The sequence below is a fragment of the Phaenicophaeus curvirostris genome, chromosome 2 (genome assembly GCF_032191515.1).
Source record: "Phaenicophaeus curvirostris isolate KB17595 chromosome 2, BPBGC_Pcur_1.0, whole genome shotgun sequence".
Classification (NCBI taxonomy): domain Eukaryota; kingdom Metazoa; phylum Chordata; class Aves; order Cuculiformes; family Cuculidae; genus Phaenicophaeus; species Phaenicophaeus curvirostris.
Window position 1 is genome coordinate 109,700,488 of NC_091393.1, and position 144,179 is coordinate 109,844,666.

The window sequence follows — 144,179 nt, forward strand, 5'->3', positions numbered from 1 at the left end:
TAGGATCAGCAGAATTACTGAATTCACAGCAATCCAGCTCCCTCACTCACTTAAAATGCACATGATTTTAAAGCTCTGTATTTCTGAAAATAGCTTTTACAGTTTGAAACAAACAACAAAAATGAGGCCCCCTCCAAAAAATAAAACCAACAAAGCCTCCACCTTTGTATCTCAGAATTCTGATTTCAGGTGTCTTATATCCTGGTTCCAGACAGCAGCCTGGTGCAGCATCACTCAGTAACAGGAAAGAGTTCACAAAGTCCCTTCCTCAAGGATTAATATTTGTAATAGAAAATATTTTAGCTTTGTCAAAATTAAATAAAACAAATAAGGACTCAAAGACAAGATTCATCATCCAGGCGTTACAATATTCTCAAAGTTGGATCTAGAACACAAGTCTCATGAGGAGTGACTGAGAGAACTGGGACAGTTTAGCCTAGAGAAGAGGAGGGTGACGGCAGACCTCATTACTCTCTGCAGCTCCTGAAAGAAGGTTGTGGTGAGGTGGGTGCTCGTCTCTTCTCCCAATTAACAAGGGATAAGATGAGAGGAAATGGCCTCATGATGCACCAGGGGATGTTTATATTGGATATTAGGAAAAAATTATTCACTGAAAGAGTGTTGAAGCACTGGAAGAGGCTGCCCAGGGCAGTGGTGGAGTCTCCATCCCTGGAAGGGTTCAAAAAACATGTCAATGGGGGGCTTCAGGACCTGGTTTAATAGGCACAGAGGCATTCAGCTGACAGTTGGACTTGATTATCTTAGAAGTCTTTTCCAACCTTAGTGATTGTATGAAATAGCCACTGTATATACTTCTAGGTTTTTTTCCAGATGAAAAAATTATCTTCCTAGTCCTCGGGTACCACTGGGATTGTGGTATTTTCTCCTGTTTGTGTTCCTATAAAGGTGTCCATGAAAAGAGGAGGTGAATCAGAAAGCACATGAACAATAATCACAGCTGAAAATAAGTGTGTTATTTAGCTCTGGCTTTAGGCCTGTATAGCTTCTAACCCACCATGTAGGTTATGCATCCTATAAAATATAAAAATAACACATTTTGTTTGCCTAGGAGCAACACAAAAGCAGGGGCTCTTGGATCCACAGAGGGGAGCATAAATAGTGCTTCTCCCTCAGGGACAAAAGTGCCTGGGTGGTAGAAAGTAAAAATGCTTTGTTGTCCCTTGATCTTACCAAATAATACATGCAAAATAGGAGAGCTGAGAAGAACCTTTTCCCAGTGCATCAAAAAAGTGACCTGATTAGTTCAGCTGTTGCCTGTGATTTCAACACCACTTAAAATGTAAACTAATTTTGGCATGGAAAATCAACATTGCTGATCTCCATCCCTCCTCTAAGTCCATAAAGAATCCAGGACTATGAACCGAAACTTCATAAAAGTCATCCCCCAAGAGCCACGTGGGTTGTCCCAGCTTTTGGGGCGGATCTTTCCTCCAGGCAGTTGGGCTGGGAGGTCCCTGTGTTCCTCCCTTTGAGGTGGAGGAGCCTGCCCCAGATGTGAAGGCAGAGATGTCTCGGGTCTTCACCTGGCTGTTGGTTCTCCTAGTGAGCTGCTCAGGATGCCAGCACCATGCTTGCCGCTGCATGGGCAGGGTCTTCATTTGTCAGGAGAGCAAGGTGGTCCAGGTTCCCCAGGACATCCCAGCCAATGCTACTGAACTGTAAGTAGGGAGAGGAGATGGTTGCAAACAGCAGCCTGGTTCCTGGCTCTCAAAACAAACTGCTTCTTGGCAAGCCAAGGGTCAGGTTTGTAGGAACTCGCTTGAGAGACCTACGCCAGCTGTTTGGAAAGCACAGCCCTTCCTCCTCCGCTTGCTTAATTACATCTTGAAGCTCCTCTCTGTTACTCTGATCGTGCTGATTTTAAGATCTTTGTTAGGAAAAGATACGCTACGTTATAATGCAAAGCACTGACTAAACTTTAAACATGCTTCCTTTGTGCTATGACAGTAATTTGAAGCATGAAACTTAAGCTTTCCTTACAGCTTGTTTTAGAATTGTCGAAACACATAGTGCAACTTGTCTGCCCCAAACAACTTGATGATGAGCAATTGTGTTTGTGCTGCAGGAGCTTTCCAAAGATTTTGTGCTCGTTTGCCAAGAAGGAACTTAACATTCTCCTTTTGAAATCATACAGCCATTGCAGAAAGGCTCTGATAAACACACAGGGAGCGATCCTTCTCTATCAGAGGAGCGGCACGGCTGCAGTCATAGAGAGTGAACTATGCGAAAATACTGTAGTGTATTACTCAAGGAAGAGCTTTATCTGTCTTAGAGCTTTGCTTTGTTTTCCACCCTGAGGAGTTTGTACCTCTGCTGCAAGCCATTGTTTTAATTTTAATTTCTTTTAGAGCAAGTTCTTTCTTTCTTTCTTCTTAGGAAGAAATGTTTTCCTGTGAGGGTGGTGAGGCACTGGCACAGGTTGCCCAGAGTAGTGGTGTCTGCCCCATCGCTGGAGGTGTTCAAGACTAGGATGGATGGGGCTTTGAGCAACCTGATGGAGTGGCAGGGGGTTGATACTGGATGAGCTTTAAGGTCCCTTCCAACACAAAGCATTCTTTGATTTTACAGTTCTATCACCCCTTGCGTACACCCCTAGCCATCCAGCATTGTTATGACTTAAAGCAAAAGTGAAAGGAGTAGTCCTCAGTAAATTCTTTGTTTAAGAACCGAAGTGGCAAGTTTTAGGGGGAGGTTACAAGGAAGAATTACATGTCAATAGTTATAAAAATATGTCCTTATCCTCGTTTTACATACCACAAGATATCTGTGGTTACTGCCCTAATTTTCCTAGGGCAGAAGTTTTGTTCCATGTGGCAGGAGGAGTTGTTATGATTACTGAATAAGCAGACGGCGGTGAAAACTTGAGACAAGTGTCTGAATTAACCACAGAACATCAGCAAAAGTTTAAATCATTCTTGCTACTAGAGGGAAAAATAATCTGTCTGTGATTTAGGTCATCTAAACCCTGAGTGAACCCTGCTCCAAGCATCCACGGCTAATTTGGTATCATTTTTCTTTGATTGTTTCTTGAGATTACCCAGTTAAGGTCTGCCTTCTACGGATTGACCAAAACAGTTTGTAATTATATCTGCAAAGAAGTAGAATTTAATATTGTCAAAACTCACCTGTCAGTAAAATGGGATTTGTTTGCAGGCGATCCTTGCTAACTTCTCCAGTGTTTGTTGAGGATGAGTGGGTATTCTTCAAAACAACGTCAGTGTGACCAAAACCAGCAAGCGAAACCTTTCTTCTGGCAGTGTCATACCACTATTGGAGTTAGAATCTCTTAACTTGACTCTCTTCTCACTTACGCCAGCTTTCAGTTTCCTGCAAGGGAATTCTGGTCCTGTTAAATCAGGACAGACCTGGGATTGGCTTCATCATGGCTTGAGAATTTGTCCATGAAGTTTCTGTAGACTTTTTTTGAATACATCAAATGGTAGTGCTACTAAAGCCAGGTACATCTGCTGAAGAGCTATTAAGTGACAGGTAAACCTTAGATTTTCCTTCAGTGTCAAAGGGTGACCTCTAGAAAGGTGCTTTCCTACACTTCTCTCCACTGAATACCCAGTAGGGTGATTTAGGTGATTTTAAAAGGCCCCTATGAGTGAAAAGGTCAGTATAGCAACTTGAGCGTTGATGGCCATGATGCCAGTATCAGACACAAGTGCAGACTTCTTGCTAAATGCAGCACCTGTAAGACCTTTCTTTCACTCAAGAGCTCCTTCTGGGTGTGCTAGACAAGGTCTGATTCTATGTGACTTAAAGGAGGGGGCGTTGTTTAGTACACTTGGATCTCTTTGCCTTCTCTTATGTGATCTTGATATGTTTCCTAAGCTATCCTATTGTCTTTTCCTAGTTTCTTTTGAATAAAACACCAGTGAAAGCTTTGGAGAGAGAACAGAAGCCTGATAAGCCTCAAGCAGGTCTTTCTGTTGCTGTTTCTGTTCCACTGCAGCTGTTTCTTATGTCAGGATGCTGGCATGTGGCAGCCAGCTCTGTTATTTGATAAGAAAACTCAGGAAAAAGGTAAAAATGTCCTCAACAACCATTATCTCTGCTCTTTGACATGGCTGATTTCCTTTTAATTATTCTTATTATTTGTTATTTTTGCGGGTGTGATGGGTGTAGCAATGCATGGGGATGAGAGCCTTTTACAGTGAGGCATTTCAGGTTGTATTTACCATCTGAAAACAGAGCAGGGATCAGGAATCATGGGTTTTCATACTTTTCTTGCTGCCACATGTACTTTTTCACTTACAGACCAAACTCTCATGAAGGGACAGTTGCAGTTTGGCTTTCTGCTTGCGAATTTGCAAGTACTCTGCAGTTGGCACACTCGAAGCATTTGCAGGACGGACCTCTGTGGATGTTAGCTGTTTTGCTTTATTATCTTTGCTGAGAAAACGAGTGGGATAGAAGAGTTTTGGGCATTTTTTAATAGATACCAAAATGACTGTGAGAAATGTTGATTCCTCTGACTCGCAACTCTGGAGGTCATCCATGAGAAAACAGAAAGTTCAGATGGGAAACAAAGGCTCATTTGTGTCAAAATGTTAACTATTAATTGCTTTGCAGAGTGAGAGAGGGAAGCAACTTGGTAATCACCTATGGCAGTTTACTCTCTGAAGATTGAAAACAGTTTTTAAAATCCAGTGTCAAGCTTTATAAATCCATCCCTAAGATGTCATTTACTCATAAGAGATCTTGCTTTGAGAAAGTAATACAAACAAAATTACCTTGTTCTCAGAATAGAAGGGATCCTTCTTAAGATTCAGGAAACTATTTTAAGCAGAAACACATGAATACAGTGAGAAATGCCAAGGAAAGCTTAATCCTTACAACACCCTTCCTTGGTTTTGGGTTTCTCAGCTCAGCAGAGCTTGAAGTCAATGTTACAGTATCCCAGAGAAGTAGAGAGCTCTGCCCCAGCAGCTAAGCGCAACCAACTGGGCATCAGACTGCATCTCTGATTTAACAAAGTAAAGCAACTGTGCCAGGCAGCTTAAGGAGAGAGGTAGAAAAGGCTGTATGGTCCAATTCTTCTTGGTACCCTGCAGAATTATGTGAGAGAAATGTTGATCTCAGCATTTTACCCACAACATGTAACTGATGCTGTGACAAAAAGTTATCAGGGAAAGCTAAAATTGATCATGGTGTAACGTTATAAAGAGAAACTGCCCCCAGCTCGTTACTTTCCTAATTTTCTCCTGCTCCTAAACTTAGTCCCTTAATGCTTATCTCTCCTTAGCTATCATACAAGTGCCAGAGCAGCTCATAGATGTTGCCCAGATGGGTTCTTCTGCATGATTCTTTCTAAACTGTGGAGTTGATGTAAGAAACATCTTTTGAGAGCAGGAGCTCCTCAAAGAAAGCTTGCAAACTTGGAAGCCAGAGGCTTCAGTGGGAGAGTAGTGCCAGTTTTAGAAAGGAGCAGCTGAGATGACTGAAATAATTGACAATAGAGATGGCCCATCATTTGGCTTTGGTCTGACAAAGTGCTGTCTAAAGTGAAACTGTAGCTAATATAAATAAAGTCTAGGCTTGATCATGTGGCATTTTGTGTTTTAAAAGCCATTCTCTGGCTTCACTAGGCAGTTTAGCAAATAGTCATAGTCAGAGCAGTTTAGAGGTAGGTTATATGGGGTGTTTTCTCTCAAGCATCTGCAAACTATAAACAGCGGGGGTTTTTTCACTTGCTTTCTGCATAGGTGTTTTTGTATGATTGCTCAAGGATATTTATTTTAGACTATCAAGTCAAGGCTGAGGAGATGTCCGGCCAGTAAAACAGTAGCTGCCTTGAAATAGCAAGTTCTGTGTTATGTACTGAGTCAGATATGCTCCTTTGAAACAAGCTGCAGATGATGTGAGCAGTAGGTGCAAAGCTACTATTGGCAGCTGCAGTTTGCATGTTTTTTAGCTTTCACATGTAAAGCTGAAGCTGCATCGAAATTTGCAAGTAATTACAGCTCTTGCTCAGATGTTCATACTGGTGGGCTGACCTTAACATAAGAATGACAAGGTATGGAGAGGATAAGGTACGCTAACAAAATGAAGACCCAGGAAGTTTCCAAGTTCCTGTGTTATGGTGGTTAATCTTAATCAGTAAACCCACATGTTATCAGAAGTAAATGGGAATATTTGCACAGCAGAGCAAATTGAAAATGTATTACATGCTTTAAAAAGTTTTATTTAAACCAATGTTGCTTCTGTTAGGGTAGAAAATAGTCTGCAGTTAATGCTACATTCTTCTCATCCTGGATTTATGATCAGTTCGTACTTCGAAGCAGGAAGCTATAGCGGTTGTCGTATGATCATTGGCTGTATATTTGTGGAGTGGTCTGCTGCTTATGCTGGATTCTATATTTGACATTTTCATTGGAAGGATAAAAAGAAATAGACAGAGCATAAAAAAGGAATAAGAAAAGGAAGAAAGTGGCACTAAAGAAAGATAGTAAACTCTGCAAGGCAGATCCTCAGATAGTATAAATTACTGAGTACATATCTCTGTAGGAACATCCAGTATCCAAAGCTTCAGGAGCTTCTCAACACAAGGAGTTATGCTGCACGCGATAGAAGCTGTTTTGCAGCACAGTGCACATTGCTGGCTTACTTGTGATAAATACATACATGTGACTGTGACTTCAGTGATAGGATGAGGGGGAAAAGTTTTAAGCTGAAAGAGGGGAGATTCAGATGAGACATTAGGATGAAATGTTTCCCTGTGAGGGTGAGGAGTCCCTGGCCCAGGCTGCCCCAAGAAGTGGTGGCTGCCCCATCTCTGGAGGTGTTCAAAGCCAGGTTGGACAGGGCTTTGAGCAGCCTGATCCAGTGGGAGGTGTCCCTGCTCGTGGCAGGGGAGTCTGGAACTGGATGGTCTTTATGGTCCCTTGCAACCCTAACTATTCTGTGATTCTGTGACTTTCACCTGACTTACAATGATTAAATCTTGATCTATGAGATGCATGGTCGAGTTTGACATTTGCACATGGCATTAAGAGGGTACCCAGATCTGTACCAGGTGATGCCCTTCACTGTGATCAGCTACAGAGAGATTCTCCCGATGTGCAAGTTCTGGCCATTCAGGCAGCCTCTCCCTCACTCTGTCACACTCCCACACATTTGATAACAAGCAGAATGGGTTCTTGGGGCATTACAGCTCCATGTCCCAAAATAACACCTCCCACTTAGAAGTTTTATGTATATCCCGATTTTATTCTCACAAAGAACAAAAGCTTGTCTATTGGATGAGATGATTATCAATGTTTTTCTCAAGTGTTTGGAAGACTAAATTAGGTGTTACACCTTGTCTCAAGCAGCTTGTCTGCAGCTTGGGTGCCTCCCCATTCAAATCTTGTTTTGTATAATTATAACCTAGGAGAGTTTGATAGTAATGTTACTCATGAAATGCAAGCTGGTAAATTCAAGGCGTTAGCCTAGAAGCACAACAAGCAAGAAAAGCCCTGATAAGATCAGAAATACTTTTAATAGAAATTGTGGTTAAAATGGAGAAGTTGGTAAGTCTAAGGGACACTACAACGAGGGATGGAGGTCTAACTTTTATACCAGTTCTACAACAAGAATATGAACTGCAAAACACATTTGAGGAACTGAATTCACCAGTGTCATGGAGAAGTTAATTTTTCTTTGTTCTGAAATGGTGTGTCATGCTAAACTCTTCAACAGTACAACAGTACAGATGATTTCCTACCTTCATTTACTCCCCTCACTATGGCTTCTCCCAACTCATCAGTTTTAAATGAACAGGGTTAAAGCGCCATTTTTTAGACTTTGTTGCTCTCTTTTTTCTACTAGTAAAATATATTGGCTTCATCTCTCATGCCACGCAGGGAGGCCAGGACACTTTGGCTCAAGGAATTCTGTTGATACTGTAATATGACTGTTGCTAGTTGGGAGAGAGGAGCATACTCAGAGCTCAAGGGGAGAGTTTTGAAGAGTGCTTTTATGAGTCTGAGAGACATTAAAGTGCTTATGTGTTTCTGTCTCAGCTTCGCAGAGTTGCCCTCCTGTCCCGTACAGAGGGGAGCTCAGGGCATTTAAAGAGAAGTAGATGCAGAAAGGGGGGTGGGCGGTGTGCCCATCATACTCAGACTCAGCAGGGTGCAAGCTGCTGTGCTGTAAAAAGAAAGCTGCTCAAATACTTGATCTTCCCAGCAGCATTTCTGAGGTGTAATAGAGAAGAGATTTCCAGTGGAAGATGTCTTTAAGCTCTGAGTTGAATTCCTTGAGAAGAGTATTGCACACAAAACGTGTTGCCCGATAAGCCTGCAGGAGAAAGGATGCTGTGTGGCTGAAGGATTTTCCTGATGCTGGGAGGGGTCTCGCCAGGCTGCAGCATTGATTAAAACACTGGGTACACGCATGGACAACTTAACAAGGGTGAATGCTACAGGAAAGGAGGAGAGATGCCAAGTGGATTTATGTCCCGAAGGGGATAGCTGTTCTAAGTGCCAGCAGTTTGCATACAAGAGGGGGTCCTGCAAAGACAGGCTGAATTATCCAGCATGGTAAAGAAAAGCAAACCAACCTGCTAGTCACCTAACCAAGATGGAAAAGAAATCTTTGCAAAGCTCAGGTTGTCTCAGTCTTTTCTAATTTGACTATTTTTTAAGTTAGTTCTGCGTAACTTTACTGAGTGTCCTTGTGGAGATGGGCTAAAAGATAATTGGGGTAGGTTCACAGCTAATTTCAATTGCCATAGCTTCATTAACTACAGTGGAAAGAACTAAGTTCATTTATGCTGTCTGACAATGGAAAACTCTGTCAGCCACGTGTTGTTCATTTTGGCAGTAGCTAATTAGTAATTAATATCTCTGTGTGTGCAGTAAACAAGATACTTTGGGCAAGGAAAGACAGGTATTATTTGTCATAGCAGTCTATTAGTTTTGCACAGTGAGGAACAAGCCTTTTGGTAGCAAAAGTCAGTTTTCTTTGTTTAATACCTTGACCTTTTCAGACAGAACCTGTAAATTATTGCACGCTCTTCGCCTGTACTTTGATTGGACTACTCTTATTAGCACTGAAATTTAAGTCATTAAAATGAAGCTTATTTCAAATTATAGGTCAGAGGCAAGGCTGAATTTTGTATAAGAGTAGAGAAAATTATTTCTTCTAATTGTCTTGTATACACTGTAATGAGGAGCCCAGTTTCTGGCTTTACTCCAGTACAACTACCTTGATTCGGGAGGTCTAGGGTCAGGAAAGGTTCTGATTTGTTTGCTTTTGCTTAATGTTTTCCTCGAAGCATCCTTAGGTGTTCCAGGAGCTCAGCCTGGAAGGTATGGATGCTTCTTATCTCTCATTACCTTATCAAGCTACTCAGTTTTATTTGTTCCTGGTTAGCTAGAGGAGAATTTGCAGCCTGTTATTATAGAGGGAAATTCCTGAGTGTCTGTCTTTTCCTAAATTAGCAAAATAATGCTGTATCCTTGGATGTAACATATTCAAAACTTGCTGTACTGATAGGGCAGCCACAACTTTTAACATGTAACCACTGCCATGGACTGGGGCTTTCACCATCTTTTCATCTTTTAGATTTAGAAGAGAGGAAGAAATGTTTTCCTGTGATGGTGGTAAGGCACTGGCACCAGTTTGGCTAAGGACAAAGGAGATAAGAATGAAAAGCAAGAGTACATGTACACGTAGCTGTAACCAGTAAAATAACCAAGGCTCAGCTGGGAGAGAGTAGCTATGGAATGAGGGACTGTCTAGTGTCGCATTTTCTGAAGCCAGAAGCATGGAATGGGAAGAAGCAATAAGTAGTTATTTGGGTTTGGTTTTCTTCACTGCAAAGGATTGTCTTGTGGTTAGGCTGAGGATTGTAGTGGTTTTCTTTAATGGTTTCATATCATGCGCTGTGCCTTGTGCTTATAACTGATCCCTGGTGGAAAGCTCTTGCCTGCCCTTGGCTTTGGGAGGTTTGGATTTCAGTGCTGACTCCAGGGTAAGCTTTGATTTCTTTTTTCATTTTTACCGCCACATGAGATCAATGCATTAGGCTGTTGCCTTTAGTAGCCCAGTAGGGGTGTTTGAGGACAGAGCCTTTGTCAAAAGGCTTCCTATTCATTGGGAAGCCTTGGTGTCTTTAACAGCCATGGACACTCACCAAGGTAAGAAAGCAAATTTGGCTTCAGTAGCAGGAGCACAGCCTGTGCTAATTTCTCTGGCATCCCCAGTCTCTTCACTGCTGTAAAAAATCAGCACAGATCAGCCAAACCCAGTTTTCCCTTCTTGTTAAATACTGGGAAGCAATCAATTCTGAAAAGTCTTTCCTCAGAGTCCACTCTCCCAGCAGGAATATTTATAGACACACAGAAATATCTGAACAAGCAAGAAGAGGGGCTATAAACCCCCCTGCTATGGGAATACAGCTGGATAATGCTAAAAAACTTGTTACATCCCTGAAGATTTCTTTGGCCAACAGAGCTGCCATGAAAATTTTTGCTTTTCTCTTTTTGGCAAGTAGAGAGTCATAAAAGAAGTACAGACTGTGTCAGAAAATGACAACAAACCAAGCAATGCCCCAGCAAAACAACAACTCTCTCTAGGTGGAATTACTGGTTTGGGGAAATACTACATCCAAATCCCAGGAGCTGTAATTTCCAGTCCATGGTATATTGTTGCCATGGCAGATGAAGCCCAAACCTCATCCTTCAGCACTTTGACATCAGTGTTAGTGGCCCCTGCGAGGGAATGCTTAGCAAGAAAACCTCAGGTTTTATTCTGCAGTTGTTCATACGCATCCTAATTACTTGTCCATGCAGCTCACTGCCTTCCAGCAGGACAGGTCACAGGTGTGAAACTGCCCATCTGTACAGATTTGCAGATTCAGGACTTCATGCTATTGTGGCAGACAGCAAACCACCCTAGGGATGAATAAAATGAGCGTTGAATGCACAAATGAAATAAGTAACCCACTGTTAAAATTGATTCAAATATATTAGGAGGGTTTTTAATTGTTTTAATGGGCCATATGGAAATGACGAGGTTTTCTTAGGGCTCACAAAGTTTTCTATAAATATAACAAACTCCACCATATTTCTGGTAAGTTTGAAAACATAATTTTCTCCGTTACACAAACAGTAAATCTATAGGTTGTAAAGGACAAGCAATTTCACAAGAGCACAGCATAAAAAATTAGTGATTTAGCTGGAACTCTAGCCCCTCCAGGACCTTATTCACCAGCCTGTACTCCCATGGCAATATATTTCCTTGATCAAAAAAACCCCAACCCATTACCTCTTGCACGTTCATATTCCTTTCTAATAACTATTTCTCATTGCAAGAAGGCTTTAAGCTCAGTGGCATGAAACACAGGCCTGCTGCTTTGATTCTTGTACATAAGGCAATACAAAGTCGTAGTTCAACTATTTTTTAATGTTCGAATGATGTCTATGCAGTTTCAGGGTTTTTTTCCTCTCAAATATATTTTTTACTGACGTGGTATCTCTGCATCATCACTTTTCCCAATTCCTTCATTTCTGTACTCCTCCTGTATCAGTTTCTGTCCCTGTGTTAGGAGGATTTCACAGCAGTGGTACAGGCAGTAATTTAAAGAGAGCTGAGGTGGAGATTTGTGCAGGCATTTCAATTATGGTAACTGTTGGCTTTGTTCTGGTCAGTGTGGCTGCCTATGGAGCACTAATTGGAAGGTTTTCACCCCTTTATGAGTTTAACTACTACCTGTATATGTCTTCTTAGCCCTTCATCTGTACATGAATGATGCATCTACAGCATTATTTTTTTAATATGCAGTATACATGTAGCAAACAATATTTCTGCTGTAGCAGGTTTAGAGGGGAAGACACATAAGGAGTGGCTAAAAATCACTTGGTCTGTTCAGCTTGGAGTAGAGGAGACTGAGGAGGGACTTCATCATGGTCTGCAGCTTCCTCAGAAGGGGAGGAGGAGGAGCAGGTTCTGATCACTGCTCTTTGGCAACCAATGATAGGACCTGAGGGAATGGTAGAAGGATGTGCCAGGAGAGGGTTAGGTTGGGCACTAGGGGAAGACACTCCCCCCTGGGGGTGGTGGAGCACTGGAACAGGCTCCCCAGAGATACAGTAATAGAACTAGGCTTGACAATACTCTAGAACATTTGGCTAATGCCCTCAGACACACGGTGTGAATGTTGGAGTCATCCTCTGCAGGGAGAGGAACTGGACTCGGTCATCCTTGTGAGTCCCTTCCAACTCAGGACATTCTATGATTTTATATTGGTTCAACTGAGCATAGTGCATGAGCCTACATCCCATAAACTGGGTTGCTTTTTGAGAACTTTACCCTAGAAATTGGAGCACATCCATCAGAGTTTTACATGGGCTGGACATAGAGGCATGAGTCTTCAGAAAGTGACCACTGAGAAACACTTGGACGTATTGATGCCCTGGTCTGGTGGGGACAGCCTTGTACTTTCAGGGCTACAGACTAGCAGCAGTTAGGGCTTTGACGCTTTGTTTGTTCATCAGAGGCGTGAACACATCTGGAAGAAACACTCCAGCGGCACTAGAGAACAGGGAGACTAGTTCTTTGTTCAAGGCTTTGAAAGCGTTATTATTTTTTTTCCCCTACGCATTAGACTGCCAAGAAGCGGCCTTGGTTCTAGGTGTAGATTCATCTCTTCTGTGTCCTCCAGGCTGAATGCATGTAGTGGTGGTTATCAGCTAAAATAGGGAATGAGGCAGGGGGTGCTTCAGAAGTGTCTGCTTGCGTCTCCTTGAAGATTTTATGCATTCCACAGAAAGCTTGTTAACCTCTGCTTCAGAGGGATAGCAGGCTGCTATTTTTCTTAGAGGTGCCTTACTTGCCAGCTAGAGTACATCTTTATGAAGTTCGTGATATAAAGGAGTTTATACATTTCTCTAAAGCACTTTATGCTAAGATCCCGCTTTTATAAATGACAACTTTGGGCTTCAGCCTGTATTGTGTGGAAACACTCAGTGTTTTGTTAGTCTGAACTAAACTGATTCAGGTTGGCATTTGATACTAGAAGCCTTGATCTTCAATGTTGACAGCTTTTCTTAAAATGCTCCAAGGAAGGACATGGGTGCACCTAGACTATATGGAGGTCTGAATTTTGCCTTCACTATCAAGTATAGCATCAGTGGTGAATCATTGGAACAGGCTGCCCAGGGAAGTGGTGGAGTCTCCTCCCCTGGAGGTGTTCAAAAAGTGGGAGAACAGTTTTAAGCTGAAAGATGGGAGATTGAGACATTAGGAAGAACTTTTTTTCTGTGAGGGTGGTGAGACACTGGCACAGGTTACCCAGAGAAGCTGTAGCTGCCCCATCTCTGGAGGTGTTCAAGGCCAGGTTGGATGGGGCCTTGAGCAACCTGATCCAGTGGAAAGTGTTCCTGCCCATGGCAGGGGTGCTGGAACTGGATGGGCTTTGAGGTCTCTTCCAACTCAAACCATTCTACAATTAGTTGCTCTTCTGTAACTCAGTATATGGGCCCTAAATATTGTTTTCATGAACAGTAATAACAGTAGCATTCATACAAACCACAACATTTGCCAAATGCAGCATAAAATAATTTTTAAACACTGGATTCTTATAAACAAAGCCCTGGGAAATAAACAACCTTTGCAACTGTCAAACTCAGAGCAAATGCTCATTTTCTCATTGCCAAAACCATGCCTTAATCAGAGAAAGTGAGAAAGAATGACCACAATGCCTGCTTTTTAAAAAAATATATCTACAAGAATAGATATGGATGTTATAATAAAAAAATAAAGGGAGGGTGGGGAGGAATTGACTAGTGAGATGAAATAATCAAAAGATAACAAGTGTAACATCTAACCCAAGTGGGTCAAGGGCTATAGATTAGTGGCACATTTTCTCAACAAAGTAATCAACTACAAGATTAATGTGTTTTCTCATTTTTTGAAAGGCCAGCTCATCTTTGAACCTTAAAAGACCTTTCACCATGTAAAAAAGAGCAAAACAATAGGAGATCCTGGAAGAAGCTGCAGTCAGAGTAATATAAAATAATGATGCAGACCTTTGAAATAAATCAGAGGGAAAACCTAACGATTCTGGAAGGGTACATGTGATAATTACTGTCATTTTTGCTGGCCCTAAAGCAAAACCAAACATGCTTAAGTGGGCCTTTTGCAGCAAATTCTATCAGCTAGATAAGACCCGCAGCACTTAATGTACAGTACATCGGCTGATTGTGGATGTCGCCAGAGAAGAATGTAAGGTCAACTCATTTTGTTGTTACCAACTCCGATCAGGACGATTCCATCTCCGCATAAAGAGATTATCATTATGTTGCTGATTGATTAACCTCTGTTCCCATTATTCAGACGTATGCACACGTTAAAAGGTCCACCCAATACACGCTGAAAAATCAGTGGAATGATTCCTACTGATTTCCATTAGATTGTGCCATAATATTGGGCTCGGTCTTTCCTTGTGTTGCTTTAGCAACATTTGAATTTTTAATACACAATACCAGGGAGGTAGAAAGGGAGCAGAGGTTTCAAGGGCCCTGATGTCCCGTACTGTATATTATGTTTCCTTCACTCAGTCCTCAAGGTGAGCAGTCAAGATTAAGCCAATGATCTGCAGCCCATCGAATTTGTCTTTTCATCATTTCCTTAAGTTGTCTTATGTGCAACAATCATTACAGTGCAAGTGACACTGCTGGGAAAATCAATTCTTCCTCACTAAATAGAAAATAACTTACATTATTCTCGAATCATAATTGGTATTTTGTTTATTTTGTCAGACTTGCAGTTAACCACTGACTACTTCAGCCAAGCAACACTGTGTCTTCTGCCAAAAGCCCTGCTTGCAATAAAATGTTGTGAAATCTACTTCTGATTGCAATGTAATAAAAACCACTTATGGATCTACACTGAATTTTCTGTCAGATGTTCACTGTTATGTCCTTGAAGATTAAAAGTCTCTGAATATTTATTAGCAAGATGGAAGGCTGTTCCAGATAGGCTTTGAACCATGCTCATCACTGTATCCTGTGAATGACTTTCAGTATTACAGCTGTCATATATTCTGTTACTTTAAGATTATTACTCCCCTTTTGCTGTTTATGTATAATTCAACCACAACATTGAGAAATACTCTTATGCACTATAGGTGGGCCCAACGCCCACATAACTGATGCCAGTTTTTCAGACTGAGGATGAAACTTCAGCTTTGTTCAGCCTAAAAAAGAGCAGGTTCTGGAGAGAACTTATAGCAGCCTTCCAGTACTGAAAGGGGCTACAGAAAAGCTGGGAGGGGCTTTTTATCAGGGAGTGCAGTGATAGGATGAGAGGTAATGGTTTTAAGCTGAAAGAGGGGAGATTTAGATGAGATATTAGGCAGAAATATTTTCCTGTGAGAGTGGCGAGAAACTTGCACAGGTTTCCCATAGAAGTTGTGGATGCCTCATCCCTGGAGGTGTTCAAGGCAAAGTTACATTGGGCTTTGAGCATCCTGATGCAGTGGAAGGTGTCCCTGCCTATGGCAGGGGTGCTGGAATTGGATGGGCTTTGAAGTCCCTTCCAACCCAAACCATTCTGTTTCTATGAATGGAAGATAGCAGAGGTTATTAGCACCACACATTGTTCTCACACCTCTAGGGATCATGAAGTGGACCATAAACCTCTTCAGTTTTAATGTTTTTAATGAAAATAAATTCAGGACTGGTAAGTTGTACTTGGTTTAATTTTAATAAGAAAGTTATATTGGAGGGGCTAAAAAATGGAGGATTTGAAGTGCTTTAGTTTCCTGTGCTGCACTTGTGTTCTAGAACTGATGCTCAGAGTGTTTGGGATAAAGCCGTTGTGGTGGAAAGGGAGTTTGTGGTGATGTGCTGGTGATGAGCAGCACAAGCTCTCCACAGGCAGACCCAGGGCTGGTGATCCAGGGTTCAACTAAGACACGAGAAGCTGTTTGGGGCTGCCCTATGCTTTTCCTGGGTTTCACTATTGAGGGAGGAGGACACTGTTAATCGAAGCAGGCTTATCTGAAGTAGGGTCATCCCCCTACTACCCTGAGCAAGGAGGCAGCCAGGATTCTCCATTTTTCCCTGGAGTGAGACACTGCAGCTTCCCTGGAGCAATGTCTTTGGGGAAAAAAACCCAAAACAAAACAAAGAAACCAAAAAGAAGAAAACAAGGTATCTGTGTGCAAATACCCCCTGCCAACTGCCAAAAACCCAACCGAGGTTTATGATGCACCCCTAGCTCCCCACGCGTGAATAATCCTTGACTGTCTAGGGAGTGAGAGAACTCCCAAATGTTCTCCAACACCCTTTCCTAACTCACTATGTGTAAAGACACTTTTCCAGGGATCTGAACAAGAATCTTGTCACCTGAGTATTAAATCCCATATATAATGAAGGATACTTTGTGCATATTAGTCTATTTAGCTCTGTCATCCCTGTAAATTCCTGTACTGATCTTCAGGGAAAAGGATTCATTTACTGGTTTATTTCTTAATTCCATGCCCTCCCCCCGCCCAACACCTCCTGGGGAAAGGGGAAAAGAAGGAAGGCTGTGTTTGGATAACTAGGAGCATTTTCAGACTAACTATCCAGCTCCACATACAGATGTTCTGAGAGAGATACTGAAAAGCAGCAAGTGGATTCTTGCATCACCTTATCTCATTCAGACAAGGGAAGACACCCTTTGGCTTAGAACGATAAGGTGCAGCTTTGATCGATTTGATCTCTGCTTTTGTCCTTCTTCATAATTTGACATATTGATTCTATTTATTAAAACTAATTTAAAAAACACAAGCCCTGAGTGCTCTGCTGTTCCAGATCAAGCTGCTCCAGGCACTCAAATCTGAAAGTAATCCATTCACTGCTGATTTATTTCCACTCCATTTTCAAGCAGAGTTCTGTTCTGTGTTTCTTTTTTTTTTGTCCTGTTTTTCTTGGAGAAAAAAAGCCATTTACTTTCACACCTCCAGTTAGAGCAGAAGGGTCTAGATTCCTTTTTCTGATATATGAAGTGAGCTCAGGCAGGTTTAGCTGACTCATATTCATGCAGGTGTACATCAGATGGTAGCCCAAGGTGTATTGTTCTTTGTTGTCTTAAATCAAAGCCCTACCTTCATGCTTGAAAAGCAATTTATGCATTTGCTTAAATGCACTCATCTTGCCCTATAAAGCTTGGCACTTAAGCTGAAAGAGAGCAGACTTAGAGGAGATCCTGGGAAGAAATGTTTTCCTGTGAGGATGATGAGGCACTGGCACAGGTTTCCCAGAGAAGTCACGGATGACCCATCCCTGGAAGTGCTCAAGACCAGGTTGGATGAGGCTTTGAGCAACCTGATCCAGTGGGAGGTGTCCCTGCCTGTGGCAGGGGGGCTGGAACTTGATGGGCTTCGAAGTCCCTTCCAACCCAAACCACTCTATTATTCTATGATATTGTAGTTAATAGGATTTACCCTGTTCCTGAAGGCCCAGCAGAAGAAATCTTTTCCCTGCTTCTTCTTGGGAAGCACAGTTTTGTCTAAGGGCTCAGGGATAGTTCTTTAAAAATCAATACCTTTATTCAGACTTAGAGAAATCAAATAACAACCTTACTGTTAAAACCAGCTAAAATATAAAGCCTGAAGGAGCTGGGTACCTTTTAGCACCAAGCTGGGTCTGGGTCTCTAACCAAAGGTCATCATTTAGGTATTTGTTCTCTGTCAGTGCATTTTGCTGACAATGCTATTATACTCTTCTTTCCCTTAGTATAACACAATTGGTTAAATCTTCAAACTTCACATTCTTCCGGTGGTTAAATAATAAAATAAATACTTAATACATAACAACTAATTTTTTAGGAGCAGCCGAGGGATCTGGGGCTGTATAGTCTGAAGACAAGAAGGCTGAGGGGAGACCTCATCATCCTACACAACTGCCTGAAAGGAGGTTGTAATGAAGTGGGTGCTTGTCTCTTCTCCCAAGTAACAAGGGACAGGATGAGAGGAAATGGCTTCAGGTTGCAGCAGGGGAGGTTTAGATTGGATTTTAGGGAAAATTTCTTTACTGAAAGAGTGATGAAACATTGAAAGAGGCTGCCCAGGGAAGTGGTGGAGTCTCCATTCCTGGGGGGTGGTCAGAAAATGTGTAGCACTTTGGGACATGGCTTAGTAGGCACAGTGGCATTGTGCTCTGGTTGGACTGCATGAGCTTAGGTGTCTTTTCCAACTGTTATGATTCTGTGAAAAGCTCTCTGTGTGTCCTGCTTGAGCAGGGACTGCACATCTCATCTACTGCATCTCTCAGTGGTTACTGCTCTAGCATATTCTTTGCACAATAAAAACACTCATAGTCTATTTGTCCTGAGATCTGCTTGGTCATCTTATCAGTCTACAGCCTGCAATTGCTTGTGCAATGTGTCATAACTGTCAGCTGGAAGCAAACAGGCAAACCATAACCCTGTGTATCATCATAAAGAAAACGGGCATTAAGGTAACAGCCCCCAGCACCTTGGTCTGTTTTTAAAAAATGTCACACTTTGCTTCAGAATCAATATGAACACAGAAAGATGGAGTCAGTATTGCTGAATATTTCTGTGTAGGTTAGAAACACATTTTGTAGAGCAGTAGGAAGATGTCTTTGTTTTGACTTCAAAGCCACAGGTATTGATTGGAAGCTTGCTACAACTACCATTTCAGCAAAACCGGAGCTGTTCAGGTGCAGCAGGAAAGCAAAGCCCTCCACTTGTTTACAATACAACCTTGCCCCAAAGCTTCCCAGAGACCTTGTATAGCCCAACAAGGATTTTCTGTGAGTGGACAGCACAATTTGGCCCATCAGCACCAACCAAGGGAATGCTACTTCTTCTTTACACAAGGCCTTGCCTTGCCTCTAGGTATAGCCCAGCAGAGGCAGATGACCAATCAGTTTATAGAAAAGGAGCTTTTCCTTTGCCTTCTCTCTCCCTGCAATATAGACCATAGCAATGGGATGGCAGATCGAGTGTCCTGTGTACAACAGGGGTTCTTAAGGGCAGAATAAGAGGAGGGCAAGCATTTAAGATTTATTATTACAATACTCCTCCAGCCTCCAACTAGTTCCAGCCCAGGAGATTGCTCAGAATTCTTGTTGCTTGTTTAGTAGCCCTGGCTTATTTCTCCTCCAATTACTTGTACATAGTAAGTACTTTCTTAGAGATCTTTCAGAACTTATAGCTATGCTGTGAGCAGGTCATGTTCCTCCTGTCACTGTTTCCACTCCTTTTAACAGGACTGTGTACGTTTGTTGTTTCTAAGTGCTCCACAGAGGGTTCACATTCGAGAAGAACTCTGAATGTGAGAATACTAAGTACATCTTCACTCCGAACATAAGCCAGTATTTCAGTTGCCAGTGTGATCAAGCTGGCTTCCTTCTGGAAAAAATAATACTTACTTCAAGATGCATCAAAGGTGCACACTTGACACCAGTGCAATCTTTGCACTGTGTCTTACTGGGAAGAGGTCTACCAATCTTAGAGAGAATAGTATAGTTAGTATTTTTAAGGATACGGGCACATCAGCTGCTGTGCTATATATGTTCAGGATCATCATTTTGACACCTGAAAGTAAATCTATAGCTGGTGGAACACAGAAAAACTCAGCATTTTCAGTGGCAAGGCAATCCTTGCTAAACTAGTGGAAAACAATGTTTTGGAGGATTTTTTTAGCACAAGAAGTAATAAGGACTGCTGGCCTTGTCATTCCCTTTATATCAAATTGGTGAAGTCTACAGGGAAGAGATCTCAATAACAGAGAAAGACTGTGAGGGAGAAGAGATGCTCTCAGGAGAGTGCAGGTTGAAATTAGAGTCTGTCCACCTGCAATTTATATCCCGGTGAACGTTTCCCTCAGAAATCTCTAACAGAGGAGCTAAGAAAAGCTCTTGACATGAAAACTGTGCAGCTAGGAAAAGCGTCCGTGACATGAGAATGTGTGGTGAGCAACAGCAGTAAACAGGAGTGTCTGCGAGGTTTAAAAGTGCAATGTGCAGGTTTCACTGGAAAACCTCCCCTTGGCAGATGTAATTGCAGTGTGAGGACTCCGAGATCTCTTTCTTATGCACACAGTAGCCTGTTGCTCATGTTAAATTCATGGGTATTCCCATTCCCAGTTTGCTGAGTGGTTCATCCTCTTGCACAGGCAGCAGCTTCTGCCCCAATCCCCCGGCAACAGTGTCTGCCCCGATTCCCCAGCAACAGTCAGCAGAGACATTCTGATTAGAGAAAGATATGTCCAGAAGGGATGAACAGATGATTTTTTTGTCTTTGCATGGTGCTAGAGTAGAAAAATATGGGGATTTTTCACCTTTTCTACTTCTAGTGTTATTTCAAAACATAAGTATTAACATTTAAATGTATGTAAAGAGAAGGAAAGCCTCCACTCACCACAGTGGGGGAGAATAGGGAACATATGGCAGAGGTTCATCATATTTCTGTAGTTCAGTGTGGTTAGAATCATAGAATCATCGAATGGTCTGTGTTGGAAGGGGCCTCAAAGCCCATCCAATTCCAGCACCCCTGCCATGGGCAGGGATGCCTTCCACTGCATCAGGTTGCTCAAAGCCCAATGTAACTTGGCCTTGAACACCTCCAGGGATGGGGCATCAACAACTTCTCTGGGCAACCTGTGTCAGCGCCTCACTATCCTCACAGGAAAACAGTTCTTCCTAAGATCTCGTCTAAATCTCCCCTCTTCCATCTTAAAACTGTTCCCCCTCATCCTATCCCTGCACCACCTGATAAGGAGCCCCTCCCCAGCTTTCTTGTAGCCCCTTTAAGTACTGCAAGGCTGCTCTAAGGTCTCCCTGGAGCCTTCTTTTCTCTAGTTCAAACAAGCCCAACTCTCTCAGCCTGTCCTCATAAAGGAGGTGCTCCAGCCCTCTGATCATCTTCGTGGACCTCCTCTTGACTCGCTCCAACAGATCCATGTCTTTTCTGTGTTGAGCACAAACATAGCTGGTGCTCTGGGAACAGTGGAGCACATGCCTTTTGCATCCAGCTCCCCTTCAGGAGGCATTCTTTTCCCAGTTGAGTTAGCCCTGTTTGGCACTCACACTGCTCTTTGGAAAATACAGCATGTGTTAGATAGCAGAGAGGATATTTAGTTTTACCAAGCTCATACTCAGATTCAGAGGTAAAAAGAGTCGATCGAGCCTCCAAGTACCATTTCTTAACTGGTGTCTGACTTCTCTGTCATCAAGGAGTATCAGATACTTCATTATAACTTCAAACGGGTCTTTGGATGTATCCAAATTAATGCAAATATTTGGTCGGGACCCTGTTACTTATTAGGCTGTGTGTGCTAATTAGGGAGTGTAATAGAAAGCACTTTCCTTTATTTTATTAATACTCTGCAATGTTTCAGCTGTGTCTCATTAAGCAACACAGGTATGGGGCCTGTGAGGATATGGATGAGAAAGGAGGTGAAAAGCACACTAACTCTTTCTAATGAATGTGTCAGATAAAGTGATAGAGGTAAGTTATTTGGTGCTTTGCTAAACGGTGATAGTTCAGTGAGAGACATTGCAGAAAAGCTTTCTCTTTCTCTTTTCCCTTCACTAAGGCCTCCACCATAGAACTGAAGGAATTTTATCCCTGGACAATTTGTCCCAGTCAAGAAAAATAGCATCATGTATGGAGCACCTGCCAGCATAGAAAATCCTGATGTCTTAGAGGTAGAAACACTACACAGAAAGAGCACTTGTCACCTTCCTGCTGTGACCTCAGCCAATGAACAAACCACTGTTCTCTCCCTGCTGCAGAATCAGATTGTTTTTGACACATTCTTGGGACAGGAAAAGAGCTGAAGGGACTGGCCCTGTGCGAGAAAGATGTCTATTCTTTCTCTGAATGAAAAGAAGGGAAGAAAGTTTAGAAGACAATACCCCCCATCTGGTTGGACTGTGGGCATTTTCCATAACCTTATTTGCCTTGACAAGTTGCCCACAGGAAAGAACACATAGTAAAATGCTCTTTGTGCAAGAACAAGATACCCAGTACTTGCACAATGCTCCTTTTGTTAAAAGAGTATGCAAAGTTACTAACATAAATAGATGCAACACCGAAAGCATGCTCGGGGTGAGTTAGATTTTTAACAGCTACTCACCTTAAGGAAGGTTGCAGATAACAAGGTCAGCTTTTAACCAATTCACACCATTATCACATGCTGTCCGTTTCACAAAGGACCATGTGACTGAGGTCTGAGGAGTGACAATGTGCTCTTCTAAAAGTAGTATAGTGTCTTACAGAATAAACAATACTAATAAAGTATAGCTATTTGTAAAAATCAAGCAATCTCTATTTTCTGGCTCTCAAAGACAGAATAACTTCATCCTCTTGTGTTATTTATCTTACACAAAACACTTTTCACAGCATGCCTTTGACATTAAGAAAAACAACTTTAACTGTGCTTTAAAGCTTACTGCTGGCCTTTTTTTTGTGGATAACTCATTCCTAGCAGTTAAACTCTTCCACACGATAACTGTAATTCTGCTCATAGGATTTGTTTGTTGTTGCAATTTGTGCTCAGTGGCAAACTCTTTTTCTCTCTTTGTACGTGCTGTAGAGGAATCCAGAGCTCTAGCTTTGCTTTACTTTGCCCATGCTCTGGGCAAGCTTAAAGGAAGGAGGAGATTCTTCCTGCCACAATGGCATTGCTTTGGTCTCTATCATACTTTGCCCTTTGACTTACAGCCACCCTAGGGTGCACTGCAGCTCCAGGCAGACGTCATTTGTGTGTTACTGCTGCTTGCACTTAAATCTTCAACAAAATGCCTTGTCAGACACTTTTAATACAAACAGGCAACTGCTCTGAATAGTCACAACTCTAGCTTTATCTCAGCATAAAGCAAACCAGCCTGAGTACAGGGAAATAATGACACTAAATGTAGACAATTAAACATGTAAATTGAGAAAAAGTCCTGTCATCTGACTGGGAATTTTGCAATCATCTCTGGGTTTTTTTGCCCCTCCACCTCTGTTTGTTTTGGTTTTAATTCCCCATCTCCAGATTCCTCCCACCCTATTGAAGCATAGAATCATAGAAGGTCCTGAGTTGGACGGGACTCACAAGGATCATAGCATCCAACTCCTGTCCCTGCACAGGACAACCCCAACGTTCACACCATGTGTCTGAGGGTATTGGACAAATGTTTCTGGAATATTGTCAGGCTTGACACTGTGACTGCTTCCCTAGGGAGCCTGTTCCACTGCTCCACCACTCATTGGGTGAAGAGCTTTCTTCTAATGTCCAAACTAACCCCCCGCTGGCACATCTTCCTGCCATTCCCTTGGGTCCTGTCATTAGTTACCAGAGAGAAGAGATTAGAGCCCTGCTCCTCCTCTTGTGAGAAGCTGCAGTCGAGGCGAGGTCTCTCTTCAGTCTCCTTTTCTCCAGGCTGAAGAGACCAAGTCATTTTAGCTGTTTCTTATACAGCTCCTCCTCTGAACCCTTCGGCAACTTTGTGGCCTCCTCTTCACACTCTCCAGTAGCTTTATATCTTTTTTATACTGTGGTGCCTTAAACTGTACTCGGAGTGCAGATTTGGAGCTTTATTATTAACTGCCTGCATGTGTGACCTGGGAAAGCAGCTCTCTGCAGTGTCATGATGGGATATGTGCAGTGTGACTGAGGACAGCGTACGCCTTGTCCAGAAATGGAAAGGATATCAGTGCTGAGACTAAACACACCATTGTTTTGGAAAACTAAGGCAGGGGGTAAGGGGAGCAAGCTGTCCAAGCAGATTGCTTGACAGCTTTTGCAGTCTTTTAGATGCTTTTTCTCTCCTCACGACCATTTTCTGTCCCTCCTTATCTGTCGTTATCAGCTGTTAGCTGCCGAAGGACACTGTGTGCAACTTCTTGGCTGACCTTATGAAGGTCCTGGGGGAAAAACAAATCCCACAGCAGCTTTGCCGTGTGCCCGTGTGAGCGGCATCACAGCTCTGCTGGGGAAATGGGTTTTGTTATCCATGTTATGGTATTGTGGGCATTCTACAAATTACATGCCCACAGGATCAGCTGTGGCATCTTAAACTGCTTCCCTTCAGCTTTTTGTGGCTGGATGGCATTATGCTGAGCAAGTATTCACTCGATTTAGAATAGGAAAGCCATCAGTCTTATTTATTATCCTTTTAATTTCATTCAAAAAAAAATAAGAAAAGGAAATTGATTTTTAAAGGGGGACACTGGTAAAGATTAAAGAGTGATTTTTCATGAGCTACCAGACATATTGCTTCTTAGATTCCCACCTGCAAAGAAGACGGGCATCACTAATAACTTTATCATAGCAGTTCAAATTGTATTTACTTTGTCTGTACATTGCTTTGTTTAACAGTGCACAAACCAAACTGTTCTTTCTCAGAGATGCCCCTTAAATCACTCCTGGAGCTGAAGAGGTTCTTGAGTAGCATACCTGAAAGGAGGATGGTTCTCCCTTGTATTTCTGAGCATGACATTCTATGGTATGGAATATCTCCCTGGTTAGTTCAGGTCACCTTCCTGGTTTCATCCCTCCAGCCTATAGCCCACCGCTCTCCAAGGAGCAAAGTGAGAAGCACTGTTGGCCTTGATGCTGTACAAATGCCATTAGCAAAAGCTGGAAGATTAGTGTGTTATCAGTACTACTTTGGTCAAAAATCTAAACCACAGCATCAGCACCATATATGCAAAAATTTAACTCTCACCTAGCCAGGCCCAGTACAGCCTGAAAATCAGGAGGGGATCTTTGGTTTTTATCTTCTCCATAAAATGTATATTGCCGTTTTTCCTTGGCATACTCACCTTTAGCTGCTTTCCTGAACACAGAATCTTTCAGGTTGGAAAAATTTAAGATCATCAAATCCAACCATAAACCAAACACTGCCAACTCTACCACTAAACCATGTCCCTAAGGGCCATACCTATACCTCTTTTAAATTCCTTCAGGAGTGATGACTCCACTAATTCCTTGGGCAGCTTGTTCCAATTATTGACAACCTTTTCAGTTAACTAATATTTCCTAATATCCAATCTAAACCTCCCCTGATGCAACTTGCAGCCATTTCCTCTTGTCCTACTGTTACTTGGGAAAAGAGCCTGACCCCTACCTCGCTACAGCCTCCTTTCAGAGAGCTACAGAGAACAATGAGATCTCTCCTCAGCCTCTCCTCCTTTTCTCCAGACTCAACAGCCCCAGAACCCTCAGCTGCTCCCCCTAAACTCCTGTGTTCCAGACCCTTGTCCAGCTCTGTTGCCCTTTTCAACACATGCTCCAATACGTTTATTATCCCACTAAAGGAATAAACCAGCTGCACAGTCTTAGTAACTTGTCCTTTCACAAACATTTGAAGGGAACGAGCAGCTAATTTAAGCATGTTAGGGGAATGCAGTGATCAGATGCTTCAAGCCAGACTGTGCATATTAGCAAACAATTAAGGTGTCTCTCTCCTAAGTCAGTTTACGGGTGTGTAAAGGATGGACTTCACGATTCTCAAAAGCGTGGATCATGTCTCGATTGAAAAAATTAATTACAAAGCTCTCCCTCCATTATTCAAGCATGTCTGTGCCATCAGGGTCCTGTTTTTTAAATGAATCTGTAGTTACATGAGCACAAAAATATTTTGCTTGGCTTTGTTTTTTTCCTTAAGACAATAGTGTAGCTCTTGGAAAAAGACAAGCCAATAGGATTGTGGGAGTGGTGTTTTGTCACTACTGCTGCCTGTCCTTGTGATTCCATCAGCGGGAGAAGTGTTTTGTCTCTGCTGGTGCTATTCCTCAGGATCCCATCAGCCGTACGAAGTCCCAACTTCAGCACCTCGTGCAACTGAGGCAACTAATCTACATCTTTCTCTGTTTTCAAATGAAAGCCTCATGAGTGTTGAAAAACCTTTGCAGCATGGTATAAATGCATTCTAAAGGCTTGGAAACCAGAAAGCAAATAAACCAAATCTTTTTGCTTCTGGTTTGATGGGTTTTGAAGCCTGATATTTTAGCATCTGATTTATGAGTTGTGAGCTCCTCTCCACCTGCTGTTAGGAAGAGGAAAACATAGCTATGTCTGAAAGCAGCTACAAACCACTTGATAGGTTGCAGAGATCTTCTACCTAGGCAGCTGATCCGGAAAAATACTTCCATGTTCATGTCTATCTCCATGTGCCCCTTCCTAGTGGGATGTTTGCTAGAACTGGACTTAACTCGTAATGAAGTCATATGGCAATGTGAACCCATTTCAGCGAGCTGAGGGCTTAAAAATGTTCTTCATAAATTTAAATTAAATCGCATTTAGCTCAAAAGAATCTCATGATTGAGTCTAATGAGAATTAGGACAAATGTTTAGGGTGAGAATTATGCAGATCAGTTGATTTGCACTACCTGGGACACAGTCTGCGGTGTCTATTTGTCTGCTCTTACATCATGATAAGCAAAATAGTCCTCCCTGCTGCATTAACTAATCAAGACAAAGCAGAAAAAAAACCAGGGGCTGGGATTGTGTTGATTTTTGCATTTAATCAAAAGCACATTAAATGGGTCATGCCATCATTTTGTCTTTTCTTGATGAAAAAGCAAAGATACATCTGTTGCTTGTACTGGAACCTCCAGCATATCTCCAAAGCAAGAAGCAAAACCAAAGAAACAACACAAAATATTACAGAGAGCAGATTAATTTTCCCTGTAAATCTTCATTTGACAAAAAGCACATTGCTACCAGGGATTCGAGGGTGATAACATCAGTGTATGAGCTCAGAGATTAAAGTAAAATGTGCTTCAAAATCTTACCCATTTATTTCTTTGGAACCAAATTTTGTGATTTAACATTTCTGAATCTTTTTGGCCTTTTATTTCACTTTCCTTTGGTCCTTTAGTTATAAAGTTTATTGTATCTGCTTGAGATAGTTAATTTTAACATCCTGAATTTGCAGTTTACATGAGCCAGGGAAGATAATTCTACTGCACACACACTTTCTGATTAACAGTGTGTGACTTCAGTAGATCTGAGAAATGAGTTTTAAAGACTGTTTTCGAAGATGTAAATCCCACCATGCTCCATGCTTTATGAAGTGGAAATCTTCTTTTGCCTTAACTACTCTAATTTCAGATAATCAGTGCAGTCCTTTGTTGTGCAAGGTTATTGTTAATTTGCTTGATGCACGTGCTTCGCATGTTTCCTATGAAGTTCTTATAGTAGTTTCATAATAGAAGAATTTACTCATACCCATTCATGAGACAAGCTAAAATGATATATTAGAGGCATATACAGCCTGATTGTAAGCCTACCTGTCCTTCCAGTCACAAAAGGATATTACTGCACAGGGGCAAATAGCTACTCTCACTGGTCAGTAGGAAAAAATCAGTTAAATATTAAGCAATATTATATATTTAAGTAAATATTAACATTACAATTCATAACATATAAAAATATATAAAAATTTATTAAGTGTAAGTGCAATTGTACAACTGCAGCAGATATCTTCAGTTCCTACCTATAAATTGCCCAAATACCACTTTCAACATAGGTATTTAAATCAGGATTTTGAAACCTCTCCTGGTTGTCAGGAAGTGTATCAGAACAATGAGCCAGACTGATGAGAAGCTCAACATGAGCCGGCAATGTACACTCGCAGCCCAGAAGTCTAGCTGCAACCTGGGTTGCATCAAAAGTAGCATGGCTAGCAGTGACAAGGGAGGAGATCCTGCCCCTCTATTCCTCTCTTGTGAGACCTCACCTAGAGTATTGTGCCCAGTTCTAGAATCCTCAACATAAGAAGGATATGGAACTGTTGGAACGGGTCCAGAGGAGAGCTACAAGGATGATCTGAGTGCTGGAGCACCTCCCATACAAGGACAGGCTGAGAGAGTTGGACTTGTTCAGCCTGGAGAAGAGAAGGCTCTGGGGAGACCTTATAGTGACCTTCCATTATCTGAAGGGGGCTACAAGAAAGCTGGGGAGGGACTTTTTACAAAGGCTTGTAGTGATAGGATGAGGGGGAATGGCTATAAATTGGAGAGGAGCAGATTTAGGCAAGACATAAAGAGGTATTTCTTCACCATGAGAGTGGTGAGCCACTGGCACAGGTTGCCCAGGGAAGCTGTGGCTGCCCCATCCCTGGAGGTGTTCAAGTCCAGGTTGGATGGGCCCGTGGGCAGCCTGGTCTAGTGGGAGGTGTCCCTGTCTATTGCAGTGGGGTTGGAGTTGGATGATCTTTGGGGTCCCTTCCAACCCAACCTATTCTATGATTCTATGATTTTGCAGCACTCAAGATGAGAGGGGGCTTGAAGCCATGACTCTTGTTGCCTGCGTCCATGCTTTGGCTTCCAGGGCTGCATTCAGAGGCCATAATGCCTTCCTCCCTTCTGGCAAATCTTGCTGCATTTGGGGGCTCCTGGCATGCGTTGAGGCTGGTTGCTACACATGCTGCTCTGACACAGAGCTAAGAGTTCTGGGAGATAAGATTTAGTGTTTCCCAGAGGCCAGCTCTGTGTACAGATTTTTGGACCACCTAACCTTCAGTCTAACCTTTCTCACACCTGACATTGGGCATCTGGCTCCAGATTTTCAATTCGATGTCATGCACTGAGTGTTCAGGCTTTTCAGTGCTTTGCTTGTTGGTACCTAGCTGCTAACATATTTTTTTAGGACCAAGTACTGTGTCTCTCCTTAAAGTATATCGTTTTTAAAGGATGTTTTTGTTTGATTGTTTGTCTTGACATGAAACATGCTTGAATGAAGGTGGACTATATTAATTTCTTTAACCCTAAAACAATGACGACAACAAAAGCAATGAAATGCTTCTCAATTATTTTCTTTGTGTACTTCAGAAATAATTGGTACTGCACAGCCAATGTCTCAAGTTAAGTACAGATTGATTCTTGGAGCCTAATTGGTGAGATTTATTGACAATACAGCATTCAGCCAGTTATAATGGACTCCGATTCATTATACAGTTGATAATTCAACAAGTAGCTGATTCTAATTTTCAGCGTTCATTATACCATTAAAGCTGACTTTATTAGCCTACTCAGGGATGTTTAAAAACAATTAACCTTAATTTTTTAAAGAGGAATGGGAGACTTCAGCTATTAAACTTCAATTCTACTTTAACTGCTCCAGGTCTTCAGACACATGGATGCTGAATTCCGGCATCTTATTAATGCAGGATAGCAAGGTCTTCAAGTAAGAAACTCAAGGTTTGGTTTTTACTTATCTGCACTTGTGGTTTTCCTCATATCACTCATCTGAATGCGGTATGAGGTTCAACAAGATCAGGTGCCAGGTCCTGCACTTGAGTCATAACAACCCTATGTGACACTCCAGGCTTGGAGAAGAGGAGCTGGAGAGGTGTCCAGCAGAGAAAGACCTGAGGGTGTTGGTCAACAGCAGATGAATGTGAGCCAGCAATGTGCACAAGTGGCCAAGAAGGCAAACAGCATCCTGGCTTGGATCAGAAACTGTGTGGCCAGCAGGAGCAGGGAAGGGATCATCACCTCTACTCAGCATTGGTGAGGCCACACCTTAAATACTGTGTTCAGTTTTGGGCCCCTCACTACAAGAAGGAGATTGAGGGACTGGAGCATGTCCAGAGGAGGGCAATGGAACTGGGAAAGGGTCTGGTGTGCAGGGTTTGGGGTTGTGAGGAGCAGCTGAGGGACCTGGGGCTGTTTAGCCTGAAGAAGAGGAGGCTGACAGGAGATGTCATTGCTCTCAACTGCCTGAAAGGAGTTTGTGGTGAGGTGGGCTTTGGTCTCTTCTTCCAAGTAACAAGTGATGGGATGAGAGGAAATGGCCTCAAGTTGCACCAGGAGAAGTTAGGCTTCTTATCAGGAAAAATTTATTTACTGAAAGGGGTGTCAGGCCCTGGCAGAGGCTGCCCAGGGAGGTGGTTGAGTCTCCATCCCTGGAGGTATTTAAAAGATGGGCAGACAAGGTGCTCAGGCATATGGTTTAGTAGTAGACAGGTCCAGTTGGACTCAATGTTCTAAAAGGTATTTTCCAAAAAAACGATTCTATGATTCTGTGAAATCGCTTTGGGATCAGGCTGTAAATTCTTATTGTGGTGAAGCAAGGAGTAGGCCAGTGTTTAATTAAAATATTGCAAATGTCCTGATGGTCTGTGCTTGCAGAGAGAGGATTCATTTTAGAACATCATCATAATGAAATGATAGATGGCTTTTCAGACAGAGCCTGCGTTCTAAGGCTCCACATGTATGCATGTGTCTCTACAAAAGAGAGTTTAGGAGAAGTTTCAAAGCAGATCAAAGTGAAAGAGTTTCTTGATGGTTGGGCTTTGTAGCACTAAGCCTGCTGGGTGTTCTACAAGGATCCATTGTACCCAGCCGTACTCTGAAGCATAGCCAGAGCTTTGCATGCATTACACCAGCTGGTTTTTGAGTAGGGCCTTACAAATTGCCTAATCCAGGTTAGGCCTTTTCAGGAAGCTCTTTAATCCTTCTAATATTTGCATAATGATCTCAATGCTGTAATTCTTGTGTGACAGAGTGCTGAAGTTCTTTCTGACTTACATTAATGATGGTGGAAGAATAATGGAATACCAAATTGACGTCTTCATCGTTCAGGACTGAGAATACCATAAATTTCAATGTTTAAAACAGTGTGGGGCCAAGTTGACTCATGGTGTGATCACAGTGGCAGAGGCATGCATTGACTTTATCCTGGTTAAGTAAATATTGACTCATATTTGGAAATCTAAATGAGGGGGTGGATTCTACTAAAGACTTACAATTTAAAAAAAAGACCCCTTCACCACAGCAGTATTCTACCAGAATAATGCTTTTTTTTTTCCTATGACCTTGATTAAAACATGATAATCTCCCATGAAAATTCCGAACTAATCAGCTGTAATAAAAGATAGATGAGGATTGCATGAATACTTTATGCGAATGGTAAGAAAGTAAGTCTCTAGTTTAGAGGTATTGTGTTAAAATTTGTAGGACTACCCAGCAGGCAATACCAGGCTGATTTCCCATTCCTGCCCTCCTGCAGACATTAAAATAAAGCAGCACAGACACGAGCTGAAAGACAATCTGAAGCAGCCATGCAACACCAGTTCTGAGATTATAAAAATGAGAGATGCTGCAGCAAGGAGGTTCACTGAAAAACAGGCTTTCATAGTGATTCAGAAAATGATTCATATCCATTTCCCTGGGATAACAGACTAAGAAACTGAATCGCAGGGTGGTGTTCATGTATGCAACACAGGTGATTGCTTTTAATAGCCGGTATTATCTGATATCTTGCTTCATGTTTAATACCTGGGAGTTCAAATATGACTTTTTCTCTCAGCAGCAAATACAAAAATATGTTATTTCACCATAAAACGTTTGCGGAGACCTTCTTATGTCTCATCTCCACTTACTTGACTAGGTATATAGTCATCAGCATATCCAGTGAAGCATGTATTGTGATGAGCAGGCCATGTTAATATATGTAATTGTTTGCACTCACTACCTATGAATGATTAAAACCGTGAAAGAAAACAATTATTCAGATAAGCCCTAGTTTCTCTAAGGAGTAGCAGATACTCTACCTTTCATTTGCTGAGTGCCATCAAAAGTTCTGCCATCCTCTTTGTTTATTGTAGTAAAAGGAGATGAGTCCGGGTTAACAAAAAAAGGTTTACATGACATTTGAAATGTTTTTTTCCTCACAAAGCCTATTCTCTGACCTTTAACAAATGATTGCAGTGTTGTCTTGGTACATGTGTGATCAAGTTGTGTATTCCAAAGTACTAATTTTGTGGCACATTATGAAGTAATTTGAAGAGAGACTGAGAAGCAATAAAAGTTATTAAAGCTGCACTGATAGGAGACAGTAGCTAACTCCTTAGATTACCTGGACAGCAGGTTAAGGCTTATCTTGCATGAATATCCATGGACCACCTTACAGCCTCGTGTAAGCAACTCCCCAGAGTCTAGCTCCACAGGGTTGCTGCACCCTGTGCTGTAGCATTTCTCAAAAGAGAGGTCAAGATAATATGCTGTCCCCTCCCACTGCAAAGCAAAGGTACAGTGACCAGGTCTGGATTTCTTACTGAAGCAAACAGGGAAATAGCGACTCCTGACAGATGCTATTTCCCCTGAGCAGCTCCAGATACTGAGCAGCCCAAGTCTGTGCTGTAATTTTGGTCTGGGCAGGCAGTTAGACTCCCACAATGATGCCTTTGAATATTATAGCTGTATTTAATGCCAAAGCCTTCAGCCTCGAGACTATGCTTGTGCTGACAAGGCTAGCACATAGTCCTGCGTTGGGAATAGTGAATAATCACCCCATTTTCTCTGTTTTCAGGAGATTTGTCCTTACCAAGATGCAAGTCATTCCAAAAGGATCTTTCGCAGGACTTGGTGACCTAGAGAAAATGTATGTATTGTGTCATTACTTAGTAGGAAATAGCTATTTTACTCAAAACTGCACTTTCTGGATGCAGCTCCTTTTAATGCCTCTGTTTCTAGGCTTCATCTTGTTTCTGTTTAAAAAGAAAATAGAAACTTTTTTTTTTAAGACCATGTTCCAAAATATTGTTGTCATAAATACATTTTATAGCAGCAATCAGGCAGTCTCTGGTCAAATGGTTGGTTGAGCATAAGATGTCATTGCAATTAATAAACATGATGCTATAGCAGAAAATCATGGGAAACTGATTATTGTGAGAATTTTGTAATGGATTAGAATAAATCAGTGGAAGATTAGGGAGGAAAAAAATCTCCTGTTCATAAAAAGGCAGCTGATTATCTTTTCACTGATGAAGAAATAAGATTGGTTTGTGCAACTTCAAAGTCAGCTGGCGGAATAGAATCATGGAATGGTTTAGATTGGAAGTGACCTTAAGGCCCATCCAGTTCCAACCTCCTGCCATATGCAGGGACACCTCCAACTGAATCAGGTTGCTCAAAGCCTCATCCAACCTGACCTTGAACACCTCCAGGGATGGGACATCCGCCACTTCTCTTGGCAACCTGTGCCAGTGGCTCACCAGCCTCACAGGAAAACGTTTCTTCCTAGTATCTCATCTCAATCTCCCCTCCTTCAGTTTAAAACCATTCAGCTTCTTCCTATCCCTACACTCCCTGATAAAGATCCCCTCCCCATTTTGTGTAGGAGGCATGAGAAGTTTATTATGGGTGATAGATCAAATAATCTTAGCACATAAAGGGTGTAAGTGTCCGGTTTCTGTGACTTCTAGTGATAAGCCTGGAGATATAAACATGAGAATTTTTGATTAACCAATGTATCATGCATTTGTTTGTATACCAGTATGGATGTATTGCAGACCTCCAAGATTAGAAGGAAAAATCCTTTGTTAGTATGTTTTGTACTATTCTTTAGCAACAGCAGATCTCTGGGTTCACTGATGCTAGGACCAGAAATGAGAACTATCACTGTCCAAGAGGAAATATTCACGGATGCGTACAATGTTTCTGAATTATTGTACACACAAGCAAATCACAGGACTTTGTTTAGAAACACACCTAGGGCTTACATCCTAACCGGAGAAGGTCACAAACAGGCAGCTCACCCAAGACCAATCTGAGATGGACTTGGGAAATGGACTTTAAATCAGTGCCTTTTCAATGCTATATTTATAACAGGAAAATTAAAAAGGAATCCATTCCTGATGTTTCTCTGCTTAATTTCTATCCTTTTCCCTCATAGCCTTCTGTAAGTGAGAGATTTAGCAAGAAGGTGAATGCACCAGAAGGTAGGGTAAGGGAAAGGGAAAGGGGGTTGAATATAGAAAAGAAGAGATCATAGAGTCACAGAATCGTTTGGTTGGAAAAGACCTTTGAGATCATCGAGTCCAACTGAACCAATCCACTATTAGTTCATGTCCCTGAGTACCTTGTCTACTCATCTATTAAATCCCTCCAGGGATGGAGACTGCACTGCTTTCTGGGGCAGTCTCTTCCAATGCTTCACCACTCTTTTAATAGAGATATTTTTCCTAGTATCTAATCTGACCCTTCTCTGGTGCAACTTGAGGCTATTTCCTCTCATCCCACCACTTTTTACTTTGGAGAAGGATGGAGATTGATGAAGAACAGACAATGAACATGCAATGAGGATTAAAGACCTGCTGGTCAGCAGTGAGTGGTAGAGCTCACACAGCACCTGTCCTTTTCTGAAGTGCAAGATTCATTTCATGGCATCACCATAGGTTCAGGAGCCTTCTTTTGGCACAAAGGACACACTAAAATGCCTCCGGTTGCAACATACATGGATCCAGACCCTCACAACCCTATGAAGCACCACTGTAAATGGTAATTTTTATTGAGGAAACAGTAAGAATCTCATTTTTTTGTGGTGAAGAGTTACCAGTTAGGAGTAATCAGCTCTGCATTGCCATTTTTGTTGGCACTCATTTCTCCCCAGTACTGCAGTGTTCCTTTTAGCCGAGTCCTTCTGGAAAATCATGGAGCTCTCTGGACTATGAAGTGGGATGCTAAGTGCGTTGTAAACTGCTCCTGTTGTCTTTAATTACTTAGAAACCATATGTCAGATATGTATGAAGATAGCAAATGCATTGACTAGAACGTCTCTAAGTGGTGATTTATTGTTAACCAAAAGAATTGCATATGGAAATGAGCTCAGTTTGAAAATACATCTATGTACTATTAGTACATGGAGGAGACATGGGGACAAACAGTTTATAGCAACACATCCTTGAAAATAAAAGTGTGATGAATACGTAAATGAGACCAATCAACATCAACAAAGATGAGGTATTTGCAGATGATATGGCAAGCAGATAAAATATGAAATAGCTCACAAATCCTAAACCTAACCCATAAAACATTCATCAGAAATATTCATAGTGGTGTAGGGACAAAAAGTATGTAATCAAATGATAGATTTGCATATAAAAACACTGCCTTTGTTCCCATATACAAGAAGGGTCAGAGGGAGGACCCAGGAAACTACAGGCCTGTCAGTCTAACCTCAGTGACAGGAAAAGTCATGGAGCAGGTAATCTTGAGTGCTATCATGAAGCACATGCAAGAGAACCGGGTGATCAGGCCCAGTCAACACGGGTTCATGAAAGGCAGGTCTTGCCAAACTAACCTGATCGCCTTCTGTGACAAGGCGACCCACTTAAGGGATGAGGGAAAGGCTGTGGATATGGTCTTCTTGGACTTCAGTAAAGCCTTTGACACAGTTTCTCACAGCATTCTGCTTCGGAAACTGTCAGCCTCTGGCCTGGACAGGCGCACACTCTCCTGGGTGGAAAACTGGTTGGATGGCCGGGCCCAGAGAGAGGTGGTAAATGGAGTTAACTCCAGCTGGAAGCCAGTCACAAGTGGGGTTCCCAGGGCTCAGTGCTGGGTCCAGCCCTGTTCAATGTCTTTATCAATGACCTGGATGAAGGCATCGAGTGCACCCTTAGCAAGTTTGCGGACGACACTAAGCTGGGTGGAAGTGTCGATCTGCTGGAGGGGAGGGAGGCTCTGCAAAGGGATCTGAACAGGCTGGACCGCTGGGCAGAGTCCAATGGCATGAGGTTTAACAAGGCCAAATGCCGGGTCCTGCACTTGGGGCACAACAACCCTGTGCAGTGCTACAGACTAGGAGAAGTCTGGCTGGAAAGGTGCCCGGAGGAGAAGGACCTGGGGGTGTTAGTTGACAGTGACTGAACATGAGCCAGCAGTGTGCCCAGGTGGCCAAGAAGGCCAATGGCATCTTGGCTTGTATCAGAAACGGCGTGACCAGCAGGTCCAGGGAGGTTATCCTCCCTCTGTACTCGGCACTGGTGAGACCGCTCCTCGAGTACTGTGTTCAGTACTGGGCCCCTCAGCACAAGAAGGATGTTGAGGCTCTGGAATGAGTCCAGAGAAGAGCAACGAAGCTGGTGAAGGGGCTGGAGAACAAGTCTTACGAAGAGCAGCTGAGGGATCTGGGTCTGTTTAGCCTTGAGAAGAGGAGGCTGAGGGGAGACCTTATTGCTCTCTATAACCACCTGAAAGGAGGCAGGGAACAAGAGGGAATGACCTCAGGCTTCGTCAGGGGAGGTTCAGGTTGGATATCAGATAAAAATTTTTCATGGAAAGGGTCATTGGGCACTGGCAGAGGCTGCCCAGGGAGGTGGTTGAGTCACCATCCCTGGAGGTATTTAAAAGACGGGTGGATGAGGTGCTCAGGGACATGGTTTAGTGGCAGATAGAAACGGTTGGACTCAATGATCCTGGAGGTCTTTTCCAACCTAGTGATTCTGTGATTCTGTGAAAAACCTTTTCACTCTTGCAAGATCATGCACAGAAAAGGAAGACTAAAGCAAACTGTAGTCTATTTAAGGAAAACAGCTATTAATAATGTGATACTTCCACACAGTTAAATGTGGATAGCTTGATGAGTTACTTCGATAGCCTGTATGGATGCGCTCAGATCAAACTAAGCAGAATAAAAGTGAAGAGTAACAATGTTTCCTGAATGTGTTACCAAAGAATAACAGTATCTTATACAGATCAGTATATCTGTACAAAGAAATTTTAGCATTACTAGGTCATTTCTAACTTTGTTTCTGAGAACAGAGTAGGTTTTAAAGACTAGAATCATACAATCAATGAGTTTGGAAAAGAACCTCTAAGATCATCCAGTCCAACCATCAGTCCAACACCACTGTGCCATGTCTACATGGTTTTTTTGAACCCCTCCAAGGATGAGGACTCCACCTCTGCTCTGGACAGCCTTTCCAGTGTTTCACCACTCTTTCAGTAAAAAAATTTTTCCCAATATCCAATCCAAACCTCCCCTGGCACAACTTGAGGCCATTTCCTCTAATTTGATCACTTGTATCTCCCTATGAGTGGGGAAGAAGCAAAGTTCTTGGCTTGATTGTAAAGTTGTCATCAGATTTTCAGATTTTCATACTGGGAACTCTTCACTTTATTTAGTAAATTCTAACAACCTGCCAAAAAAAAAAAAAAAAGAAAAGAAAAGAAAAAGAGAATAAAAAGAAACTATTTCTTTGCTGAAAGAATGGTGAAGCATTGGAAGAGGCTGTCCAAGAAGTGGTGTAGTCTCCTTCCCCATAGTTGCTAAAAAACATGTCAGTGTAGCACTTCAAGACATGGCCTAGTAGGCATGGTGGTGTTGGGCTGATGGTTGGACTGGATGACCTTAGAGGTCTTTTTCAGGCCTAATGATTCCATGATTCTGTGAAACTGGTGAATTCACCATCCAGACCTTCTTCAGCCATAGCCACCAAGGCTACCTGGGCTAGCAAAAGCATAAGGGATGCCTAACATTCCATGTGCTCCTGAAATCAGTTTCAGCCAGCCCAGTCATGTGGTTCCATGCCACCCAGCAGTATACAGCCAAAAAAGGTTGGGATAGAAGGGGGAAGTCAGGTCACCTAAGGATGAGCTGTCTGTGTCTTCTCCTACCAAGACAGCTGATCAGTGCTTTGCAGCATCTCCAGGTTTCTTGCACAAAGTATTGTGTGCTGCCCTATTTGTTATGTGGAAGCCTGTGAACAAATAAGATCATTAAAGCTATTTTAAGAAAATTGTTAAGAGTCAGTATAACCAAGGCATTTGGAAACTGGTTATAGGCAGGAGTTCCTTTTTTTTTTTTTTTTTTTTTTTTTTGCAAGAAGCAAACTCTGGATTTGCAGGATCTGCTGTGATATGTAAGTTAAACAGAGCATGCTTACAAAAATACTTATTTATGTCCTTAAGGTGAAAGGGAGACACAGTGCATTCTATGCAACAAATACACTCTGAAACAGGTAGCCATAATTTGGTAGAAATACTTCAGGGTACATTCTCAAGGTGCAACTCCTTGGATATTAAATTCTAATTTACATTATAGGAAGTTATGTGTATCATTCAGCATCTTAAGGGCAGGCCATGAAAATAAGTATGCTACTTAATGCATTTAAATTAGTCTAAATATGCCTTTTCTCTCAGGGAACAGAGGGCTACAGTTCAAAAACATTAAGGCAAATATCCCGCATAAGCAAAGAAATTCAAAGTACAGGCTGATATTCCAAAGAATGAATGTTTTAATGGGGCCACTGTTATGATATGAGGGTTTCCCCTCTGTCTGCCTGGCCTTATCCTGTGCCAGTCAGCAGACACTGAAGGCTACCCAGCCACCACAGGCTGATGGTTGGATGCTGAGCAATCACAAGAGGCTTCCTGGCTACCTAAGGTGGACTTGCAAGTCCCAGATGTCCCCATCCCAGCTGACTGTCTATGTTTGTTGATGATCAGGGGATTTGAACCAGCTCTTTTCTATGCTGCAGGGGCTGCTTGCACTTCAGGCCACTGGTTCAGCAGCAAAATCATGTAAGAAAGGTCTCTTCTCTCAAGTAACACATGATAGGATGGGACGAAATGGCCTCCAGTTGTGCCAGGGGAGGTTTAGGCTGGATATCAGGAAAATCTTCTTTGCTGAAAGAGTGGTGAAGCATTGGAACAGGCTGCCCAGGGCAATGGTGAAGTCTCTATCCCTGGAGGGGTTCAAAAAACATCTCGCCATTGGCACTTCGGGGCATGGTTTAGTAGGCACAGTAGGGTTGGGCTGGGTGATCTTAGAGGTCTTTTCCAACCTTTATGATTCTATGATTTTTCTCTGCAATACATACTGTGGGCTTTCCTTAGCCCAATAGCATCCAAAGTGTCAGTCTCCATTTGCCCATTGCTACACTCTGCCCTTTGAAATGGTTCCCACAAATAGGATTTGAAAGGCAAACAGCTATGCGAGTTCCTCCCAGGGCTCCTGTGACACATTTATAGGAAAACTGAGGTGGGAATCTTTATCAAGGAGTGCGGGAATAGGACAAGGGTGGGAAATTTCAAGCTGAGAGAGGGGAGGCTTAGATGAGACCTTAGGAAGAAATGTTCTTCTGTGAGGGTGGTGAGGCACTGGAACAGGTTGCCCCAAGAAGTTGTGGATGACCCATCCCTGGAGATGTTCAAGGCCAGGTTGGATGGGGCTTTGAGCAACCTGATATAGTGGAAGTTGTTCTTGCCCATGGCAGGGGGGCTGGAACTGGATGGGCTTTGAGATCCCTTCCTACCCAAGCCATTCTGTGATTCTATGATCTTCAGTGGAGGACCTGGGTGAAGCAGTGCCCTGTTTTGAGTGTTTTTTTTCTTTCAAGAGGGGCCAGAATCAGTGTTGTAAAAGGTACAACAGCTGATGGCTGAGTCAAAGTTTTTCCCTAAAACATGTTGATTCTTCAGTTTCAATCACTGCCTTTCAGGAACTTCACTGTATTTTGAAATAAAGGAAGCTTCAAGTTGTTTTTATTATGGGATTCTTGTATTTTCAAAGTAGAATCGTGACCATCTAAGTGATTTTGAAAGGCTGAGGGGAGATCTTGTCACATCCTACAACTATCTGAAAGGGAGTTGGAGTAAGGTGGATGTTGTTTCTTCTCCCAAGTAATAAGGGATAGGAGGAGAGGAAATGGCGTCAAGTTGTGCTAGGGGAGGTATATATTGGAAAAACTCCTTCACTGAAAAGATTGTCAAGCAATGGAACAGACTGCCCGGGGAAGTGATGGAGTCCCCATCCCTGGAGGGATTTAAGATGTGCAGATATGGTGCTTAGGGAGATGATTTAGTGGTGGAATTGGCAGTGTTAGGTTAACAGTTGGACTCAATGATCTTAAACATCTTTTCCAACCACAAATGTCTGTGATTGAGGGACCTCAAACAATTCTGTGCTTCTGTAAATATGAAAATACATATTTTCTAAGAAACACGAAATATTATTAAGCTGGCTGAGTGATACATTTGTTTAACTTAGATGTTTGTGTCAGAAAGTTAAATGAGAACACAAAATTGCTAGTCCTAATTCATTTTACATTTCCAAATGTAATTCATAGGTCATAGATGGCAAAAAATGGTTCTTCTCCTGTGATGTTTCAGAATATTGTTCTGATTTAAAGAATTACTTTTTTCTTGATAGAATAAGTATATTTTGTTTTAATATCACCAAAATATTTGTAAAATTAATTCTTTTTTTGTATATTACACTTACATAATAACTCCAAAATTTCTGGATCAAATTCAGAATAAAATATATTGACTTGAAAACACAGAGAATTGTAAATACAAAATTAAGATTAATAGAAGTAAGCAGCACTAGGTTCAACAAATGGTTTTTAAAGAATCGTAAGAGGATGGTGAGGGACCATAGTTCCTGCTGCATCGTGGTGCTGTGGGAATTTCGGTGCCAACATACCATGAGAGGCATTGTGGTGCTGTCGCCTTCCAGATATATCCAGATTTTGAGTTTGCTTTAAAAAGTGCTGCTATAAAAATATGCACGAAATGGAAAGGAAAGTAATTTTTTCATGAGAAGACAAGTTTTTATAGGATTTTTACCCATTAATCGTGTGTGTGTGTGTGTGTGTGTGTGTGTGTGTTTATGTGTGTGTGTGTATGTGTGTATGTAGCTGCACAGCATATGAGTACGGAAGGTGCAACCTACCTGAAATTGTGCCCAAAGTGGGCCTGTGTTAAGCTCGTGAGGTTCAACAAGGCCAAGTGCAAGTCCAACACCTAGGTTGAGGCAATCTGCAGTCGTAATATAGGCTAGGGAATGACATGATTAAAAGCAGCCCTGTGGAGAAGGGCTTGGGAGTGCTGGTTGATGACAAGCTTGACATGAGCCAGCAATGTGCATTCACAGCCCAGACGGCAGGCTGTATCCTGGGCTGCAATGAAAGAAGTGTGGCCAGGGTGAGGGAGGGAATTCTCCCCATTTACTCCTCTCTAGTGAGATTGCACCTGAATAATGTGACCGGTTCTGGAATCCTCCACTTAAGAAGGATACAGAACTGTTGGAACAGGTCCAGATGGGGCCATGAAGATTATCCGAATGCTGGAGCACCTCTACTTTGAGGACAGGCTGAGAGAGTTGGTATTATTCAACCTGGAGAAGAGAAAGGCTCCAGGGAAACCTTATAACAACCTTCCATTACCTGAAGGGAGTCTAAAAGAAAGATAGAGAGGGACTTTTTACAAGGGTGTGTAGTGACAGGACGAAGGGGAATGGCTTTAAATTGGAAGGGGCAAGATTTTGATTAGATGTTAGGAATAACTTCTTCATGATGTGGGTGGTGAAACACTGGCACAGGTTGACCACGGAAGATGTGGATGCCCTCTCCCTGGAAGCATTCAAGGCCAGGCTAGATGGCGCCTTGAGCAGACTGATGCAGTGGAAGGTGTCCCGGCCCATGGCAGGGGTGTTGGAACTGGATGGGCTTTGGGGTCCCTTGCAAGACAAACCATTCTGTGATTCTTTAATTCTTCAATTTTTATTGTTGCTGCTACTAAATATTGTTTGTTCACAAGAAGAAGGCTAATACCATATAGGGAATAGTAAGGCAATTTCAGGAGGATTTAAGAACACCTTCCAATGTTCATTTTATCCAGCTTTTCTGTTTATTGTAGAAATAAGAAATACTGTTAGGAGATCTGGCATGTTGCAATGAAGAATTGTTTCTGCTTGCTATACAAATGCTGATACAAATGTCAGCGTTTATGGAAAACAAATGTTGAGATGAAGTCAAGACATTTATTTTCAAAGCAGGAGATGTTGATTCTCTGACAGCGTTATGCTGCACAACCTTCATTTCTATTATGTCAAATGACTGATGTGGATTTAATCATTAGTTTGATGACTGCTTTGTTCAGTGGAGAGACAGCTGAGCATTTTATCATTATTAGTGAGCTGCATTTTGATTTTTCTATCAAAGACACTGCTGGCCTCAATTCATCCCAGGTGTAAAACTAGAGTTTCGTTGTGTCCATTGTCTGTTTTGCGACTAAGCCAAGAACAATTTCCTCACAAAATATTGTGGATATTTGTTTTGATTTCTGAAGAAGGAACAGGTTTTTGAGAAAGACTTCCACATACGTGCTTGATTCTCTACAATCATAGAATGATTTGGATCAGAAGGGACTTCAAATGTCATCCAGTTCCAAACCCCCCCTGCCATGTGTATGGACACCTCCCACTGGATCAGGTTGCTCCAAGCCCCATCCAACCTGGCCTTGAACACCCCCAGGGATGGGGCAGCCACCACTTCTCTGGACAACCCGTGCCAGTGCCTCACCACCCTCACAGGAAATCATCTCTTCCTAAGATCTCATCTCAATCTCCCCTCATTCAGCTGAAAATATGTTGCCCCTCATCCTATCCCTGCACTCCCTGATGAAGAACCCCTCCCCAATTTTCCTGTAGCCCCCTTTAAGTAATGGAAGACTGCTCTAAGGTCTCCCCTGAGCCTTCTCTTCGTCGGGCTGAAGGAGCCAAACTCTCCCAGCCTGCTCTCATATGGGGGGCGCTCCAGCCCTCAGATCATCTTTATGACCTCCTCTGGACTCACTCCAACAGATCCATGTCCTTGCTGTGCTGAAAAAAAACTTACACTAAAAATAAGTAAGAATGATGAACCTTTTATAAGTAAACTACTTACTGCATGGTAGAATGGATGAGTGTATTTATATACTTTATATATATGCATATGTGTATGCATACACATAGAGTAGTCTGGCAAAGATTTAAATTGATAGGATTTAGAGTGGAAGACAGATATGAAGCCATAAAATATTTTGAATGCCTTGGGAGCCAACGCCACAGATGGAAATTACAAATGATTGTGAGAGAAATGTAGAATGCTGACAAACTGTTGGTGTCTGTGCATTTTCCAACTATGTCAGGAAAAGGTTAGGGGCTAGGAACAGGGACAGACTGGTGGCTTTCCTGGTTCAAAACCTCATCCCTGAGAGCTGCTGATTCTGATTGCTGAAGGAGGAGGTTCAAGAGAATGTTTCTGGAACAACTATGGGGTAGCTCATCTGTACAGAGAATTTATTTTGTCCATCTCATAGGGTGCTCTCCTCTGAGGAGAAGAAATGCACCTAACAATTAGTTCTAAATACAAACTCCTGGAATGGTCACTCCATGTTGCCTTTGTGCTGTGAAGTTTCTCCACTAAAACAACGAATAATGCAGAATTATCACTTATGGACTGGGCTGCATCCAAATCAATGTGACAGCAGGGTGGGGAAGGGGATTCTTCTTCTCTACTCTGCTCTCATGAGATGAAATCTGGAGTCTTGAGTTCAGTTCTGGAGCCCTCAGCACATGAAGGACATGGATCTTTCATTTTGTATGAGGTTTTATGATGATGTGTTTTTCTGCTTTATTTTCCATATTTTAAAGTCTTCTTGTGCTGGATTTTTAAGACTTTGGCTTTTCCTATCTATGCTGTGAGAAATGGCAGGCATGACATGGGGGGAAATATTTGCCTACTTATTACTTCTGTTCCCAATTAGATAATGTTTTTTAAGAAAACTGGTAGCGGCAGAGCTCCCTAGAGGAAGGGGGATTGGGTATTCCCTTTGTGGGCTAATGAGCATTTGCAGAGGGGAGCAGCTTTGAGGTACTGCCAGTGGCAAGGACAGAGGTGGATATACATTGGCATTGTGTTGATGGTTGGACTGCATGATTTTAGATGTCTTAACCAACCTTAGCGAATCTATGATTCAGTATGCCACTCAGAGACTGTGTTGGGGAGCAAGGAGCAGCCCCAGAGGCAATGAGTGGGGTTTTGCAAGAGGCCTGAGTAGAGATTACTGCTTGGAATAAGTCATTGAGGAGCTCCCAACCTTCTCAAAGGCACAGCATGTCAGAGGAAGGGGAGTACGAACTCTATTATCTTCCATCTAGCCAATTTCTTTTGTGGTTCTTCAGCTTTAAATTAATTATCCTAGTTTATATTCTAATAAAAAACACCTTTTTTGAGCTTAAAACCCTTTCATTTTTCTTTGGGGCATTTTGTGCAGAGGAAAGTTAAGACATTTCTTCAAAGCTTATGACTTGTAGTCCCATCATGCAGCACTATACAGTCTGTCATGTCATTATATTTTCACCACGTCTTGGCTCCTCTGTCCCTAAGCCTGACTCTCTATTTGGTGACCTGGCATGGCAAGCCAGGTTGAGTTGAGGCTGGAGGCACAGCCACTACAAAGAGGTCACCTCTTGAGAGGAATAGAGGAAAGAATTAATTTAGAGAGACAAGTAAATGGATCACAGTTCACCTGCCACAGCAGCATGCCGAGGCATAATTGACAACACGCACTGTTTATTTAAAAATAAGCTTGGTTTTGCCTGTGTTTCTGGGTAACAGACTTCAACATGCTAACAAGTGAAGTGGCTTTTCACCAGCCTTCATCTGTCAGTTCCAAGGAGCCTAGTTTGTATTCCCAGGACCCACAGTACTTCTGAATAACACATTATGTTTTCATCCTGCTGTGCTGCTAGGCACTGTACTTTCAGGGTAAGAGATAATATGGTAACACAGGCTGCGAAAAGGAAATATTGTGTCAGCAGTGGGCTTGGAGAGAGGACTTCCTAACAGCATCTCAGCTATGCACTGTACAGGCTTAAATCTGTGGGAGCACCCTCCAGTGAACTGGCCAGTCTCACCTTCTTCCAGGCTTCAGGGCTCATAGAATCATAGAATGGTTTGGGTTGAAAGGGGCCTCAAAGCCCATCCGGTTCCAAATCCCCTGCCATGGCCAGGGACACCTTCCACTGGATCAGGTTGCTCAAAGAACCATTCAGCCTGTCCTTGAACACCTCCAGGAATGGGACATCCTCCACTTCTCTGCATCCACCATCCACCACCTGTGTCAGTGTCTCACCACCCTCACAGGAAATCATTTCTTCCTAAGGTCTCATTTCAGATTTCAGATGTATCTGCTTTGATAAATATCTGTGACATATTTATTCTTGATTTTGGTAGTATGCAGTCAACACCAGTCCTGGCAATGTGACAGTAAGGTGTCTTTTTATCTGCAGATCTAAGGATGCTTCTGTTCTCTATACTTTGTGAAATTGTTGGCAGGTTAAAAGCTTTCTGCAGTTGGGTAAATGGCAAAGCTCTGATTGTTATGACTCCTTTTGTTCATATGAGGATGAGCAATAGCAGAACACTGACCATCCTTTGGGGAAGATAGTCCAGGAACCCACTCCTCTTCTTGCTGTTATTGACTCTCAGCTGCATTTTTACAGACCTATAGAGTCTACTCCAGCACTGCCCTTGTCTAATAGTATTGATTGTTAGTAACTGAAGGCTAATTAGGAAGCAAGTTGCTATGGTAATTCTTGAGTCATACATATAAAGAGAAAACGCTGCTAAAACCACCAGTGCATGGTGACTCTTAGCATAGCTAAACAAATTAAAAAATATAATTCATTCAGATTTATTCCTTAATTCAAATGAAGATGTGATATGCAATAAGGAAAGTTTGGGGGTTTTTTTCCTACCACATTTTCTTCTTTCATAGTCATTTTGTTCTTTTATTTGTCTGTTGAGTGAGTTATGCATCATTTTAGGACTAAATGAAAAGTAGACTTTGGGTTGGTCTCCACCCCCCCAGCCCACACAAAATATGTCACAACAAGCTTTGTGTGACAGGAGAATGATTCAGGCAGAGGGTAGCAGGACTTGAAACACCCCAAACTTCTAGGTCGCTTGTTCATATCCAGTCCACGTGTGCGTGATGAATGGTTTATTTTCACCATGAGATGGTGAGCTGAGCCTGTGCCCTCAGGAGATGGTGATTCATTGCAAGCCAGAGCTGCAGCAGCTGGGTTTCAGCAGCAAGCTTCTTTTGGTCAGACTTTGGAAGGGCTCTGCCACAGCATTGGTAGCTCAGTGGGTGACCACGCTCCATTATGGGTCACTGTGGGAAGGATGGATTGCATTTGGCTGTGCTCTGCCTCATACGTGAAGAAATGCAACATTCTGCCAGTCACATCTAATAGAGTCTTTTCACCTTATTTTTAGCTAAATATGACCCAAAGGAAAATTAAAGGCATTCTTCCCTGCTTAAAGGGTATTCTCCTTCTTCTCCTTGTGCAACTTACTAATTAGTCATGTCAAGCACAAACTTGGCTCTCCTAACAAGTCTCCACCTGCACCTCTTTAAGCAGAAGGAGGATAAAAGAGCATGCATCCTGTTGGTGCCCTTCTGGACAGCTTGAAAGATGAGGCAAAATGTATCTAGGAGAGTCACAGGGCTGGTTCAGAGATGGGAGTGTACTGAATTCAGGTCATATCTGAGTAAACGTGAGTTTCTCTGCCCCTCTCCATCTTCAGTGGATGATTGTCCTTAAATTGACTTCAGCTGCACATTGAGAGAAAAATGAGCAGAAGTGCAGCTTTTATGTAGCATGAAACAATCTTAACAGGTCTCTTAAATAAATAGAGTATACTTGCAGTGTTGCATTCATTTGTCAAAACTAAGATATAAAATTGATTATGAAGAAGTGTATTTCACTTAAGAGAAAAAAACCCAAATACATAAATAAACGCAAACAAACAAAAAACCAACCCAAAAACTCCCACAAACAAAAAGACAGAAATGTGTTTAAATTGAGTAGGATCAATTAAATCTAAGTAAAATTACTCGCAACAATGAAGTTGATTCATCTGGTTCAGGCTTTGCATAGCCTTTGAGTAAAACAGGTGCCACTGGAGAGACAGGTCCTGAGCCAGCCATTGTGAAATACCTATTTTGTGTTAGCAGTAACTTATCCCCCAGGGAAATACAAATTCCTTAGCTGCTGCCTAACTGGGTCCTCACTGAAGGCTCCCAGTGGGGCATGAGGCACAAGGGATTAAACTGGAGAATCTCTTACCCAGTGCCATCCTGCAGACCCATCTTCCGTGTAATAGAAAGAATATAATAAAACCCTACAACCTTTGTGTGGAGGAACAAGGTGTGTGCTGGTTGCTCTCTGTTTGCCACACCTTTCTGCATGTAAGACAAATGCACTCCTGTCCACAGATTCAGTCCAAATCCTTAGGGATGTGGATAACTTCAGGAGAGAACATCTTTCAGAGGGAGGTCTCGTCATGTTTGGTAATATGTGTTACATTTGTTTCTTCTTTTTCCCATTAAAATAATCCAAAAAATATGGGTTTTTTTCAGTCTGATGGAAAAAACAATACAGAAGGCACCTTTTAGTTTTTAATTTGATATTTAACGTACACAGAACTTTGCTTTGAATCTGAAACTTAAATTGTTCTCATGTGATTGCCTTCAGGTTCGTGTAGTTTTTATTCTTCTTGTGTATTGAGCTGTGTGCTTTCTAGAAACTACACATATTTAAATATACAGGGAAATATGCACTCTAAAATACAGAACGTTGATGTAACTACAAATCCAATATATTAAAATCAATGTATTTCTGTGTCTTCTGCTACAGAGTCTGAGATCTTCAGTCTGAATAAAGCAATGATAGCAGTCAGAAAATGATGGATTTAATTTTCTTTCTTTCTTTTTTAAAGTGTATTCCACCAACATGTCTTTTCTATATGGTATTTTTTTGTTGTTTGTGATCTCTTCAGGACTGGGTTATTTTTCCCTCTCTCATCAGCAGAATTTTTTCAAAATGTTTTACTAGAAACAAAAAAAAGGTTTTGCCAACCTTGTGTGCTGTGAAAACACTGTAAGTTCCAGTTTGTTTACATCAATACAGGAAGCCAGACAGAAAAAAATACCATAAATATATGCAATGCAGCACAGCCAAGGAACAGACACAGCAGCTTCTAAGGCAAGCATCATTTTTTTATTCAAACCACAATTTTTGTTCAGTTCTTTGAGTGCTGTGGCTGGGGAGACAGATTCCTCTTGCTTTTCCCTTGATGTAGAAGGAAGAACTATTTCAGAAAAGGTTTTTCCCATCATCTTAACTCCAACTTCTTGCTACTTCCCCAGTTAGATACGACCCAGGATAGTGTGGAGAAGAAGGGGGCTTGGGGAGATCAAAGTACTCTTACATAGGAGAAATAAATTGTTCCCAAGTGGGATTTGACCACATTCCTACTGATGGAGACTCCTCTGGGAGAATCATAGAATCATAGAATAACCAGGTTGGAAGAGACCCACCGGATCATAGAGTCCAACCATTCCTATCAAACACTAAAATCAATACTGAGGGCCCCACATCAAAGGCCTGAGGCCAGCCTAAGGACTTTCTTATTAAAGCACTACAACAGCAGTTTGCCTTTACCCTTGTTTGCTCAGTGTTTCCACAAGCATGAGTTGCACAGCACAGTTCTGGCAAAATCCCCTCCTGGAGTACATGAGCACCTTCCTGGTTGACAATGCTAGACATGCAGAAAAGCTGCTGCTAGCTGGTATTGGTGGGTAAGCACTATCCTGTGGCCATGGGTTTATCTTGGTCTGTTCAGCCTGGAGGAGACTGAGGAGAGACCTCATCACAGTCTACATCTTCCTTACAGGGGGAGAAGGAGGAGCAGGCACTGATCTGTTCTCTTTGGTGACCAGTGATAGGAGCCAAGGGAACAGCAGGAAGATGTGCCTGCCTTTGCATAGACTGAATATCACAAAAATGTTCTTCACCCAGAAGGTGGTGGAGCACAGGAACAGGCTCCCCAGGGAAGCAGTCATGGCACCAAGCCTGACAATATTCCAGAAGCATTTGGACAACACCCTCAAACACACGGTGTTTGTTGGGGTCATCCTATGCAGGGATAGGAGTTGGACTCACTGATCCTTGGGGGTCCCTTCCAACTCAGAATATACTATGATTCTATGATTTTCTATGATTCTATGATTTCTATGATTCTATTTCTATTATTTTATGATTTTCATTGCTTGTATTAGAACATTATTTGTGTACACACACAAACATGGAAAGGTAGCACTAGGTGCGATTTGGGCTGAAGTTTTATGAGTGTTCCCTTCCTCCTGTTAAGAGTTTCTTACACCTGTGCAATCTTGCAGTGTTTGCAGGTAAAGAGGGTTATTTCTGTCAGGAAAACTCACGTGGAAGCGTGTGTGTTTCCAGGGTTTCTGTTCAGTTATTTCATGGAATCATAGAATGGTTTGGGTTGGACCTTAAAGCCCATCCAGTTTTAACCCCCTGTCATGGGCTGGGACACCTCGCACTGGATCAGGTTGCTCAAAGCCCCATCAGCCTGGCCTTGAACACCTCCAGGGATGTGGCAGCCACACTTTCTCTCAGCAACCTGTGCCTAAATCCCCCCTCTTTCAGCTTAAAACTGTTCCTCCTTATCCTATCCTTGCACTCCCTGATTAAGAGCCTCTCCCTATCTTTCCTGTAGGCCCCCTTTAAATACTGAGAGGGCTTAGCTTTGACAAATAAGACTTGATATGTTGAATCAGGCTGCTATTTGCTGTCATTAGCCACTTGGTGAGAGGGTTAAGGATTGTATGTAATTCCCATGCTTGAATAACATGTCAACTCTGTATCCACCAATACAGAACCTACAGATTTGGGCTTAATCCTAATTACTTCTGCTATGATAGCACAACATCACAGTCAGAAAAAATAGATCTCATTAATAAACATTTAGTTTGTAAAGCTTTTGACTCAGTAGCTTCTTGCCATTGCTTGTGTTATCTCTGGCAGTCAGCCATAAGGTAGAGGTTTGGTTTTAACTTCGGAAGCATAAAAGAAACCCTTTTCCTGTTAGGTTATATGTGAGGACCCCAATATGAAAATATATACACAGTAAGGTCTTGACTGATCCTAGACCTGTAGCACACAAACCATAGAATCAGAGAATCACTAGGTTTGAAAAGACCCACTGAATCATCGAGTCCAACCATTCCTACCAAACACTAAACCATGTCCCTCAGCACCCCGTCCACCCATCCCTTAAAAACCTCCAGGGAAGGTGACTCAATCACCTCCCTGGGCAGCCTGTTCCAGTGCCCAACGACCCTTTCTGTGAAATTTTTTTTCCTGATGTCCAGCCTGAACCTCCCCTGGCGGATCTTGAGGCCGTTCCCTCTTGTCCTGTCCCCTCTCACTTGGGAGAAGAGGCCAGCTGCCTCCTCTCCACAACCTCCTTTCAGGTAATAAGAGTTTGGGGGATCAAGGCCTCAGTCCGACACAATTCACAAGAATATTAGGTAGGTTTTATGGAAAGGAAGAATGAATGCAGATAGAAAAGAAGACATGAAGGAAACCTCATGCTGGAAAAAAAGTATTTCACATTGAATAAAAGAAAACTAAATCCCTCTGGGAAGACATTTGAAAGATGAATTGGATGGTGTTCACAGCTGGAAGATAATGTCTCTATTTATAATTGTGTTTAACAATGCTAATATTTTTCTCATGATGGGTTAAGTCATGGAGATTTATTTTAACTCAAGGGGGTGGAACATACTGTGTAACTTGCTCAGGTGAATATTCAAAGTCCTCTTAGAAGCCCAGGAAGATTTTTAATACCAAAACTGAGGAGTAAGACAGGTTTTTTGACTATTTTTTCCTCTTAGCTAAATCATTTAATTGTGAATATCTGAGAGGCTTGCTATTCTGGATGTTCCCATTTCTGTAATGCCTTGGAGTTAGTTATGATGATGCCTCCAGAGGCATCTCTTGTTCATGTATACTTCCTTAGTGGAAGGCTCTGGGAATATCTGCGTCAGAATTGTCTGTTTGGAAAGCCAGTCACTAGACTTTGGGTCTAGGAAGCCACATGTTCTCCTAATCCAAGAAATGTTGTCTATTGACATTCCCTAGAAGTTATTTTCCCTTTTCCTTGTTCAGCCACTCTCCTGAGTGATCATCCCAAGGTCTGCCTAGGTCATCTTAATAAAACTATTCATCATTAGCTGGCTCTTGAAGCCAAGAGAGAAGTAATAAAAGATAAGTGGCAGTAAATGCTGCTAGCCCATTTCTGCGCTTCCATGGAAGGAGTTATGATGTGGGCATGTAGCTTATGTCAGCAGCTCTGGATGAGGAGGTCCCTTCCTCAGCTGATCAACCATCTTTGTCTGTCAGCATGGTCTCAAGATCCTCTTGAGCCCATGGTGTCTGAGAAAGAAGTCATAGAATCATAGAATCATAGAATATCCCCAGTTGGAAGGGACCCACAAGGACCATCAAGTCCAGCTCCTGTCCCTGTATAGGACAACATTGACACCATGTGTCATTGCTAGGGTGGGTGCCTTTTATTTAGAGACATTTTTCTGCCATCCCTACAAGCTATCATAGTCAAAGGCAAAAGGTAATCATGCTCAAATGCAGGGGACAGACAGCAGGTATGACTGCCGCTGCAGCTGGAGGGCTCTGAGTTACCAACTCCATCTCTGGGCTGCCTGCATGGAGCCAGCATTTCTGTGGAAAGGTGCCATTTCCTCCCTGCTTATTTGACCTTACAAAGCTCCACACATTTTCTGCTTTGATGGCAATAAACTAGAACTGGTATAATACATCCCCTTAGTGCCAGAGTATGAGGAGTTGTCTATCCCCCCAAACTATACTAATTATAAAATCAATTCTTACAATGATGTGGCTTTTGCTGTTGGATCCGGTCATTATCAGTTCCAATTCTGCAGACTAATCACATGCTTTTTCAGATCAGAGAGAACAATTTAAAACTGTTACATGGACAATTAATTTGATGCAATTCAACTCTCAACAGACTTTCATCTGGATTGCTGGCATGGTGCTAAAGCGCTGGTAGAAATAAAATCCCCTTCACTTCCGTCTGCTCTGAGGAAATTTGCATTTTGTTTTTCCCATGCCTGCATTGATTTATTTGAGAATTTGGTGTCATGCCCTACGGAGAAGGCAGGAAGATGCAGGATTTGTGTTTCTTGATGGTGTCAGGCCTTCCAGTATCTGAAAGGGGCCTACAAGAAAGCTGGGGAGGGACTTTTTGCAAGGACATGTAGGGATAGGATGAAGGGTAATGGCTTTAAATTGGAAGGGGTAAGATTTAGATTAGATGTTAGGAAATAATTCTTCACAATGAGGGTGGTGAGGCACTGGAACAGGTTGCCCAGGGAAGCTGTGGATGCTCCCTCCCTAGAATTAGTGTAGGCCAGGTCAGATGTGTCCTTGAGCTATCTGGTCTAGTGGGAATTGTCCCTACCCATGGCAGGGGGGTTGAACTTAATGGGCTTTAAGGCCCATTCCAACACAAGCCATTCCATGATTCTATGATTCTATGTCCTTCAAAGATAAGTGTACATGATTTTGCTCCAAGTGTGAAATCACTGTTACTACTTAGTGGGTTAAATGGGTAATCCCACTTATTTAGTCTAGTCAGCATAATGTATGTGTATATCTTTAGCTAAGTAAAGTGATGATGAGAAGAGTCAGTGCTTGAATCCATTTTTGAAATGTCAATAACTACTGAGATATATTAGCCTGTAACTCCCTAGTGTTCAATAAATCATGACAGGGAGACAAGTTTTCCATGTTCACAAGGGAACTGGCAGGACAAAGTGTCAACTATCTATTCTTAAAAGGTCAAGAGACTCTAATAATTTTAAGAAAAATAGCTTTTCTTTTGTAACCTGCTTAAATCAGTGTAGTAGCACTGTCCTGTCACTTTAGAGGGAAGCTCTGAAAATGAGTTTTCAGGCTGGCTTGTTTCAGATCAAACTAAAAGAAGAAAGACTGAACAGTCTGGATCGATGGGTTGCAACCAAAGATATGAAGTTCAACAAGGCCAAGTGCTGGGTCCTGCACTGGGGACACAACCCCATGCAGCTACAGGCTTGGGGAAGAGTGGCTGGAAAGCTGCCAGGCAGAGAAGGACCTGGGGGAGTTGGTTGACAATGGCTGAACATGAGCCAACAGTGTGCTCAAGGGGCCAAGAAGGCCAATGGCATCTTGGCCTGTTTGGGAAACAGTGTGGCCAACAGGAGTGGGGAAGTGCACACCTCGAATGCTGTGTTCAGTTTTAAGCCCCTCACTACAAGAACATTGAGGGGCTGGAGCGCATCCAGAGAAGGGCAACAAAGCTGGTGAAGGGGCTGGAGAACAAGCCTTATGAGAGGCAGCTGAGGGAACTGGAGTTCTTTATCCTGGACTACAACAACATGAAAGGAGGTTGTAGTGAGGTGGGTGGTGGTCTCTTCTCCCACGTGACAGGTGATAGGATGAGAGAAAATGGCCTCAAGTTGCACCTTGAATACTCTGTTCAGTTTTGGGCCCCTCACTACAAGAAGGAGATTGAGGGGCTGGAGCACATCTAGAGGAGGGCAATGGAGCTGGGGAAAGGTCTGGTGCACAGGGGTTGTGAGGAGCAGCTGAGGGACCTGGGGCCGTTTAGCCTGGCGAAGAGGAGGCTGGGGGGAGACATCATTGATCTCAACTATCTGAAAGGAGGTTGTGGCAAGGTGGTATCTTCTCCCAAGTGACAGGTGATGGGATGAGAGGAAATGGCCTCAAGTTGCACCAGGGGAAATTTAGACTAGGTATCAGAAAAAATTTCTTTACTGAAAGGGTAGTTAGGCCCTGGCAGAGGCTGCCCAGGGAGGTGGTTGAGTCCCCGTCCTGAAGTTGTTTAAAAGATGGGCAGACAAGGAGCTCAGGAATATGGTTTAGTAGTGGGTAGGTACAGTTGGACTCAATGATCTCAAAGGTCTTTTCCAAACAAACAATTCTATGATTCTATGAAATAAGTGCTCTCCATGGAAACAGTGATATAATTTTTCTGTTCAGACACATGTTCAGCACTCCTGGGAGTGCTTGCCTCGGGAATGCTGGGCAGGATTGCCTGTGTGACACCACACTCCTGCTAATTTGCTCTTAAGCTTGACATAAATTGTGGCATGAGTCAAACCACCAAGTTAAACTAACCTGGCAAATAGCTCTAAAGATTATTTATACTTAAAGAAATGCAGAAAAATATTAAAAAATGTGGCCTTTTTTTCCCTTCCCTTTTCTCTTAAATCAATGCTAAGCTATTGATGTGTTGCAGCGCAGACAGCCCAGAGATGCTGCCTGCTCTGGGAATCAGTACCTGGTACCTCTAGTATTGTTGCTGGTTGCAGATAGATATAGAGGGATAAAAACTGTTCATGGGAATCCACAGGATATTTTTGCCAAAAAAAAAAAAAAAACCAACTACATCAAAGGCTCACAATAAAGGGCCAAAAGGCTCAATTATGATATACTGCAGTAAATAAAAAGTGAATAGATGATGTGTATAACCCATGTGAGTACCTGATATGGAAGGGAATTTAAGGAAAGCTGCTATGAGGTCTCCCTGGAGCCTTGTCTTCTCCAGGCTGGACAAACCAAATCTCAGAGCCTGTCCTTGTATGGGAGGTGCTCCAGCCTTCAGATCACCTTCATGTCGCTTCTGCAGATTTGCTGTAAGAGATCTATGTTGTCCTTGTGCTGAGGGCTCCAGAACTGAACACAGGATTCCACAAGCGAGTACAGGGCTAGAATCCCTTCTCTTGCCCTGCTGCTTGCACTGCTTTTGATTCAGCCCAGGATACAGTTATCTTTCCAGTCTGCCAACAGATTTTGCCAGCTCATGTTGAGCTTCTCATCCACCAGCATCCCTAAGTCCTTCTCTTTCAAGGTATTCATAATCTTTTCTCCACTCTGCCTTAACACTCATGTATGTTAAACTTCTATAACATACCTGTCTATATACACACTGATACACCCACATTTGTTTCAAATAGGCACATTTCCTAGCAGGTGAAAAATTACCCTATCCCTGTCTGTATGCCCTGCTCTGATCCTGAAAGCAATTCTTATCATAAAAGACATATAAATGTCCAAACTTTCATTCTTTCATTATTTTGAAATGTGAGACCACTTGGTTGCAAGACCACTATTTTGTGAGTTGAATACAGTCTTGCTTTTACTGTAGGCCTTTGATTAGCCTAAGAGACTTTTTCTTTAGAGGACTACAAAGAAACTGCCATGAACTATAAATTCCTTGCTAACAGAATTGGTTAAAAGGCCATTTCAATGTATTTTGATTTTTATGGGTCACACTTTGAGTGCAGCTGGTTTGAAGAGGAATGGTTCCTATGCTTCACACTGGGCTCTGTCACACGTCATGAAGGTTTAACCCCAGCCCTGCCTAACAGCAAGTTTGTAGGCAGGTTAAACTGAGTTAAGACAGTGCTGCCACTAGGCATCAATTTTTTCCTCCTCCTTGTCTTCCCTGGCCCTCCCTGCTGTCACTGGCTCTGGCTGTTGCATGTGGAGATGCTACACCACAGTCAGTTCCTTGTGAACAGTTAATAATGGTTACTGTTCGCTGTAGATTTAATTCAGACATTGGGAAGAAATGTTTTCCAGTGAGGGTGGTGAGGCACTGGCACAGGTTGCCCAGAGAAGTTGTGGCTGCCCCTTCCCTGGGGATGTTTGAGGCCAGGCTGAATGAGACTTTGAGCAACCTGATCCAGTGGAAGGTGTCCCTGCCCATGACAGGGGTTTGGAACTGGATGGGCTTTGAGGTCCCTTCCAACCCAAACCATTCCTTGTTTCTATGAAATCAAGGGAAATCCTTTTATTGTGTGATGTTGTCACACCTTGAAGTCTCTTTGAAGTCACATACAAACAATTATCCTTTATAAAACATTTTTAGTGAATAGATTTTCCTCTTTCAGGCTGTGTTTGAGTAAGCAATTTATGCCTTTCAGGATTACTGTTCATTTCAGTAGAGCTGTGCATCCAGTGGAAACTAAGCTTAGGCACCTGCCTGAGCACTTTGCACCCACTGGGTGCTTTGGGGTTGTGGAGGCTTGGGTTTTTTAAAGCATTGTCCTTGATTGTTTTGCATGCCATCTCTTGAAAGCATGCACGCATCACAAATGATGCTCAAATTGCTGCCTGGGTTTGCTATGATAGCTAGCATTGAAGCTAGTAGTGTCATTTATTACAAACAATGTAATAACAGTCCCATCTTCTCTCCTGATGACATATAATAAGATATACTTTATAAGCAATCATCTGTTTGTGTGTATTTATACTGTAAAACAAATAATTTGCACAAAAAACAGCCACGAACCCCTTTCTCTGTTTGTAGCTACTGCTGCAGGTATTATTTGCTGTCCTCTGCAGAGGACCTGAGTCTATTGAGTTGCTTGTTTGATGTGAACAGCAGCTGGTTTTCCCTTTAATGCCAGAGATAACCATATCTGAGATAGTGTTCTTCGGGTTTTCCATGAGCAAAGCATGCATTTTTTTCACAGGTACGAATAAATCATTCATGCAAATTATGCAACCAAAACACAGACAGAGCTGTTCGTTGTTTCCAGTGTGTGACTGATGTCCCAAACTGAATGTTTTTTATCCTTATTACTGGAATGACAGCCTGTAACAGGTACATAGACTCCCCAAAAGACAAGAATATCAATGGCTTTCGATCAGAAAACAACACTTTGGTGCTGTAAACTGGGGTTTATCTGTGAAGAACCGTGATGAATAGGGTCATCAACACCAGCATTTCCTGGAGAAAGCATAGTACAGGATGCACAATTCATTGTGAGGGCAGAAGGTCTTGTCCTTCTCCCTCACTGCCCACAACTCCATGAACACAGCTGGTGAAGCCCAACACCCCAAGGATTATTGCCTTCGGCTAGTGATGAGTTTCCCTTCTGTTCCCATCAATTGTCTTAGAACCATGGAATGGTTTGGATTTGAAGGGATCTTAAAGATCATCCAGTTCCAACCCTCGTGTCATTGGCAGGTGCACCTTTCACTGGCTCAACTTATTTAAAGCCTCATCCAGGTTGGCCTTGCAAGGCTCATAACCACAACAGCTGCAGTAGTTGTTGGCCTGATTTGGAAGACAGCAAAAATAATTTTGAATTCAGATGTTTTCATTATTTGTTTAAAAAAAAAAACCCTACTATTACCTTTGTACCAGTGAACGGGAATATTAGAATGAAAGCCAAGTCATACCCCAAATATTTGAAACACCTACCCCATAAAAGCATTATTTAATTATTTCAAAAACTTAATCTTTTAAAAACAGTTAAAGATTCCTATCATCTTACATCTCTTTCATTGCTTCCTTAACAACGAATTCTCTAAGCCTTCTGAAGCGTCATTACCCGCTCATGGTCTATTTAATCACATCTGTATCTTCCATTTCTCAAACCCGAACAAAGCCCATAACCCAGTCCACTCTTTGGAAGCCAAAACACACTCTTGATGCAGCAGTATTTGGGTTTAGGCATTCCATTAAAAGACATGAGACATCCAAGTTGCTCGAAATTTAGATAGCAGATTGGATCATAAAACATTATTACCCTTACAGGCCCTATTTGTCAATGAGGTCACTACTGCATTGTGATTTCTTAACAAACCCTTTTTTCCCGTAAAAGGACAACAAATCTGCAACATTTTTCCCTAAGCTCTTTAGTGGCATTCAACCTCTTCTCATTAAATCACAGAATCACTAGGTTGGAAAACACCCACAGGATCATCGAGTCCAACTATTCCTATCAACCACTAAAACATGCCCCTCAGCACCTCATCCACCTGTCTTTTAAATATATTTGTTAGTCAGAAGATAGGGAAATACTTTTTACATTACTTGTAATATTTTTTGCAATTATTTTTTTGACTGTGCACCTGTTGTTACAATCTGATGTTTTATTTCAGGCCTCTTCAAATCTATTTGCAACCATCATAATTTCAAAGAACAAGAGATACTCAGTGGAAGGTGTCCCTGCTCATGGCAGTGGGGGTGTATCTGGATGGTCTTTGAGGTCCCTTCCAACCCAAACCATTCTATGATCTATATCCAGGAACATGCGTCAGCCAGTTTACAATATTACTATTTATTCAGTGTCTCATTCCAAAGATAGCACTGTTACCTTGCTATTAAAAATCCAATAGACTATCACACTATCACCAAATTATATCTTTATTATAAATTTTGCTTCCTACACCTAATGTCAGCCTGGGAAATAACATTTTTATATCATTTCCAAAACTGGCAGTGGGGAATCTTTTGGCATAGCTGTCTTTACCTTGACTTTCCAGATCAGTACCGGCATAGGGGATGCAACAGGGACAGGTTGCACTGCAATAATTCCTGCTTGATTCACCAGGAGAACTCCTGAGCTATAAATTACACTTGAGCCTGAGCCATATCTTTGTCATCCTGCAGATTAAAGAAGGAAAGAAATACATTCTCTGGTCCAGCAGGAGATGTGTGCTCTTGCCAATAGAAAAGCGACCATTTCTGCTCTGCAGTTCTGTGGCTGTAAGTGGACAATTAACAATATGCACATGAGATCAAATAATGGTTTCTCCAAGGAAGGGAAGACTTTGCATCTGTGGTCTTCAGCTCCTGTCAATAAGGATGTGTTTGCTGGTGTCATATTCTTAATCTCTGTGGCTTACATTGAGTTAAGAGAACAAACAGCGTGTCCTACTGCTGAAGTTGTGCCATATTTCTTGGGAATGTTTTAATTGTCTTTATTACAGTAAACTTTCACTCCTTCTGTCCTTCACCGTGTTACAAGATTTCATTAGGTCTCTATCAGTAATTAGTGATGTCAGAGATACAGTTGCCCATGATGTATAGCCTCTGACTTCTAGTACAAAGGGAAAGGTGATAGCAGGAGTTGCAGAGTTGCCATTATTGATACAGACCCTAGCCTCAGAAGATGCCTGCTTCTGAGTGCTAATGTTTGCCTTGGTGGCAGCTCATCAGGTTTTCTTATCAATATCCACCTTGGTTTTAAAACTCATTAGTAATCTAGAAACAAGTTCCTTCTGAATTTCTCACTTGCTCATTCTCTGTTTCACTGTGTCTTAAAGTGTCTTGACTTTTAAATTATTTTACAGAGAGATCTCACAGAATGATGCCTTGGAGGTCATAGAAGCAAATGTATTTTCCAGTCTTCCCAAACTGCATGAAATGTAAGTACTGAACAATCTAAATTCAAAGGGGATAATGATAAAGATTTTTTATAGGCAAATTTCAAAATTTTTGCAGCTTGGTTCAGGTAAATTCTGAAGAAGTCATAGTGATACAGGAACATTTGAAATTTCCCTTTGTCTTTTCCATCTTCTTATCTAACTGTCTCTCTTTCTTTCTGGTCAACCCAAAAATTATCCTCAAACCACTGCAGATATCCAAAGGTGGTGGTGTCTACCAGTCTTTGGTAGGCTGCTCTCTGAACTCGTGCAGATCTGCTGTCAAAAAGAAAATCCCAGCATATGGTACCTCTGCATCCTGGGGCTAGCACAAATATTTTAAGATCAATATATTGATGTATTTCCTCTGATGTTTCATTTTCTCTTTGCAGAAGAATTGAGAAGGCCAACAATCTCGTGTACATTGACCAAGATGCCTTCCAACACCTTCCAAGCCTCAGATATTTGTAAGATCTTTTGCTTTTTGCAAGTACTGTAGTCATTCTGAATGATGCAGTGTGTTTAACAGCAGTTTTGGTGACAAAAGAGAATAATGCCCTCTCCTCCTATGACTTGTTACTTGGGAGTGATAGGAGGAGAAGAAATGGACTCACATTGCACCAGAGGAAGTTTAGATTGGATATTGAGAAAAATTTCTTTACTGAAAGAGTGGTGGAGCACTGGAAGAGGCTGTCCAGGGAAGTAGTGGAGTCTCCAATCCTGGAAAGGTTCAAAAAACGTGTTGATGTGGCTCTTCAGGACATGGTTTAGTAGGCACAATGGGGTTTTGTTGATAGTTGGACTTGATGATCTCAAAGGTCTTTTCCAACCTTAGTGCATCTATGATTCTGTGATTCTCTCCCCACTGCTAGTTACATGTTGTCAATCCACATTTTCACACCCAGGCCTGCACACAGCCCTCAGAAAAGCTGAAGGTAATACACTCCATGGGGTAGTCCTACACACAAGATCTTTGTTCCTTTCTAAGTAACAGGTTGAAACTGAGTCATGAGAAAAGGAACTGGCCCTTTTTTTTTGTCCATTAAAAAAATTTTAGTTTGAAATTCCTGTCAAGAGCTTTGGGACCAAATCTCTCCCATCTGTCTTTGCTTTGATTCTACCTTCTGTTACACTTCATACATGTGGTCTTAAGCATTCAAATTCTCTTTTCTTTAGCAAAGACAGTGCTGTTGCAATGGTTTTCATTAACGCTTGATGCGAGATGATTAAAACCCTAAAATACAACTGTATTGATGTATATTATAACTTGATTTCATCAGCCGGCCTCACCAAGAATGCCATTTGTACAACTATGGTTGCCACATCTGGTCCCATGAGTTTGCCATTGAAATTCAGTGATAATTGAATCCATCCTTAAAATAAACTATTACACAAAAGTAATTTCACAGCTTTTAGCACGTGATCTTTACATGACTAATAATGTCTCCTCTTCATTAAAACCCCAATGAAGTCCAACGAACTCTGTTTAACAGTGACTATTTTTAACAGTTGTAGCTTAAATAAGCCCCATGGTGCTCATTACTGAACAGAGTCATCGATGCCCAGCAGGATATTAACTGAACTTCTGTATGTCCATCCACCTGAGCACACATACCCAGTCTTGTTTTCCTGATTTATACAAAAAGCCTTTCTCCTACAAGAAGCCTTGCATTCCTCACTCATCCGAGAAGACAGATCATGACTTCTACATTTCAGTACACAAGAGTAAGTGCTTAGATAGTACCATAGAATCATAGAATCATAGAATGCTTTGGGTTGGAAGGGACTTCAATCCCCATCCAGTTCCAACACCCCTGCCAAGGGACACCTTCCACTGGATCAGGTTGCTCAAAGCCTCATCCAACCTGGCCTTGCACACCTCCAAGGAGGAGGCATCCACCACTTCTCTGGGCAGCCTGTGTCAGTGCGACACCACCCTCACAGGAAAACATTTCTTCCCAATCTCTAATTTAATCGCTCCTCTTTCAGCTCAAAACCATCCCCCCTCATCCTGCCTCTGCACTCCCTGATCAAAAGCGCCTCCCCAGCTTTCCTGTCAGTCCCTTTCAGTACTGGAAGGATGCTCTAAGATCTGCCCACAACCTTATCTTCCCCAGGCTGAACAAGCCCAACTCTGTCAGCCTGATATTTCTTAAAGATGGGATGAAAATGGGTCTAATAAGCATAGCTCCCAGTAAGCAAATGAGTGTTTAAAGGCTCTGAAAATCCCTGGTATTGACAAAAGTGCCAAGAGGCATTGCTTTTAATTTGAGCTTTAAGGTTTGAGATTTAAGGTTCGGATTTTAAGTACTTACCACTACGTAAACCATATTAGTTTAAATCCTCATTAAACAGGAGTAAGTGCTTAGTGTTGCAGTAGGATTGCTGCTCTCCCCAGTATTTTGACCAATATCTGCTTTATCAAATTCATTGGGTACTTTGGTAAATTTTAACTTTTGTATGTGTGTAACAGAAACACAAATTTTTCTCTTGGCAGCAGGGAAATAAATTTTTACATTTGCATTGTCTTGAGAAGAAATCATATGCCTTTTTCCTTTTGTTTGAAGCCTGAGTCACTCAGTGGTGACTGCTGTCTCTGTGTAATTCTGGCTGCCAGGAACAAAAATGCAGCATTTGTTTATCCCACATAAGCTCCCCAGAACAAGCTGCTATGCATAGTACAGTTGTCAGGTATACAGATGGGTAGAAAGAATGACAGCACATTTATCTCACAAAAATTAAGAAATGTGAACTCACTTAATGGACACACTAATTTTGGTGAATTTTTAAATGCGGGACACAGGAATTATAGGTCATGAGGAAAAGGTAAATCCCCGCTTTAAGTATGTGATGTAGTGGCAATTTTTCTCTTGGCAGTAGTGACTACTCCCTCTTTTGAACATTTGCTATCCCACACTCCCATACAGACTCAAACATTCAAGAGATCCTACCTGCATAGAAATTCAGCTGCAGCAGCAATACTGTGACCTATGCAAGCAGCAGCTTACAAGTTTGGAGAATTGCTTGCCTAACTAACTATTCCCCACTCCTTTTTAGTTTTACTTGCTAGCTGAAACTGGAAGAAAATATATTTTTGGTATTTTTTAAGGTTTTGTCTCTTGTGGGCATAGAGGACTGGAAGAGACCCTCCAGACTACTGTATTCCTTTTCTTACTAACTCCCCTATCCCACTAATTGCATATTTAATTGCCATTCTTGATCCTCAACATTGTTTCCTGCTTTCTCTCTTTATTCCAGGAGAGGCTTTCCAGAAGCTCAATGATTTGATGACTAGGAAATTTCCTTTAATTTTTTTCATGGCCACCTAATGCATTCTTGTGCCAAAGATTTTCTCTTTTTTAAAATTATTAAATCTACCTTTACCTCCACTAACGGATTTAAGCTACATCCCCTCTGTACCTTCATTTTAGATGGCACAAAAAAAACCTACTTGTATGAGTATAAGTGACACAAAAGGTACAGGTTTCATAGCTCTGAGCATCTGAACAGATGAATAAGTATTCTGTGCCAATTACAAGGTTTGAGGTAGCTGCATTGTGGGTATAAATTGGTGCAACACCTTTGGCTCTTGTGTAGATACATCATTTCACACAACAGGGATGAGGTGCAGGACCCACAGTCTGTGGACGCACCTTCAGTCTAGCAGTGACCTGGGTGTGATGCTGACTTATGTCATGGTCAAGTCACTCTGTGTGCAGTCACATCTTCATCCTCTCTCTTGGCATGTTTCCATAGGAAAGGCTGCACTTTTCTCCATCCCTTTTTTCCATTCACTGGTGCTCGCCCTTTTAGAACTGCTCCCCTTGAAAAGGCAGAAAGTTTTACTGTTTGAAATAATAGGAGAATGAGAAAGTAGTAATCTTGAAAGGCTCCACAATGGCACCTGGTAAAGGTAACTCAGTCCTGATATTCATCTTCCTGTTACGTAAGGGTCAGTTAATGAAAATATGAGGCAAGATGCTGAGGGAACTTCATAGATTGATGGAGTTTGTGTCCAGTATTTGGGATTTTTTTTATTTGGGTTATTTTTTTACACAATGCAGAAGTAAAAGGTTGTAAATATGTGGGACTGGAGTTTAACATCATTCAAAAAAGGGTTAAGAATCTGTGGGGATAGAAATGCTATCGATCAACAGCTATATGAAAAATGATGAAAGTTTAAGGCCATGAAGGGAAACTTACAAAACTTTGTACATCAATGCCTAATTATCCGTTAAATGCTTGAAGTTAGGAGGGAATTGCAAGTGATTTCATACTTTGTCAGATAAGGAGGTTCTGTCTGACGATTTTCAAGGCTAGCTTGGATGAGGCTTTGAGCAATCTAATCCAGTGGAAGGTGTCCCTGCCCATGGCAGGGGGGTTGGAGCTGGATGATCTTTGAGGTGCCTTCCAACCCTAACCATACTATGATTCTATACATGGGATGCATGCAAGCAGAAAAGCAAATGATGCTGCTCACACTGGGACATACTCCTGTTAATCATGTGATGTAACTCCCCAGCTGGGGTCCATGCCAGCTTCCCAAACAGTCCACACCATGGCAACAGAGCTGGAGACGAAGGCCTGTACTCAGAAAGGTCCTTGGCCCAACCTTCTGGCATAGATCTCTGTAGCTATCCTGGTCTGACGCACCAGTCAGTATCCCCATATCTCAGTGTAAAGATGTGTACCGAGACAGCTGCAACCAGCAAATCAAAGCAGGGGCACTCTGGTACCTGCCTAGTGCTGGGCTTGTTGTGGTTCTTCAGACATTTCCAACCTTGGTGACAGTCTGGCAGAATACCAGAAGCATGATCTGATTCCTCATGACAGTGGCCATGACAGAACTGTTAGTACACAATTCAGGAAATCACACAAAAAAATACACTTTTAGCATCAATTTTATAAAAAGCAATGTCTGAGAGAAATTAATCAGTGTTAATGCCTGATATTGAGGCCAGGCATCATAGCTCCTCAGTTTAACGATCTCTGCAACCCATTGCTTGCAGGACATTCTCCGTGCTGCTTCAAAAATAGTTGTATTGCCACTAGGTCTTATTTATGGGCAGGCAAGAAGCTCTGGCTAGCTTTGTCAGTATTCTCATCATCTCCATGAGCTCATTACAACCACTAGTTGTTGAACATTAATATGCTTTTATCTCTGTCAACTTGAGTACAAATACATTTCCTGCTTACCTTTGGTTTCCTGCATCGTATTTACTGGTACAGCAAAAACACCAAGGGGAAAAAAATCCTAAAATAATGCAATGCTGAAATGTGCTAAACGTTCTAGAAAAACGCAACCTGAACTTTCTCACCATTCTTTCAGAGGCAGTGAAGACAATTTTTAATTGGTCTTCTTGGATATATGCCAAAGAGACAGACTGCTTCAAAGTGGGAGCTTTTTGACCTTTTCATGGGTACAAGATTATTTATCTGGCTCTCATTAGGGAGAGCTGTGGCATTGTCTGTTTAATAACGTAGTGATGGCTTTTCAAACCTATTTTCCTTCCAAAATTAGTTCTCATGTGTAAGCTGTGTCCTCTGGTTCTTTCTTACAGTGGATTCATTGGTGTCCTGTACTAAGCAATCTCAGCTTAAAATAGAAAGGTTTTAATGTAATACTCCTTTCAGATCAATTTTGAGGGCATACAGCTGCGTTGTTGGAGGGGAGGGGAAATTTAGGTCACAAAACTAAGTGTTTTATCTGCAAAATAATTTGCATTGTGGACAACAGAGCCCAACTCCAAAGTCTTGCAGCTGCTTTTACCTGTCTGTACTTCTTCTGTGGAGGACCTGACACACGAGTACCTGGCATGCTTCCCATGAAGTTGCTCTGAGGGCTGTAGCACCTTCCATACAAAGACAGGCTGAGAGAGCTGGGATTGTTCAGCCAAGAGAAGAGAAGGCTCCAGGGAGATGTTATAGCAGCCTTCCATTACTGAAGGGGCTACACGAAATCTGAGGAGGGGCTCCCTCTTGTTTTCCCTCTCTCCCCCTACTGTCACTGGCTCTTGCTGTTTCACATGGAAATGCTACACTGCAGTGAGTTCCTTGTGAAGAGGTAATAATAGTTACAGTTTGTTGTAGATTTAGTTTAGACATTAGGAAGAAATATTTTCGTGTTAGGGTGGTAAGGCAGTGGCACAAGTTAGCCAGAAAAGTGGATGCCCCATCTCTGGGGGTGTTCAAGGCCAGGCTGGATGAGGCTTTGAGCAACCTGATCAGTGGAACATGTCCCTGACCATGGACCTAGATGATCTTCCAACTAGGGTTGTACTTCGCCTTCCAACTAGACGGGCTTTAAAGTCCCTCCCAACCCAAAGCATTCTGGGATTCTAAATCCAAACCTGTATTTGCTGCAGATGCATGGAAGTCTACAGAATCTCTGACCTTTTGCGTGGAGCTGGCTTTTCAAAAAAAAGAATTAATTCTCCATTCCTTCCTTTTGTACAGCAGCCCAACAGTTGAATATTTTGCCCTGGAAGCAGGCGTTGTGTATTAGAGGCTCGGCTAAACCTGTAAAGCTGGGACACATGAGTCAGAGGAATCTCTTGCTGGAGTCAGATTCACGTGCAGTATCAAGCAGCCACACAAAAATAATTTACCTCTGCCTACCTTGGGTTTCAATTTGGCAGATACCCACAACATTATATAGGCTTGCCAGGCTGGTGAAAAGGAGGGCCACAAAGATTCTCAGAGGGCTGGAGCACCTCCCACACAAGGACAGGCTGTGAGTGCTGGGATTGTTCATCCTGGAGAAGGCTCCAGGGAGGCCTTCCAGTACTGAAAGAGGCTACAGTAAAGCTGGGGAGGGGCTCTTTCTCAGGGAGTGCAGGGTTAGGATGAGGGGGAATGGTTTTAAGCTGAAAGAGGGGAGATTTAGATGAGATATTGGGAAGAAATATTTTCCTGGGAGGGTGGTGAGGCACTTGCACAGGTTGCCCAGAGAAGTCATGGATGCCCCATCCCTGGAGGTGTTGAAGGCCGGGTTGGATGGGGCTTTGAGCAACCTGATGCAGCGGGAGTTGTCCCTGCCCATGGCAGGGGTGTTGGAACTGGATGGGGTTTGAGGTCCCTTCCAACCCGAACCATTCTGTGATTCTAATAAAGTGACGTGGTAAACTATGTTCCCAGTTTTGTCAGAGTAGGTCCAGTCAATTTGGTGTGAAAAAGAGCAGTCTGTTGCCGTATCTGTAGATAAGCAGCCAGAGTCTTGCAGGAATTAGTGTCTGAAAGGGTTTTTTGATTCTCTGCTAAGCATGGGGCTGTGTTTCTTTAAGTGGTGACTCCTTAAGCCTTTTCTGCAAGACAATTAATGCTTTGGAAAGCAGCCATCAGCCCTCTGAAAAACAGGGGGGTTTATGCAAGGCAAGAAGGGGCTGGGTTGTAACACAGATTAAAGAAGACACTTGCTTAAAGCGAGGCTACTAAGAATGTATATGTTATATGGTAAATACATTGACAAAACTCTCTTGCAGGAAAGATATTCAGTAAATTGGATTATCTACATCCTAACAAGATTATCCACTTAACGGCCTCTGGAGATTTGCTGGTTGAATAAAAAGAGAGGGAAGATCTAGGCTGCAGTCTAGCTAAATATTTTTCTAGTTCTTTTTCTGAAATTAATTAAAGGCACAGCCTCTGCTGCTCCTAATAACCGTTCTGTGCCTCTGAGCAATCAGTGTTTTGTGCCACCTGTAGATTCACTTCAATAGGTAATGATTTCTCAATGATGTTTGCCTCTTCATCTCACGTTGCTCAGTTGACACCACTACAAATTGAGACCTGAACGCTTAAGGATGACTGGGAAGATTTGGACTATGGCATCACCCAGGGCCTTGAACATGTTATTTCACCTATGTATGGTGAAAGCCCTGCTAACCAGCATGGTGGTTCAATATGGTGGGAATAAGCTGCTGTTGCGAGCAGTGTTTGAATAGCACATGGCAGAGCACCATTGCCCTTCCTTACTGCAATGCAAGGACTAAGATTCTCTCAGGGTAGTCCTGCAGGAAGGAAAGCTCCTCATGTCTCCTGTTCTGTTCTGTCACAGCCACACAACACTTGACAGCAGTTTGTTTCTTCATTTACCTACAAGGAGCTCTTAAAAAAGAATTTCATGACTTTTTAGCATACAACTCATTTAAAATTAAAGGCAGGTTTTGACTAATACCCTATACATCTCCACTAGTTTAACGTGTTCTTTAGTGTAAGGGGGAAGTTATAGGTGGTTGTTCTTCTATTGCTTCTGGGTTTTTTGCACTAACTCCTTTTGTAAAGTTTGATACAAGAGGAGAAGTACTTTAAATACTAAGGGTCTCATGGAATCCACCCACTTGATTAATTATGCTTTCTCTTTAACTCTGTGTAATAGAGTTTCAAAGACATTTTTTGTACAGCTTTCTTGGTCACAGTTGACAGCTGTGATTGTTAAGCTAATGCAATTTCAGACCTCTCTGACTCCTAAGGCAGAACAGTCAGGACAGTTCAGCAACTTTCCCAAATTGGCATCTTGAATATTCACTATGTTTCTTTATTTTATTCCTGTGTGTAATGCATTGCTTTTTGTTATAAGACAAGACAGATAACATGTTGGGTTTTTAACACCTAAGGATATCCATATACCACTTTAGGGAGCTCAGTGCAGTTCTTATCCAAGTGAATGACTGTTTTATGGATATATGTGTCACTCTTAAGTGCTCAAATGTAGGATTTGGTTGTTGCATAGAGGTGTTCAGTTTCAGCTCAGATTGTGAAACATGAAAGGCTGCAACTCTCCTGAAATAATCTTAGTTCACAATAAACATCAAATGAATGCTGTTACCTTTTTCCAGACTCAACCAGTCTTTTTCATCACCATTCAACTACTAACATCCAGTAATGAAAGTGTAATGTTCTGTTTAAGTGCCAGGATGAAAAATACCTTCCATATACTGCTCATTCATTCCTTGAGGAACCACAATTCTGAGTGAAAGGTTACCTTCTCTACCGTCTCACATATTACAAATACAAAGATATAACTAAACTTTCAAGAACCCAGATTTTCTCTTCTATTGGCAGAGTCAAAATGAGGCAATATTGTGGCTGGGAAAAAAACTCCTAAATGGTTAGAGCTAAGCCCAGTTCAGCTTCACCTCCCTCCTGTGCTCAGCCCTCCTTCCAGCCATCAGCAGCCACCAACCAGCTCTTGCTGAATGGCAATATCACATTTGTCCTGCCCTTGCTACTGCTCTGGATAACAAAATTTTCTTAAATTAGACATAGTACTGCTCTGTGGATATGTGGAGCCATGTTTTCTCACTGGCTGTGGGCACAAGGTTGTCCTTCAGAGTCAGCATTTCTGAAATGGTGTTTCATAGACAGGAACTGCAACGCGGAGGCCAGTGATGCTTAAGCATGGTGGGAGGGTGGAGGTAGGTAAACACAGAGGCTCAAACCCATTTTGAGTCACACAAACTGCTGAAGCACTCCCATGTATTCAGTTCCTTGCTATTGAAGGTGCTGGGGAATAAAGCATCCTAATTCTCTCTTATTTTCATGAAATAATGTTATTTCTAGTAGAAGCAATGTATCTTCTATTAGAGTAGAAGGTTAAAATTGTGGTGAGTTGATACTTTTGTCCTAAAAGGGCTATTACAAAAATAATTTTCCTGTATCACTGCAGTTGATTCCATAGAACGTGGTTGGAAAATTAATACCAACAGTACCCTTAAGTCATCAGTGTAATTATCCAGGTCAGGATTTGTCCATTGCCTTCAGTGGGACAGAATTCAGCCTGAGCTTTGAAGTGAAACCTCTTTACATTACTATGTCAAGTATCCTATGGGCAAACTTGTGTCCATCATTCTAAGTCCAATGTTGTTTCTTCTTTGTTAATTATCGTTTCATTCCTGGGCAGGGCAAATAATCCTCATTTGTTCTCTCCCCATAGGTTAATATCAAACACTGGTCTTCGGTTCCTGCCTGCTGTCCACAAGGTGCACTCCTTCCATAAAGTTTTACTGTAAGTTTTAATGTCTGCTCTTCACTTTTTAAAAGCTCCTTTTGAACATTCTCCTGCTCCAACAAAACCTTTCAAGATGTGATTCCTCTTGTGTTCGCTTTCCAGCTTCATGGTAGCATTTTGGGTTGTAATTTTGTAGGCATTGATGATAACGTGGCCTGAAAGGTCTCAGTCCTCTCTAGATCTCCCTTCTACAAAGCATTGTAACTTGCACTTTACAGACCACTCTTCCTTTCACTACACTAAGAGTGTCTGCCTGGGTGGCTCAGGGGTTGCATAACAGCCTTTTACTCCTGGAACAGCTGGAATCCTAACCAGACCAGTGGCAGGGGGTATTTGTTGCCACCTGGTGACAGTCCTCTGGCCTGACTGGGAAAAGCTACTGATCTTGGAGCTGTTTTCTGTGGCGAGGTGGCCATATCACAAAGCAGAAAATGCCTTTACTCTGCTCTTTTTTTTTTCACTGGCAGTAAAATTGTCCAGGGCATGACATATTTTTTTCTATGGAAAATTCCAGTGCCAACAGAAAAAAAATATTTCTGTAAGATTTCGTGTGAAAGCAGACTTTTTTTCCCTGTAAAACCTCTTTTTTTTCCTGTAAAAAAATGCATATCAGAAAAAGCTATATTTTTTCACTGAAGAAGATCTTGACATAATTTTTTCAATTAGTTCTTAGTATAATTAAAAGCAGAAAACCCAGGAAATAAGCCACTAATTTTTCTCTTCCTTCTGACAGGAGATATTGTTAATGCACAGGCAAAGTTCTGCATGTTTAAATCTTTGATGAGAAGATTTCAAGCTGCAGAAATATTAATCTTGCAATTGTCCTAGTAATGACCATTAATATAAATAAGAATGAATAGAAAACATGGAGGGGAATGCCTGAATATAGTCCATAAACATATAAGATACGAAATAAATTTCTGTAATATATGTGACATACCTAATTCTGAGAACTGCAGTGCTCCCCATAATCATTGAGCAAATGCAACTTGGAGTTAATGCAATAAGGAGCTACAGAGCCTTCCTATTTATATCTTTATGTTTATTATCAATTTTTATAAATAGACGTGAATTATCATGTCCTCCTGAGCCATTCATTTTTCCAGGTGAAATATCTCACTTTCCCTTAAAAACAAGCAGGCTTTGATACTTCTTGAGTCCCAAACTAGACCTTGGTTCAAACCCTGCCCTCAGTAAAGTCAATTAGAAAATCCCAGTTAGCTTTATTTGAGCCAATACGTAAGTCCCAAATAGATTTTTATGGATCCTTGTCATTTATAAAGGGCTTCTACATGTGCTTGGCAGAGGGATACACTTCACTTGCACAGATGCCATGGTCCCTCCCTGTTCCCAGATCTGCTGACCACTGTTTGGGGTATGAGGTTTCTGTTTAAGTGTCACTTAATGCAGAGTTGTGGTCATATTCAACACAAGATAATTTTGGAATAGCATTTGATTTAACAGCCACGAAGTTAATGAAGTATTTAGAGGGGAAGCGGTATGAGGAGCAGCTAAAGTCTTTTGGTCTTTTCAGCCTGGGGAAGAAGAGACTGAGGAGAGGACCACATTGGAGCCTACAGCTTCCTCGCAAGGAGCAGGAGGGGGCATCTCTTCTCTCTGGCAACCAGCAATAGGAGCCAAGGGAACAGCAGGACAATATGCCAGGGGAGGATTATGCTGGCTATTAGGAAAAGGTTCTTCACACAGAGGGTGGGTGAGCACTGGAACAGGCTCCCCAGGGAAGCAGTCGTATTGCCAAGCCTGACAATATTCCAGAAGCATTTGGACAATGCCCTTAGGCACAAGGTGTGAACGTTGGGGTTGTCCTATGCAGGGACAGGAGTTGGACTCAATGATCCTTGTGGGTATCTTCCAACTCAGGACATTCTATTATTTCAGCCTTTGCAGATAAATCATTTTGTTTCATGCTTTCCAACAGAAACAGCATGAAAACAGCTACCTCCCCAGTCTAAATTATGAGCAATGCTGTTTAACTTCTTGGAGGTCTATTTTGAGCAAGCAACAGAACACATATCTGCAGTTCATTTTTCCTATCAGTCAAAAATGCTGCAAACCTGACATGTCTACTTGTCAGTTCAACAAACTGCATTGACAGGATTCCTGCCTCTTAAGTTCTTAAGCGCACACAAAGCTTATAAGCAACTCCATCGACACTGGCAAGAGAATTATTCATAGGCTAGTACAGAATCACAGAATGATTAAGGTTGGAAAATAACCGCTAGGGTCATCAAGTCCAACCATCAGCACTATGCCAACGTGCCTACTAAACCATGCCCTGAAAGGCCACATGTACACATTTTTTGAACACCTCCAGAGATGGAGACTCCACCACTGCCCTGGGCAGACTGTTCTAATGCTTCACCACTCTTTCAGCAAAGAAATTTTTCCTAAAATCCAATGTAAATCTCCCCTGGCACAACTTGTGGCCATAGAAGGCACCCTGCTGAATCAGGGCAAAAAAGGCTAATCATTTTCCCTTCTTCAGGCTGTGAGAATGGGTGACCTCACAGCCCCTCAGCTTGCATTCTCTGGGAAGTATATTTGCTGCAGGAACTCTTTAATCTGCCTCAAGACTATAAGACCCAGGGTTTTGTGCATTTTAATCACTTCAGTCTGTTTGGGATGAGAGTATGGGAAGGTGGAAATGTTTTGCTCCAGCCTTTTTTACCAGGAAGGTTTGTGCTCTGCAGACAAAATGTCTTAGAAACTTTAATTATTACCCTTTGCCTGTAATAGTTCTTTATATATAATATATATAGTTCTGTATATATAATAATATATATACTGTGTTTGAAATAGCACATCATATTGAAAGGTTCACAGAAGTACAAAAAAGTGTAGTTCTATTCTATTTTTCAGAGACATTCAAGACAATATCAATATACGCAAAATTGAAAGAAATTCATTCACTGGCCTGAGCTCTGAAAGTGTGATTCTGTGAGTATGACACAGCAAATCCATTCTTCTCCTTGTTAGATCATTTATTCTCCAGAATAGGGTCAAGGAAACCAGGGGATGGGCATTGTTTCATACACTTACAAATTCAAATTGAGGTTTTAGACTTCTCCTCTATCCATAACATCTATGTATTCTGTTTCCCTGCCATGAAAATTGAATGCTTTTGTGGTTTGCTGTTGTATTCTAATCCTGCTCTTTCTTTTAGAAGCACAGCATAGAGCAAATCTAGTAATTACTGATGCCAAGGTTAAACGTATTCCACCTACAACAACAGTTCCATGTGCTACAAATTGTGTTCAGAAGGATGCCCTAACTCATAAATATTTACAGTCAGACATATCATTCAAAGAGGTTTATTGGGCAAAATACCAGTTGATATTGTGTGAATACAGTATCTTTGTACACAATGTTAATGCATTGATACAGGCTGGTTCACAAAGCAGTTTCAAGTTGCGTGGTTATACAACTGTACATTTGACTTTAAGAGTCACGTATTTTAATGAACTATCCAGCTTCTTTGATCCTTCCTGTTGGTATATCAAAATGGACCGTTCACTGCCTTCATTTCACCTGGCCAGTGGCCAGAGTGGAAAAACTTTCTACTGTGTGCATGCAGTTTACCTCACACAGCGAAGCAGATAAGCAAGATCTGATTGACTGATGAGGCTCGCGTCGATTTTGGTGGGAGCAAGGTCAAACCATCAATATTTGAAGAGAGGCCAGTAAGAAGTCACTTAGCTGCTTTCTCTCCTTTTCCTCCATCATTTATGCACAACATCTCTCTGTGTTAAGATCCCTGAAGTTTTAAACACACACAGAGTATTCTCAAATATATATTCAAGTCATGATGCCCCAAATGCTCTTGTTTATCTTTTCTCCAGGGTTAAAATTTGATACTCAGGTGGGACTTCGTATTTGCAGAGCACTGCTAAACAAGTAGTGTCTGTGTTTCCATAATACCAGTAAGGGGTGAGATGAATATCCCAGATTTTTATTGTGATTTGACCACTGTGCATCACTTGAGCAACATGAAATCAGCTTCCCCTCTCTCCCAAGAACATCCCATTGCTTATGTTGAAGGATAGTCCTCTTTAAGGTCTTAAAACTGCTGGTTTGCTAGCAAAATTGGCCTGGGGAGGTGGGATTGTGTCCTATTCCAGCTGATTTATCCTGCCACCTGCAACAGCCCCATTACCAGGGTCTGCCTATGCCCATGCCCATGTGCAAGAGCAGCAAAAGCCGTGCAAGCAGACCTGGCCAATATCCGCCTGGTCAGACAATGTCCTGACTCTGCTGTAGTTCTCCCTTGGGACAGAGGCCCTGTGTGGGCTCTTTGAGAGTCACCAGTTCATTTTGCCTTGTGCTGTGATGAAGTTACCTCATTTTACACCCAAATTTACTGGGTTTCTATAAAATCACAAAATTACCATTACAGCAACATTTTGTGAAACAGGCATTTGAAGATGAGAGTAAAAACACCCAGGACCCACTGAATCCCCACATTCAGAGGAGACATAGTTTAATTGTGACAGACTCCAAGCATATTTAAGCCAGTAATTTGGATTGTATCTGATCAGCACAGACTGGAACTGTGGATATATTTGGTAAAAAAAGTGCTAGAATGTTATGGAAGAAATTCACCTTGCTTCCAGGCTTGTGTGCCTCTTAGAGCCTAATAACTTTCATACCCTGATATAGATGGTCAATTTTATGTCAGTGGCCTCCTGCACCGGGTGAATTTTAAAGTGTGTTTTAAAAACATGACAATAACCATGAAAGGGTTAGTGAAAGCTCATGTCTGGGCTCTGGATCTCTGCCTCCATGACCTGAAGGAGTGGCAGGAACACGCTCCAGGGGAGGTAGGTTGGATATTAGGAAGAAGTTCTTCACCCAGAGGGTGGTGGAGCACTGGAACAGCTCCCCAGGGAAGCAGCCATGTGCCAAGCCTGAAAATATTCCTGAAGCTTTTGGCCAATGCCGTCAGACACATGGTGTGAACATTGTGGTTGTCCTCTGCAGGGACAGGAGCTGGGCTTGATGATCCATTTGGACCCCTTCCAACTCAGGACATTCTGTGATTCTGTGCTGTGATTGTTCAAGGCCAGGTTGGATGGGGTTTCCAGCAACCTGATCCAGTGGGAGGTGTCCCTGCCTCTGGCTGGGCAGTTGTAGCTGGATGAGCTTTAAGGTCCCTTCCAACGCAAACCATTCCATGATGTTATGATAAGAGTTAGTGAAGTCAGTAAGAATGCTGGTTTATGTGAAGGGATAATCTGTCTCAACAGAAATTTGTCTATATTTTCTATAATGAGGTCTTGGGATTTAGTTAAAGTCTTTTTTGCTCTTTTTACTACTTGAATGCAATTAGCCAGGTGACAGGAGTGTATGGTCCACAGTGTAGGGCAACAGTGACTCTGATTTCATGACCTCAGTATCTCATTGCATTAGCTTCATGTTCAGTGAGAAAATGCACTAAGTGTTAATACTGTGATTAAAAGCATATATATCAGCCTGGCAGCTCTGAATGGATAAGATCAATGTGATATAATAAATGTTTTCAATGCTATAAGCAGGGACATGTCTCTCCTCTGTGCTTGCTCACTCATGTCTAATAGTGCTTGCGAGTGAAGGGGACGGTGACAGTTCTGCTGATCCGACCTGACAGACGTAGATGTGGAGCCACATACATCTGCCTGTCATGGTCAGAAGGGTAATCCTTTCAGCCAAATCCATAACTGATTTTCCTGCTGACCTTAGCTCACCACCTTGGACCTTAGATAAGTGGGTCACTTGCATGCTCAGCTTTCAGTGTGCATTAGAAACGAACCGTCCTGCCTTGCTGACAGTTTAATTAAATCAGGCCATTTTTGCCATCAATCAGACCTGTCACTGCCTGTTGGAGAGGGCGTTGAGCTGCAAAGTGACGTTTAACACAAGATGAAAGATTGTACCATAAAGATGATAAATATAACTGACCCAGATGTAAATTTTTAAGACCGTGAAAGGAAGAGAGGGAAGGACGTTAAATGTTAATTAGTTAATGCACTACAGCAAAATCTTGGTGGAAAGCCCTGGGAGCTTTGATTCCAAATTCACTACCCGTGTGTCCTCTCGGGAGAAGAAGCCCAGGGAGGTGGGACTGGGGTGGCAGAGCAGACAGGGAGTGTAATTTGTCAAGGCAGCAGTTGTAGGAGGAACCAGACACTTCCCGGGCAGTTAAGCACCATCGTCACCCTGCTCCTGCCCAGTTTGGTGATGGGCAGCCTCCCTCCTCTGCCTGCCCATGAGGATCTGAAACCACCTCAGACAGTGTTCTGTTTTCTAATAACTGGTAAAGGTTAAGTCATGGCCCAGTGTTTCAAAAGCATCTTGAAAAAAAGTAAAACTAAACAGCACTGACAGCACCAGCAGGAAAGATCCTGGTCTCACATCTCCTGGAATTAACCTAGAATAGCCTCACTGACTGTGCTGCAGCCTTCCCAGGGGAGCCACGAGCAGCACTAGCATCCTTATGAGCTTTGCCAGTGCTTCAGAAATTCACCCTAGCCATTATCTCATGGTAGCGCTCATGTGCCCTCTTCATGTCTGTATCCTCCAATGCCTTCCTCCAACTATTGGGATTTTACTAGCTGGTATTCATCAAAATTTCATCATTTAAATATCTGTTTAATATTTTTATTTGTTTATTATGCTTGTTAGTTTTGAAGCATTAATAGAACATAACTTTTTCGTTTCTTCTTCATTTCAGATGGCTGAATAAAAATGGGATACGGGAAATTGAGAATCATGCATTTAATGGAACCTACCTGGATGAGCTGTAACTATTTTTGTTGTTCCCTATTATTAAAAGAAATCACTAGAAGACAGTAACTGCTGCAACCTATTTTTTTTAATCTCACATTGTTTCAACATCAATATTGTTGTGTTTTTCAGAAATCTAAGTGATAATCATAACCTGGAAAAATTACCAAATGAGGTTTTCCAAGGAGCCAATGGGCCTGTCGTGTTGTAAGTAATATTCAGATATTATTTTTCTCATTATTAACTCCCTAGAACAGAACAGAGAGCACATGAACGCCCGTCAGAATTTCAACATGTCACAAATGCTGGAGTTCAAAACTGAAAGTGTAGTTCTGAATATCAAAGAACCTGGAAGCCATAATTGCCATTTCAGTTTAGATCTGTGTTTTGACTTTGTCCGCAAGATCCTGGGATTTAGATCCAGATTCACCTCCACAGTTGATTAAGCTCTGTTAGAGAGTAGTTCATAGACTCATAGAATATCCTGAGTTGGAAGGCACCCACAAGGATCATCGTGTCCTGTCCCTGCGTAGGACAACCCTAACATTCACACAATGTGTGCGAATGGGCATTGGCCAAATGCTTCTGGAATATTGTCAGGCTTCATGTCCTGATTGCTTCCTTGAGGAGACTGGTCCAATGCTCCACAACCCTCTGAGTGAAGAACCTTTTCTTAATATCCAACCTAACCCTCCCCTGCACATCTTCCTGTCATGGCTTTTTTTCCAGAGAAAAGTTCTGTTAGTTTCTTGTTTGAGCAAAATCCATAACAGGTGAGCAGGTCTGTGGTGCTTACATCTAAATTGCCTACCACTGGACATCTGCCCCTGCGCCTCTGAGGCTTAATTTTGAGGATAAATTGCATACCCTACAGGCATAGAGATTTGTATGTCCCGTTGCCTGTAGAGATAGGTGGGAGCTCTGCCACACAGAGTAACAGCAGGATGTCTTTGGTTGGTGATAAACTGAAAAGTGAGATCTCAGCAGCAGAGAATTCAGCAGTAGGATGCTCATGGATCTCAGACATTGTTACCTCAAGGCATGGTTTGTCATGGGGTCTGAAAATGCCTGTGAGAGTGCACAATTCCCTGTGTTTCTGAGCACAAGCCACAACACACAAGAGCTGCAACAGACACATAGGAGTCTTTTTCTGTCTCACCAATTCATCAAAGCTTTTTTCTCTTCCCATCTACCCTGGATGTTCAGACAGGGCTAAGAGTCTCTCAGAAAGAGTGAAAAGGGGTCACTGGAGCTGTTGGGAGATTTTACACAGGGGCTAGACAAGTTCAAAATCTAAAAGAGAGGGAGAAAAATGCCTAGTTAAACCTTGAGTTGAGATCAGAGCTGTTCTGAAGGCTATTTCCCATGTTGTGATGGTCAGTGCACCTATGATATAGAGCTATCGTAGCAGTTACTGCATTCTGCTTCACTTCAATCACTCCCTCAAAACATCTTCCTTCTTTAGAAAAGCCTGTCAGTGGAGCATCTTTTCAGCAGTAATATGATAGAGGTTTCTTTGGAAAAGCATTGTTTCCTGTAACAAAATGTAAATGCATTTTCTTTGCAAGCTGACCTGATACAATCCTATTCTGGAGGTTTATCAAATTGATTTGCCTGTAGTTCAGATTCATTTGATAGTTCAATTTCTAACACCGAGTTATTTGTACAAGGAAGTTTTTTGTTCCATTACCAATACATCCACTCCTCTGTGGATGGGAAATTGCCTTTTTATTCTGACTGGGATCATGAAAGAAGAGCCTCTTACTCATTCATCACTGTGGTGTACACCAGGAATGTGGAAATGATTGACCCATAATCATATCTTTGCTGGGACAAATAGTGTGGTTGCAATTAGATCTGTGCTGAAGGCCACAATATTTTATTACAATGAACATCAGGATGTTTTAACTCTTGATCTTCCTGAACCAGTGTTCTACGGTCAATTAATGCCAATGTCTATTTTGTAATTAGCATTAAAATAATGTCAAAGAAACACAAACACAAGTAACGATATCAGAAAGTACCAATCTCAGCCCTTATACAGGCTCCATAGTTTCACAAATCAATTCCTCTTTTGGGCTTACAGCTCTTGGCTGAATTAGAACAGCTCTGTTGGAAAGGCAGCAAGTTTTGAATTAAAGGATTTCAGCGCTGACAGTGGCAAGTAAATTAAATGGCTAATTAGTCCCACACATATACACGTCTTCTATGCAGGAATACATTGTATTTCCAACTTGGAGTTTCATAGCTTCAATTTTCAGCCATATTGTTTCATTTAATAATCTTCTGGTGCTCCCAGAACTGTAGTGGCTTCCACCAGCTTTGCTGAAGTCCTTAAGAGCTTTCTAGCTGTGTCCTGACTTGGATGCAGGGCAAGGTAAGGTTTTGGTTCATACTATCTTAGCTGCTTGATGGGACAAGGAGTAATGGTTTTAAACAAAGGGAGGTAGAATTAGACTGGATATAAGGATGAATTTTTTTACAATGAGGGTTGTGAAATATTGAATGGGTTGTCTGCAGGGGTAGTGGACACCCTATCCCTACAGAATGGAAACATTTACAGGCAGATTTCATGGGGCTTTGAGCAACCTGATCTGGTTAAAGATGTCCCTGCTCCTGCAGGAGGGTTGGACTGGATGACCTGTAAATGTCTCTTCCAACTCAAAGCATTCTGTGATTCTAATGTGTCTTCAACTATTTGACCCCACATATGGGAGCAAAAGGAGAGCTCCAATGGATCCCCACCTCAGCAACTGAGTCCCTGAAGTGCAGCCAGAGATGTTTAGAAACAAGCTTGGAGAAAATGGTTCACACCCATCAATTTATCTGTCTCTGATTTCGACTCCACCAGCCGTTTCTTGCTGTTTCTGTACATGCCTTCCAAACCTCATCAGCTGGTCAGTATTTTTGCTAATCCAACAGACTCCCAGTGGGAAAGGGAAGTGAATGAGGTGAAGTCACATTCATTTTGCTCTTCGTGCACTGGCTGCTGTTGAAGCTGATGATTAGCAGCCAAGCAATAATAATACAAGAACATGTATTCCAGTCATCTGTGCTTTCAGGTTTGATTTCCTCCTGACATTTTACCATCTTGTTCATCATGCCTATTTAATTTATCAGGCCTCTACCTAGAGAGCACCATCCCAAAGAGCCATGCACAGAGGTCTGCGCATGGTGACTCCGTGGAATAAGTTACTAAACAAACTGCATGATGCCACAGTATCACAGAATCACAGAATGACCTAAGTTGGAAGGGAATCACAAGGATCATTGAGTCCAACTCCAATCCCTGCAAAGGATGTCTGTGTTTGCTGTTCAGCTGCTTCTCAACTATGAGTCAATAGCTATTGCTAAGAGACAAACAAACCCTGTAGTAGCGTGCAAATCACTTTCCCTAGCTCCTTTCTGTTTATGTGCAATAATGAGAAGGATTTTTGAAAGAAGAAAATCTTTTAATGGAAAAGATTTAATTTTTATGAAATTATTTCAAGATGCTCAGAGACTGAGTAACATTTTAGCTATTTTTAATTCTAGGTGATATTCCTATTCATATTTACATGTTATTTCCACACTGTGTTATAACAGTTTGGACCTGGTAAAGATTTTTAGCTAACAAGCCAAGGCAAGCTCCATGCTCTTGTCCAGAATCATAAAATCATAGAATCGTGTGGTTGGAAAAGACCTTTGAGATCATCAAGTCCAACCATACCTGTCTACTACATATCATTGAGCACCCCATCCACCCATCTTTTAAATACTTCCAGGAATGGACACTCAGCCACCTCCCTGGGCAGCCTCTTCCAGTGCCTGATAATTCTTTCAGTGAAGAAATTTTTCCTGATGTCTAATGTAAGCCTCCTCTGGTGCATCTTGAGGCTATTGCCTCTCATCCTATCACCTTGGGAGAAGAGACCAAACCCACCTCACTACAACTTCCTTTCAGGTAGTTGGAAACAGTGATAAGGTCTCCCCTCAGACTTCTTTTCTCCAGGCTAAACAACCTCAGCTCCCTCAGCTGCCTTTCATAAGGCTTGTTCTCCAGTCTCTTCACCAGCTTCATTGCCCTTCTCTGGACATACTCCAGCATCTCAATGTCTTTCTTGTAGTGAAGTCCTTCTGAAGTTTCATAGAGCCCTTCTGAAGTTTACTAGACCCTTCACAATGCCATGAATGGTGCTTTCTGTGGATTCAGGCAGAAAACTGCTGTTGAGTTCTGGAGTCATGAGCACTCTAGGTGACAGTTGTCATTAGGCAGCAAACTAACGGCAATAGTCAGTCCATGAAACAACAGAGGCTGCTTGTTGCAAACTAAATACCTTTGCAGGTGTCTAAGTCAGAAATCAATAAAGCTCTCTTCAGCTGCTGCTTTTAGTGCCAGAACATGCCTAGAACCCTCAGGACCACAGTGTGGTTTCTCTCAGCCTCACCTACAGAAGTTCAAAGTATTTCTGACCCCATGGGTCTGTTCCACCCTTCCACTAGAAGTTAAGGTCCTAGGTTAGGGTAGGGTAGCGGGGTCTGTGTTCTATCCTCTGCTGCCACAGTTCATGGTCCAATTGCTAAAGGTGGTGGTACATTCCTTCAGAACCTGAACTCAAAACCTCCAGCTATGGGCACATGGACACAAGAATCATCCTTCCCCATCACCAGTGACTGCTTTATGAGCTGCCTACGAGTTTGTTAAACTTGACTACCCTGAGCTAAAGACCATGAGTTCAAACAAAGCCACTTGCTGCTAGTTATTTGTTTCTTAGAACAGAGGTGCAAACGTGCACGTAGTACATGGCAACTGTCTGAAGTTTATTACATGCTGCTAAAACCTAGTCTCCTTCTCCCATGGCACCACTGTACTGTATTAACACAATAAGAAAAATAATTTGTGCATGTTGGGTAATAGAGATCAAATAACTTATTGTCCTGACATTGTGCTGTTACAGATGAATTGGAAACCGTACCTTTGAGGGGCCATGCAGAAAATTACAAATATTGTCAGTCCAACTCCTTCATTAGAGAGAATTCCTTTCTTTTCTCAGAAAATAAAGAGCAGAGAAGCCTTAGAATCCTGGATCATTCTCAGGCTGTAAAAGTACAGGGGCTGAAGGAGAACAGAGTGACTTTTCATAGCCCATTTTACTGTTGCTCTAAATGTGCTTTTTGCTGTAATGAATTGAGGAACACCATTTGTGCTGTAGTGAGGGAAAAATGGGGATGGTTACACCATGGATCCATGGGGACAGGTTGCTGACTGTCTACCCAGAGAGGTGGTAGATGACCCACCCCTGGAAACTTTCAAGGCCAGACTGGATTGGGCTCTGAGCAACCTGACCTAGTTAAAGATGTCCCTGCTCACAGCAGAGGCCGGGGGCGTGGAATAGATGAACTTCATGGTCCCTTCCTCTTCCAACCCAAATCATTCTACGATTTTGTGATTCTGTCTGTTAGCCTGGGGATGGAACACACTTGGTCTTTCTTCCCTTTTCCCACCTGCATGACACAAGCCAGGGTTTAGTGGGTGCACAATGTTTTCTCTTCTAAAAGCCTCACGAATGCTCTCTTTACTGCATTCATAGATGCTGCTTCCATAGCTACCTTTAATAGCCTGTCCCACATTAATTGCCTTCCACATATATACTTCTCTCCTAACCTCCTGTAATTTTGCCCCTTTCTTCACTTCAGTCTGTGCCTGCTTTCTTTCTATAAACCTCAGGAAATGTTTTCTTATTTTTGTTCCTCACAGTTTGAACTGCATCACCTCTGTCTTGCTTTAATCTCTTTTTCTTCCTAATGAGTACAAAACATAATATCCCCAACCTCTCCTCACATCTGTGCCCCCCTGCAAGCTTATATCTTTCTCTTTAGTGTTTTTTCCACAGGCAGCCTTCCAATGATGTGGTGTTTGGGAAACAAACACTATTGTGAATCCATCAGCCTTTTTTATCCTGTTTTCTGGCATTACTGGTGTTTTTACTGGGTTGTTTTTTTTTCTTTCTTCTCAAACCACACTAATATCATTTGATTGTTGTTTGCCAGGAGAGGTTTAGATTGGATATTGCAATAATAGTATAGAATCATAAAATGGTTTGTGTTGGAAGCGACATCAAAGTCCATCCAGTTTCAATGTCCCTGCCATGGCCAGGTCAAGTTGCTCAAAGTCTCATCCAACTTGGTCTTGAACACCTCCAGGGATGGGGCAGCCACAGCTTCTCTGGGCAACCTCTGCCAGTGCCTCACCACCCTCACAGGAAAATATTTTTTCCTGTTATCTCATCACAATCTCCCCTCTTTCATCTGAAAAACATTCCCCCTCATCCAATCCCTGCACTTCCTGAGAACAAGTCCCTCCCCAGCTTTCTCTTAGCCCCTTTCAGTAATGGAGGATTGCTCTAAGGCCTCCCTGGAGCCTTCTCTTCTCCAGGCTGAACAACCTCAACTTTATCAGCCTGTCCTCATATGGGAGGTGCTCCAGCCCCAAGATCATCTTTGTGGCCTCCTCTGGACTCTGTCCAATAGATCCATGTCCTTCCTGTGTTGAGAACTGAATGCAGGACTCCAGGTAAGCAGGAAACAGGAAAAAAATTCTTTACTGACAGTGGTGAAGAACTGTAAGAGGCTGCCCAGGGAAGTGATCGAGTCTCACCACCCATGAAGGTATTCAAAAAAACCTGTAGACATGGCATTTTGGGACGTGGTTTAGTAGGCACAATTGTGTTGGGCTGATGGTTGGACTGGATAAGGTTAGAGGTCTTTTCCAACCTTAATGATTCTATGATTCTAGTATTAGTTCAAGTTTCCTGGAGGAACACTGAATTTATCCCTGGATCCTGGTTTCAGTATGGATTTCCAGCTGATCTCTTTCCAATCACTACTCTGAGAATAAGACAGCCTAAAACAGATATCCACTTTCAAGCAGAAGTAAACTTGCTTTTAACCAAGATTTTCATTTGTTTCCTTAAAGGGATATTTCAAGGACAAGAATCAGTTTCCTGCCAAGTCATGGATTAGAACACATTAAGAAGCTGAGAGCAAGGTCTACATATAATTTAAAAAAGCTTCCTGACTTAAGCAAATTTAGATCTTTGATTGAGGCAAACTTCACCTATCCTAGCCATTGCTGTGCCTTTACAAACTGGAAGAGACAAAAGTAAGTGTTTTAATTTGTTTTTCTTTTTTTGGTGCTTAGGGACATGGTTTAGTGGTGGAGTTGGCAGTTTTACATTTACAGTTGGACTTGATGATCTTAATGGTCTTTCCCAACCTGAACAATTTTGTTATTCTATGCTACACTTAGTGAATTGAAGCCCACAGCACTCACTCCTCACCTTAGCACGGCCCCACTTTCCGAAGCCTCTGCCCTGGCTGAGAAGAAGCCAAGGAGGAACATTGATAGCCCTTCCTACAGTTGGGACAACTGCAATTTTTGCAAAGAAATGCCAGTGAATTGTACAGAACTCATGTAACCCAAGCACTGATGGCCAGCAAGCTGGACTGGAGCACCTCACAGCAGTGGGGCTACTTCTGAGACAAGTCTGGTCACGACTTCATGGTATCGAGCGTAATGCAGTGCTAAGAAAAGTATGCAAGTTGAGCATGCTCTTCTTTATATGACATATGGTTACTTGAATAAATGTGCACAAGAACTGGATCACTGGTCAGCAAAACAAAACCGAATATGTTGATATATATATTTTCAATAGTTACTAGATGTATTTTCTAAAAAGTATTAAGCATAAATGAAAAATTATTAGAACCAGTTATTTAAATCAGCCTTTCCTGTTAACTGCTTTAAAACATAATTAAAAACTGTAAATCCATTCACATAGTCATGTGTCTGTACTGAAATTGGTGGGAGACTGATATAGCCTCTCCAGCTTAAGAAGAGAAAATTGATGCATTTTATTTCAGTTTGAGCCAAACACTTCAGCACAGATTAGTCACATGGACAGTACCTACACGTGTTTTCATTTCAGAGCAGTTTTCTTGACAGCCAGCAAAAGCTGCATGTGCATTGAAGACTGCTTGTGTTGGCTGAGAGTTATTAATAGTCTGCAGTGCCTGATCACACAGTGTGTATTATCTCTTTGGCAAGAGCTGTTCTTGCTTCAGTGCAACAGGCATTGTTTGTAGTGGTGAAAAGCATGATGTGACCTGACTTGCCATGCACCCTTCCAAAAGATGGTTTTTCTTCCATGGCCATTGAGGTCTCAGAATACTTTCAGGCAGTCTAGGGAGGATTCTAAGGGTGCCTCATCACCCCCCGAAGTGCATTTCTAAGGACCATGGCAGCATTTGGTGTTTACGTGGGAAATTGGGAGGAATTAAGACAGAGATGTGTGTCCTATTTCTGGCTGCCCCTTTTATGTAAGATTTCCCATCTTTGAGACTTCTGCAATGCTCAAGAACCTCAGACAAAGTAGGTTGCCATATTGGATCATACTCAATCACCAAATCTGCACCAGTAAACAGGCTCTGTCATGACAACAGAAAACCTTAAGCCTGTTGCAGCAGCAGTGCTTTCTAAGTTTTGGAGGATGTTGCATACTGCCCAGCTCTGTCAGACTGACACACAAATAAAAGCACAGGCAATTCTGATTATTCTTTTTACCCCATTCCAAGAAGGATTATATGATAAATATTGATCTATAGATTTATCACACTGGAATATTGTGATGCTGGCCTAACAGAAAGTAAGCTGCTTTTTCAAACAAGCCCAGTGCAGTATGTTGAACTCTCCTCACATTTATCTGTCACTGGAAAATAATATCCTTGAAGTGCAGAAGGCAGAAACCAGATGTTCAAACCCACAACTTGACATAGACCATTATGAACTTCAGCAAGCTTTTTGCTTTCTTTGACATAAAGATCACCTTCTGCTGAGAAGAATGACATGGATGCCTCTCTGTCTCTACAAGTGGTCATTATTCCTTGGAGGACCTGCCACTTAAATATCCTACATGGCAACATCAGGAGTCGCATTTGGGCCTCCTCTCATGAGCACATAGTATCAGTTGCTCACAATTCACTTGGTGTCACTTTTCAGTGAAGATTATTGGTTTGAGATGGGGCTTAATACAGAACCTAGTCTGGGACTATTTATTTTCCTAAGCGTGTTTCTCAGTACAGGAGATCTGCTGTCACCGTATCCAGACGGAGCATGTGAAATAACCACTTGTACAAAGGTAGTGATTTGTGTTTGTTTTTGTCAGAGCTCTCTGCCAGTTTTAATATATTTCTTCCAGTTGTCCTTTCTCTAGTTGTTTTTTCAGAGGATTTACTTGAACAAAGCAGTGTTGAATAGTAGCATCCCTTCCCCAAAACTTAGAGCTTGTTGCTCTGAATGCCCTGTACAGCACAAAGGGCAAATATCCCGGGGCAAAGAGCCAGTAAGCAGTCAGTACAAGGGAATGGCTCTTCTTTCCCTTGGAAGTTTGCAACTCTCCATCTGAACACGCAGCCAGTCCAGAGACTTCTCACCATCCATCCTCAGAACAAACACAGCAGCTGACTTTGTGGGAACCTGATTTTATTTGGGACCACTGGCTGTAAAATAATTCAAGAATGGATAAATTGTAATAATTTAATTGGCCTTACATAGCAGTCTTATCAGGGGACAGATTTAGCTCCAGGCAGTGCCTTTGTAATTTGAGAAAAGGTTTATTTTTAACTCATCGCTGAGAAATGACTTGATAAAAACATTTCCCTCAGTTCATTTCTGAAGAATCACCAATTGCAGGAGATTTCAGTGCCCTCGAGTGTCTGTTGCGCTCAAAACTGAGGGACTTTCTCTCTTGTTATTGCTCCAGAGAAGCATATATTCCCTTTCTGCTAGAGAACTGTTGATATATTGATCAATACTCTGAGCCCCTCAATCGTCCTTATGCAAGCAGAACACAGGAGAGCAAAATGCAATGCCTTGTTATGGCTACTGTGACCTCCATAGTGTATATCTGACCTCTCAGAAAATCAGTTTTCTGCCTCAGTTGACAGGAAAGATAAAAAATATTGATAACAACAGAGGATACTCGGAACCTCATAGGAAATGTCCCTCACCTTTTGGTGCTGGGCCTTCATTATTTTTCCTTTCTTGCAGACCTTTTAAACTCAATTTTTGGAAGATGTAGTGAGCACAGAAAGTCAAGGGGTACAATTAGGTTACAAAAAAAGAATTTGCCCTTTTAAGCTGCTGCCAGTTGTTTAATATTTTGAGCCTAACTTGCCTAGAAAGCTCTTCTCTCAGCTGCACTGCACTACAAGTCAGAGTGGACAATAAGCTGAGGTCTTGTCCAAGAAATAATATACCTAAATTGCTCTCTAGGCTGTAGATGAAAGTAGGCAGAGCTCAGCTCTGCTGTTTTGCAACACATTGACAGCTATTTTACTCCCTAATTCAGTTTAGGTTCTGGACCCACTTTATGTAAAGACGCAAGTTTCTGGGACATCAAACTTTAAAGGCAGCCTAGGAGAAGCTGTTCGTAAAACCTGACCCCATATTTCTTATTAACACACCTTGGTATTTCTTAGCTTGATGGAGCTGATCACCTTCCTATCATCTCAGCCAAAAAAAAATTTGTTCCTTCCTTAGATCCAGGCAAGAGAAGAATGGCATGGAGTTAATCCTTTGGGAATGAATGCCAAACATAAAACTGTCAAAAAATACTAGTTTTACCTTCAAAGTCATTTTTCTTGAACTCCTTTCCTTTATTTCCTTTATCTCCCTTTTCAAAAATATGCAAAACCTTTCAAAAAGACCTACAGAAACAAAAACAACTACATTTTCTACAGAATTGTTGGGGTGGGATGAGGTGTTTGGAGTTGATTCATTTGGTTTGGCTCGGCTTGGCTTGGCTTGGCTTCACTTCATTTGGTTTCAAATGTATTTTCTTTGAAAACCAGTTTTTAAGCAAAATGTTCAACTGTTTTACCATGTCTTATGTTTGTATCTATGTTGGCGTTCGGCTTCCAGACTATCTAGAAGACTGCATGAGCTTATTTATGCTCGTCATTTGTTTTAATGGCCAGTTACCAATATGACATGAGAGGCTCAAAACAAATGGCACAGACTAGTGTTGTTCTGTGCCCTGAAGGAGATACAAGGTTGAATACAGCACACTGATGGCCAATAACTTCAGGCAAAAGGGAGTTCAACAGTAATACTAAGGGATAGTAACACTATTGTGACTATACAGACTCCTTATGGGCACAGCTGAAGTGATTCCTCCTTCAAAGTATAGCCTGATATAGGAATTCATCATTATGTGTTTCCCCCATGACCAGCTTATCAATGATAGGATATGTAGTGACTGGATGAGGGGGGAAGGCTTTAAATTGGAAAGGGAAACATATAGATGTTGGGAAGAAATTCTTCATGATGAGGGTGGTAAGGCACTGGTACGGGTTGCTCAGGGAAGTTGTGAGTGCCCCCGCACTGGAAGTGTTCAATGCCAGGCTGGATGGGGCTTTGAGCAACCTGATCCAGTGGGAGGTGTCCCTGCCCATGGCAGCGGCATGAAACTGGATGGGCCCTAAGGTCACTTCCAATCCAAACCATTCTATGATTCTATGTGAGAAATCTGGTTGAAATAAGGATGACTTCTTACAGAATGCGCCTGTCCAGGTGGATAGCAGGCTTTCCTTTCCCTTAGATTTTATGATGTTTCCAAATAATTTACACTTTCATGTAACATTTTACAAACAAGGTCCAGCCAGACTATTATTGTCAAGCTCCAGGGTGGTCTTTGTAATCAGCTGACTAGAAAAACTGAGCCATTAATGGAAACTGGATAATTTCACATTTGTTGTGTGTCTCATGCTGTGTTTCTTAGTTTCTAACTCAATTCTTTTTACAATTCCAGCACTGAATTGCATCCAATATGTAGCATATCTCAGGCCAAGCAAGATCTTGATCAGCAGCCTGGCAACAAGATTCATAGACGATCTGCAGATGAAGATTATATTTCAAGCTATGGCATAGGATTTGACCCATCAGAGAATGACTTTGACTATGGTTTATGCAGTGAAATAGTTAATGTAGCTTGTTCACCTAAACCAGATGCTTTCAATCCGTGTGAAGACATCATGGGATACAACATTCTGAGAGTCTTGATATGGTTTATCAACATTTTAGCTATCACTGGGAACATTATTGTCCTCATTATTATAATAAGCAGCCAATACAAACTCACCGTACCTCGTTTTCTAATGTGCAATCTGGCGTTTGCAGACCTCTGCATAGGTATCTATCTGTTGTTTATCGCATCTGTAGATATCCAGACTAAAAGCCAATATTACAACTATGCCATAGACTGGCAAACTGGAGCAGGATGCAACGCTGCAGGGTTTTTTACAGTGTTTGCAAGTGAACTCTCCATCTACACACTGACTGTGATAACTCTGGAAAGGTGGCACACCATCACCTATGCCATGCAACTGGACCGCAAGGTTCGACTTCGTCATGCTGTGATTATAATGATTTTTGGCTGGATGTTTGCTTTCACAGTGGCACTTCTCCCCATATTTGGAGTCAGCAGCTACATGAAGGTCAGCATCTGTTTGCCCATGGATATAGAAACACCATTTTCTCAGGCTTATGTTATATTTCTTCTGGTGTTGAACGTACTTGCATTTGTGGTCATATGTGCCTGCTACATCTGCATCTACTTTACTGTGAGAAACCCCAATGTCATCTCTTCAAATAGTGACACCAAGATTGCCAAGCGCATGGCCATACTGATCTTCACGGACTTCCTCTGCATGGCACCAATATCTTTTTTTGCGATATCAGCCTCCCTCAAGGTTCCTCTCATCACAGTATCCAAATCCAAGATCCTTCTGGTTTTGTTTTACCCTATCAATTCCTGTGCCAATCCTTTCCTTTATGCCATTTTCACCAAGACTTTCCGCAGGGATTTCTTCATTCTGTTGAGCAAGTTTGGTTGCTGCGAAATGCAAGCCCAGATTTACAGAACAGAGACCTCCTCATCTGCTCATAATTTCCATACGAGAAATGGCCATTGCTCTCCAGCATCAAAAAACAGTGATGGGACTGTTTATTCATCGGTTCCTCTGAATCACTTGAACTGAAATACGTGCATGAATTAGTGTCTGAGGCAGTGTGATAATCACTTTCAACTGTGAATTTGAATAATGACTTCAGCATAGTGTGTAAACTTATTTTTTTATGAGAAAAGAAATTATTTCCACTTTGCTATTTTTGTTCAATGAACAACCCTCAGAGATGATACATCATCTTTATCCATTTTTGAAGGACAAAGAACAAAACTTCAATATGTGCCCGAGTGGCCTTGTAGAATTGTCTCAAGAAATAAATAAGGTTATAAACTAGTATCTCCCACCACACAGGCAGAGATTCCCTTCGTTCTAGGAAGATATTGGCTGCTTAATGAGAATTAAGTGGTGGTTATATATGATTAAAAGAAAAAATATGTAAAATTAATTTTTTTGTCTCTGAAGCATGTTATAACAATGACAGATAATTAGCACTTCTCATTAATTATGTCTCCTGGGATTACAAGGGACAGGAGGTCAACTTAAAGTCTTACAGACTTACTAAGAATGAGAATATCTTGTGTGTTGCCATTTCTGCTGACCACAGCAGAGGGGCTGCAGGCATCTCCACCTATGCTGATATTTGCCTTTCCACACTGTATGGACCTTGCTCTGCACAGAATTGTCACTTTGGGTAGGATTTGTGTTCATCTAGATTTACAGGCTTGGAGAAACAGATTTCATCTGTGTTTGGATTGTGGAGTTTTGTTTAGGGGTTATTTTCAAGGTGAGAAAGAGCAAGAACCAGAGCAGGAGAAATCCTTCATTTTAAGGGGGATGTTTTCTCAAGTTAGTTGAAGTTAGTTTTCTCAAATTGTCTTGAAAACACTTCTATGTGGCTGGGCCTCTTGGGTATGGCAAGGTGGGCCAACAGGCTGCTCTAACGTGGTACCTGAGGCAGGTTTCCTGGGCAGCAGTATTAGCACATTGCACTGTTTGGGCTCTGTAAGGGATGATGGATCCAGATATGGCATTTAAAACCTGAAAGGAAGTTTTTATGAAATCCTAAAGGTTCTCTTTCCCCTTCCCTTCTAAAAAACAATCCTTCATGTGCACATTGTCAGAGAGCGGTCCAGGTTGAAAGACCCAAAAGAAACCATACTCTGTATATATTGAAATAACAAAAAAAAAGGAAAAAACACCTAAGTTTCTTAATCCTAAATCTGATTTCCTGATTTTACAGAGTTTTGAGTAGCATCTCAATGAACATACACACTTCTTATGTGATTTGAATATCATACTTTTTGAGGCTTCATCATTCCAGGTCATACCACAGTTTAGGGTTGGGTAGAATTTTCTATGTGTGGTTACATAGGCATAAAGAAAACACCAGGATAGGAGTCTGGGCTTCCTTCCCACCTCACAAACAATTCATGGTTCTGCCCCATGAGATTATAAATCTTGGGAGTCTTCATGGTTAAATGTGATGTTTCAGTAGCAATTCTTGATGCTTCTATACATAATTTGTCCTGTCATCAGCTTCACGTTTCATCATCTGAACCTGATGTGAATAACTGCAGGAGATGATTATTTATTCAGCCCTAACCAGGGAAAGAAGTATCAGCTCTCTAGTGCATAAACCAGGGGAGATCAAAGATGGGGAGGGAAGAGTGAATTTCATAACACAAATAACGCTCCCTCTGAGATCTAGGAGGAGGAAGACTGAAAGAGCAAAACAGAAAAGATGGTTCATCTCTGGGAAGCTGCTCTGACCCCTCATTTCCTCACAAATGCTTTAAGTCATATACACTGTACTGGTGTGCAGCCATTAAAATCCATCCCGATCTGAATGATGATATCCCAAAATGAAGAGTATTCCAGTGAATTTAAAAAATCTTCTGAAATTATTCTTGGGCCGAAAATTAGGAGTATTCTTTGGCAAATACTAGCCCAGTTTTGTTGATTAATAGGCAAAATCCTTGTAGTATGTGACTTTTTTTTGCCTGGACCTTGACCCTTTGCAAAGGATAAGACTTGGCAGGTCAAGAAAATACAGGCATAGTCTAGAAGCCAGCCTTGTAGATCCTCTCACGATGATGTGAGACACTTGAACTTAGTACAGCTCACCTACTTCATGCAAAATCATTGTCCTAGCAGCAATCAGGACCCAGTTAAATATGCTTGACAGATAAACAACCCTGAAAAGGGACCTTGCAGGACTGTGTCTTGTAGCCAGAGTCAGACCAGGGCCCAAGTGATGAAGCAATTTATGCCATGGCTCTTCCTCCAGAGGAGACACAGGATGATATTTGAAAAGCAAGTAAAGCATGCACCGTGCCTCATCCCTAGCAGGAGGACAGCACAGAAATGCTTGAGGCACACATCATCCTGCCCACACACACTGTGCAGGAGCTCTTGTGGCAGCTCAGCAGCTCCGAAGCTGGGCAGCTGACTGTGTAGTTGTCAAGAAATAAACCTCTTTCTTGTAATCTTCAGATCCTGGCTTTGGATTTTAACTTTAAGCACCACCCATATTCTGAGGAGCATTGCAGCATCTTTCCCTCCTTGGTCCAGTTATAGCAATTTTTTTAAAGCAGTAGTTTTTTTTCTTTTAAGAAAGCAGACTAAGGGGAAAAAAGCAAGATACATTTTATCCAAGCTTAAAATGTAAAAAAAGCCTGCTGGTGTCAGGCGTGGATTTTCTCAGCAATGAACAACATGTTTATGTGTGTAATCTTTTAACTGTTTTACATTTCCCTTTCTGAAATCTATTTTAATAAAACCAATATCAAAAAAAAGTGCCTTGAGATCAAGTGTATGGCCAGAGATATGCTGACAAACTATGCAATAAATGTTAATGCTTATCTGGCGAGTTCCATTTATGCAGCACAGCCTCCACAGTTGGGTCACTGTGACCTACGAATGAAACTCGGCTGATGAGAGACTCTGCAAAGAAAACCCTCCTGGAGAGTTAACAAAATACAGAAAGGTATGTCTGAGATCTCTTAAACAGACAATGCAGCAGCACTGACCTATGTTTGTTTCAACCAACCTCTTCTATTAATTCATGTTGCTTATGAAACAGGATATAAACCATTGACAGAACTTTGATAGGAGGTTTTCTCCTTTTAATATATATAAATAGCTCTTCTTACATAAAACACTCTAATTTTCTTTCCCACTTTTTTATGGCCAGGGCTTGGAAACTCACTTTTGTGAGTTTTTGTGAGTTTTGTCTCAACAAATACATGTATGTCTGTGAGTGCACATGTGTGTAGGAGATACCAGCTACAGGTAACAATCAAACCAAGTTAAAGCTTAGCTCTGATTCACAGGAAAGACCTTGGAGTTGTTCTAACTTGGAGCCTGTTGCTAGCTTGCTCCAAAGACAATCTGACAATCTATGGACTCATAATGCCTTCCAGATTTTTTTCCCTGCCTTTAACGTGGCACTTACTTACATTTCTGTCTCCACCAGACCCCCAAAAACGCTGTTATGGCCGTCTTTGCCTTTGTAGCGACATCACTGGCAGGACGTGAAGAGACTGGCAGAATTTGCACCCTTTGAGGACACAATAAGCAACTTCATCTGCTGCACAGAGGTGTCACTCCTTCAGGTACGTTTCTTGTGGGCAACCCATGCCTGAACCCTGAACAATACACACCTGAACCCTGAACAACCTGGTGTTGTGATGGGAAACGGGAAATGGAGCCACTGCAGCTGGGTGGACCAAAGTCTACATCACAAAAATTGCCACCACATGTAACGGTAATGGGAGCAGCTAGTGAAAAGCATAGTAAAAACAAAAAAATGACTCAAAAGAGAAAACAAACCACTAGCCATTTTCTTTACAACATTGCTCTGAGGGTTGCACAGATCTGCCAAGCAGAATTTGCTCATTAGAAGGCAGGTCTACATTTGAGCTTGTTAAGGATGCAAGATGAGACTTTGCATCTCATTTAGCAAGTCCTCAAATCATTTGACCACATTTCTTTCCTGTAGATTCCCTCCTAATCATTCCACTGAGGACACAGCAGATAATCTTACATGTAATTTATGCAGCTTTGTTGTTAAGAAGAGTTAATAATGTGAAATGATTTATCCTCAAGGAATAATTTCACCATCCCTCCACCTCCCTGAATGAAAGAAGAGAAAAGAAAGGTGGGTCTGGTTCAAACGGTCAAGTAAGCACACACAAACCACTTCACAGATTTACATCTTTAATATGGGCATGTGTACTCTCCCACTGTGTATGCAAATGTGAATGGCACATACGCACTTTTCTTCAGAGTTTTTGCTGTAAGTACTCAGTTGCAACCACTTATTCCAAAATCTGGTCTTTGTTGCTTAAAATATTCAAGCACAGGAGCAGGATTTTACATCTGTCATCTGGGTAATTAAACTATTCATTAATAGTTGTTCTCAAGCCACCAGGTGACCTTTAACTAGGGATGAAAGTACTCAAGTGGATTTCAAGCATTAAGAAATTGCAGAGGACCCTTTGCTCACCAGCCCCCCAAGTCCAGTTTACCTTTTCTAAAGCATTGTTTTCCCAAGACAAATTATTCTGTGTGAGGCAAAAATATGTTTCCTGGTCCAGCACATCAGGTGAATGCTTCACTTAACCTTGTTGTGACTAGAATACCTTCTTTTTTCTATCTCATGCAGATTTTGCCATGTGTTATGTGGACCTTTGCTACGCCAACCTGGAAACCTGCAGTAAGTTGCACCTACACTATAAAAGAACAGGGAAAACTAGCAAGATCACAAGGAGAGCAGCGCACAGATGGGTATGTGCTGTATTTATGAGTGGGTGGAAGGTTGCAGGGCATGATGGAGCAATATGGGCTTTTCTGTTGAGTCATCTGAATATCCATCACTAAAGATCTGCATTTAAGGAACCATTTTTGCTGCAGCGTAGTTCCCAGGGAACAAGCAAAAGTGATTTGCATGGGAAAATCCTATGGAGAAATAAATTTAAAAGGAAGGTCAAGTTATGAGGTTTTGTTTCATTGTTAAATAACTATGTTAAAGAAAAGAAGAAAAACATTGATGTAAATAGTGCTTATATGCTGCCTTCAGAAAAAGGAATGTCAGCTCCTTTAGGGGCCATCCAGGCTCCGCACTAGACCATCACCAGTCACCTTTGCATAGCAATTCTGTGTGTTACTTATGAGCTGCAAACACCTAATTAGCTTAACACCCTCCCAGTTTCTTCTTTTCTTGCCTGTGCTGTATGGACAGGCACGTGCACTTTGGAAGGCTGTACTCCTGCCTCTTCACTGCCTCAGCTTTCATAGAATCACAAAACCATAGAATGGTCTGGGTTGGAAGGGACCTCAAAGCCAACCCTTTGCCATGGGCAGGGACACCTCCCACTGGATCAGGGTGCTCAAAGCCCCATCCAGCCTGGCCTTGAACACCTCCAGGGATGGGACATCCACAACTTCTCTGTGCAACCTGTTCCAGTGCCTCACCACCCTCACAGATAAACATTTTTTCCTGATATCTCATCTCAATCTCCACTCTTTCAGTTTAAAACCATTCCCTCTCATCCTATCCCTGCACTCCCTGATAAGGAGACCATCCTTATCTTTCCTGTAGGCCCCCCGTTACCCCAGCTTGGTCCTTTCCAAGATGCTTGTTCATGCTGCTTGTGCTTAGAAATGCTCTGCTTTTACCTGCAGTCATATATGAACAGATATTAGGATGATCTTTAAGGCCCCTTCCACCCCAAACCATTCTGTGATTGCATGACTCCCCATCACTTAGAAATACTTCTTCATGAATCATTCAGAAGGTCAGAAATCTGCTTGTTGCTCTCTGTATACTGACATGCACATGCCTCCTTACACTGTCTTCCAATTTCTATCTCTCATTTTGGTTATTTGCTGTGACTGTTAGGGGGATAACTGGCTCTTTGCCAAACTTAAAACATTCTGTTTTGAAACAGTTGCTGTTGGAGCCAGTTAACTTCAATAAATCAAGATGAAATGCACAGATTCCTCTCCCTGCCTTCTGCACTTTGCTTGGACATTTTGAGGAGAAAAAAAACCAAACCTTATTTTTACATAAGTGATTCAGAGTTTTCCTTACCCTTATTACCAGCTGCAGCTTTGCCTTGTCCCACAGGTGTCTTGGTAGCATAAGGTACCCTTGAGTGCTTATGGCATGAGGCATCCTTGAGTGCTCTGGGGGAAGTCTGGGGAAGGAGCAGACGGGAAACACAGGCTGGAGAAAGTGGGGCCATCAGAAGCTGGAAAAGTACAGCCAAATGAGGGCAGCTTTGAGGCAGTGCCACAATACCAAGTTAGCAAGGGCACGAGAAACAGTGGTTTCACTCAAGGCTGCACCTGTGCTATCACACTCCCTTTCACAGCAGAGCTAACTTGCCTGGACTGGCAAAAAAATGAGATGAATGAGATGTTTTTCTAAAGGTAGCATATCCATGGCTCTAAATTTTTGCTATGTTGACTTAATCAAGACTTGGCCGGGGTAGGGGGCGGGGGGAGGAACACAGACGGATGGATGGAGAGGAGCAGCAACTTCATCTTCTCCTGCTACCCAACATTACCTTTCTCCTGGATTACTCATCTTCTCTTTCTTCAACACCTGTCACTGCCCGCACCACCACTTTTAATATTAGTTTTCCTCCCTCCTGTGGACAGTGGCATCTTTTCATGTGATTCCACTGGAGTCACAACTGAAACACCGATTAGTCACCGAAAAAGCTTTCAATGCATCAGTATTCTATTTTTTCACATAAAGGTGTTGTTTACCTCATGGTAACACTCTGCCTACAGGACTTTTCCATGTATTTAGCACCTTCATAACTCGCAGTTAGCTTCAGCAATGTCCTACAGCATGCCATTAATGAAGGTACCAGCTTCCCAGTGCCTTTAGACTTGGTTTCGCTGTCCCTTGTTCATCTGTGTTAATGTCCTCAAGTTGTGCTGAAGAGGTGCAGATTAGATATCAGGAAAAAATTCTTCACTGGAAGGGTTGTCAGGCACTGGAACAGGCTGCTCAGGAAATTGGTTGAGTCCCCATCCCTGGAGGTATTTAAAAGACAGGTAGACAAGGTCCTCAGGGGTATGATTTAGTAGTGGAGAGGTGTGGTTGGATTCAGTGCTATCTCAAAGGTCTTTTCCAATCAAAAAATCCTATGATTCTATGAACTACACAAGCATCATCCTCAGCTCCTCAAAGGTGACAACCCATTCAGACTGCTGTAGTTGTAGGTGCTAGTCCTGTTTTGATGTTCATTGGTGCCAGCAGAAGAGATCTACTTTGGTCCACGAGGAGGCCCATCTGTGAAGTCACGTGAAACTGTGGAGGAAACAGATAACCTGTGTTCAGAACAGCCTCATTGTTGCTCAGAGACCTCAGAAGGCACTTGAAGGGCAGCCAAATCACAACATATGTAATTACAATCTGACCTCTGTCTGTGTTGCTTCAGATAAACCTCCATGCATAACGTAGCATCACGAGGCAGAGTCATTGTTGCTGTGCCCTAGAACCCATTGTATCAGCCTGTAGTCTGTAAAGCACTGTGGGACCTCTTCTGTGAAACATGCATGCATGCATTTGTCACCACAAGTTAAAAAATGTCACTAACAGTTAACTAGTTAGGTAATTAGGCAACTAATTATGCAGCTAATTAGGTCTGACCTAATTTCTGGAAAATAACCACCCAGGAATCCTTTACTTTGTTTTCTCTTTAGGATTAATTCATTAACAAATAGATTTATTTTCTTTCGGCAAAGAGTCCCACGTGAGTCATAGCCCAAGTGGCTTCTGGTTACTTCTTTCCTAATTAAAGATCCCATGTCACTTTTTGAATAGGTGAGAGACAACGCCAGTGCTCTGTCTGGTGTTCTCTTGCCTAGCAGACACAGATGGTGAAGCCTAAGGCTGTGAGTGAGCCGAGGCTGTTTGCATAATGCACGCTAACTTTGTGTTATTGCAATCTCCACACTTTCCTCACTCTCACAAAGTTACAATTAAGAGTTGCATGTAGACAATAGTGAAGAACATAGGCAGAGACATTCAGAGAGACCTATGGAGTCAGGCAGCCAGGATTCACAGACATTCATGGGGAGATCTCCTTTATAGACTTGAATTTTTAGCATCTCTTTAGTCTCGGTAACTGCTTGAAGGAAGGGGTTATAGTTTTGCAAAACTCTTACGGTTTTCTCCCCCTTCCAGAAGACCACAGGCATAAAAAGGCTTTTGAGGGGTAAGCCTAGAGAAGCACTCACTGCTAAAATAGTGAGGAGGATCAGAAATGAGAGAAGAACGGAGGAAAGGGAGAGATGGATGGATGGATGGATGGAGAGATGGATGGATGGATGGATGGATGGATGGATGGATACATGGATACATGGATACATGGATACATGGATACATGGATACATGGATACATGGATACATGGATGGAGGCATGGATGGATGAGTGGTGTCCAGAAAAACAAGACATAATAAGGCACTTAACAGGAGCTTTTGCCATATGGTCAAAGTAGAATGGCTGTGCCCAAAACCAGATGGTACTGGGGGGAAATCTTCCATGTTCTGCACTCTTCAGCCAGCCAAGAGAAGATGGCAGCCTGAGGACAGTGCCCTAGTGAGGCTTCCAAAAGCTTTATCCCTTTTTTTTTTAATGTTAGCAGACTCTGAAGAAACAGTGTTGAGGAAGGAGAGAGGGGGAAGTCAGGGAGAGTGAAATTTCTTACCTAAAATAAGACTATACAAATAATTCTTATGAGAGGAATGAAAATAATTGCACTGAGGAAGCTCATAAAAAAACAATGTTTAATTTTTCTAAGCTGCTCTTCCTGTGAGCAATGCTCTGCGTGGAGGCTAATATCCATCCCTGTTTAGAGAACCAGCACAAAGATTATTTCCACAATAAATGACCTGTAAAGTGGGCCAGACATGATGTGCAAGCTTTGTTCTAGCCCTCCTCACTGCAGCAAATTCCATGTTGAGGAGGCATTTGCCTTCTGCCTATGAAAAATTGTCCACACCTATCCCATTGCCCCCACCTACTCCTAACACATATTTTATATGTGGGTTTTTGGCTGCGAGGCTCTGCATCATGAAATAGAGTCATGGAATCATAGAAATATATACTGGTTTGGGTTGGAAGGGACTTCAAAGCTAATCCAGTTTCAATTTCCCTGCCATGGGCATGGACACTTTCCACTGGATCAGGGTTCAAAGACTCATTCAACCTGGCCTTGAACACCTCCAGGGATGGGGCATTCACAGCTTATATGGGCAACCTGTGTCACTGTCTCCCCGCCCTCACAGGAAAACATTTATTCCTGATATCTCATCTCAATCTCCCCTTTTCAGCTTCAAACCGTTCCCCCTCATCCTGACCCTGCACTCCCTGATCAAGAGACCCTCCCCAGCTTTCCTGTAGCCCCTTCCAGTACTGGAAGGCTGCTCTAAGGTCTCCCTGGAGCCGTCTCCAGGCTGAACAAACCAAACTCTCTCAGCCTGTCCTCATATGGGAGGTGCTCCAGCCCTCAGATCACCTCCATGGCCTCCTCAGGACTCGCCCTAACAGCTCCATGTCCTTCCTGTGCTCAGGGCTCCAAAACTGAATGCAGGGCTCCAGGTGATATCTTGTGAGAGCAGAGCAGAGGGGTAGAATCCTCTCCCTCACCCTGCTGGTCACACCTGCTTCTGAAATTGTTATTAAAAAAAAAAAAAGGTTAAAATTCTTCCCTGAAAAATAAGTGACTCCTGAGTATTACCTGGGATCAGGGCAGTCCTTTTCGAGTTGAAAGTAAGTCCCAGAAAGTAGGCAAATGGGCTACCTGAGCTCCTGTCTGCTCTACCTGCCATGGAAAAGTAAACAGAAGGAAGAAAGCCCGAGCAAAGGGAAGGTGCATTGGAGCTGGATGTCCTGGCTCCCAGCCTCTCCAAGCTAACACCCTTCACTCTGTGGAGGATGGTGAATGGCTGGAAGGCAGTGAGACGGCAGAAGAGACCCCATGAAATCTTCTATCCTCTCAACAGCTAAGTCCTAAATGAACTCCTCTGATGAATTACAGCCAAATTTACAAACACCCCCCAAAAAGCTTGCTTCACCACCGATCGCCACTTTTACCACTGCTGAATCCAAGTCTCTTGCTGCCTCATGACCTCCAGGCTGTATCTCCATCTTTTCCTTCAGTTTTCATGAAGCTGATCTATTACCATTCAAGTCCTCCCTACTGCCAGAAGGCCTGTCTGTGATGAGCATCCCATTTCCCACTCCCACAGTCTTCCCATGTCTGCATGGGTACTAATGTCTCCACTAGCAACAGAGTCAATTCTCTTCCCACCTCATGTCTGTGACAATAGGTGTGACTGGACCCCATCTCTCAGTGCTCCCTGGGCAATAACATCAAAATCAACCACTGCACTGGTGTCTGCAGACTGATTTGAGCCTCTTCTTCACTCCTTGGAGGTCACTGGAGCTGCACAGCCTGACAAACTTAAACATGTATATGCAAGGCATGATTCCCTAGGCAGTACATTAGGTGCTGCGAAGTGAGAGCAAGCCCTCAGTGCTTTTGCAGAATTGCTTTTGTTCACGTGACTCATAAGAGAAACTTGCAGGGGAAAGCATGTGAAATAATTGAGCAGACATCATCCCACCTACTGTGCGGGTGTAAAAGCAGAGCAGAGAGTGGAGCTGTATGGAAGAAAACAAACAACTGCCCTCCCCTCCATTTCACACATCTCCTTCAGCAAAATCTCCTTCTTTTTTTTTTTTTTCAGGGTGATTCATGATTTTCATTTTTAATAAAGGGGAATAAACAAAAGAATAAAAACCACAACTGTTCAGCCTGGAGAAGAAAAGGCTGCAGGAAGACCGGAGCAGCCTTCCAGTTCCGAAAGGGGCTACAGGAAAGGTGGGGAGGGGCTCTTGATCAGGGAGGGCAGGGACAGGACAAGGGGGAAGGGTCTGGAGCTGGAAGAAGGAAGATTTACATGAGATAGCAGGAAGAAATGTTTTCCTGCGAGGGTGGTGAGGCACTGGCACAGGTTGCCCAGAGAAGTCGTGGCTGCCCCATCCCTGGAGGTGTTCAAGGCTAAGCTGGATGAGGTTTTGAGCAACCTGATCCAGTGGGAGATGTCCCTGCCCATGGCAGAGGGTTGGAAGTGGATGAGCTTTCAGGTCCCTTCCAACTCAAACCATTCTATGATTTAAAATAGAGAGCATATGCACAATGCCACCATTCACTTCATCAATCAGACTTCATCAAAGTGTAACACAGAGGTCATAATCCTCATTTCAAATAGGAGGAAACAGAGGTCCTGAGAAGGAAAGTGGCTTAGCAGATCAGTGGCAAAGTGGGACAAGAGTCTCCAGAGCCTGCACTGCAGGCAAAGATGATGTTATGGGGTTACAATGTAATGCCTGGCTTACTTTCCCCTGCCATCTTCCATTCTGTGCCTACAAGCATAGACAAGGAGTGTGGATCTTGAGCAGATGTTTCACTTCTGATGGGAATAGCCTACACTCCTCAAACACACAAACAACTTAGAGGAGAGGTTTGAGGGGCTCCAGGCAGGAAGCCTAGGCTTGGTCAGTGCTCCCAGGGTAAGCAAGAAGGTGATAGGTGGGACAATATGTTTGAGAGAATTAAAAGAAGAAACGGAAGGAGAAGCCTTGCCTTAACCCAAAGGATCACTAAAAGCGTTTGTGTCCTGAATAAGGGGCCGACCTTTGCAGATAGAGAATAAACCCTGCAGGCAGCTAGGTTGGGTTACAGATTGAGATGGAGGGGAAGAGATGCTAGCAATTATGAAAACTGATGGTCACATTATTTACAGGACAGTGGCTTTAATTTACCAGCTAAGGACAGCAATAGCAGAGCAAAGAAAGCTGCTGTGCTTTAAAAGCCCTGCTGGGAAAAAAAGGCACCACTAAGCAGCCTCCAGCCACAAGATGTGCTCCCCACACTCTGCAGGTGGCCCAGCTAAACTCCAGCATGGAGCAGCCTCCAGAAAGCAGAAATGCCAGTTGCTGGGCAAGTGCTGTGATGAACATGAATTTTTTCCCCTCTTCACATTCCCTAGCTCTTTGCAATTTTTCTCTCCGGCTGATAAGCCCTACAGGCAGAGAAGGGTTGAGCATCCTGACAGCGAGCTGTCCCCACTGCTCACCAGCTCTTGCCAGCTGTGCTTGGTGGGACCAGAGGACAGGGTGAGCTTGTGCAATTAACCCGCTCTCTTAGCACCAGAGTTCCATGACCACCTATTTTTGTGCTTGTGATGCTTCATTACGGTTTCCTACCCATTCCCCTTAACTGGATTAATTTTCAGTTGCATAGAATATCCAATCTCAACCCATTTATTTTCATAATACAGCAGCTTTTCTTTCCTCTTAAAGCAGAAAGCAGCTGTCTTGGATTTCTACAGAATCCAGTACTTAATGTACGAATGAGATGGCATCAGCTACCTCTGCTGCTCAGTAGCTGCTCCTGATGTATCTTTCAGATTTATTTATAACCTGATTGCTCTGCTTTCTTAGACTCCATCCACCCAGGCATCTGCCAGGAGTGGACTTCAGGCTTCCTCATCAGAGCACTGAGAATTGCTTTCTGCTTTCTCACATCTGCAGCCTCACCAAGATTTTTGGACAATTTGGGTAACCTTTCCTCTTGCCATGATGGAAGATGAAGAAACTTATCCTCTTCCTCCAAGCTTCTTTGTCGACGTGATTTAGATCAAAATTATTCCACCCATAGCTTTTTCTGGTTTGTCTAGGAAAAGAATGGGAGATTTTGGTGTAGCAAAAGGAAAATGTGCAGGTGGTACTAAAACCAAAACCATGCCTGACTTGTTGCCTTCAGCTTAGAGAGCAAGTCTTCACGTTGAACATTGTCCTCAGCACAGGAAGGGCATGGATCTTTTGGAGCAAGTTCAGAGGAGGCCAAGAAGATGGTTCAAGGGCTAGAACACCTCCCATATGAGGACAGGATGAAAGAGTTGGAGTTGTTCAGCCTGGAGAAGAGAAGGCTGCGGGAAGACCTTAGAGCAGCTTCCAGTACTGGAAGGGGCTGCAGGAAAGCTGGGGAGGGGCTCTTGAGCAGGAAGTGCAGGGACAGGATGAGGGGAAATGGTTTGAAGCTGAAAAGGGGAGATTTAGATGAGATATCAGGAAGAAATGTTTTCCTGTGAGGATGGGAGGCACTGGTGCAAGTTCCGCAGAAAAGTGGTGAATGCCCCATCCCTGGAGGTGTTCAAGGCCAGGCTGGATGGTACTTTGAGCAACCTGATCCAGTGGAAGGCAGCAGGGTGCTTGGGCTGGATGAGTTTTAAGGTCCCTTACAGCCCAAACATTCTATGATTGCAACATACACTCTATTAGATCAGTCAAGTTTCTCTTGACCTCTGAGCCACTTTGGACAAACAGTATAAATTTTTCTGCAGCAGTTTAAGCTCCTGAGATTGTTAAGCAAAACCAAAAGGGTTATGCAGCTGCTGAGGCCAGAGCTCATTTTTGACCTCTGTTTTATTTTTTCCTTCTTGCAAAACAAGGTATCATGGACCTGTAGGGAGGTTTTTGTTTACTAACCAGTTCAATTAGAAAAGACACTATGGATTAGCAAATCTCACACTTTTGCACCTCAGGAAAATGTGCTCACTCTGCCAGAGAAATTCTGAACTTACAAAGATTCTAGGTGCAGCATTTAAAAAAGAAAAAACACAATCCCTCTTCCATAGCAACTCTCACATGCAGGCTGCTGTCAGGACACTGCTGGTCAGCTCTTTTTCTCACATGGATCCTCAGGGACACTGGCACTGCCAGCATGCATGCACTGGCTGGTAGTACTCACTCACTACTCTGCTTCCCTAACATCTCCGATCAGGTGCAGGCTGTCACATCCCAGAGGAATTTTTCGTGATGGGCTTTCAGAACTGTTACTTTATGCTAGCAAAATAATAAAAACACTAATAAATCCTGGTCTTCCTTTATACCAGTACAATAGGCCTTTATGCTAGAGGCTTGGGCTTGGAGAAGGACATGAAAACCAGGGCTGAGCAATGGGAGCTGACAGAAGTTTCTGAGTGACTGAAAATTCTTGCACAGTCTTGAAATCAGACAGTTTGCCTATGGGAACAAAGCAGAGACTATACTCTTGGAAACACCAGCTCACTCATGCCCTGCTCTATGGAAAATGTGTTCTGATGCCACTGCGAGTGTTTCAAGTTGCAAAACATAGGATTATAGAATGGTTTGGGTTGGAAGGGACCTTAAAGCTCATCCAGTCCAAATACCCTGCCACGGGCAGGGACAACTTCCACTGCATCAGATTGCTCAAAACCTCTACCATCCTGGCCTTGAATGCCTCCAGGGATGGGGCAGCCATTACTTTTCTGGGCAACGTGTCAGTGCCACACCATTCTCATAGGAAAACATTTCTGCCTAAGATCTCATCTCAATCTTCTGTCTTCCAGCTGAAAACCGTTCTCTCTCTTCATCATATATCTGCATCTCCTGCTCAAGAGCCCTACCCCTTTCTTTCCTGTAGCCCCTTCAGTATTGGAAGGCTGCTCTAAGGTCTCCCTGCAGCCTCCTCTTCTCCACACTGAACAACTCCAACTCTCTCAGTCTGTCCTCAAATGGGAGGTGCCCCAGCCCTCTGATCATCTTCATGGCCTCCTCTGGACTCACTCTAAGAGATCCATGTCCTTCCTGACCTGAGAGCTCCAGAATTGGATGCAGGGCTCCAGTTGACATCTCACAAGAGCAGAGTACAAGGGCAGAATCCCCTCCCTCACTTTGCTGGTCCTACTGCTTTGGATGCAGTCCAGGACACAGCTCGCTTTCTGAGCTGCCCATTGCCTGGAGAGATGCTGATGTTTCCATCCCTTGTCTCCTGCACTTCAGGCTTGCAAGGTGATGGATAGGTGTACCCCCTACCATGATGCAACCCCCCTTCAGCATTGGGAAATGTCAAAAATAACCCACAGAGGGCACAAACTGCGAAAGACAGCAGCTCTCTCCTGCTGCAGCATCTGGCTCAGGAGAGAGCAGTGGAGCCAAAGGCAAGAGGAATGAGCCGTGTTGGACAGGGACATTGCAGGGAGCCAGGGCTCTGCCTCAGTTCACAGTATGCTTTAGGGGAAGGTTTTGCCTCTCTCAATCATCGCTCCTAGAAGGCAAACAGCAGGCAAAGCAGCATCCAGCACGGTCTCTTGGCTGCTTCCCCTGTCCAAGGTCAGCCCTGTGCCAGGGAGTTTCCTCCTCAGCACTGCTGTGCCTGAAAAACGAGTTCCTCCAAGACTGACATTGCAGCCTACTCCCACACACAGCTGCAGAGTGAGTTATTTAACTGCTAGATATTATTGAAGAACAGATTGTAATGCCTGTTTTCTTTCCAAAGTGAAAAAAGGAGTATTACATCATGGCTATATTGAGAAAAACTCCTTCCTTAAGGACAACTGCAGAAAGCGTATCTCAAAAAGCCTGATAAAGATGCAAGGGTGCTGACAGGTAGGGAAGGAGGAGGTGATCTCCTTCCACCCCAGTGTCTGTGACCTTATCCATGTTGTTCCTCTGCTCCTTGCCCTAAGATAAAATGCATTAGAGAGAGGATGAGGTGTGTGAGGGAAGTTTTGTGGTCCAGCCTGCATAAAAGTAGCAAGGTGCCCGGATCTCCTGGGGTTACAAACGGAGCAAAGGACAATGAAGGTCCCCACAGTCATGTTAAATTTTGACATGGGAGGACCTCACATAGCTGGACCTCACTATAAGGAGTGCTCACATAGCCAGTCCTGACCCATAGCCAGCCCTGACAACCCACCAGAGGGACCTTAGCACAGGCAGGGGTTACAGAATTCATCCCATCTGCGAGCGCAGTGCTCAGCATTTGCCACTCTCTGCATGTCAACAGCATCTGAAAGGTCTATAGGAAAGAAAAATATCTATAACCAGGGTAAGTCAGATCACTTACTGTGACTGGGCTTGTAGCCTCTCCTGTGCTATGTAAAAGATCCCCAGATTTCCTTTCCACTGTCTGTTTTGTTGAAGCTGACAAGAGTTGGAATGCATTTAACACCAGGTGAGAAGTTGGAGGCAGTGCTGCACACATGAGTGAACCCTACAGGAGTCTGGCAGAAGTGATTCACTCACAACAAAAAGGCAGACATTTGTCTTGATATCTCTTCTGTCACTTCCAGCTGCAAACATGTCATTTTGTTGCTCTTTCTCCTCCCTCCCAAATAAGCATTTCACCTAGAAGGAAAATCAGAAAAATAGATTAGTTTATCCAGGCATATAATATAAATAACAGGAACAGATCTCAGGAAGAAATATTTTCCTCTGAGGGTGGGGAGACACTGGCACAGGTTGCCCAGAGAAGCTGTGGCTGCCCCATCCCTGGAGGTGTTCAAGGTCAGGCTGGATGGGGCACTGAGCAACCTGATCCAGCGTGAGGTGTCCCTGCCCATGGCAGGGGGGTTGGAGCTAGATGGGCTTTGAAGTCCCTTCCAATCCAAAACATTTTATGATTCTATGATAACAGATGCATATTTACTTCTCTCTGTGTGCACTGGTGAAAATTTACAATAAAGGAGTTTTATGCATTTCCAGAATTTCCCATTTATGGGACAAGAGACCAATCATAACTATAAAAGGACAATGACATGCTATAATGGGACAATGACTCCTGTGTAGGTGCCAGCTCCCCAAGGTTCTCAGTGGCTCATACAAAATGCTCCACAGCTTAACTTCTTCCTGGAGAGGAAGAACATCTTCAGAGTTGTCTTGGAAGGATCAAGGAAATAAGTATTTTCCATACACCCTTGGACAAAAGTGGATGCCCATGTTCCGAGTTTTGCGTATAGACTTCAGTGGTGATGCTCACTGAGGATTTACCCTTGATGGATTTAATGATAGCAGATACTACATGGTGATTGCACTGAGAAATTGGTATCAAACTTTCTCTAATGAGGAGAAAAAAAGGTTGTATTTTGAAGATGTACTAATTGAAGGAATGACATTTCAGAATTGCTGGCTGTACCACTGTTATTTAGTAATATACCAAGAATTTAAGTGTCATATATTGTCCTAGCATGTTCACACTTTATTTATGAATGGCAATGATATAAAGAGATGCTTGCTATGAAAAATTGAATAAAAATCTGAAAATTAACCCAGCAGCAGCAAAACCCCCACAAAATGAAATTTGAACCACCACTATGTTCCCAGAGCTATTCTTGGAAAGGTTGGCGTAGTTGTGTGAGATCTCAGAGACGGAATGTATGCAAGCATTCTGTTCAGCATGAACCCCAAACACCCACCACCCTGTGCGATTCAATGTAGTAATATGTTCCAAAAGGGAGATAAACTGCAAAGCAAATTACACAACCCTTCAATGTATTTTGGCATCCAGAAGGGAAAGGTGCCAGGGGATTATATTTTTTTTTCCACCAAACACAGCAGATGCACAATGACAAACCACAAGGCTCCATGGAAAATGTGCAGCCAGGTTGCCAGTAGCAGGAAAATGTGACCACCAATGAATCAACGTCCAAGTGGAGACCGGTGACAAGTAGCATTCCTCAGGATTCAGTATTGGGATTGGTGTTGTTTAACACTGTGTCAGATACATGGGACAGCAAGTTTGGAGGTGTTCAAGGTCAGTTTGGATGGGGGTCTGAGCAACCTGATCCAGTGAAAAGTGTCCCTGCCCATGGCAGGAAGGTTGGAACTGGATGTGGTTTAAGGTCCTTTCTGACCGTGATTCATTCAGAACAGTTCCAAGATTTTATGATTGTATGAAGATGTGGCTCTCAGACGCCTGATTTCTCCCATCAGAACTGTAGCTATCATCTACAAAACCACAGGTAGAGGCTCTGCCCTGGGAGATATTTATTTCTTCTTGTAAGTAGTGTTATTTGGTACATGTTTGTTAAGAATTAGCTTATTTTTTTGAATAATAGGAAAATCTTGATGTGAAACAGAATTACTGCAGTTTGCTGCCTTTCCTACAGTAGACTGGAGAATCATTCCAATGTGAGTGCCTGAATTTCATTAAATAGCAGGAAAAGGAATATCTGCACCATAAAGTATGTTTTTTTCCTGTGCTTTTAGCACATGTGGTATTATTGCTTAATATTTCCTCCCTGTCGTTGGTCTTGTAAGAGTAATGAGGACTTGCAAATAAAGGTTATCGCACCTCATATCCTCCATTACAGAAGCTTTCATTATATGTATATATGATATATGAACATCCAGAGATGAGGAGATTTGTGACGGCATTTCAATTATGGGAAACTGTTGGCTCTGTTCTGGTCAACAGGGCTGCCTAGGGAGCACTAAATGGAAGGTTTTCACTCCTTTATGAGTTTAACTAAGATTTGTATACGTCTCCTACAGGAATCTAAAATAATTTTTTTTAATATACAATATTCATAGAATTACAGAATGATTCAGGTTGAAAGGACCACAAAGCCCATCCAGTTCTAGCCCCTCCTGCCATGGGCAGGGACACCTTGTACTGGATCAAGTTGCTCAAAGCCCCATCCAACCTGGCCTAGAACACCCCCAGGGATAGGGCAGCCACAGCTTCTCTGGGCAACCTGTGTCATTGCCTCACTACCCTCACAGGAAATAGCTCATCTCAATCTCCTCTCTTTCAGCTTGAAATGATTCCCCTTTGTCCTATCCCAACAGCTCCAGTCCTCCTGGGTTCTGCTGTTTTACAAGCCTTGGATGTCCTGCATGGCCACAGCAAATGAGTTCAATACATGCCCCACATTTGCCATCCGTAAGACACAGTTAACTTGTGCTTTTCCCTGAGATCATTAGCATTAATGATTACTAGGTCTGTGTGCTTACAAAGGTGAACCCAGCAATTTTTATACCCACTTCCTTTTTGTGGCATCAGAAATTTCCCATTGCAGTTAGTTAGTAGCCAACTGAGCAAAGAAAGAAGAAAAAAAAAATAGATGGCAATGTATTTACTGGAAGAATCACGAGTTTGAAGAATTAAAAGCAATTAAATGTTTGGTTTGAATTTACTAACTATTTTGGAAATTAAAGAATTTGGGTTGATATTTTACATTATGTTTTAAATTTTCCACATAATTTTTAATTTAAAATTTATACAAGTTTTGTTTTAAATATAAGAATTGATTGTATAACAAAAAACTCTATCCTAAGTATTTGATTTATAGGTCAAATTTTTTTTTTTTTCACTTCATCTGGAATATATATTTTCTAGAGTTTTTCTTAGTAATATTCAAGGTAAAAGTGTAAATATTCTGATCTGACCCAAACCAAATTTCTTATACATTTTCAGATCAATCATGAAATTGAGAAGAAAAAAAAGAATCCACCATTTCCCAAGTGATCCAACAAAACACTGAAAGCAAACAAAAAGTAAGCTGAGAGCGAGAACCTCAAAATTCAGCATAAGCCGCCTGTGGTTGCACTACATCCATGGAGTGCAGCTTTGAATCCTAGAACAACAGACTTTGGTGCTCTAATGCATCATTAATGTGTCTGCTTTTGCCTCTGAGCTCGCAGAGCATGTCTGCTTGAGCCCACAGGTTGGGCATGCGCTGGGAAGAAGGGTTTGCAGCTTAAAGCTGCTTTGGCTCAGACGAGTGTTTGTCTTTACAGGACAGTCACTACCAACAACCAAGTCTCATATGCAGATGTAGTGAATATATTCACTCATTTAAAGCATTCCTTTTTACACTGACTTACACCCAGTTAACAACACTAATGAGCTTCTTTAGCACAGTTTGACAATAGTTCCAAATTAAGCAATTATCTCTTTTTTTCCCTTTTGTTCTTCTTTCTTTCTGTCTCCTCAATGTGAAGCAAAGACAAATATATCTGATTTTTTTTCCTTTGAAATAATTAAATTCAGTTACTCCCTGCTACCCAACAGCGAGAAAGACTTTCCATCAAACTCAAAAGTCATGTGAATCTCGACTGGTTTTCAACCAGTTCCAGCAGGATTTTCTTTGAGATCTGTTAGACTGAAAATCTTCAGTAGAAATTGCAAATGGAATAATTTAGCTGCCTCCAGGGCAGCACAAAAGTCTGGTGTCAGAATCTCATTGATTTGTTTCACAATCATTAATAAAAGCCACATGGTGAGTATTAGATTTAGTATAGCTATTAGGAAGAAATGTTTTCTTGTGAGGGTGGTGAGGCACTGGCACAGCTTGCTCAGCAAAGTCATGGATACCCCATCCCTGGAGGTGTTCAAGGCCAGGTTGAATGGGGCTTTGAGCAACCTGATCCAGTGGAAGGTGTCCCTGCCCATGGTGGGGAGTTGGAACTGGATGAGATTTGAAGTCCCTTCCAACCCAAAGGAAGACCAGTTTCCATGAAGACCAGTTTCCACATAAACCCAGTCTGCTCTGAAAAGGCCAGGTGATCCAAGTTTGCTCCACAGTAAGAACCAGAAGTAGAGTGAGGAAGAATGATCAGGAAATTCAAAACACACTCTAGTTCTGCTCAAACATGCTAATGCAGAATCTTACATTGCGTGTACTAAGAGTGCCCAGGTCTCTAAAATGCTAATCTTGGTTCCATTTATATCATCTTCTCACTTCCAACTTGCAAGAGGTCTGTTGTGAGGTGGTTTGAATGTTTCAGCAGTACTAGCCAAAAAATTTAAGTTCTAGAAGTAGTCACCATCAGTTAACAGTTACTGCTTATTGCCAGAAGATGTGGGCTGCCCCAATTCCACTTTTCAAATGTACGGTTTTCTTGGTGACACCACCATTATCGTGACTATTTATAAACGGATTTGAAACTGCATGCCAGGGTAAGAATAATTGCTTAAAAATAATAGTCGTTCAAAATCAAATAGATAAGAGTGAATCAAGAATAAATTTAGACTGGAAATTGGAAAACTGCTTCTGATTAACAAAAAAATGAAATTGTGAAGCAGTCTAAATACAAAACAATGGGCACTTGGACCTGACACTGTTAAAAAAAAGAGGGTGATCAACTTACACAAGGGATTGTATAAAAACAGGATTAAAACGTCAAACTGCTGTATCAGTTCTGAGATTTCCAATTTCCCAGTAACTGCAGGGCACAGATTTGATGGGAGCTTGCTTGTTAATAGTGCTTGTTCATACTTCATTTATTCTGCACTTACACATGCCTCGCATCTCTGAGAGTACCAGGACAGGGAACGTGGTGTTTCTTTTCCTTTTTTCTTCCTCCTTATACACACATAACATGGATTCTGAAGGGCTGGACTTTTTCAGCCTTCTTCTGAAGCAAAAGAATTTGTCCATAGGAGAGTGTTTAGTGTGTGCTCAGTAATATAAAACCCCCTCAGGCGCCCAGACACTCTTATTTATTCAGGGTTAAATTGATCTGGTTTGGAGTTGAAACCATTTTCTTCCAGATCAGTTTGCGACCATCATTGTTTCCCAGTTGACTGCTTTTAGTATCTTCACTTTCCATCTTTTTCCATTGCTTGGTTTGACCTACTTCATGACAGTCCTTTTACAAGTTTTGGGGCACTGGAAATGTCCTCAGCTGTCCTGTGGCACACTATAGTTGGAGATTTAGGTCATTCACAACAGTTCTTCAGTTCATTTTGTAGGTGGTGAGGAAAAGAATGGTACACACAAGTGGTCTTCAGCAGTTCTTTATAATAAAGCACCTAAAACACAGTTGTCTGTGATGGGGCAGTACCAGTTGTGAAGCCAGAGCTGGTTTCTTGCAGACCCACCTTCCTGTATGGCAACATTGATTCTATGCACTATTTCAGCATAAGTCAGCAACAAATTTAAGAGCCAAAGGAGATACTGGGACAACCACACGTAGTTTTGACCTTGACTCTATGCCTGTGGTGAGTGGAGATGAAATCCAAGATCCAAACAGCACTGAACTGTGGCTAAACACAGAGCATGATAGCACATTTGTGATAAAGTGTCGGGGTTTTAATCTCTAGTTTATTCTTCGTGCATCACCACATGGCACATTTCTCCTGAACGATACTTGTACAATTTGAAGGCAAAGCCAATGAGAAGGACTGACTATTGACTAACTTTACAGAGTTAAACGACCCAACTGAAAGGTACCTTCTCTTCCTTACGTTTCTCACTGATTCTACTAGTGGTGGATAATGTCAAAGCATCACCGAGCAATTTGTGCACATGCATCATTCAAGACATGCACTTTCTTGTGGTGGCTTTTACACAGAGGAGCCAAAGACTGGTAAGATGGACTGTGCAAACAATATGCAGAGCAATTACCTGTTTGTACTCAGTGATAACATTATAGACACAGTGATAACATTAGGCAATAAAGGTGCTACTGAAATTGATTGATATGCCTTAATAATGCCCTTCCGCTTTCCTAAGGGAGGAAGAACAAAATGCAACTGAGACTTTCCTGTGCTGAAGATTATTTTTCTAAGTTCCTATTTCTTTTCAATCACTTTCTAAGAAAAGATTTTGCACTGAGAGTGTAATCTTCTCTTAAAAAAACTCTCCTAGTGTGCTTCCCTTTATGAACTGACATAACTATTATTAAAATACATATTTATTTGCATGGAATTGAAATCGCTGTTTCATTTGGTTTCTACAAGTATATGGTAATGGTAAATGTATCGGGTCACTGCGCTCTTTACATGATATTATCTCCTTTTAGATTCTGCTTGCAAAAATAGGAATAGATTAGAGCAAAATACATTTTAATACATAGCAAAATGCAAAGTATTTCAGAATTAAATCATTCTTTTCCAACTGCTTTATTTTTTTTCACAAGTTTCGCCTAAGGGTTTGATTTCATAAAAGCTGGATGGGTGTTGTGCAGTTTTTGCCATCCAGAGACTTTTATAGCAGGGATGGAGATTGTAAAGGTGGTTTGAGACTTCCAAGCTGAGCACTTGTGTTCATAAGAGAGAACCACTTTCCCATAATGGCTAAGTTAAATCTATACAGGATCATTAAAATTGTGGAGGAAGAAAAAACAATTAATGTGACTCTGTCAATCTAAACAGCACAGTAAATGAACTGCTCTGTCAGAAGACTCTAACCCTTCACTGTACGGACACCCCTTAAACCCAAGCCTTCCAATAGATTCCTACTATTTTGCCAACTGAGCTTACTGCCCTTGTCAGGCTGAAGCCCCTGCTCATTTAAACCACTGAGACATTCCTCACTTTTAAGATTTTAAGGCCAGGAAGGCAATTCTGACAGTGATGTCTGCATGCCACAGAAAACCTCAGCCAGCACCATCAGTGGCAAGCTTACAGCCTTGTTGCACTTATGCTGAGTCCTTTGCAAAGGTAACTGAGCGGGGTTAGAATTCTAAAGTCCATAGTGATCCCATCATAAATGCCTACATGGGTAATTATTTCTTTGGTTAAAAAAAAAAATGAAATAAAGTAAGAAAAGCATGCATTTATATGTTTTATTTCCATCCTAAATCTCTTTCCCATCTCTGTTCTTACTCTTTTCTTCCTGATGCATTACAGAGCTGGCTTTTAGCAGCATCTATAGGTAGACATATACAATGAACATCTGATTTCTTTATTTTGGACAAACTAGACACACTTTAGGAAAAAAAAAAGCTTTAATAGCTCTTTTAAAAAGAAAGTTCCATGGCAGTTGAAGCTATTTGCACAGTGAATGATTGGGCCTTTCTGATTAGAGATTCACTTGCACTGCAGGTTTACTGTCTTCAGGCCATGTTTTCATCTTGTACATAATCCAGTCACTCCTTTCTAAACCCCTTCTGATTTCTCAGTGCTTCGAAGCGAGGATGTCAGGACAGGGCGTAGTGCAGTGTTAACCACATCACTGCTGCTCCACACAGAGCTACTGCCGCATCACTGTCCACTCTTGACAGCTTCTCCCCTGTACACCTAAGCACTGCATCCACCTGCTCTGCCACATGTTCAGTGCACCCTCCACTGGAAGCCCTGAGCAGATCTCAATCTTATTACATTGGGAGGTATGATGTTTTTAATGAGATGCCTGTCATGCTTCCTCCCCAGACACATTACCTTGCACACCTTCTTGTCTTCCTTACAATGTCATTGAGTGCTCCACCAGTTTCACTACTAATGCAAGCTCTACAGATGATGATTACTCAAAATCATTCATAAAACTGCTATTTAATAAATAATAATTGCTGAATACTACTGGATTGGTAGTTGCTAAAGCGTTAAGCCAGTACTGGAATGAGTTCTTGTGGTGGGCCAACAGACATACCCACCTTTAAATAACAGTTTTCCACTTGCATTTTGTTTTGTAGTTTAGTGGTTTAACTGACATATGCTCCACCTAGTAATGGTCCACTATGATATTTAGAAACTGCCAGTATTTTCATCAAGAGGGCAGTTTTCAGTTGTTTTGCAGAAATATAAGGAAAAAAACACCACACTGTGTTTACATCATTAAGCAGGAATAGGATGAGGAGGAATGGTTTTAAGCTGAAAGAGGGGAGATTTAAATGAGATCTTAGGAAAAAATGTTTTCCTGTGAGGGTGGGGAGGCACCTAAACAGGTTGCCCAAAGAAGTCATAGATGCCCTGTCCCTGGAGGCGTTCAAGGCCAGGCTGGGTGGTGCCTTGAGCAGCCTGGTCTGGTGGAAGGTGTCCCTGCCCATGGCAGGGGGGTTGCAACTGGATGGGCTTTGAGGTCCCTTCCAACCCAAACCATTTCATGATTCTATAAGCTGAGCAAACTGATGTTTCATAAACCTACAGCAATACCTCTGCTATTATTTTTAATTCATTACTTATGGTTCCTCTTCTATTTTTACATGATGTCTTCTCCAGAGAATTGCTAGATTAATCAGTCTATAATTTGCTGGAGCATTCAATTTTCCCTTTTAGATTGTGGCATAACGGTAGTTGTGACATTGCTCAGCCCTTGTGCTCCAAGACTTGCTAGAAATCAGTGTAATCAGATCATAAATTTCCTCAGACAATCCTTTCGATACTTCTGTATATAAGCCCTATAGCCCTGAGATTTAAAAATATTTCACTTCAATAGCTGCTGTTTAACATCCCTGCTAATTAAGAACAGAAGAGAAAGCGTCTGTTACCACACTGAGACATGAAACCACCCTTTTGTTTCTTTCTGACAACAGAACGAACAATTATCAAACAATGCTGAGGTGAAGCTTTTGGAAATAGCTAACATCATACTGATACCAGGTCTAATAAAAGAATTCATCACCTCCTGCAAAATTTGCTTTACCTAAATCTTTAAACAATCATGGCTCAAATAGCACAATTATAAGAAAAATTCTAGGTTTTTTAGTACTGAGACCAATAATTCATAAAAATAATAAAATCACAAAGCTGTTATGATTGGAAAAGATCTCTAAGATCATCCAGTCCAACCATCAGCCCAACACCACCATGTCTACTAAACCAGGTCTTGAAGTGCCACATTTACCTGTTTTCTCAACCCCTCTGGGGATGGTGACTCCACCACTGCCCTTGGCAGCCTCTTCCAGTGCTTCATCACTGTCAGTAAAAGAATTTTCCTAATACACAATCTAACCCTCCACTGGTGCAACTTGAGGCCATTTCCTCTCATTGTGTTACTTGGGAGAAGTGATCAGCAGCTACCTCACTACAACCGTCTTTCAGGCAATTGTAGAGAGCAATGAAATCTCCCCTCAGCCTCCTCTTCTGCAGGCTAAACAACCCCAGTTCCCTCAGCCGCTCCTCGTAAGACTTATTCTCTAGACCCTTCACCAGCCTCATTGCCCTCCTCTGGACACACTCCAGTGGCTCAGTGTCTTTCCTGTACTACCATCCCTGTCTATGACCCTCCATGTTTCGATACCGAGGTTTCATCTGTTCCTCTTACATTTAAGAAATCTCTCTCAAAAAAAGAGGTTTAGGCTCTTCAGCACTATCTTTAGCCTCTTTCATCAATTTTCTGAATTTTCTGCTAAATTTAAGAGCCTTTCATTCCAATTTGCTATATAGAAACATTTACAAATATGTATGCATGCATTTGGTTTCACATATAATCACTGCTCTCACTCCTCCTCTGCAGCAGGTTGTAGCCTGCTTTCCCTCAGTTGCTGAATTGCAGAGCCCTGGAATTTAATAAAATTTTCTTGAAGAGTTTACTATTAGCATTTGTACTCTGGCATTTCAGGTTTTCTCATTATGATTTTTGTCTTTTGAGAATCATCCTTTTTTATAGCAGAAATGAACTGAAGGAGAAAGCTTGCTAGATATATCTATCTTCTAGTTCAGATCAGCAAATGCAATTGGGTTTGATCCCTCATTTCAACAATGCTCTTTATTTTCTTCTGAAGTAACCAAGTCACCTTACGCAACACAATAATATCTAATACATGGTTTTCTTAATTATACATAGAACGGATTTTTCTTTTTGTTCTTAGAAAATTACCTATTAGTTATAGAAACTCTAAGGTTGGGGTGTGAATGGAAGACAGTACATGTGCACCGAAATTTGACCTCCACTGCTTATACCCTCTTCTTACCTCACTTAGATGATAAGGGAACGCTCTTGGTAACTTCTAAAGGTGTTTTACTTTCCCTCTCTCTCCTCCAGTCAACCACTGTCTCCCAGCCCTGTGACCCTTAGCGTGTAAGAAGTATTAGCCTTTTAGAAATAAATCCCTGCAGGGTACAAATGGCAACTTTGATGCTGACAGCTTCTACCACAAGCACCCAAAATATACACACATCCCTGCTGCCCAGTTTAATGTTCCTGCAGAAGCTCTGGCCAGTGTTTGGGCACTCCAGATATCTTGGTCTTCCAACCAACTCTCATTACTCCTGATGATGCCCCATCCATGGAGGTATTCAAGACCAGGCTGGATGAGGCTTTGAGCAACTTGATCCAGTGGAAGGTGTCCCTGCCTATGGCAGGGGGGTTTGAAGTGGATGGACTTTGAGGTCCCTTCCAACTCAAAGCATTCCATGACGCTATGATATCCAACTGCTTTGCACAAATGGGAATGTGTAAATCTTTATGTTCACTGCCTGACCTCCTTGTGTTGGTAGAAAGGCTGTTAAAGAATCATTTTTCTTTAAATATCTCAGTGATCTGGATCTTTGCATTGCTATAACCTTGAATTTAAGTAATAGGACTAGAGCAAACGTGCAGTGTCTCTTAATTCACTCTCCTTTGTAAGATTTGAGGTCACTTGACTCAGGTAACTTCCCAGAAGATAGGCACCTGTCTTAGACCCAAGGCAACTCACATGCCTTCCAGCCTTCCCACAGCAGACACTCCCCTGTTAGTCTCTCCGATGTGCTGTCACCCACAGCTCTGCAGTGCCAACACATACAGGTGTAAAATGAAGAATGGAGAAACACCTCCTTAAACCTGCTGCTCACACTTCTTAAACCCCTCTTAAATTTATTCCCTCCTGTACCTTCACGTGTCCAGCCTGCATCCTATGTTGCTTAAGTTCAGAGGTCCCCTCCTCCACCCAAATACATTCACTGCAGAGAACTCTTCTGTATGTTCCTGTAGGTGGTAACATATACCTATTACAGTGACATCATTAACCATGCTGCTTTTGCTGACTACTGTTTATGCAATTCACTGCTGTAGCACATAAGAAGTGCCTCCAGCCCCATTAATCACATCATTTTCCTAGGATGTTAGACATTATGATGACCAGTATACAACCCACTGCTCCTCTAATATCTGCAGGTTATGGGCAACCCACCTTATCACAACGTAAACTCAAAGCATCAACAGAGACATGAAAGACAAAATATTCATTCGCTAATATACAAAACCACACAGAGAGCTCTACCATCCCCCAAGCACTGTTCCTCCTGGTCTCACTGCTGTTATAAATAAACTGCATGCTGGCTATTTTGCTTTCACAAACCAGCGTTCCTCAGGCAGTTCTGCACAGCCTTGGGATGAGCTGTAGAGATTAGCTCCAGGCGTGCAGCCCTCAGGGATGTATTGTTGTCAACTTTTCTCATTTTTTTTTCCTGCAAGGGAGAGGAAATTTGACAAGTGCATCTAGTCCTGATAACAAAGCCATTGCGGGAAATCAAGTGCGAGTGGTGCCAGTTGCTGTATTGTGTCTCCCTCTGTTCCCTTGGCACTTATGAGTCTATTTAAATTCTTTCACGTGTCCAGAGACCAAGTGTGGGATGCATCCTACTTGGAAAAAACAGCTTTCTTGTCTTCACATGGTAAAACATGAGCCAGTCAGAGCAGGCTCGAAAGTCTAGGTCTCTGATGGAGGGGAACGGCATCTCTCACGTTTTAGCAGAGATACCTAGAAAAAGTATTTGCATTTTAAGGCAGAAGAGGGATAAATCTTCCCCTTGATCCCAAAGTAAACAAACATTACCTTCAGCAGGGTAGATTTGCAGATAATTAGTTCAGTGCAAGTTCTTAGCATAGCTCTGCCCTGGACAGATGTAGTCATTAGGTGCATAATTAAGAGTATTGATAGAAGTAAGGAGCTCAGATTTTTCTCTGCATATGAGGCTCACCCATATGGGATGGAAAAGATGCATCTGTTACTCAAAACCTGAAAATTTAGGAAAGGTTGCAAGAAATTTCCTGTAACTGGGGGATTTGAAAGCACATTTAAGAACAACCAGTTCCAGGGGCTCAAGCTGTTTATCCTGTCAGGTCTGAGGGGGCTGCTTGGATAGGTCCTAATAATTTCCTGGGGAAAAAGAACAGATCTCAGTCTGTACCCAGCAGTTAAATGCATCAAATGGCCAGAATCTGAAGCTAGAAAAAATGAGACTGGAAACTCAGAGCAGTTTTTAAACAATGTTTGTACTTAATCACCAGACCAGTTTACCAAGGCCAAATTGGATTCTCCATCACAGGAAAATGTTGCATTAAAAGGGGAGGGTTGGGTTCGGTTTCACTAATAATTCAAATAAGAATTAATTTGAGGTGCTCAGGGACATGGTTTAGTGGCAGATAGGAATGGTTGGACTTGATGATCTAAGAGATCTTTTCCAACCTAGTGATACTATGATTCTAACTCAGGGCATCCTTGTGGCCTTGATGATTGCTTTTAGCTTCTTAAATCTGCTGCTTTTCTGTTCCTGACTTGCAGAAGAGGCGAAGAGCTGTCCTGGCTTCTGCGATGCAGCCCTCCTGCCATGGCCAGTACAGGTCCCTTCACAGGAAACCTCAGCAGGCACAGAAAGGGACCGTAGCCACAACATGCCCTTCTCTTGCCACTTGAGCTCATCACAGACAGATCTATTCATGCCCTCGTTGCTTTTTCTTGTATTTCCTTTAATACACAGTGCTCAGCCATTGCTGAACTTCCATTCCTATGGGGTTCAGCTCCTTCTACATCTACTTCACACTGACATGTTTCTTCTTGACGTGGATAGTACAGACTTTTTGTCACTCAGCATCCCTGCCTGTAGCCACAGTCTCAAGCTTATGAGCTTACAGCTTCAATAAGAGCACCAGGAGGCAAACTACAAAAGTGCTTTTTAATTCCCACACAACTCTTCCTGAGATAGCCCTAGGTGATAGGAATGCTCAGCCATCCTCCTTCTCCTGTTACTCAGTAGGGCAAAAGCCCCTTTTTAGGGGCCTGTTTACACACAGACACTCTGAGGAAGCTGAAGGCAAACCTGCTGCAGGCAGGAGGTGATGCACATAATTCAAAGTACATCCAGCCTGCAAGAAGATGCTGAGATGGCTCCAGGGTCCTTCACAGGTTGACTCTGAAAGATTTAGCTGGCGTGACAGAGGACACTGCCTTTTCTACCTCCCTGTCCTCCCTGCATATTCCTATCACCAAAGCAAGAGCACAGGAAACAGGGAAGGTCTCATTCCTAGTGCCACAGTTCATTGACTCGAGAGTTAATCCAAACTGCAATTGGTTGTGCAAGCAATTAATAAGACAGAGCAATAACTGCAGCACTGCGGAGAGGCTGAAGGCAGGGCAAGTTATGACCCTGCTGGAAGAAGTCTCTAGCTAAAGGAAGGAACAGACTGCTAATCGGTTAAATCTTCTCAACATGAATCACCCGAGTTTGTGCAGCAGAGTCTTTAATTCACTATAATTTAATTCTCTGAGGCATAAACCACAGAGATCTACAGCCACTTAAAACTCCTGAGTGAGAGCATCCAGACACGTCATGAATTTTCCTGTATTTCACACCTTCAGTTCAATTTCTGCCTCTCATGCAGACGTGGACCAAAAGCCATATAACTGCTTTTCCAGCTCAGCTTCGTGCAGCCTCCCAAGAAGAGGTCCGGCTGCAGTCTCAGTGCTTTGACTAGAAACAGGGTTTTAGAAAAGCTGTGTATGTGACTCCTGCCCTGCTTCACTGATTCCATCATTCAGCAGTCCTGTTGTGAGAGGGACATTTTCCACTAACTGCTGGGTTTGTGATTAGGTGCGAAGTGCTTACTGGTCCCATTTGGACTTGATATTGCCTTCTGCTGAGATTTTTTTTTTTTTTTTTTACTTGGTGTAGGTATATAGCAGAGTTCCAGCTGATATTAAAACCCCAGCTCCTTGCATCTGGGAAGTGTATAAATTTTGAATGGATGAGTTCTTAAAAACTAAGTGTCATTAATGAGGTACAGGTCATCAGCACTTCTGCTGTTCCTCCATGTCACCAAGAATTAAGGCAGCAAGGTTCAGAACTGTATTTTAATCATTATGGGTAGTTTATGTGAGAATTGTTTCTGTAGATGCATGATGCTGAATGCATCCCTAAAACCTAGCTGGGATTTAATAGCATGTATTTTGATTTGTCTTTTATTCAAAGCCAATTAATATTTATATTTTTATAGAACACTAAAACTAGGTTTTAAAAGCAATGAAATCTTTTGTATTTAAAACTAGAACTGTGAAAATTATCCTTCTCCTGCTTCTTTTAAACTCTAAGGATGGTGCTTCCTTACACATTCATTTATAGAGAGGTGGTAAGGAAATGTTTCACTCCAGTATAATTTCATCAATGTTATGAACATTATTAGGCTTTTATATTCACTTCAGAGATTTGGGTTGAGTATTAGGCTGTTTATTTTTAAGGAAACAATTTTCTTCACCGATATACTACTCTGAGTTTATAGAAATTACCACAGCTCTAAGCGGCTGATCTGTACGAGTCAGGAATTTACACTCATATAGGTAAATCATCTCCTGCAATGAGCAATTCTGTCTGTTCTTATCTGATCTTTTGCAGGAGAGGAAATGTTGAAAGTGAACCAGGAACATCACGTTAGAAACATTATATGCAATTGGAAGGCAATCAGCAGACCAGGTTAAATAGCTATTCCCAAATTCCCTCAACTGACATCTTTTCTGCAAAAATGTAGTGGTGTCTTCCAAGAAGAGGAAAACCAATTTGGCCCACAACCCACACAACAGTTGATGAGCCTGTACGCTCCAACACTTCCTAGCAGCTTTGTTGGCCCATCAGCTTCCACTTCTTCCACAGCAAACCTGCAGTACAGCTGTCCAAGCAGCTGCTAGAGAGTATCCATACCGCATCAGCTCTTCTGCAGCATCCACCCCTGTCCATAAGTTTGCCGCTTACCTCTCCACAGCTGAGGACCCACTGCCTCACGTCTTCTATAGGGTGGGTGCACGGGTGCAGCAGTTACCAAGTACAAGCTAGAGCAGCGTAGGTTTGCCCTTCCTCTCCTTGCATTTATCTAGTTCTGCTGTTAACAAGCCTTCGGAGCTCAAGAAAAAAACAGCTTTTGAAACAAAGACTTCGACTTTGTCCTGACTTCACTCCAGTTGCCTGCTGACAGGTACGGTGAACAAGCTCTTACAACTTGTCTCCCTTTTCTGATTAAAAGCATTATCTTTATGTGAGGTTAGAATTTAAGGCATCAGATTGGACTCCAGCCGTAGCTAAGTGACAGTGTTTGCCAGATAAGTATCCTGAAAGCTTTGTGGAGGGTTTGCTCTTCTGCAACAAACTGTAATGATACCATAAATAAAGACTGGCACACAGGAGGGCTCAAATTGGATTCCAGCCTTAGTCGAGTGATAAAAGGGCAGCACCTTTTAACTAGGATACGAAAAACTATCTTGTAAGGGGACCTCGAGAAATGAAATCCAATGAACACACACAATTAAAAGGGAAAAAAGAGCTAAATGCCACACAAGGACACTCAGCTTTCCCAGGTAGAGTGGAGGCAATGAGAGAATATACAAAGTATCCAGACATAAGAAAACAATATGAGTGCATCCATCACTTTAAACCATAATCCTCAAGCAAATACCAGTCTTACCTCTAAAAATAGAACTGGATCTTTAGCCATGTTAGAGGAGTAGATAATAATCATCAGGATCCCACAGAGACTTGCCTACCAGTGTGAAGATTTTCTTCTCTACAAGAAATAGCACAATTTTAGCTTTCCAAACTTAAATGGGAAATGGCATAGGGGAAAACATCGTCAGCTGAGGGGAATATTTTTTCTGGACAGGGTAATGATAGTTTTTCAGCCTATGTCACGCACATAATTGGTTCTCTTTCATTAATGAATGTCTATCTCTGGCTTTAAACTGAACTAGACTTCATGGACAAAGGTGATCTAACAAAAAATAATACCCTTTGCATCAGGAAAATTATCCATTTGAATGGATGTGTGGAAGAGTAGAAGTAGACCTGGGGAAGAAAGATCTCCTCTTCCCATATATCCATATAAATGAATGATTTTACTAATGTAACTAGAGATCTGCCACTGTTAAGCCTTGTCAATGAGATCAGAGGCTGGGCCCTGCTGTCTGCTCCTTAAAGTATATTATTTTTTGTTGGATCACCTTTGTTCATAATATGGCCATTGAAAATTTAATGTTCTTACATATATCACTGTCAGACTTTATTGCACATTCATGAAGGGAAGTAATTTCATCAAGTGATAGACTATGAAGGCTACTAAATATAGATTTATTGGAAATTCCTGTTGAAGATAAGTGAATCCTTTTTGCAGGTTGGAATAGAGAGCTACAGTTGAGCTATTTTTTTTACCTGTCTATCATTCTCAGTGGGGAGAAAATGATGACTGCTGAGTTCTAAAATCAGATTATCATTGCAGTGCCTATAAGCTTATTTTTAAGAATCTAGTGCTTATCTTACCTCTGGAAGGAAAGCAGTTTTAGACTCTAGACTAAACATTTGGCCAGTATTTATTAATTAAACAATCATTAAGAAAAAAAATCCCCTTCTCAACAAAAATGACAGAATTATAGAATGGCTTGTGTTGGAAGGGACATTAAAGCCATGGGCAGGAATACCTTCCACTGGATCAGGTTGCTCAATGCCCTATATAACTCAGCCCTGAATGCCTCCAGGGATGGGGCAGCCACCATTTCTCTGGGCAACCTGTGCCAAAGCCTCATGGCCCTCATGGTCCAGTTCCTACCTCCTACACTCAACACATATTCCTAAGCCTGAATTCAAGTGCTGGTAATCTGCAAGGTGATGGAGGGCACGTGAAGATGACTTCAGCTCTGCACCATTAAAGTAAAGGCAAGCAAATCCCCTTCCAGCAGAGGCACCTCAAAATGCAGTCTGGGCAGCCGCAAAAGCAGTGGGATGGCACACAGGCACGTGATGCCATTCCTTGAAAGGAAGACCTGCGCTGACTGACAAGAATAAGTCTATCAGTAAATCAACTAGGGTGTCACAAGCTGCTTTTGCCTCTGTTTCTCACTGTGAACCAGAAAGACCAGAGAGAGGCACATGGATGCTGTCACAGGCAACAGTCAGCCACAGCAGACCTTCGGAAGGTGCCAGTGGTCAGAGGAAGGGTTGCTGTTGCAGCCTGATCACCATCTTCCTCATGATGCCTGAAGTTTTGCCAAGAAGGTCTGGATCTATAGCAATACCCTTGTTGGAGAATGAGGTGTCTGCTGCTGGCTGTGTATCTGAGGGTTGTCTCTTTTGCAGATAGTTCAGCTGAAGGTTGCTTTGGGCAGCATTTAAAACGGGACCAGGATGGACTTTAGCAGGTTAGCACCCAGATTTGGTAAATTTAATATTTTCTTCTAATATACTGTGGGTTTCCTTTAAAATAACCACCAGAACATTTTATATCCTAACTTCGCAGCTGCTGCTGTTTCTTGCTACATGAACTCACTCATCAGCAGATGCCATACAGCCTCACATGTTTGCATCCATGACCTGCAGGTCTGTTTTCCACGGGCTACTCCTGTAACAAGACACTGTTGCGTATGCTGCACTACGCAGTGGCACATCTATGACTCCCAGGGTCAGAAGAAAGGATGAATAATGATGCCAAGCACTTAATAGCACTCTGACAGAGAGTTAAGTAACCCAAAAGCACAGCACCATATGCAGTTTCCTCTCTATCTGACCACAGCATTGCTGCCCTCTCCCATTGCCACTAGAGTTTGCTCTCATCAGCCCTGCACAAAGGGACTGAGCACATCCAAGCCCAGGACTAGGACTGCTGATGGGGAAAGTCTGCCCTGCAAGTGATCAGGAAACACACACAGAGGGAGACTGAATTTAGATGTTTGGAATCAGATTATACGATTGTGCTATTCATTTTGCTTTTTGTTTTTCTATTATTTCTTTGTGGGCAGGCAGAATTGTCGCTCTAGTCTGAAAAGAGCTGCAAGACTTAACCATCCAAGTGAAACTTTGCCCATATGTTTGTGGCTGACAATGCTTGTGGAAATCCCCAGGAGGTAAGAACTTGACTGAAGAGTCTCTTTCTTCTGCTGAGGAAGAAGCAGAGAGTTTAGGACCCCTGCAGCAGAGAGAATGCCCTTGCCTGAGTGCTCCTGACAGCACATCTCCACCGCCCGCTCACAGGCAGCCCCGAAGCTGGCCTCGCTAGGGCTGATCAAAGGGCCATCCAGCTCATTACCTCTGACAGTGGCCAAGAGCAAATGCTTGCAGGAGAATACAGAAACAGAGAGAAGCAGAAAGCACTGTTTCCCAGTCTCCAGGGATGTCCCAAGGAGAGCTTTCTGAGATGGCCTCCTACTGGCCATTCTGCCTGCCCATCTCCATCCTACCAAAGTAGCTGGTTGGCTGAGCAGCAAGCAAAGGAGGAACCCGTGTTCCTTTCTATGCCCCTGTTTATTCTGGTATGCTTCCTTCATGAAGAAGGAAATGGTGGCTGATGTCCATTACCATCCCACGGATGAAAAGGAGAAGGTGGAGAATCATAAGGGAACAAATGTGCAGTGGAAGGGAATAGCTGGCCTAGCAATAAGCTACAGGGGCAAAAGTCAGGAAATAGTATGTGTGATAACCAAAGAAAAACTGCAAATTGAGAAAACAAAGGAGAGGAGCAAAAGAAAATAATGAAGAACAAGAGATGAGGCACTAGGGGAGAAGGAGGATAAAGGGAAGAAAAATATTGTGGATTCAAAAGAACAGGATAAAATAGTAAAAAAAACTGAGCCACAGATGGGAGAGATAAGGCAGTGAAAGAGGAAGGACTGGGAACAGAACTATTTTAACTGACAAAATTGCTGTCCTTAAACCACCTAATAAGTGATACTCTCAAGAACCCCCACTCAGTGCATGTTCATTGGTGCTGCAGTGTTTTCATATGTGTAGAGAACACACAAAATAATGCAGAGTAGCAAGGTATCTGGACTTTTTCCTTGCTTCTGTGCATCCTGCCCTGAAACTTGGGTTCTGCCCTGAAACACAATGCATAGGTACCTGTTTCTTCCCACTGAAGATGCTTCTCTTCCTAAGGATAGGACTAGCCAAGGCGAGAACATGGTGAATAGAAGAGTACTCCACTGTCAGCAATATCGCACTCACAGACTTTGGTCTCAAGGTTATGTTCAATCACCCACTCTTTTGCTGGTAATCACTGAGATCAAGATCATGAAAATCCAGGGAGACATTACAGCAGCCTTCCAGTACTGAAAGAGGCTGCAGGAAAGCTGGAGTGGGGGCCTTTTATCAGAGGGGGCAGAGATAGGATGAGGGGAAACAGTTTTAAGTTGAAAGAGGGAAGATTTGGGTGAGATCTTAGGAAGAAATGTTTTCCTTTGAGGGTGGTGAGGCACTGGCACAGGTTGCCCAGAGAAGTTGAGGATGCCCCATGCCTGGAGGTGCTCGAGGCCAGGCTGGATGGAGCAACTTGATCCAGTGGGAGGTGTTCCTGCCCATAGCAGAGGGGATGGAACTGGATGGGCTTTAAGGTCCCTTCCAACCCAAGCCATTCTATGATTCTATGAAACTGACGTTATAAACTGATACATATGAATAGGGAATTCACCTGAAGTTTGCTCAGGAATATGATTCTCAGCTTCCCCTCACTTGCATTTCAGCCATGCAGAGCCCTTGCACACCAATAACTTTGATAAAGAAATTTGCTGCTTTTGACATGCAGAGAAGGAGCTTTTGGCCTAATAGTTGGGGATTTATTGGTGACATTCATTACAAAGTCCATTGTCCCATAGCTCTTATTATCAGCTATTATCTAGTTTGAAAAAGCTATAAAGTAGGATTTATTTTGCTTAACTTCTAAGAGCTAAAATAATTACCTTTTTATTTCATTCCATTTTCATCAACAGTCAGGGATATTGTTGGACTGCAACTACCTCAGATTTTATCACTCGAGTTAATTGGCTTAATTTGAACTAACTTAACACCATTGGCAAAGGGTTGGGTGTAGACTCTAAATACTCTTTACAGACCAGTAAATCTAGTGGCTTATCCTAAGGCTATGCATTGGGCAATGGACATCCCCACCCAACCACATCTTCTGAAAAACAAACTCTACTGCCACTGCATTTGGCTCCAGATCAGCTTTGATTTTAGCTTTATCACGAGCAGCTGTCTTTCCATGGGAATGGTAAATCTATCCCAAAGTCAGGACCTTTACTTGAATCACAGCCACTGCAGTGGAAGGATCTCCAGAAGCTCACAAGTCCTAATACAGCTTAACAAATAAGCCCAACTGATACCACTACAGTAACACCGGTTGAAAGAGACAGGCAAGATCCATTAACCAGGTTAGAAGAACAACTTCTTCTGTTTAAGAGGCTGTATTCAGAATGCTCAAGTGGTAATGTAGTTTACCTGAGGGCTGTACAAGGAAAGGTTTAAGCTCCATCTGGAAACGTCATAGCACAACTGACAGATTGAAAAACCACCACACTGTCCTGCTAATAGCACCCCAAGTTTCAAAACAGGTTGTGATAATGTCCAAGGTGGTCTGTTTGCTCAGTGGTTTAGAGCCACCCTTTAACTGCAGGCTTAAGAATAATAATTACCATGCAAGAACAGACAGATACAGTTATAGATGCAGATGGTTTAAGTATCATATAGCTGTCACAGGTAGGAAAGGATAAGAAACACCAGTTTAGCACATAGTAACACAGCAGTCAGGATGTGTCAGCACAGTGTTAGGCTAATTGGAGATTGGTTGCCCAGGAAAGGTTAGAAAATCCTAGCAGATGAGCTGGGGGTTTTAGACCAGTCTATGAGAAAAATGCTGATTATCTCTTAGACAGTAGCCAACAGAAATATTTTTTTGCCTTACTTAGATGTATTTAAAATTGTAAGATCGTGTTTATCCCCTAATCATGGAATGGTTTAGGTTGGAAAAGACCTTTAAGGTCATCATGTCCGCCCATCGATCCAGCCCTGCTAAGTCCATCACTAGACCATGTCCCCAAGTACTACATATACTCATCTTTTAAACACCCCCAGGGATGGTGACTCAACTGCCTCCCTGGGCAGCCTAATTCTTTGTGATTACTTTATTTCTAATTACTTTATGATTATGATGCCTTTATAGTAGTAACTAAGAAACTCAAGGAAGGGCCAGGGAAGAGCCTTCACTTACCCTTGAGCCATTATTCTATGTGAAAATGCCCAAATCCTGCTCAAGACATAATTGCTGTGTTTGTTAAGATTTCTGCACTCCCAGGTGAATATTAGTGTTCTTCAGGATAATCTTTCCTCATAGATTTTCAGTGTCTATCCCCTGTCCCTTTTTTTTTTTTTCCTTCTCATTTAGCCTCCCCAGCATCACACGCTGCAGATGCTCCTCGTCAGAGCAGCACGGGATGGTGCTGTGTTGTGCAGTACGGCACTACTCATTACTTACCCTGTGCGCCGCGTGATTAGCCGGTTAGACACCATCCTTTCCATCTGTTGCCATGACAGCCCAGTCATCTTGGGGAGGCTTCCTTGAACTCTCACACTTCCCACACAATGGGGTCAAGCAGCAATTACTTCACTTAATGGGAACTATGCTATACCTGCAGATAGCACCATTTCCAACAGCATCCAGTGAAGAGTTAAGCTCTGCGGAGAGATAAAGATAGAGCCTAATGTTCATAGACCAAACAAATTGCATAGCGCAAGTACAGATGAAGTAGCTGAAAGGCTGTCTAGCCTGTCAGATTTCACATTGACTGGGTAGCCTACGGGGACATGTGGTAGCCACCAAATCTGACCTACACCCAGTCAGCATCAGCTCAGATTGGAGAGCTGGCAGAAGCCTGAAAAAGAAAAACAAACGTTACTGCTGCCTGACTCTGTCAGAAGGGGTTTTATTAAAGTATTTTTATCTTGGGAAGATGTGATCTGAGAAGAACAGAAGATGCTTAGAAGTATTTTCAAAGAGAAAGTGACAGACACATGCAAATTCTAGCAGGGAGGGATGAGGAAAGAGGAAGAGGAGGGGGATATGGGTTGGGGACAAAGAAGAATTGGGGGGTATGAGAGGTAGAAAGGATCAGAGGCCTTACATAAAGGATGGAGGTACAGATAAAGGTAATGAGAGGTTCCAAATAATGTGAGGATAGGTAGCTAATCAAGGGAGGAAGAATAACAACATAGAAACTTTCATGCCTTATTGTCCTCTAGCAGATGAGCAGATGTGGAAGGGGGTTTCTTTCACAATCTGGAGCATCAGTGTCCTTGAATCCCAAGAGATTTCCATTCCATTTTGTGAGCTGGACTTGGAAAAGCACGTTGACATTTCTTTCTCCTGCGTCCTGTATGCGTGCTGGATGTGGTGCGTCCCCACCCTTGGAAGGTTCCTCAGCCCCATCCTTGCAGCCCACGGACTTTGATCTGCAAAAGCCTTTTCCATGAGTGTCAGAGCTGATTTGCACTCCAACAACCCCAGCAGCCTGAAATGAGGCAAATGGTAGAGACACACAAACATCACAGCAATCACAGCCCTGGACAGTGGTTAGCTGGGGGGAAAGGGGGCTGAGGAGACCCTTTGAGATGAATGAATGCTTGCAGCTGCTACGTCAGGCAACATGGGCTTTTCTCATTCAGCTCACATGGTGTTAAATGTGTCACACCATGCACCATTGGAAAACCCTTTCTGATTAAAGGCCAAATACTTACATGCGCTACAAGGGGCAAAGCTTATCCAGCACCAGAGCGGTTAAAAGCAGAAGTGTCCAGCATACAGCCCCTCTCCACACTCCTCCATGAAAGAACACTTATTTTCATCCTACCCACATAATCAACTGAACCACATTACTAATTTGAGCTAATTGGGCATCCCTGTTAGAAAGAAAAAGAGAGCACTGCTCTCAGCATCACCTGAATTCCACTAGTCAGGGATGAGCCAGCTCTCAGGGTCAGGGCAGGGCTTGTGGGAATGGGCTGCAAGAGGTCGGCTGGGGAGAAACTGCAGAACTTAAAGAGTTCCCATTATCTCCTTTAAGTAAAACAGGCAGGACTTTTCAAAACCACAGCGGAGAAACTGGTCTGTGGGGGATTGTGGCACCCGTTTCCCTGCCAGTAGAGTATAAATAGAAGAGGGTGGAAAACACTTGGCAATGACATGGATCTCTCATCCATGCCATAATGTGAACTGAAAATATGGATGGCAATTACAGCTCATTGTATAATCCTAACTCACACAAATAATGCTTTCACTCCCGCCAAAGAGGAGGAGGGATTGAATTGCAAAGTGGAGAGCTAAGGATGGCTGATGGTACTTTCCAATTCAGGAAAAGCCACCACTTGAAAATCAGAAATTGGTAAATGAATGCAAATCCACATAAAACCTTAATTCCACTCTGTCTGAATGATGCCTCTGCATTCCCTTATAACTTTGATTCTACTCTGCTTTTAAACTAAACCCATCAGGAGCCAACAGCTCCAGTCCTGTAGGCTGCTGCTTAACTTTCTGCAGAGATAGAGCAGCACAGCTGCACTGCTGTAGAGCTCTCCACCAGTCTTACAGCCCTGCAGCCTTTTGCGCACAAGGCCACTTGCTGCTACACTTTCCCCCGCAGTAATGACACCGGCAGCCAGTAATCACCTCCCACCAAACAGCTGGCAGTCCCTCGGCTGTGGCCTTCTAGTGACACAACCCATACGGTGCAGCGGTGAAATCAAAAAGAGGCACACTGGTTCTCACCAGGAACATGCCAAGATCTTTATGGGGTCAGACAAAGGGCTGTGCTTTTCCTGAAACATTTCAAATGGGGCTGCTCCAAAGTACCTACTTGCTATGCAATGCAACTGCCTCTGATTCTGCAGATGCAGCTGGTGTGCTTGTCCCTGCCAGGTTCAGGGAGGCCAACTCACATTTGCATGTCCACGTGGCTTAACCCGTTGCTACCAGGCTTATGGAAACATGCTATTTGCAGAAACAGACTTCTGGAAGGACCCAACCTCACTGAGATCATAGAATCATGGAATTATTAAAGTTGGAAAAGATCTCTAAGTTCATCCAGGCCAACTGTCAGCCCAACACCACCGTGCCTACTAAACCATGGCCTGAAGTGCCATATCTACATGATTTTCTAACAACTCCAGGGCTGGTGACTCCATCACTTCCCTGGCCAACCTGTTCCAATGCTTCACCACTCTTTCAGTAAAGAATTTTTTTTCTAATATCGAGTCTAAACCTCCCCGGTGCAACTTGAGGTCATTTCCTCTCATGCTATCCCTTCTTGTGTGGCATCAGTGATGTTTATTATTGTTTCTAATTTGAAACCTGCTGTAAAGAGCTCAGTGAAAAGTTTTAGTCACACTAAGCTTTGCAAGTTTATAGTCTGTGTATGACACAATATATGGAGGAAAATAATTAGAGAAGGGAGGAGCAAGATACATTATAGCATTCTTTTCCTGACACAGCACATGCAATTCTGATCACCTAGGGAGAAGGTTGAGATTTATTATTTCCAAATTAAATTAGGAAAAAGAGTTTAAGTGCAATTTACATTTGTATTGCAGAAGAAAGGGCTGGAGGCATGTTTCAGTTTGAAAGCCATATGAATTGGGGTTGAAAATCAATGCTCTTGTAGTGTGCTCAGTGTGTAATGCACCAGGGGTTGCCACCAAGGGAGAGGGTGTCGATGTGCTGCCACAAGGCAAGCAAGGGATTTGGTCACTGAATGCCCAATCGTCCTAAGCGTCACCCATGGTGGAGGACAGTGGTGGCAGTTTTTACATTAGAAGTGGCTGAGGGGAGACCTTATCATTCTCTATAGCTACCTGAAAAGTGGAAGAAACTCAGAGCCAAATACCTCCATCTGGAGCTTCAGTGAATAAAGGAACAGGCTGCCCAGGGAGGTGGTTGAGTCACCTTCCCTGGAGGTGTTTAAGGGACAGGTGGATGAGGTGCTGAAGGGCATGGTTTAATGATTGATAGGAATGGTTGGAATCAATGATCCGGTGGGTCTTTTCCAACCTGGTGATTCTATGATTCTATGACTCCTTTTTCACTATAAAATCTGTAAAAACTATTTCCATTCCCAGGATCGCCCCTTCCTCCCTTCAGATGCAGTGTGTGATGTTCTGTGTTGTGACACACAATGTTGGGTACAGTCTGTCAGGTCACGTTAGGCTAAAGCAGTGGCCTGCAGCAGAGACACTGCGATTCCCAATACATTGTCAGCAGAGTAGAAAGCAATAGTTGCCCATAATTTGAATTTCATGCCAGCTCATCATGGAAATCTTATGTGACAGATTGATGTGCCCAAGAGCTTGCTCAAATAGATGCCTGCATTCTTAGAAATCTGTCTGCTGGTCTGTGCTGCCCACACAGCTTGCTGGACCCTCATCACATGGTATAACCTGCTCCACCAGCATCAGAAATGTTTAAAATGAAAGCTTCATCAAGAGCCTAGAGGGCCCAGATCCTAATTGTAACAGCTGTGTAGGAATAGAAAGCTGGAAAACACTGAAATTGAATTCGATCTTGGCAACAGAAAAAAACAAATTGAGACCCTTTTGTCCTGGCTCAAACAAGGCGGATGCGTGCCATCCTTCCGGGCTGCCTTGCTATTTTGGGCTCTTAAGCTGCCTAGGAGAGCTTCCTCTGGCCTGTCCATGACGCAAATACTTCTGTAGGAGATAGTGCATCATCCATCTCCACAAGGTCTGCAGGAGCTTTGCCCAGCCCCAGCAATATCAAAACCCCACTGTTCACTCAGGAAATGAAATGAAAGCAATATAAATCTATGTCACCTGATGGGAGAAAATGCAGAGGTGCTTTCAGTCACCACAAGAAGCAGTGGTCTCTGCACTCATGTTCTGTTATAAAGGGGTTTCTTGTGGTCATCACAGCCAAGAACTGTAGAGCAGTAGCTGTTGAAAGATTTCATTCTAGTGTGAGCATACTTTATAGGTTTTCTGTTGGAGCATTTGCTATAAAGAAAGCACTACTGGCTCATTCCTGCCAGCATTCGTAGCATTAGGATGGTTACTCCAGTCTGAACCCCAAGCTTGTTTTGGCCAACAGGTGACCAGCTATTTGGGAGAGAAAGCAAATCTCCCAAATACCAAGAACCCATCCTCAAAACACTCGCAGGTTCTTCAGGCTTTGCATCAACACCACCATAAATAAAATATCATAAAAACCCACCAGCTTTCATGAGACCTCACCTGGAACCCTTCCTTCAGTTCTAGAGTCTTCAGCACTGGAAGGACATCAGTCTGTTTGACTGAGTCCAGAAGAGGCCACAAAAAAGGCTTATGAGGACAGGCTGAGGAAGTTGGAGTTCTTCAGCCTTGAGAAGAGAAGGCTCTGGGGAGATTTTAGAGCAGCATTACAGTACTGAAGGGGACTCCAGGAAAACTGTGGAGGGGCTCTTGATCAGGGAGTGCAGGGATAGGACAAGGGGCAATGGTTTTAAGCTGAAAAGGGGGAGATCGAGATGAGATTTTAGTAAGGAATGTTTTCCTGTGAAGGTAGTGAGGCATTGGCCCAGGTTGCCCAGAGAATTGGTGGGTGCCCCATCCCTGCAGGTGTTCAAGGCCAGGTTGGATGAGGCTTTGAGCAACCTGATTCAGCGGGAGGTGTCCCTGCCCACGGCAGGGGATTTGGAGCTGGATGGGCTTTGAGGTCCCTTCTGTTCTATGAATTCTATGATTCCATGATAAATTTGCAAGCCAAGGTAATTAATGAGGAACAGCCTAACCTCAGCTCATGCCTTTCCTGGTGCTTTATTTATAGAAAAATCCAACAGCCTTGTGAACAGACCTGAGACGAGTCTTCCAGGCACAAACACAGCACTGCTGTTAGTGCTGTGATGATAGCTCTTACTACTAATTGTACATAAAAAATGAGACATCATCTGCATCTGAAAGTGAGAGTGAGTCTGAAATAAATGGTGATCTCTGATCTCTATTGCTGATGCAAGATATAAAGTGCATGTCATCTTTTTGCTTATGATAACAAGCAGAGGGCAGGTGGTGTCTCCACATTTTGCATCCAGAAGGCGTTTTTTCTCTCATATTGCTAAGGAACAGGTTGAATCTCTTTATAATGCCTAGCAGAAGGCAGGTAGTATCTGTTCAGGGTGCCAAACAGCATTTGCTCATCATGTCACCCAACTGTGAGTCAATTAATATTGGAGATGGGGTTTTTAGATGTTTTAAAACAATGAAATCAGAAGTTAATTATTACAAATAAATAAATATAAGAAAAAAGTGCTATATTTTTATCCTAGGTTCTTTACCTCTAACAGATTACAGATGATCTCTGACTCCCCTTAACTTACCACAGGTAACTGTCTAAACCAAACTACTTTAGGGTCACCTCCTGCAAAGTTTTGTTCACATAATTAGCAATGATGTGCCCAAGAAACTGAACAACGGAGCAACAGCTGTGAAAGCAAAATATTGCAGGACATGCACAGGGCAAAACAACACTTGGGAAGAAAGTCAGCACAATCTGGTACCTCTCTGCAGCCCCCTTTTATTCCTAGTTCTGATATAGGAAAATCTAATTCTATCAAGTTCTTCTCCTTTGTAGTAACAGGTTGCAGTCTATAAAGAAGGATTTCAGCGGTTTCCTGGAGACATGCCCTCATACTAAGTGGTTCTCTGACAAACAGTGTGAGAAAACTTCAGACAAAATTATACTGAGTAACAGAGGGGTTTTTTGAAAACAAAATTGAATATTTCACTTTGTAGTCAAAGGTCCAGTTCTAGGCTATTGCATTCTTTTCTAGCTGGGCCAGGTCCCTTCACCAGCTTCCCAGGCTGTTTTTCAAGAGGACAGATACGCTTATTCAGGCTGTCTCCTAGAAAATGATAGCTATTATGAACATCTTGCAACACCCATCAGGCCTTCTATCCAAGTGTTTCAGCTTTGGCCAAGGCTCACCCAGACACCCCCAGGGCTCCTTGTCCCAGCCGCAACTGGCTTAAAGTAGGAGAAGACACTTCAGTGGACAGCGTGTCTCAATACAGACCAAAAAGGAGTTGCAGCAATAGCACAGCAATGATTCAGTCAAACACTGTCCCTTTACAGAGCAACAGCCCCTTTGGAGGGGGTAGGAGGCTTCAGCCAACACTGACAGACACTGGTGGAAAATTAAGATTAAAACTATTGCTCATAAAAGCTCACTCAAATCCAGCACCAAGACCCAATAGGAGTCCACCCAATTTCTGAGCCCCTGGAACAACGACCCAGAAGAAATACTTATTACCATGAAAATAAATCCCAATGGATTCTCTTGTTACTACTTTATCAATGTGATTAAAGACCTGATCTGAGGACTATATAAACCCTCAACCTTCTAATTAAATGGTTTTAGTTTGAGCAAAACCACAGCTATTGCAGGAGATGGTTAAAGCCCTGACTTAAAATATTAGCTCGGGTCACCATCTTTTTCAGTTCTTGGTACAAGACAAAAAGGATTGACTGCTTAAATTCAATAGAATCTAAAAATAAGTTAATTTCACCTAAACCTGCAGATTCTGAGGCAGCTTCCTGCCTGACTTGTTCTCACACCTCTGTCTCAAGCCAAACCAAATCTACATTTAATAAGGAAAGACATGTTAAATTATACAGGTTCAGTCCACTGTGAGATAGACATTCAATACAATGATGAATATAACTGATAACATCAAGCATAGGTAACGTTAGCAGATCCTTTTCAGTATGTACAAGCTGTGGCAGACTGTGATTTACAGTGTGACTGACCAGTACCTGTGTTTGACAAACATGCATTCAAGTCCATCAGCTCAAATGAATTTCAGTGCCTTGAGAGGAGCGACTCCTTTCATTGTTCTCTTAATCTTTGAATATATGTATTCTCCTAAAGTGAACTACCCCAAGTGTTCTTGAATATGCTGTTTCCCCATGACTGTATGGAAATAATTATTGAAATTGCATTTCTGAAAGATATTTCGATGTTTTACGATGTTGATAACAATTATGTGTTCCCATCAGTTTAGCTAGAAAACTGGTACTTCAGCCTGCCACCATCTCCCTCTATGCCCTTCTCCCAGCCCCAATTCTCCAAACACACAGAGAAACACTTGAATAAGCAGGAAAACAAATCTTATTGTGCTAGCAGGAGGTCTAGGGGCTTCTGATTTTTAGAGCTCTAAGATGCTATTTAGGGACTAAAGTGTTATGTGAAGAGAATTGCAAGTTGGAGGAGTAGTGAAAACTCCCAAAGGCACCTGAAGTCCCTTTTACAAGACAGGATCTTTGAGCAAGGGCAGTGTATTGTTTCTCTTTGTGAGGTTTTCTTGTCTGTTTTACTGCAAGGTGTGCTGCACGTTTTGGTGGGGTGGGATGCAAGCTGAATCCTTCCCCAGAGCTGGTCAGAGCCATCGTTATTTCCCATCAGCAGGGTTGTTGCTAGCATTGCAAGGATATGAGAAAGTCCTTGGCCTCCCTGCCCCATTCATACAATAACTATTCTTCTTGCTTTCCCCATTTTTCAGGGATGAGCAGAGAGAACAGGATACCAGGGGCTGTGTCACGGTTCAATCCGTGGAGCAGGAATCACAGTGTGAGTCAAGCTCTCCCACCACTCCCAAAATTACATCCCTGCTTGGAAAGATACAGCCAATAATAGGCTTCTACATCTCCCATATACCAGAAAAATAAACTTCAGGAAACCAAAGCTAAATAGAAATAAAATGCAGGCTTTGTGCATGCAATGAATTATTTATAAAAAACTCATTCTTTGAGGGTTGCTGCTGCATTCAGCTTGAAATTCAGACAACACAAGATTTTTTAAGCTCACTCATTTATATTCTTAACAGCTCTTCATTGCAGCCATGTTGATTTCCCATGATGTTTAATATTGGCTGCAACAAAGTTCTGTCTGCACAGACTTGTGCAAAAGGATTGTTCTTCATGCGAGCATCCATTTATCCCCACAAGAAAAAAAACCAGCCTGCGTACAAAAGCATATGCAATTAATTATTTAGGAAGTGCTATCTCCTAATCTCCCATTTAAGAATTTTAAATTACCCAATAAGAAGGCAGAAACAACATTGTAGGTAGCTGATCTGTTACCCAACAGTGACAAACAGTGAGGCTGAACTGTTTGACATCAACACAAAAAACTCTGGTTAACTTGGACTGGCAAGTGTTTATAATTGAAGAATATGTTCACTGAAAACCTCTCTCATTTCAGCAGTGCAATGGCTACAAAAATCCAGGGATGCTAATGCCATGTAACAATATGGGTGCAAGACATGTTTCAGCAAGTCTCAATGGCAGAACAGAATCATCACCTAGATGATTCACCTCCACCTCTCTCTACCAAAGGTACCATGTCTCTTGTTTCTAGAGGCATATCCTCTGGCACTGCCTGTGGCTTGAAACACTTATGGAGCCATTAGGAGCAGAAGACCATTTACCCACTCTAGTCAGCTGGAACAACAGGAGAACCACTATGACTCTGTTCCCATGAGCTACCAGACACTGCCTTGCACTCCTAACACCAGGGTGATGGGTTAACAGGCTGTACTACAACTGTACTAACATCTGTACTGCAGAATGAACCCACTTTACCCCATCCTGCAGAAGAAGGATCTTGCTTCCCCAACACTGAAACTCAACGGGATTTTCTCAGTGATGGGCTGGCCCTCAAAATGCATCCCAGATTGAATCACCTGGCAGAGCTGATCTTCCCCTTTCCTTAATCCAATCAATCCTTCTGGACTGTAACTCACCAAGCAAGTCATTAAAGATGAAAATCCTCCACAGTGAAAAGCCATATTATTGCTGTGTAACTATGCACAATTATCCAGTTATCACCTTTGTGACAGTAACCACCTTTAACCTTGACAAAAATATAGGAGAGGAATTACGTACAGAACCCTTTTACAGTCACAAGCACAAGGCTGACAGTGGTGAGGACTCAAAAATTGAGGCTTGACCTGTATTATTTCTATTTTGGCAATAATTACTTTGCCTTAGAAATACTGGTTGATTGACATCCCAGTATCTATCTCCCCTACCTTTTTAGCTAAGCAGATAATGATGTGTCCTTTTAGAAGCTGCCCCTGTTCATATGTTAGGTCCAAATTCTTGTTGACAACTAAAAATTGAATGTTTCTTGGGAGACCATCCATGCTTTACAGGTTCCTTCCCAGAAGGCAACTCACCAATCACTTGACTGATTTCTTTGTCACTTATAGAAATATCCTTTCTTTCCACTGGTTAAGATGAAAGCTTAGCAAAAAAACCATCCTTGGGCCAGGGCGGGGTGGGGAAGTGCTTACCTCTTGAATGGATGGTATGTGAGAGAGAAGTTCGCATATCTTCAGAGCCACCAGTTTCTTAGCACAACCTGAGGCCATTTCCTCTCCTCCTATCACTTGTTCCTTGGGAAAAGAGACCAGCACCCACCTCAGTATAACCTCCTTTGAGGGAGCTGTAAAGAGCAATGAAGTCTCTCCTAGGCCTCCTCTTCTCCAGGTTAAAATTTCTGCAGGTCTTAGAATAATTCATCCTCTTGCCTATCCTCCTCTAAGGCATATTTAATATAACCTCCGTGTAAGACATTCAAAGCCTCCCCAAAATTACTTCAGAGCCTGTGGGAGCCTCACTAGGCTGCAGAAACTGGCCTGAGGCCGTCCCACCTGGTGCTGTGATCCTGCCTGATTTTGCAGCCCAAAACCTATGTTGGGCTGGTGGACAGTGGGAATATGTCTCAATGGATATGAGCAACAGTTGAGGAAAATCCTGTAAGCAGCAGAATCTAGAAAAAAAATGCATCTCTAATGAACCCTCCCCCCACCACCACTTTTGATCCATAATACAATGTTCAAAGCTCTTACACAAATTCGTGTGAAAGTTTCAAAACTGGATCTTAAGCTTTATGAGTTTTATTACACCAAGTTATCCCTGAGTCTGACGGGGAGCTTTCTTCCAGAGAGGCATCAACTGCAAAAGAATTTGTTCTCCAGATTTTCTGCAGCCCACGGTCCTGTAATAACCATGTTGGCCTGCAGCTTTCTTTATGATTTCAGCAGTGTTTGGGCTGTTTATTTGGGTAAGGCTTTGAGGGAGCTAGCCATCAGGAGATACTGAGCACTGAACACAGTATGACAAGAAGACACTTAGCCAGAGGCACTCTTGTCCTTCCAACACGCTGCTTCAAGAGAGCCAATCTATCAGCCAGACACGCCTAATTATAGAAACTATTTGCACAGTCTCCAAGGTCATATGCAGGTGCCTTGATCCATGGCATGCCAAATGGAGGCACTCCATGAGCCCAGTATATTAATTTCAATTCCTCTCAAATATTCTTGTATTATCCCAGCCTCCTCTGGAGCTGAGCTCCAACGCAGAGACAAAAATCAAGCAGCTTTGTGGTAATGCAACATCAAGGCAGCACAGTAACAAGGTTTCCCATAAACAGTTAATCCCTCATTCTCCTACAGAAGGGATTTATGAAGATGTGAGATGATCACCACCTGCATATTTCAGGTATGGCTGTCTGCGGGGTGCACGGCATTTACTGCTGCATCCCTCAGCTTAACCAACCCTGAAAGCCACAGCAGAGGAATCTCCCTGTGCTCGTAGCACAGTTCTACAGATATGACAGGATTGCCAGCACCAACCCTGTCACAGCCCAGTCCCTCAGAAGCATTCAAAGCAATTTTGAACTCATGTCCTACTTGGAGAAATGAATTCAAAGCCACAAATCACATCCTACCATCTAAATAGCTGAGACATTCAATTATTAATTAACAGCTCTTTTTATACCCAGAGGGTGCAACCTTGCTGCTTCTGCACATCTGAGTCTTCAGGAAAATCACAACTAGCTGTATAGCCTAATTGAGGTGGTCTGAAGTGCAGCAAAGTAGCAGGCTGACAGTGTACCATGGCAAGCAATGCTGCCCTGGGAAAAAAAACTGGGCTACCTTTGGACTGTGCCAGAAATCACAACTCAAGGCAGAAGTCATGGACAGATGGTACAAGTTCAAGGCAGCTCAACACCCATTTTCAGACCAAATAGTGGTAGAGTTTCCCTGTCCTTGAAAGGTTGGACTCCCTTTCTACCTCTGCCAAAAAAGACTTTGGTGGGGCTGGCAATTTGGGCACTGCTGGGTGCCTAGCAAGGCAACAGGAGTCGTGCTGGCAGAAGGCTTGGAGCTCCGCCTAAAAGCAACGTGCTGGATAGCCCTGGGTGTGCTGAAAATCAAACCCTCATACCTCCATCTGGGTATACAGACAAGGAAATTTTTGAGTACTGGCCTTCAGCGTATTCACCAGGATCCCAATCTCCACAATATTGTGATTAGTGCAGCCAAGGTTATCACTAACCAAGATATTACAAAGCAGGTTTTCTTGTTTTGTGAGTAGCAAGTCCAGCAGTGCTTCATTCTTGGTTGGCACATATGATATTTTGTATGACGAAGCAGTTCTGTCTGTGTTCCAGGAACCTGATGGGTGATGTGAGCTGCTGTCGCATTCTTGCGACAAATGTCTGGGTCGTTGAAGCCACCTATAAGAATCAGGTTCTGTTGACTTGAAGCTTGACTAAGCGACCCAAATATTGCTTCGTTGGCATTATCATCTTGGTTTGGAGATGAGTAGCAGAGGCCTACTGTAAGATCCCCCTTGGAGATCATCCCTGTAATCATGACACAAAGTCATTCAATAGGGCTCCCACAATTGCCATAGTTCACCTCCATACATTCAAGGTTCTCCCATGAACACACCATAGAGGATTTTGGTGCAACCCCGCTGCAACCTCCTTTCAGGTAGTTGTAGAGAGCAATAAGATTGTCCCTCAGTCTCCTTTTCTCCAGGCTAAACAATCCCAGGTCCCTCAGCTGCTCCTCATAAGACTTGTGTGGTTATGTTATGTTGTGTTGTTGTTATATTAAAATAAAACATAATTCTATTGATCTCCACATACTTAAATTCTATCTAAAAAAAAAAGGTGGATTTGATTGAAAAGTCTGCTATCAAGCACTGCAGAATAAAATCCAAACTAGATATTAGTGCAGGTAACAGACATGAAAGAGCAGATGCTTGTGGCCTGTTCCGATTCATTAAAATCCATGGAAGTGCTGGGACTGATTCAAACAGGAGCAGACAGGCACATTCATAGAGGAGGGATGGCTTTATGCAAAAGGGTCTCCTACGCCTGTTCTCTATTTTGAGTCCTGACACAGTGTCTCATTGCAATCCTGATTTAAGTCACTTCATCTGTTGAGCAGTGATATTAATCTTGTGCTTCATAAGCTCACCTGGCTCCTGCACAAATTGCTGTAAATGCTTCAACAAGACTCAACATGTTTCTGGCTTTCAGTAAGCACACAAATCCAGGAAAAAAAAGACACATCATAAAAGCTCGAATTCCAACTGGCACATGGAAAAAAAAAATACTTGCAGGAAGAAACACCAACTGAAAATGTCTATCAAGAGATACACTCAATTTTCCTTCTTTAGGGCCTCTCTGCCTCCAAACTTGGCACCTTCTTAGAATCATAGAATTGTTATGACTGGGAAAGACCACCAAGATCATCAAGCCTAACCATCAATACAACAGAATCATAGGAAGTGAGATTGTGTAGGGAAAAAATCAGAAGGGCTAAGGCTCAGCTAGAAATTGGATTGGCCAAGTCAGTGAAAGATAACAAAAAATCTTTCTACAAATATATAAATAATAAAAGGCGGACTAGGGAGACCATACAGTCCCTATTGGACACAGAAGGGACAACAGTAACAGGGGATGAGGAAAAGGCTGAGGTACTTAATGCCTTCTTTGCCTCAGTCTTTAGTCGTAAGGAGGGTCGTTCCGCCTGTGTACAAACCCAGGAGCTAGAGGAGCAAAATGAGGCTCCCATGATCCAAGAGGAGGTGGTCAGAGCCTTGCTAGCCCGACTGGACAGTCACAAGTCTATGGGGCCGGACGGGATTCACCCTAGGGTACTGAAGGAGCTGGCGGATGTGCTGGCCAAACCCCTTTCCATCATCTTCCAACAGTCCTGGAAGACTGGGGAAGTCCCACTGGACTGGAGGCTGGCTGATGTTGTGCCCATCTACAAAAAGGGCCGCAGGGAGGACCCAGGAAACTACAGGCCTGTCAGTCTGACCTCAGTGCCAGGGAAAGTCATGGAACAGGTGATCTTGAGTGCTATCATGAAGCACATGCAAGAGAACCGGGTGATCAGGCCCAGTCAACATGGGTTCACAAAAGGCAGGTCTTGCCAGACTAACCTGATCGCCTTCTATGACAAAGTGACCCGGCTACTGGATGAGGGAAAGGCTGTGGATGTGGTCTTCCTGGACTTCAGCAAAGCCTTTGACACAGTTTCTCACAGCGTTCTGCTTGAGAAACTGTCAGCCTCTGGGCTGGACAGGCGCACGCTCTCCTGGGTGGAAAACTGGTTGGATGGCCGGGCCCAGAGAGTGGTGGTAAATGGTGTGAAATCCAGCTGGAGGCCAGTGACAAGTGGGGTTCCCCAGGGCTCAGTGCTGGGTCCAGCCCTGTTCAATGTCTTCATCAATGACCTGGATGAGGGCATCGAATGCACCCTTAGCAAGTTTGCGGATGACACTAAGCTGGGTGGAAGTGTCGATCTGCTGGAGGGTCGGGAGGCTCTGCAAAGGGATCTGAACAGGCTGGACCGCTGGGCAGAGTCCAATGGCATGAGGTTTAACAAGGCCAAATGCCGGGTCCTGCACTTGGGGCACAACAACCCTATGCAGTGCTACAGACTGGGAGAAGTCTGTCTAGAAAGCTGCCTGGAGGAGAGGGACCTGGGGGTGTTGGTTGACAGCCGACTGAATATGAGCCAGCAGTGTGCCCAGGTGGCCAAGAAGGCCAATGGCATCTTGGCTTGTATCAGAAACGGCGTGACCAGCAGGTCCAGGGAGGTTATCCTCCCTCTGTACTCGGCACTGGTGAGACCGCTCCTCGAATACTGTGTTCAGTTCTGGGCCCCTCACCACAAGAAGGATGTTGAGGCTCTGGAGAGAGTACAGAGAAGAGCAACAAAGCTGGTGAAAGGGCTGGAGAACAGGCCTTATGAGGAGCGGCTGAGAGAGCTGGGGTTGTTTAGCCTGGAGAAGAGGAGGCTGAGGGGTGACCTCATTGCTCTCTACAACTACCTGAAAGGACGTTGTAGAGAGGAGGGTGCTGGCCTCTTCTCCCAAGTGACAGGGGACAGGACAAGAGGGAATGGCCTCAAGCTCCGACAGGGGAGGTTTAGGCTAGACGTTAGGAAAAAATTCTTTACAGAAAGGGTCATTGGGCACTGGAACAGGCTGCCCAGGGAGGTGGTTGAGTCACCTTCCCTGGAGGTGTTTAAGGCACGGGTGGACGAGGTGCTGAGGGATATGGTTTAGTGTTTGGTAGGAACGGTTGGACTCGGTGATCCGGTGGGTCTCTTCCAACCTGGTTATTCTGTGATTCTGTGATTCTGTGAATCACACAATGCGTTGGAAGGGACCTTAAAGATCATCAAGTTCCAACCCCCTGCCATAGACAGGGACGCCTCCCACTAAGCCAGGCTGCTCAAGGCCAAATCCAACCTGGCCTTGAACACCTGCAGGGATGCACAATCTGCAACTTCTCTGGGCAACCTGTATCAGTGCCTCACCACCCTCATCATAAAGAATTTCTTCCTAACGTCTAACCTAAAACTTGTCCCTTCCAATTTAAAGCCATTCCCCCTCATCCTATCACTATATGCCCTTGTAAAAAGTCCCTACCCTGCTTTCCTGTAGTGCCCTTCAGGTATTGACAGGCTGCTATAAGGTTCCCTCAGAGTCTTTTCTTCTCCAGGCTGAATAAGCCCAACTCTCTCAGCCTGTCCTTACATGGGTGTTCCATTCCTCCAATCATCTTTGCAGCCCTCCACTGGACCTATTTCAACAATTCCATATCCTTCTTATGTTGAGGATCCCAGAACTGGACACAATACTCCAGGTGGAGTCTTCCAAGAGAGGAATAGAGGGGCAGAGTCACCTCCCTTGACCTGCTGGTCACGCTTCTTTTGATGCAGCCCAGGATATGGTTGGCCTTCTGGGCTGCGAGCGCACATTGCCAGCTCATGTTGAGCTTCTCAACAATCAGCACCCCCAAATCCTTCTCCACAGGGCAGCTCTCAATCCCATCATCCTCCATCCTGTACTGAAACTGCAGATTGCCCTGGCCCAGGTGTAGGACCTTGCACTTGGCCTTGTTGAACTACATGGGGTTCACACAGGCCCACTTCTCCAGCTTGTCCAGGTCCCTCTGGAAGACATCCATACAACTGCAGGTGACAACTGCACCACTCAGCTTGGTTTCATCTGCAGACTTGCTGAGAGTGCACTCAACCTTGTTGTCTACATTATTGATGAAGATATTAAACAGCACTGGTCCCAGTACAGACCCCTGAGGGACACCACTTGTCATGGATCTCTATCTGGCCATTGAGATGTTGACCAATACTCTCTGAATACAACCATCCAAGCAATTCCTTGTCCATCACACAGTCCACCCATCAAATCCGTATCTTTCCAATTTAGAGAGAAGGATTTTGTGGGGGACCATGTCAAAGGCTTTACAGAAGTCCAGATGGATTACATCCATTGCTTTTTCCACATCTAGGAGGATCTGTTCCACGATCAATACTACCATGCCTACTAAATCATGTCCCAGAGCATCACATCTACAGTTTTTGAACACGTCCAGGGGTGAAGATCCCAACACTCCCCTAGGCAGCCTCTTCCAATGGTTCACCACTCTTTCAGTGAAGAATTTTTTCCTAATACCCAATCTAAACCTCCCCTGGTGCATCTTAAGGCCATTTCCTCTTGTCCTGTCCCTTCTTACTTTGGAGAAGAGACCAGCACCCACCTCACCACAACCTCCTGTCAGGGAGCTGCAAAGAGTGATGAGGTCTCCTCTCAGCCTACTCTTCTGCAGCTAAACAATCTCAGTTCCCTAAGCCACCCCCATAGCCCCTATGCTCCAGACCGTTCCTCAGCTTACTTGCCCTCCTCTGGACATACTCCAGCCACTCGATGTCTTTCTTGGAGTGAGAGGCCCAAAACTGAACACAGGATTTAAGGTGCAGCCTCACCAACACCAAGTACAGGGGGACAATCCCTTCTCTGCTCCTGCTGGCCACATCATGGCTGATCCAAGCCAGGATGCTGTTCTTGGCCTTCTTGGCCACTTGGGCACACTGCTGGCTCACCTTCAGCCATTGTTGACCAGCACCCCCAGGTCCTTTTCCACTTTCCAGCCACGCTTCCCCAAGCCTTTTGCTTTGCAATGTTAATAATAGCAAGGCCAAGAGCATACCTACACAAACAGAAAAATTAATGAGAAAAAAGCCAAACAGCAGGGTCATTGGATGGCATATCTGCTACTGCTGTAAAAACACAAAAGGTAGATACCTAGGTAGGGCAGACAACTGCTTTGCCTTTGCTACTCTTTCCATCATAGTGCCCTTTATATATGCAGGCTGAATGAAATGCATCATAAAAGGTGACATTTTATAACAGCAGTTTGTAAATTTTACAGAAGCTTACTGCCTGTAAATCATGCAGCTTATTCCCCCACTGACTTTATTACTGCAAACCCAACCGTGGATAAACTCCATGCCAGTTTGCTTGAAATTTATCTTTTTTATTCAGACCGAATGGAGGTCTTTTAATATTCCTTTCCTTCTAATGATAAAGCCATCCTGATAATCTTATTTCCTTTACAGACATTTTGAAGGACTGTAATGTATCTCGAAAAAGCAATTCCTGGGTTTGGTAGTTCCTATCTTAACACATACTTCTCCTGTCAAAAGATGTGCTTTTCCCCTTTATTTCAATTATGTGTATTTATTTTTTTTCCAAACCCTCCCCAGGCACCTAACCCTTTTCAGATCTAAACTATCTCCCTTTGACTTGCCTTGCTGTGCTTTGACTTGTTTCACAGCCAGACATCACAGACTGGTTCGTACAGGATCTATGCACAAACCTGTTCTTTATTTGGTAACATCCACATTTATTTCTTAGCAGAGTGACACAATTTATTCTCCCATCTGTGTAGAGGATATTTTCATGGTTAGTCTGCACTGGCATTAACGGAAATCAATGGCACA

General features: G+C 42.6%; 1 protein-coding gene across 4 annotated transcripts; it reads left to right on the forward strand.

Moving 5' to 3' along the window:
* The first annotated feature begins 1,446 nt into the window (after positions 1 to 1,446).
* On the forward strand, positions 1,447 to 88,879 carry FSHR (follicle stimulating hormone receptor). Of its 4 annotated transcripts, none has more exons than XM_069850434.1 (10): positions 1,447 to 1,679; positions 32,285 to 32,356; positions 58,595 to 58,669; positions 59,059 to 59,133; positions 68,601 to 68,672; positions 71,556 to 71,633; positions 75,403 to 75,471; positions 75,588 to 75,662; positions 82,411 to 82,596; positions 87,305 to 88,879. In XM_069850434.1, exons 1-10 carry the CDS (start codon positions 1,528 to 1,530, stop codon positions 88,530 to 88,532), a joined length of 2,082 nt encoding a protein of 693 aa, XP_069706535.1. In that variant the 5' UTR covers positions 1,447 to 1,527; the 3' UTR covers positions 88,533 to 88,879. The 4 variants fall into 4 exon arrangements, with proteins under 4 accessions (XP_069706535.1, XP_069706532.1, XP_069706533.1 ...); XM_069850431.1 differs by having other exon boundaries at positions 1,451 to 1,679; positions 71,538 to 71,633; XM_069850432.1 differs by lacking the exon at positions 68,601 to 68,672 and having other exon boundaries at positions 1,451 to 1,679.
* The last annotated feature ends 55,300 nt before the right edge of the window (positions 88,880 to 144,179 follow it).

Excerpts from the sequence above, each read along its gene's own strand:
- FSHR (XM_069850431.1), top strand. The coding sequence starts at position 1,528 with ATGTCTCGGGTCTTCACCTGGCTGTTGGTTCTCCTAGTGAGCTGCTCA. Across the intron at positions 59,134-68,600 it reads CTTCCAAGCCTCAGATATTT|GTTAATATCAAACACTGGTC; the intron begins GTAAGATCTTTT and ends CTCTCCCCATAG. Across the intron at positions 82,597-87,304 it reads ACAAACTGGAAGAGACAAAA|CACTGAATTGCATCCAATAT; the intron begins GTAAGTGTTTTA and ends TTACAATTCCAG.